The following is a 117,143-nucleotide window of genomic DNA, read 5'->3' on the forward strand; positions in this document are numbered from 1 at the left end:
TGGAGGTGGGAGGAGCAGGGCCTGGGTAGTAAGACTGGGAAACAGCTCCTGTCCAGGCCTTTCACTCTGTGAGGGATATGATGACCAGAGTGAGGAAAATACAGAAAAGAGGAAGAAAAGGGAGAAAAAGAAGTAACGAGGAGACACAGATGCTGGGGAAGGCTAAACTCTCATTGTGGTAACCGGAGATTCCAAACCACTAATTCAGCCATGTGCCTTCCCAAAGTCAAGCATATTTATGGGAGTAATGGATGAAATATGTAATATGTAATATGAGTACAGGTAACACCCACTGGGAAACTGGGCTAGGGGCTTCCAGAGCTGAAAGCACATTTGAGAATATTTACTTAGGTCTGTTTTTATCTCATCGTTATTCAGCTTCTTCCTGTGTATGTTTTGTGATATACATGATAAATTAATATAGTAGTATGTGTATATCATTTATTAATAAATAAACATGTTGAGAAGGATGGACTTCCCTGGCTGCTCAGATGGTAAAGAATTAGTCTGCAATGCAGGAGACCCGGGTTTGACCCCTGGGTTGGGAAGATCCCCTGGAGAAGGGAATGGCAATCCACCCCAGCATTCTTGCCTGGACAATCCCATGGCCAGAGGAGCTTGGCAGGCTACAGTCCATGGGATTGCAAAAATAGGATACGACTGAGCGACTAACACTTTCACTTTTTTTCATGTTGAGGAAGGTATGCTCAAATATTTTCTATTGATGGGGTACATGATCAAAAGAGCTTAGAGACTACTCAACTAGAATGATGACAAAAACCATTAAAGACTCCACCATGCTTCCTAGGAAGGCCTGGGGCCTCACGAGGGGCCTCTACCAGGTTGGCTTAATATAGAAGGAAAAGTCAACTCTCAGCTGGGAAAGCCCTAGCTTTTCTCTAGTGCCTCGGGATCATTTAAAGAAAAAATCATATGCATTTTCGTGAAACAGGAAAAATATTATTATATGACTGTTACTATCTAAACTCACAGTTCACTTCAGTTCAGTCGCTCAGTCGTGTCTGACTCTTTGCGACCCCATGAATCACAGCACGCCAGGCCTCCCTGTCCATCACCAACTCCCGGAGTTCACTTGATGGACATGACTCTAAACTCACAAACAGCGTCTAAAAAAAGTTGTATCATCGTGGGCCTGACCTATGCAATTGCGGCCCCTGAAATGCAAGTGGAATTAGAACACAGCCCATGTCCTGCTCACCGTGTGCCTCGAGAGGGATGTCTCTGCCCCCAGGATGGGGAGTCATTTACTCTCATAAAGGTGTTGCATGGATTACCAACAGCCCTGCTGCTGCTTTTTTTTTCTTTATTTGAATATAATTTTCTAACGAGTTTTGCTTTCATAAATACAGTTTATTGCTTGGTTTGTCTTTGCCTAACACTAATTTTGAGTTTCCAGCCCTGGAGAGTGTGCCTCATGGTGGGGGTGGCAGAATGGGGTCCCGGCTTCAGCAGGTGCCGCTCTTCAAAACACAGTTCCCCTCCCCCAAGGCAGAGAACTCAAAAGCTGAATATTATTTTTGGCCCCTGTGTCTCAGAGACATCCCAGTCAGACATCTGACCAAGCAAGTTGTTCCACAACGGAAACACAGCTAACACTTCAGTCCAGCCTATGTCGGGGGCAGCCTGTTGCCTGTGGCCTGCATCAGTCTCCACTGGACACAGCCATCCAGTTATGGAAGGTGCCGTTTCACTCCGCTGAAACCACCGTGGAATAATGCAATCCTTTCAAATACAGCCCCATGGGCTCAGAGCTGTCCACACAAGTCCCCGCTCACTCTTCGCCTCTTGCAAACTCCACCGATCTATTTATTGGGAAATGTGATGTTTTTCCCTCCAAATGTCGTCTCCCTCTGAGGGAGTGATGTTGCTTCCTGGCTATTGGTTAGCAGCAAGAAAGGCAGCAGTGCTGGGTCTCTGCAGGCGGTCTCTGTGGTTCCTGGGATCCTCAAGCGTCGGTCTTGGGTTCCTTTATCGATTTGACAAACTCCTTGACCTCCTCTTCCAAGACCTTGTTCCTCTTCTCCACATCCTCCCGGCAGCGTTCCACGTTGCGGAGGCTGATTTCCAAGGCTGCTGACTTCTTCTTCTCATTCTCCAGTTCTTCATTGAGCCTCACCACCTTAGCCCACACGTCATAATTTTCCTTCTCGAGGCTATGAAGAAGGGAAGAAAAGAATGGGATGACAAGGCATGACCTCTAGACTCTCCCTCCGGCCTTGCCCACTGCCACCCTGTCCGTTTCACCTTCCATATCACAAGACCCATCTCCAGCCTGTGCCTTCTAGTGTGTCCCACCCCAGACAGGAGGACTTCCCAGTAAAGCTGAACTCCCACAGCATGTTCCTGCTCCTCTTTCGTCATTTATCATCCATCCTGTGACATCTCGTGTTGTTTTTCATGTCGTTTTGTGTTTTGTATCTTCTACCACCCTATAAAGTCTTTGAATGAAGATACCACCTCTAATACTTAGAGCCCACTAGCGTCTTACATCTGTCCTGCTCTGTGGAAGTGTTGATTGACAGCTGAATCTCACCCAGATTCCGTGTGTACGGATCCCCAGCCCCTGTGTAGGGATCCCCAGCCCCTGTGTACACATGTGTGCCTTCTCATCCTGCTCCACGCAGACCATGGATCAGAGCCTTCTCTCATGAAGGCTCCTGGAGACCAAGATTTGGAGAATCCAGGGAGCTGCCCTTTGAGACCAATGGTCTTTCCAGCCCCACCCACACTTCTGAATCCTATTCAAAGTGCAAGATCTACTGGATTCCTGAATTCCCAGGATTTTCACTGTTACTGCCCCAAATCTTGGTCTCATCCCAGGTGCCTGTCTGTCCCCCTTCAGGCTGTGCTGAATTAACCCTTGAAAAATGAGCGTATATATGACATTTTTAAACCACGGTAGGGAATTTCAGGCCTGTGAGGAGAATGTGATTAGAAAAGTCACTTCAGAGTTTCATTCTGTGAGATACTGCCTCCATGCTACCCAATGGCAGAGACATTCTTAAATGGAGACTTGAGCTCCTGTTTGAGCCCATCCCTGGGCTCCCCTCGTAGCTCAGATGGTAAGGAATCTGCCTGCAATGCAGGAGACCCATCTACAGCGTGTGCAGGGGATCCCGGTTCAATCCCTGGGTCGGGAAGATCCCCTGAAGAAGGGAATGGCAACCTACTCCACTATTCTTGCCTGGTGAATTCCATGGACAAAGGAGCTTGGTGGGCTACTGTCCATGGGGTTGCAAAGAGTTGAACACAACTGAACAACTAACACTTTCACTGGCTTCTAACTTCACAGGCCCGGTCGATGCTGCACGTAATGGCCTCTCATCAGAGTATTGCCTGCCATTGCCCATTTCTTCTTAAAGCCAAATTAGACATTCCTCTGGAATCCACATTGCAGGAAGATTCTTTCCCATCTTCCCTAGTGACTCAGACAGTATACAATCTACCTGCAACGTGGGAAACCCAGGTTTGATCCCTGATTTGGGAAGATACTTGGCAGGAGGAAACGGCAACCCACTCCAGTATTCTTGTCTAGGCAATCCTATGGACAGAGGAGTCTGGTGGGTTACAGTCCATGGGGTTGCAAAGAGTCAGACACGACTGACTGAGTAGCACTTTTACTTTCTGTAATCCTACTCATCACAAATCTAATTTTCTTCTCACAGTTCTGCACATCCCTCTTGTTCAGAGGGCAACCTCACGAGACACTGCTAGATCTTGACCACTGATTCCAGTGGTGGAGAGGTAGAATCTGAGTGGGCTCGGGAGGGTGGCTGACCCGGGTTCAAATCCCAGCCCCATCAATGATTAGCTGTGCAATCTTTAGGAACCTTTTTATACTTCCCAAACTCTTATTTCTTCCGTAAAATGAGGGTATTACCTATTTCACCTCATTACTGAAGGGATTATATGAGAAGGGATGTCTGAAGCATGAAGATTAGAGAAAGTATTATAGACTGAGTCCTCTTTCTTCTCCCATGGAGGAGTTGGGAGTCCCCACCCCCCACCCAATTTTGGATTCAGAAGACTTTGTCCCCTTCAGGAGGAGTGGCCACCTTAATAAATATTTGCAGAGTTGGTGAATGACATTAATACAAAAAAGTTTTTAAATTTCTCTTAATGTTTTAGGGCAAATGCATGAGACTCTTTGCGATCCCATGGACTGCAGTCCTCTAGGCTCCTGTGTCCATGGAATTTTCCAGGCAAGAATACCGGAGTGGGTTGCCATTTCCTCCTCCAGGGAATCTTTCCAACCCAGGGATTGAATCTGCCTCCCATGTGTCTCCTGCATTGGCAGGCACATTCTTTACCACTACTCTACCTGGGAAGCTCCTATTAAGGCACGTTGATGCTTAAACAATCACTTTTTGGAAATAGCTGGTTAAGCTACTTAAGCTACATACTTACTTTTCCACGAATTTAATCTAAAGTTTAGTGTTTTCACTAATTTGGTCATCTCCTCAATCTTTTTGCCCTTTTTCTTCATTAGGCCAGACTACTTACTATAGAATCTGTCGTCTATAATTGAAGTTTCATGATGTCACTCCTTTGGCAGAGAAAAATCCCTATTTGCTTTTAATATGGAAACCAAGTGGCTGCCCAAGCCCCTCTGGGATTGACTTACTTTTCAATCTGTTCCTCGTACATTTGCTTCTGTGTTTCTATTTCCTTTCGCAGCTCCTGGACCATCCTCTGCAAAGATTCAAGTTCGTCTTCACCAGAGATTTTTTTCCCAGGCCCAGTTTCAGAGTTTAGGCTGGCAAGAGCATCTCTCTTGGAGTCACAGGCCTGGGGTGAGAGTGTACTGGCTTCATCCCCAGGCGACCCGGGCTGGGTGGGGACATTATCATAGGTGGAAGTTCGCTGGGAGTCGAAAAGCTGCGGCACACCTTGAGACATCGTTCTCCTGTGCCCATCCCCAGCCTTCGCCTCCAAAGAAGATGACCAGAATTCATTTTTAAATATCTCTGTTTTGCAGCTGTTGGCACCTTGCAAAGCAGAGGTCAAGAAGCATTTCCGGTTTGGGAGCGTCTGAGTCCTTTTTCGTGATTGCGGCTTCCAATCCCCTGGCTTGTCCCTGGATGCTTTGTCTTCTAGACACCCATCGTTTGGCTGTTGTCCAGTGGGGCTGGTTGCATCTGAGTCACTGGCCTGAAAAAAAAAAATGGCCATGGATGTTACATGGGTTTTTGTCACATGTGTCATGTTCTCAGGATGAGAAACTTGAAAGAAGGCATCTCCTGGGTGCGCATCTATGAAACTCCAGAAGACCGTCTCTTTTATTTCCTTGGTATTTTCTTTATTATTGTATTTTAGATTAGAGGATAAATACTTAACAATATTGTGATGGTCTTTGCCACACATAAACATGAATTGGCCACAGGTATACATATGTCCCTTCCTTCCTGAATCCCCCTTCCATCGTCCACCCCATCCCACCCCTCTAAATTGTCAGAGAGCACTTTGAGTTCCCTGCATCTTACATTAGACTCCCAGTGGCTATGTATTTTACATACGACAATGTATATGTTTCAATGCTATTCTCTCAAATCATCCCCCCTCTCCTTCCCCCACTGTGTCCAAAAGTCTGTTCTTTATGACTGTATCTCTTTTGCTGTCCTGCATATAGGGTTGTCAATACTATCTTTCTAGATTCCATATATATGTATTAATATATGACCTTTATGACTTACTTGACTCTGCATAATAAGCTCTAGGTTCATCCACCTCATTAGAACTGACTCAAATGCATTCCTTTTTATAGCTGAGTAATATTCTATTGTGTATATATACCACAACTTCTTTACCCATTATCTGTCGATGGACATCCAGGTTGCTTCTATGTCCTAGCTATTGTAAATAGTACTGCAATGAACATTTGAGTACCTGTGTATTTTTCAGTTATGGTTTCCTCAGGATATATGTCCAGTAGTGGGATTGCTGGGTTGTATGGTAGTTTTATTCCTAGTTTATTAAGGAATCTCCAGATTGTTCTTCATAGAGGCTGTATCAATTTGCATTCCCACAAACAGTGTAGAAGGGTTCCCTTTTCTCCCCACTCTCTAGCATTTATCATTTGTAGATTTTTTGATGATGACCATTCTGACTGGTGTAAGATGATACCTGATTGTAGTTTTGATTGGCATTTCTCTAATAATGAGCAATGTTGAGCATCTTTTCATGTGTTTCTTAGCTATCTATATGTCTTCTTTGGGGAAATGTCTGTTTAGGTAAGACCATCTCTTAATTTGTCACATTAGTTGATTTTCTGCCAGGCATTTTTTTCAGAAGAATATTACATTAATACTTGAAGGAACTCGTGCTCTAGAAGTGAAATGCTGACTAAAATCAATTGCTTGTGGGAAGGAGTCTTAAAATAGGATCTTTTAAAATAACCTTAGAATGGGGAGGCTTTTCCATGACCAAAATCCAGAAGCCATAAAAGAAAAGTTTGATAAATTCAATCTACATGGGTTTCCATGATTTTCCAAATTAAAAGTAAGCCACAGAAATCACTACATGCTAAATCAAAAAAGAACTAACAAACTAACAAAAATATTTGCAATGCATATCACAGACAATAGGCTATTTTCCCTAATACATAAAGTTCATAAAATTTGAGAAGAAGACCAATAATCAATAGAGACATAGGCAAAGAACAAGGTCAGACGGTTTATGTAGGAAAATGCAACTGGCCCTTACACATATGACAACAATGTTTGGATTCTCTTACAACAGGAAAACTTCACAATTAAAATTAATGAAATATCAGTTCTTTCCTATCAGATGGGAACCCCCACCCCCTGAAAGCTAACATACTCTGCTGGGAAAAGTGTAGGGAAATAGATAATTTCATGCATCACTGGTGGAAGCACAAAAGAGGACAACCACTATTTAACAATTTTAATCAAAATTACATTACAAATCTATTTACTGACTCATCAATCCCACTTCGAGGAATTTATGCCAGAAATATATCTGTCTGAGCATTAAATAAAGCATGGTCAAGATTATTTATGGCATCCTTGTTTGTAGTATAAAGGAATAAAAGTAACCTGCTCATCTCTAGGGGCTGGCTGAGTAGATCGTGGTCCATGCACAGAATGGAATACCATGTGCGTGAGTCGCTCAGTCATGTCCGACTCTGTGACCACATGGACTGTGGTCTGCCAGGCTCCTCTGCCCATGGAATTCTCCAGGCAAGAATATTGGAGCGGGTTGCCATGCCCTTCTCTAGGGGATCTTCTTGACCCAGGGATCAAACCTAGGTCTTCTGCATTGCAGGCAGATTCTTTACCATCATACATCTGCCAAAAACACAGTTTATGAAGTTGCTGTCTATGTATTGACATGAAAATGTCTCCAGAGTATGCCATTAAACAGAAAACTTCAAGATACAGAGTAGCATGCATGTGTGCCTGTGTGTGTGTGTGTGTAAGGGGAGAGAATGAGTATGTTATACCTTGTATAAAAAGGGAGGTAAATAACAGTTTACATTCATATTTACTTATGTTTTCATAAAGGAACATTGGGAAGATGAAAAAGGAACTGATAAAGGCAGGGAAGAATGAGGTGGGTGGAGAGAGCAGAGGGAGCTGAAGTTCTAAACATATCTCTTTTTCTTTTGTTTTGATGTTTTTGTATCATGGATATATATGTTTAGATTAAATTAAGAAGAAAGAGAAAAAGACTGAGCCCTAAATGTAAAATCAGAAAATCAGGGCTCAAGCTGCACTGGAGGCTTCTAGCTTATCACCTGCGCCAGCAACCCCACCTGGAATCAGAAGGGCCTGGGCCCTGAGATGCAAACTCGGTCTAAGTCCCACTCTCCTGCCATTCTAGTACCATCACCTTGGGCTAGCGGGTCCACCTCCCTGAGCCTCAGCACCTCAGCTATCAGATGTATAAGATAAATTCTGCCCTACAGAGGAAGGGTGACGACTCCACACGTGATCTATTCAAGGTCTCCAGCACAGTGCCTCTCTTTAGTGTTACACTAAGTACAGAAACCTGTCAAATGAGCAAAATGGCCACTCTCAAGGACGTCCAGGATGATTTCACTATATGAAGTAGGAACATTCCTAAATATTAATTTGATTTTAGAGTATTAGTAAGATGCACTGTATCCAGACAGGCATCATCCAGGAAAAAAATCACAACCACCACCACCTTTTTTTCAGTACTTTCTTCACCATCCACAGGATTAACAGTACTGAAGGCAGCTGACAGCACCTGGTCAACCGGGACTTTTAGATTCATTACTTGGTCACACATCAAGAATCAAGCTGCTACGTAAAGTTCACATGTTCTTTTAAAAAATATTTGTTTCTCTAAAGATGTAAAAATAGCTGAGCTTTGTAAATTGTTGGCCTTACTCTAAATTTCAGAGTCTGCAGAGTTTTTTGACATTGTGAACGTGAGCCGCAATCCTTCAGTACAAATGAGGGGTTGACATTGCTGAGACAGGTTATCAGGGAAAGGGAAATAATACACAAACACATCACATACTCTGAGAAAGAAATCACGTTTCATGGCTCAGCAGGAAACCAGTTCTCTCTGGACTTTCACCCGGAATTTTCAACAACTCTCACTGAAACATTTACACTGTGGTATACATTAATTTCCCTATCAAACTTCCCTGGACTGCATTTGAAAGGGTTTCCTTTTTAATGTGGGCTTCAGTGAGGACTCCCATTGCTCAGTCACTGAAGGGTGGGCACACATGTCACTAATCTCATCTCCAGGATACCAACAGAAACTAGATTTTGAAAGATGCCAGGCTTTCAAGATGCATTCAAATGAGTCTATACCAGCTGCGCCCACTGCCATAGCATCTCCCAGGACTCCCCAGATTGCCAGCCCAGAGCAGCTCTTACATGGAATGACCTGGACTGAGGGAAGAGTTGGATGGAAAGAGGAAGGTTTTCTACACCTTACCATGTTACTTACACTGTCAGTCCTAGAAATTGGAGGGTCCTCAGTGGCATCCCAGCCCACAGAGCTTCGTGCAACTGGAGGTTTCTTGGGGTCATTTTGGGGGGCAGGGGGTGACAAAGGTGCGTCCTTGGACTTGGGGAAAAGGACTTCGTGGTCTCTGATCATCATGGTCATCACTCTTTGGATTTGAGGAGTCCCTGAAAGAAAGAAGAAAGAGATTTGTAGTGCAAGACCATGGGCAGGGGGCAGGCAGTCCTCAAGGGTCTCCACCCATGAAATGTCACTAAACTTGACTCTAAAACCACATGGCCCCCACAGACTTCAGTTATTCCTCACAGAATCCTTCTTAATTGCTTGGGATAGGGGATCCTGAAAAGGATGAGACAGAAGGATATGGGACTGGGGTGAAAAAGGGTTGTTTTCAGCCTATAGTCCTCTGCATCATCTTTGATTAGGAAGTAGGGACTACAACAAGAAAAAAAATGAAGACATCTTTCTCTCCTGATGTGGTCCTCAATATGACATCTGATTTCTTACTGCACACATACCTAATGTGTGCCAAGCGTACTGCCTCCCCGAAATTACGGCAGACATCAATACTCTGTGTCAGAACTCTTGTTCACTGAACTAAGACACAGCCTCAGAAGTCTTTTCAGCACAGCTTTACACGTAGCCTCTTGCTGAGGTGTCTTATAAAATTACATTTGTTCATACTCTCTGGTTAAGGGTGTTTAAAAATACTAAAAGACTAAGAAACACCAGCTAAATGTTTTTGTGCTAGCCTACCATACTGTGTGATGACTGGTAAATCTCTAACCTCTCTGCTCTGCTGTGACCCAGAAAATAAACTGCCTGCTGATTTCACAGGGTTATTTTACAACTCAGATAAGATAATCTACAGAAAACTCTCAGCAAATTGCAGAGCAATTTGGTAGTGATGTCACTGTTATTACTTCCTCTGCCCCTGCCATCACCATGGGACCAGCGGTACCTCTCATGATCACAGCAGGGTCCTCGACCTTCGACCTGATGAGATTCACACCAATCACAGTAGCCAGATTGTCCACACTCATTTTGTTAACTCCACAGTTCAGCTGGATTTCATGGAGGAACCTGCGGGCAGCCAGGATATCCCAGAGTGGGGGACAAGAAGTTGCCACAAGGAAGTACTTCCAGGTACCACAGAGGTATGTCTCAGCTCTTTCCTCCTGGTCTCAGGAATGGGACCAGTCTGCTTTGACTACAGGAATTTGGTTTTGTCTCGAAAGATTCAAGATCAAGGCAGACAAGAAACAAGCAGCCCAGCTGCTGAGGGTGGTGTAGGGGTCAAGGGTGGCTAGGAAGTTACATTGGCACAAAGCAGGGTCCAGTGCAAGGAGCTAAGAGGAGATGAGAAAGACTAAAATGGGTGCGGACCATGCCTAGTCTTCACTTTACAGGCTTATCTCCCAGGCTTTCTGTACATCCCAGCTGAGTCTCCAGAGAAGAAAATGTTATAGTGAGATTTCATAAATGGGAATTCATGATCCCTCCGTGCTCTCATCATCAGAGTACACCACCGAGCATCTCAAATTTTCAGCAGGTGCTCAAAAACTAACAATGAGTTTTCACTATAATTCTACCCAGCTGAGGCATGAAGCTCTCAGACTCATTATTAAAAAAAAAAAAAAAAAAAAAAAACTCTGAAAAGATCAGCAAAGGGATTTCTAAATACTATCTCTAAAAAACACTTTTAAAGGAATAGGCTGAAACAATATAAAATTCCCAATATGGAGAAATTCTCAGAGAAGGGTGTGGTGTCCAAATGAGAAAACTTTATGGAATATTACAGAGTCATATATAACCCTATTTTGCAACATAGGAAAATTCTCAAACTATAATGTTTAGCCAAAAGAAGCAGCTTACAAATATATATATATATATTATTAAACATATATACATATTTCTAATTTGGTATAAAAATTGTTTCCCTATTATTTATATTGATAGATGTGAAGATGTAGCACAGAGACAACAACATTCAGAAGGAAACACATTCAAATGTTAATAGTGATTTTTGCTGGGTGAGTGGACTTGGGGTAATTTTTGTTTATATATAGTATTTTGTATTTTGCTGGTTTCCAAACCAAGCATGTATCTCTTCTATAATTTGGAAACTATAGAAAATATAAAAAAAAATAATAAAGAGAAATTCAGCTATGTCTGGGATGGAGATCCAGGTTCCCAACTCAGCCTGATCTGGGTCAATCTACTTACTGTGTGTTGCCGCAAAGTCAGCACACAGCAGGTCCTCAGAAAGGGAACTAAGAAAGATAGCCTGGAATGAATGCCTCTGGGTACTAAGTTATGATCCAGAGTCAGGAAAATGGGAGATAATTCTAGAAAATTTTAAGGATTTTGGGTTCTAATGTCTGTTCCAGGATTCTGGGCAGCCTTGGAGTAGGTTTGAAGGAAGACGTATGTTTCCTTTTTGTGTTGATCAGATTTTCAGGGGATCCTTTAAATTATCTTGGGGTCACAGGAAAGCTACCTCAGTGGTCTGTGAATAGAGCTGATCTTCCAAAGGTCTGGACCAGAATCTCTTGAGTTCACAGAGATCCTCTTTCCTCCTCTAACTGGGGGCCTCTTTCTGGTGTGGCTGAAAATTATGGAGCTGATTCCAGGGGCCTCTTACCTGCAGATGTAGCTCAGGAGGCTATAGTTGTCTCGGGGAAGAATAGAAAGCTGTTTTATCAACTCCTGCTGGGCCTGGGAAGAGATTTCAACACCAGTGAATGAGGCTGCTCACTTGCCAGCAATGGGACCCTGGAACATAACTGGGGTTCATCTCTGCAGGAGCAACGCTTTGGCAGTCAATCCTATCTGTCACCATAGTTTTCTATGTTTTTTTAAAAAATGTTTCATTTTGAAATAACTATAAATCCACAGGAAGCTGCAAAAACAGCACGGAGATGCTCATTGCTTTTAGTACAGTGTATTTCTTTATTCATCTGCAATTATGCTCTCCTCCCCAACTCAGAGGTACTCTAAGGCAAGAACTAAGTGATAACCATACTCACAATAATTGTTTGTTTCATAAATGCTAGAGATGTAACACTCCAATAAAGAATTGGACCAGAACCAAATGCCCCCAAGTAACTTCAAATGTATTGAGAAGGAGGATGCTTCTGAGAACTGGGATTTCAAGCAATATGGTTTTCCTGGAACACACTGGGACACAAAGCCAGGATGACCAACCTGGAGGGCAGGTGAGAGGTCTGAAGGTTAGAGCTCCATGATGACAATGAATGTCATAGAGAGTCATACAAGGAGAGCATGTGCCAGGAAGAAGAAAGACTGCAAACTTTCTTTCCTGTTTTCACTCATAGTACCTGCAGGGGCTGCCATCACTATTTTTTAAAGATTTTTTTTAAGTGTGGATCATTATTAAAGTATTTATTGAATTTGTTACATTGTTGCTTCTGTTTTATGTTTTGATTGTTTCTGGCTGCAAGGCATGTGGAATCTTAGCTCCCTAACCAGGGATGGAACCCACATCCCCTGCATTGGAAAGTGAAGTCTTAACCCCTGGACCACCAGGGAAGTCCCGAATCAATAATTTTAAAATGTGACTCACTTGTGACACATATCCTTTGGTTCTCCAAACGATCCTGTTATGAAACCTAAGTTTGTACTGTCTACTATAACAGCAACTTGCCGCATGTGACTATTATAAAATACAATAAAATTAGAAATTTCGTTCCTTAGTTGTACTAGCCACATTTCAAGTACCTAGTGGCCACATACAATGAGCAGTTACTACATTGGATGGTGCAGCTATGTAACAGTTCAATCATTGTAGAAAGTTCTCTTGGTCTACGAAAATAAACTGAGTCTTACAGAAGATACATCATTTGCTATTAATAGCAAAATCAAAGTTAAATTTATTGCAAGTTTTTCTGTGCACCATTTTGCCAGAGAGAGCTTTTAGCTTAGTAGTGCTAAACACAAATCTCCCCCCACCCCCAACATGGGGAGTTAGACCCCTTTAATAGCTGTGTAATACAAACACATTCATGGACCATTTAGTTTTGCAAATCTTGATTAAAAACCATGAAGGTTTTATCGTTGTCAGTAGGGTTTTACTGGTTTCTTTTGCTGGTTGGTTAGTTTCTTTAACATGATTCTAATGTGGTTAACTGTTGATTCTAAGCTCTTTAAGGAAACAATTTACCTGAGGATCAAAACTCCTGCTGGTGAAGAGCTTTGTGATGTTGCAGACAGGAACTGTAGGCCCTGCAGGCAGCTGTGGCTGAAATGAGCCAAGGAAAGTTCCTGTCCTTCCTCTCCCTGGCATATGTTCCTTATATACCCACGCCTGCCATGCATGGTATCACAAAGCTAGAACACTCGGACCCTGCATCTGCCCTCCAGGTTGGTCAGTCTGTCTTTCTGTTCCAGCAGGTTTCAGCAAGGCCATATTGCTTGAAACCTTCTCAGAAGCATCCTCCTTCTCTTACTAGCTTTAAAGTGACTTGAGGGTATTTGATGACAGTCCAGTTCTTTGTTGGCATGCAACATCCCATAAAGACTGTTACCATGATTGGCTTCATTCAACTTTTTGCTGTTGAGAAAGTTCTAGTTTAACAAAGTATCTCACCAAAAGGTCCACCCTTGACCCACTGTTGCCTGCCTAACAGACTAGTGTTCAGTAACCATTACCTTCTTCTAAAGTAGGACAATTTACTCTAATGACATACAAACCTTTGCCTCATCTGAATTCATGAGCTGCCCACAGAGCAGGAACCCGTCGTACTGGCTCCAGGGAACGACGGGCTCTGGGAGGTCTCGGAGGTAGAGCTTCAGCAGGGAGGCCACCGTGTGGACATCTGTATCTCTGGAAGAAAATAAGCAATGCTTTTTGAAAGTAAAGTTTCAGAATTCTCCTCACCTCCCTGCTGGTGATCCACTGAATAAAACCAGGTCCCCAAAAGGAAATTTTGCAAAGTAGACTCAGCAGCAGCAGCAGCAGCAGAGTTTGATAAAGATGCATTTGACTAAAATATTTTTGCTACTCCCCCTTCTGGAATAACAATCCCCGACACCATTTCCTTTATCTCTTCTATCTAAGAGCCTCAAAGATAAGTTGAAGGTCTACTTTTCCATTAAACCTGTTAAACTATCTAGCCTTCATTGCTTTCTTCTTTCTCTAAGTCACTTAGTATATTACAACTTAGCATTTTCTATGTAGTCTATAGTTTTTCACATGATAACTCATTTATAGCTATGGCCCATTGTTCTCTTTAATCCCTCAGAGAGTTTACATAGTTCTGGGCTTCATTCATATATTTACACGATCATTTATTCAACATTTACTCTCAACAGTAAGTGTTGAGAGAACCTACTAAGTTCAAGATACTATGTCAGATATAGGGATTTCAGCAGTGAACCTGAGAGACACATAAGACCCCTGTCTTCATGTAGTAACAAAGCTGTACAGACTCAAATGTTACCAGTCATTATAATACTGTGTGGTTAGTGCAAAGACAAGGGACATTCAGGACCTGGGACTGCATCGAAATGTAGAAAAGGGATATCCGACATAGAACTGAGGAGTCCTAGGAGACGCTTTAGAAAAAATTTGAAGGATGATGAGGAATTAGGGCATAGGCCAGGCAGCACGTTATCAACAAAGAGAATGGAGGCAAGACTGGGTAAACCGTGGCCCAGAAGCCAAATCTGGCCCATCGCCTTTATGTGTACATCCTGTGAGCTAAGAATGGGCTTTACATTTTCAAATAGTTGCGGGGGGGTCAAAAGAAGAATATTTCATGGCAAGTGAAAAATCATATGAAATTTGAAGTTCAGCATCCATAAATAAAGTGTTATAGGAACATAGCCATGCTCATTCATTTTTGTATTGTCTTCAGCTGATTTCATGCTATAAGAACAGAGTTGAGTAGCTGCAGTAAATATTGTCTGACCCACAAAGCCTAAATATTTTATTTGTGGCCCTTTAAGAAAAGTCTACTGATCCCTGGGGTTTATGGAGCTATTGCATTTATCCCACAGCTCTATAAGAGAAAATGAGTCTGAATATACCATAAACTTGAAGCTCAATAGTGAAAAAACATATGCTTATTTCATTCATATCAAGGAAAACTGGTCATGCACTCCACTGTTCAAAGCAGCACTATTTATAATAGCCAAGACATGGAAGCAACCTAAATGTCCATTGAAGATGAATGGATAAAGAAGATGTGCTACATATTTGCACAATGGAATGTTACTCTGCCTTTAAAAAAAAATATTATAATGCCATTTGCAGCAACATGGATGGATCTAGAGATTATACTAATAAGTCAGATAGAGAAAGACAAATATACGATGTTGCTTATATGTGGAATCTAAAACAATGGTACAAATGGACTTACTTACAAAACAGAAACAGACTCACAGACACAGAAACAAACGCATGGTTACCAAAGGAAGGAGGAGGGTTGGGGTAAATTGGGAGTCTGGGATTAACTTATACACGCTGCTGCTGCTGCTGCTAAGTCGCTTCAGTCGTGTCCGACTCTGTGCGACGCTATAGACGCCAGCCCTCCAGGCTGCCCTGTCCCTGGGATTCTCCAGGCAAGAACACTGGAGTGGTTTGCCATTTCCTTCTCCAATGCATGCAAGTGAAAAGTGAAAGTGAAGTCGCGCAGTCATGTCAGACTCTTTGAGACCCCATGGACTGCAGCTTACCAGGCTCCTCCATCCATGGGACTCTCCAGGCAGGAGTACTGGAGTGGGGTGCCATTGCCTTCTCCGATATACACACTACTACATATAAAATAAGTAAACAAGGACTACTGCATAGCACAGGGAACTATAGTCCATATCTTGTAATAACCGATAATGGAAGAGAATCTGAAAAAGAATAGATATATGTGTGTGTGTAACTGAATCACTTGGCTGTACACTCGAAACTCTGTAATTCAACTATGCTTCGATTAAAAAAGAAAGAAAAAGAAAAACTCGTGTTTGTAAGAGACAGCCCCAGTAGTATTCTGAAAAGGTGTGATGTGGTAAAAGGTTCAGCTGATCTGAGTGCTTCCTGGACATCAGCAATGGGGGATACAGAAGTGGATGGGCTAGGTGGGAACCACTCTTGGAGGAGGGCCAGGAGGGGTGGATTTGGGCATGAGGAGGAGAAGGCAGGCATTTGAAGCCTCAGAAACCAGAACATCACAGCTTGACTGTGGAGCTCTCTGTCTTGACATTTCATGTAAATGTTTTCTCTTTGGTTTGTTTTGATGGCTGGTGGTTGGCGCTGCCTCCTGAAAAGTCTCCAGCCTTTGCAGCCCGTGAACTCTAACTCCAAAGCAGAACTCGAGCAAGCACAGGGCCCTGCCTCTGCTCCACTGCTGCCGTCAGGAAACCAGGGGTGGGGACTATTCACTTTAAGGTGGGGATTATGGAAAAGACTTCCCTGCTGAGTCACTGCCTAAAAATACCTTGGCAAAGCCCTAGCATCAAAATGCAGGAGAAGTTCCCCAGAAAATAGCATCTGATACTTTGCAGAGCAGCATTCTCCTAAGTCCAGAAATCTCCTTTGTCCCAGTGCCCCTGAATCACTGTCCACCCAACGGGCATCTCTGGTTTAATTGAAGCCCTTCCCATACCGCATATCTTCTAATCTTACTCTGCAAGTGCCCCTGGAATCCCCCTAAGTCCTGCCCCTCCTTTCCCCGCCCTGTTCCAGAAGGCCATCGTCTTTTGCCAGATTCTGCCCTAGCCCCTATTTGGCTTACAACTCCATTCTCCAATGCATCGTCCGTCATGTGGCACAGCCCCCAAAACTCAGAACACACCCACAGAACAAATATGGAAAACAAAGAATTTGAAATGAGAAAAATAGTATAGATGGTACATCAAGAACCAGAAAATTTTGAAGATAAACATAACAACAAAAAAGTCAAACTCTATAGATAGCTCAATCGGGAGAAGGTAATAGCCAACATTAGAAAAGAGAAAGGGACTGTAACCACAGATACAGGATTCATACTTTGAAGTTATCATCAAAAAACACAATTAGCCATCTAAATCATCATAGACTATTGCAACCCACTGAAAGCTTTCCAGTACATTTTGTCAAGGGAAGATAATTCTGCTTGGCTTGGCTAAATCCTTAGGCTTGTTTATTGTATCTCAGATTAAGTATCATTTTGGGGTGAAAGCAAAAATACTGGGTTGCCATGCCCTCCTCCCAGGGGATCTTCCAAACCCAGGGATGGAATCCAGGTTTCCTGCATTGCAGGCAGATTCTTTACTGTCTGAGCCACCAGGGAAGCCCCCTAAATCCAGCAGATCATGTCAAAAGCCCCCTGCTGAAATGAAAAATGATGAAAAAATGAAACTAAAAATAGATGAAAAAATACCATCTATTTTTCATTTTTTGGCACTTAACACAATAGAACTATACAGTTTTGTCTCTAAATTTTTGGTTTAATGTCTGTGCCCCCATGGTTACAGAACTGGCTCTAATATTATGGTTATAGTCTAAATTTCCAGCATGATTTTTCCTGAGTTTGCTTTTCCTCCAACCTAATGAAATGTCCATATATATATATATATTTTTTTTTTTTAAATCAAAGACTAAGAACAAGTCAGGAGCTAAGTGACTTCTGAGTTCAATGACTGACCCATCAGAGATTAGCCAAGGCCTCTCAGATGGTCTGCCAAGCCTTGCGTTGTAACACTGATCTTATAATGTGGCACACTTGTCCTTTTCTCACAGAAATATAGGTATGGGAAGTGAATCATATATGGGCAGTATCCAGCCCAGAAGTAACTCGACAAAGACATTTTAAACTTCTTACTTATATGTTTAATGAGAACCATATGTATCTGCAGTAGAACCTACCAAATAAGAGCACCTTTGTTTTCTTCTTTCTAGAGAGGTAATTCGGGGGATCTGACGGTGGAACTGCACACATGACCAATGTAGAAGATCTAGACAAGTACCCTAGGGGTCACGTGGCCCCAAGAGTCGGCTCTGAAGAGCCTCAGGTGACCCTTCTTACTTTGAATGTGTAAATTCTACTCCTCAGTCCTAGGGGGTGGAGCAATCAGACAAGGTGTGTGAAACTCTCCTTCCTCCAGCCCCAAATACTTCACAGGAATCAAAGACTCAACTCCAACCACCCAGGCTGACTTTATAGATGTAGGAGCTCAAGCCTCAGGCAGGTGTTTGGCAATTCCCATAATCACCTCTAGTCCTCCTGGCTGACTGCTCTCATTGCTTTAGCAATAACCCATCTGCATCTTTTGATCCACACAAAGCTAGCTAAAAACAAGAAGAAAAGTCAGTGTGAAGGTAATGCACTTGATTGAACAGGTGCCTGATGGTGAAATGTGATTTATGGTCCTCCCAGAAAGCTCTGTAAATCTGATGCCTGTAACCTGCTCTCATTCCAGTAACATCTTCCCCTGTTGCTTTCCTGTTAAAACACAGCACCTTGATAAATTAACCTGCTGGATGCCAAGGACAGCAGAGACAGACATATGATGCTCCAAACCAAGACAGTGGCTGAGAATGGAGAGCAAGAGACGGGTCTCAGCAATGCTTCTGAAGGAGAGTGGGCATCATTGGTGACTGGAGTGGGAGGTGAGGGAAAGGGAGGGCGAGACGGTCGCCACAGTACCACACTTAGCTGTTCATGGTTGCCCCAGGATCAGCCCTAGTCCTCCATCGTAAACAAGCTCCTGGGGGGATTTCAATCTTTGGAGACTGGTGAGAGTTCAGGTTTGGCTCACTAAACCTCGGTTTATGGGCTGCTGATTTGGAAAGAACAATGGCTCTTTCTTGCCAGCAGGACAAGTGCGTGCAGGCAACTGAGCAAATATTGCACAACAGGTTAAAAGTATCCAATGTCGGTGGGGGTTGTGCCAGTTGAGCAGGGCAGAGAAGAACCTGGGCTGTGTAGCTGCAGTGGGGGAAGGGGAGGGTGGAAGAAACATCACTGCACCTGAAATGCCCCAAACAGGGCTGGGCAACCTCCATAGACGAGATTGGGAAAACACCAGGCTGCCATGATGTCAGTCTGTACTCCCTCCCAAAGGGTTCTGAATTAAGTTCAGAGTTGCACAGGACTGTGTTTCCACAGATAAGCAAGAAGTCCTGGCCCTGGCCATTTCTGGAAAGCCAAGGAAGACCATCAGAATCCTTGGATATTGACACGGTACCTAATCCACCACCCCAAGTCTGCCCAGCCAGCTCTGCCATTCTCCATCCCTCATCTGCTTCAAATCGTGTGCCTTGAGCTAGGTCCCATCTTTCTCCCTTAGTCCGCATTCCCCTCCCCGCATCTCCTACATACCTCTTGACTGACCTGCAAGGCCCTAGTCCTAGTTCATGTCCCTTCTCACACAAATGCTCAGCGTGCTTCTCTAACCATGCTCCAGGCTCCCAAATTCTGAGTTACGAGCAGAACAAAAGGCTTTTTCTGTTGCAAGCCAGGGATTTTGGAAGCATCTATGCAAGTCCCATAGCTCAACTGGTAGACAAAGGTCCTCTCAGCCAAGCAGGGCACAGGGGCGACGAGGTGAGCACAGCATACCTGTCAAAGGAGGGCCGCTCCCCCGCGTCAAAAGCATCTCTCAGCTGCTTCACCAGGTTGTCCTGCCCAGGCAGTCGGAAGATGCCCTCTTCGTTCAGACCATGCTCCAGGATGAACTCGGCACACTTCTCCACCAGGATGGGCACCAGGTGGGGGCCGAACTTCTGCTCATAAGCCACGGTCTCATCCAAGCGCTGGCCAAACACGGCTGGGAAGAGAGAAAGCAGAGCCTGCCCGTCACTCCAATTTCCCTTGGCAGAACTGAGCAGTCAAAGTGATAGGATTTTCTGCAATGATACTGAACAAAATATACAAGACAAACCACACGTCATATTTCCTGGGGCTCTAAAGTAGGGGCTGTCCATTTGAGGCTGTCGGTCAGTCTGTTTGTTTACATTTATAGTATTCAAAAGAACAACTCACTTTTAATGACTGCTTGTTTTGTGCTAGGAATTGTGCTAAATTTGAACACCTTTCCTCACTTAACCTTGACAGCCAACTCCATGAGATAGTATTGTTATACCTGTGTTACTATTAAAGATACGGAGCCTTAGAGGCGCTAATGAACTTGCCAAGGTCAGGTGCCAGGACACAGTACAAGTCAAAATTCACACCCAGGCAGTAAACGCAAGAGAAGCAAGTGGGCCATTTTGAATTCTGCTTGTGTCATTTAGCATTAAAGCATAATAGTCTATCATATGGATGTCTCATACTGTATTAAACCATCGCAGCATTTTAAATAATTTATGTTGTTTACTATGTTCTACTGTTGCTAACACTGCCACAGTGACCATGGTCACTAGCCTAGCAGAGGTCCAGGAATGTATCTAGTTCAATGTATAATTTCTAATTAATTGCTTAATTGATTAATTAACATTTGGATTGGATGAACATTGGTTTTTCCTCCTTTTGAACTATCTCCTTAGGGCCAATTCTCACATGTAGAATTACTAGGTCAAGCCGTTTGAACATTTTAATGACTATGGTATGCAAATTGATCTCCAGAAATATTTTTCCGAATTACACTGCCTCCAGCGAAGCATGTGTGGACCAGCTCCACCCAGCCCTGCCAGCATCTGGCTCTATAATTTCCCCACCCCAGCAGTGGAACAAGGTTAGTTTATGAATCAGGACACTGGCTGGCTACCCATTTCCCCACCAGGGCCCCATGCCCTTCCTGTCCTGGAGGTCAGAAGACAGTCACGGTTTCATTTCTGTCCTGCCTGGTTTTCTCTCTGGCATCATTAGGGCTCCGCTACACTGACCACTCCAATCCCTAGGACACTGTGCCCAAAGTCCTTTGGTTTTCCCCATGATTCACTCTCTGGTGAGTCCCCTTTATTTGGTCTCTAATTAATGTGTTTGTCACATGTAAGAGCTGCAGCCATATCTCTGGAATCCGGGTCCTCCTTACTCCCCACTGCCCGAGGCCAAGCTGGACTCCTCCCTTCCCTGCCTCTGCTGTGGTCTCCTTTCCTATAATTGTTCAAAATCCTCCTGCTATTTACCTTTGTAAACAACTGGTCTACCCAAGTATGCTTCCATTTTTAATAGTCACCCACTTCCTCCCCAGTTGCCACAGCAGCATTTTTCAAATTACCCCTCAAAGCTCCAGGGGATCCTCATCACCTCAGACCTGCTGGGCTGTTATCTGTTTTACTTACAGCATTCCAGTGAGACTGTCTGCTTAAATATTTTTGTGGGTAAAAATTGAAAACCAGGGCCAGCATCCCTTAGGTCAGCAACTGGACCAGCCCCTACCTACCTTTCTGGCCTGACTTCCTCCCATGCCCCCAAAGGCACCTCACCCTGATGATCTCAAAGCCCACAGTACTCACCAGACTATACACCCTTGGACAGTCTCTTCTAGCTGCCCAGTCTGCTCATCTCTCTCTTCCCTGTCTACTAAGATTCTGTGTCTTCCTTGAAGTGAAAGTCACTCAGTCGTGTCTGACTCTGCGACCCCATGGACTGTAGCCTACCAGGCTCCTCTGTCCATGGAATTCTCCAGGCAAGAATACTAGAGTGGATTGCCATTTCCTTCTCTAGGGGATCTTCCTGGCCCAGGGATCAAACCCCAGTATCCTGCATTGCAGGGAGATTCTTCACCATTTGAGCCAGAAGGGAAGCCCATGTCTTCCTTGGCTCAACTCAAATACCATCACCTCTGCCAAGACTTCCCTGACCCAGCCTGAGGAACTCCATCCTCACTCAATGCATCCATATCCCTTCTGTACTATCCCAATCCTTTTCTCACTGGGTTACTATCACTTATCTGCCCTGTGCCCTCTGCAAGACTGTAAGCTCCATAATGCCAGGAGTAGGCCAGGAGAGTCACCTGCCCTCAGAGCTTCTACTTCTTCTCTTGTCATTCACGTAATCTCTCAGTCCAACTCAACCTGATTTCACCCTTATGTTTAGCATGGGGACAAGGTAGACAGTCAAACAATTTTGCTGAATTACTTAATGAGCTATGCCATCTTTAATCAAGTGCTTTCCACGATTAATGACAATTTGAGCATTTCTGTAGTTTAAACCCTAACAGGGATGCCCTCAGTAAGTGAATCAGCCTCACACTGGCATCTACTGAGTGTCCTGCATGTATCAGCATTAGGCCATGTGGAATGGGTTCTACAGACAAGGGCCTGTAAGAGGTGACTCTCACTTTCAATTAGCCTACTACCACGTTATGAAAATGAAAGGGCCCATGCAAAATGATAAGAAACAATTAGAGGGTGTCAGGAAATATACAGAATTAGTTTTCTACTTGTCTGTGAAAGGAGCTAGATAGATATTTGCACCAAATTGGAAGGAAACGATTAAATGATCTGACTTAAAGCATAGACAATGGGCATTTTAAAAATTCCCTTTGAGAGTTCTAGGGAGGGCACCTTAGACAGAAAAGCAGATGTGTTTCAGAGCAGTTGACACTTGGGCTCAAGGGGCCCACTGGATCACAGTAGAGAAAGATACCCCAAACACAAAGATGTCAGAGCTGTCAAATGTGAGCTCTATTTCTGAAGTCTTGAGGCAGATGATCTGAAATCAAGCTCCTTCTTACACACCTCTGCACAGCCTGTCCATCAGCTTTCCTCCTCATCTGAGTCTCTCAGCCTTGTTCCTGTGTTCATTGTCTCTTCCTCCCATGATCCACAGTCACGACTTTCAATGTCATTCTCCCCAGGACACGCATTTCCCAACATCCCTTTACCCTCCAGCATCTCCTTGGGTCCAAATTTTCAGCACACCCTTGAGCCTACCACCCATCCCCTCCCCTCTGTCTTAGCAGGTGACCTTGTCTCCTCTTGTCCTTATCTCCCCAAACGGAGAACATCATGAAAGAAACTGTGATCTCCAGTTCCTGCCTTTCCTATCCCCCCCTCCTCTGTCCATCTGCCTGTCCTCTCTTGAAGGAAGAAGAGTACCCTGTGCTTTTGTCTAAGATGATGTTTCTTAAATGGGGGTACCCTACTTTTCTGTCTTTTCTAGGACTTCATTCTTCTTTGATATCTTAAATTGAAAGAGCATCTGCATCTAAGTCTTCACCTGTTTATTAAAGAATCATTTCCCACCCCAGCTCTCCTGCAATCAATAAATACTTCCTTTCTTTTCTTCACCAATATGCTTACAGTGAAACATGTATGCTTCTGGAAAGAGTCATCCACCCTCATGGCCTCCATTGTTTCCCTTGTTATTCATGTAACCTCTCAATCTATTTCAATCTGGTATCCTCACCAGCATCTTCCCACCCAATCTGTTCTCTAAGATTTCTCATGCCCTCTTAATGGCCAAGTCTGACAAACCTAAACAGCATATTAAAAAGAAGAGACATTACTTTGCCAACAAAGGTCCCTATAGTCAAAGCTATGGTTTTTCCAGTAGTCATGTATGGATGTGAGAGTTGGACCATAAAGAAAGTTGAGCACTGAAGAATTGATGCTTTTGAACTGTGGTGTTGGAGAAGACTCATGAGAGTCCCTTGGACTGCACAGAGATCAAACCAGTTGATCCTAAAGGAAATCAATCTTGAATATTCATTGGAAGGACTGATGCTGAAGCTGAAGCTCCAATCCTTTGGCTATCTGATGAGAAGAGCTGACTCATTAGAAAAGACCCTGATACTGGGAAAGATTGAAGGCAGGAGGAGAAGGGGATGACAGAGGATGAGATGGTTGGATGGCATCACTGACTCGATGGACATGAGTTTGAGTAGGCTCCAGGAGTTGGTGATGTGACTCTTTGGTCACAAAGAGTCAGACACAACTGAGCCGCTGAACTGAACTGACTTTCATTCATTCCACAATCTGCTGGTCTTCTCTGAAGACCAATGGTATTGATTCTTCTTCCTTCCTCAAGACTTCCTCCCTACGTGGCGATGAAACCATCCACCCTCATTTTAGTCTCATCTCCCTGCAGGCTCCTCTGCAGGTTCCTGTACTTGCCCATCTTCTACCTGCTCCTTCAGTGTGTCATTTCCTAGCATCCCAATTCAGACTTCTCCTCACTCTAGATGTTATCCTTGGGAAAGTTCATACAAGTCCATGCATTTGGATAGCACCCATAAATTGACACAAATCTGCATATCTGGTCCAATCTCTTTCTATAGATATCATCTCTGCCTCTCTCATTTCTTTCTCTCTCTCCTGTATTCCTGTGAACCCAATGTCTGATGGCAGTTCTCCCACTGTCTTCTCCAATCTCACTCTCATCCCACTCCCAACTCTCCCAAGTCACTGCTCCTTCTATAGATTTTCTCACAAGCAATAGCAATTCAGTCAATCATTCAAGCAGTAGGCACTTTCCTAGGCATTGAGAATACAAAGCCGTTATCACAAGGTACTAATTATTGCACATTAGAATGATGTGCAACACCCCTTCCTTCCTTCTTAACAGATCAGGACATTTTCAATTCATTTTAACCTGCCTCTCTTCTCAATCCTCACTTGTACTGCAAACATTATTGTAATGGGTGCTTCTGCAATTCTTTTTTTGCAAACTCCTTCCACTGGAATTCACAAAATCATTTGGCAAATATAGCTTGAGCATCTGCTGCAGCCCAGACTCTTTGGTAACTGTAGATTATGATAGAAGGGAAACCAGCCTTCCTCTTGAAAACTCTGGAGTGAAAGCCCTTCCTCCTCCCCACCGGGAAACCTGATTTTCCTGCAGCCTGAACTCAAATGCCTTCTCCTAAGAGGGACTTGGTTATTCCCCACGTTGTGCTCACGGCACTCCCTGTGTATACCTCCATCACTTCTCATGTCGTCTTATGATGATTTATTTAAGTATCTCTCTTCCACTGGACTGTGGGTTCCTCAGAGGCAGACAGCCTGTCTGGCTCACCATCTATTTTTATCTCCTGGCACAGAGCCTGGCACGTGACAGACGTCCTCACAGAGCTGTTACCTGCTGTCTCCCACTCCTCCTGTTCCTCGTCCCTTCTCTCCCAAAGGTACTCTGGTCAGCACTTCCCCAAACTTGCACTTGCCAAGGAAATCAATTTGTTGTTGTTGTTCAGTCACTATGTCTGACTCTTTGTGACCCCATGGACTGGCAGCATGCCAGAGTTTGCTCAGATTCACGTCCATTGAGTCAGTGATGCTATCTAACCATCTTATCCTCTGCTGCCGCTGACTCCTTTTGCCTTTAATCTTTCTCAGCATCAGGATCTTTTCTAGTGAGTTGGGCTCTTCCCATCAGTGGCCAAAGTATTGGAGCTCTAGCATCAATCCTTTCAATGAATCTTCAAGGTTGATTTCCTTTAGGATTGATTGGAAAGGAAATCAATGGCTTCTACATTTTTAAAGTCTGGTGATCAAATTCTCAGTCTTTTTCTGAACTGCTGCATCAGCAACATGTGACACAGCAAATCACCCCTTCCTTCTGGAGACAGTTTCTCACATGGCTTTCGGTTCTCCATTTATTTCACCAGCCTCATTCTCGGCCCCCTTGGATGATTCCTCCTTTCTCCCTGTCCGCTAAAGGTTAATGTCTCAAGCTTTTCCTTCCGCCTTTGCATGTACTTTATAATCTCATGACTTTAAATATCACCTATATGATGAAGACTCCAAACTTTCCAGCTCCAGCCTAGAAATCAGTGCAAGCTAGTCTTACCAACAAGAGATGACCACTGCCTGCTCTGGAGACACCAGGACCCCACAGATCCCTTCTAACACGAGGGCAACCTTGTTTCTTCAGTTTGTCTACATCAGGGTTTGTCACTATTCATGTCACATCACATGTCATTTGGAGTTTGGAGTCCGAAATATCCCTGGAACTTCAAAGACCCAATCCTGAGTTCTACCTACCTCTGAATTCTGGATCCTGATTGCTAGAGTATCCTGAATTCTTTGATCCTGGGTGGACAAAGAATTCAAAGATCCTGCATTCTTTGATCCTGGGTGGACAAGAAATAGCCTAGCTATAAGGGAATAGATGAACTGAGAAATCTAGGGAAACCAGTGAAGGATCAGTGAAGGAGGAAGACAACAGACAGTGGGTTAGAAAGTACTCAAAGACCATTTCCCACCCCACGGATACTAAGAGGAGAAACCCAGCTCCCCTTTCTCTGCCCTCCTAGCTTGCACTCAGCCCTTCAGGGAACTGCCCTTTCTACTCTCTCCAACCACTCGTCCACTCAGAATTGCTCATTACTTTGGACCCGTTACCATTAACAAACGCATTTCCATCTACACAGGTACAAATCTTAAGTAATTATAATATGCCATATAATTATTAATACATTTAATTAATTAAGCTAATTTTATGAAAAACTACCTTAAAAGTTTTCATGTGCTCTTTCATTTAGTCCTCATAAAAATAATAAATTTTAAAAAATTAAAAAAATAATAAATTAGATATTATTGGCCCATTTTACAGATGAGAAAACTGAGACTCAGGTTACAAATCTGTCCAAGGTCATATTAATGTTTACCCTGGGATTCTAAAACCAGTATACTTTAATCCTTCTTGTGTAAAGTCAGTGGAATAAAATTGTCCAGGTAAAATTTCAGACATCCAAAAAGCTCAAGGAGACAGAGAAAGGGGTAAACTGTCTAGTCTCCTCTCACAAACCATCCTTCACTCCTTACTTCTCTAGCTTCCACCCCAGATTTGCTGGAAAACCCCTGAACACTGTATTGATTCTGTTAAGCACAAGTAGGATTAGCTGTCACCTCCTTTTTAATCTCATTCCTCCTTCATCATTGCTCAAACACTCCTGGATTCAGGACAAGAGCCCTCCCACCCGGCCTCCGGTCCAGCCCAGGTCACGGAGAGCCCCCTCTCTGCCTCTCTCTCCCACTCCTGTCCCCAGAGGCTCAGTCCTAGGAGCATCCCCCTCTCAGACAGGAGAGGGAAGGGGAACACTGGGCAAAGCGTCTTTTCGTGGAAGAAGCAAATCACAAAATTGGAAAGAAATACCTTTCTTTTGGAGCTTGGGGGTTTTCTTCCTGAAATTCCAGCAAAAGAACAGTGCCAGGGCAGGAAAGCCACAGCCCAGCTCCCACCGCGGCATCCTGGGGATATGAGGCATGGCGGGGGCCCAGGAATCGTACTTTCTGCAGGGCCAGCCTCAGACCTTCCCTCCTCCACAAGCTGCAGGAACCATTCTCTCTTGTTTCCAGATCAACACATGCTTGTAAACACTGCTCAGGTTCTGACTCCAGCACTGAAACCATGGGATCTGTCGGCACCTGCCCCTGGCCCTCCCTTCCTCCTTCCCACACATCTTCTCCTCCCCACTCACCTTAACACACATGACTCTTGGCTTTTAAAGAGTGAACATAAAGCTGTCAAGGCCCCCGCAATAAAAATAAGTGCCCCCTTTTACTTAGCAGCTAATTGTCAACTGCCATTCAAGGAGTACCAGGGAGGTGCGTTAAAAAAAAAAAAAAAAGAAAGCCCGCACACAGCCCTTCCCAGCATCGCTCCATATATCAAAGCCTCTGGCAGGAACACAGGATTTCACTTAGCGCTGATGAAGCCAGCCCACCCTTCCCTAGAAATGAGTTGCACGTGGCTCAGTTGAGCCTTCAGAGAAAAGGATCTTGGAGGTGGGTTGCTGGGTAAAATGAGAAGATTTCCCCCCTCCCACTGAGAAGACTCAGCAAAGAGTGCAGCAAGCCAGCTAGGCGTGCCCAGGAGACTTGAAATGGACTCTTGGCGTCAGGGGGAAGACAGGAAAGGTCAGGGAAGGACTGCCAGGTAGGATCCTGGACAGTGTGATGCTGCCAACCAAGTTCATCCCTCCATGCACTCATAGAAATGGAGGACTCATCTTTGATACCACATTCTCTTCAATTATCAAATTCACTCCCATGTCTGGGCAATGTTACCCCTGAAACATTATGCAAACCTGCTTACTTCTCTCCATCTCCACCTTCCTTACCCTCATCCAAACCACCTTAGCATAAAGACCCAGCTTTAACCAGGCTATCTCCACTGTTCACACCTTCCTCTCACTCCAGAGCCCATTCTCCTTTCTGCCACAGGACCTTTGTACATGCTGTTCCTCTGGCTGAGACACTGTGCCTCTTCCCCCTTCTTTGCCTAGTTGGCCTTTTCTGGCCTTTCAGATAGAAGCTGAATCATCATTAGTTTCCTGAACTTCTTAATAAAGACGTTTTTCCCCCATATGGCATCATGAGATTTATTCTTCATGGTACTTTATGCAATTGTAATTTTACAGGTTTCCTTGGAGTTTTAACTTCTTTTCTGTGTCTTTTTACTAGACTATGAAAGTAGAGACTTGGTCTTTTTTTCTCTCCTCTTTCTCTCTCTCTCACTGTTGTACCCAGTGCTGGCATAGTGCTTGGTATATGCATGACACATGCTCAAGAAATACTTGTTGAGTAAATAAATATTTGTTGAGTATCTGTCACATGCTGAGGCCTCAGGGGGAAGGAGGTGAAAGAATTAAAGAAAAGAAACAGAGACCATCCCTTGTAATGTCCCATTTAGCTAGAGAAAAAAGCAGGGCACACGGGGTAACAGTGAATTACAGAAACCACACTCCCTTAGGCAACACTGGGCTGAGGGTTGTGAAATTTTGCTCTGAGGGCTGCAGACACAGTAAGAAATGAGAGAGAAAAAGAACCCAAGGAATAGAACAATTGCATATTTATATGCTCCATGCCTAGTGCTAGCAAACACACAAAGACTCTTAAACTGTGGGACCTGCCCCCAGGCTCTTATATCCTGGTTGGGTGGAGCAAAACTGCACACAACATAGAGCAGCGCTTCTGTGCCCAGCGACGGCTCAGGAAAACCTCAGAGGCCAGCCTCCAGAGGAAGAGGGCAAAGCGGGTCCCCACTGAGGACCGATTTGCAAAGTGGCTAACAGCCTCCTGGGGATGGGCCGGATCCAGGGAAGCAGAGCCGTCTTACTAAAGGGAGGAGATGGTTTGAAGAAAATGTACAGCTGGGAGTCTGGGGAAGAATCATTTAAAGTTTAGGTGTGATCACTTCCCTTTCTGTTCTCCTTAATTCTAGAAAACTCTAGAATTGCATCCAGAACTTCCGGGAAAAATTAATCTAACCTTTCCAGACAGACCCTTAGGAAAAGCATAGTAAAAAAAAGGAGCGGGGAGGAGGAGAGAGATAAACTGGTTGTCTAGGAAGGATCAAGACAGTATGGTACTGGCTCAAAGACAGAAATATAGATCAATGGAACAAAATAGAAAGCCCAGAGATAAACCCACGCACATATGGGCACCTTATCTTTGACAAAGGAGGCAAGAATATACAATGGATTAAAGACAATCTCTTTAACAAGTGGTGCTGGGAAAACTGGTCAACTACTTGTAAAAGAATGAAACTAGAACACTTTCTAACACCATACACAAAAATAAACTCAAAATGGATTAAAGATCTAAAGGTAAGACCAGAAACTATAAAACTCCTAGAGGAGAACATAGGCAAAACACTCTCCGACATACATCACAGCAGGATTCTCTATGACCCACCTCCCAGAATATTGGAAATAAAAGCAAAAATAAACAAATGGGACCTAATTAACCTTAAAAGCTTCTGCACAACAAAGGAAACTATTAGCATGGTGAAAAGGCAGCCTTCAGAATGGGAGAAAATAATATCAAATGAAGCAACTGACAAACAACTAATCTCAAAAATATACAAGCAACTCCTACAGCTCAACTCCAGAAAAATAAATGACCCAATCAAAAAATGGGCCAAAGAACTAAATAGACATTTCTCCAAAGAAGACATACAGATGGCTAACAAACACATGAAAAGATGCTCAACATCACTCATTATCAGAGAAATGCAAATCAAAACCACTATGAGGTACCATTTCACGCCAGTCAGAATGGCTGTGATCCAAAAGTCTACAAGCAATAAATGCTGGAGAGGGTGTGGAGGAAAGGGAACCCTCTTACACTGTTGGTGGGAATGCAAACTAGTACAGCCACTATGGAGAACAGTGTGGAGATTCCTTAAAAAACTGGAAATAGAACTGCCTTATGATCCAGCAATCCCACTGCTGGGCATACACACTGAGGAAACCAGAAGGGAAAGAGACACATGTACCCCAATGTTCATCGCAGCACTGTTTATAATAGCCAGGACATGGAAGCAACCTAGATATCCATCAGCAGATGAATGGATAAGAAAGCTGTGGTACATATACACAATAGAGTATTACTCAGCCATTAAAAAGAATACATTTGAATCAGTTCTAATGAGGTGGATGAAACTGGAGCCTATTATACAGAGTGAAGTAAGCCAGAAAGAAAAACACCAATACAGTATACTAACACACATATATGGAATTTAGAAAGATGGTAACAATAACCCTGTGTACGAGACAGCAAAAGAGACACTGATGTATAGAACAGTCTTATGGACTCTGTGGGAGAGGGAGAGGGTAGAAAGATTTGGGAGAATGGCATTGAAACATGTATAATATCATGTATGAAACAAGTCGCCAGTCCAGGTTCGATGCACGATACTGGATGCTTGGGGCTGGTGCACTGGGACGACCCAGAGGGATGGTATGGGGAGGGAGGAGGGAGGAGGGTTCAGAATGGGGAACACAAGTATACCTGTGGCGGATTCATTTAGATATTTGGCAAAACCAATACAATATTGTAAAGTTTAAAAATAAAATAAAATTTAAAAAATAAAATAAAAATGAAAAAAAAAAAAAAAGATACTGAATTTATAAATAAAGGATTCAAAATAAAAAAAAAACACAATGAATGTATGCAAATACTACCACTGCTTTGTAAATTATAAATATCTTTATTAGCAAGATAAAAAAAAAGAAAAAGCTGGAATACCAAGGTGCACCAAAATGTTGCTTTCCAAGGTGCAATATCATGATTTATAATAAGAAATATATGTTTGCTCTTCCACCCATTTCCTGGCACAGAGTTCCTAAAACTCTTGGAATTTCCTGAGATGAGAGTGATCAAGTGTCTTTTGTTATGTTAAAGAGGTAATTTTTGGATCCTAGCTAAGAATGGGGGCTGGTTGCTAGGGGAACCAACCATGTGACTATTGGTTTGGAACTTTCAGTCTCAGCCTTCTCAGCCTCCCTGGAAGGGGAGAGGGGCTGGCGACTGAATTCAATGACCAGTGACCACTGATTTAATCAATCCTGCCTATGTAATGAAACCTCCAGAAAAAAACAAACAAACAAACAAAATGGGTTCAGAAAGATGTCAGGTTGCTGAACACAAGGAGGAACTGATAGAAGGGTGCGGGGAGAGGGCTTACCCATACCTTTCCTACACATATCTTCTACTTGTCTGTTCATGAGTTTTGTCCTTTTATAATAAACCAGTAATCTAGTACGTAAACTGGTTTCTCTGCTCTCTGAGCCACTCCAGAAAATTATTAGAACCCAAGGAGGGATTGTTGGAATTTCTAATCTCTAGCTGTTTGGTCAGATACATATGGTACAATATGGACTTGTCGAAGGCATATGAAGTGAGTGTGTGCTTGTGGGCAGTCTTGCAGGACTGAGCTCTTAATTTGTGAAACCTGAAGCTATCTCTTGATGCATGCGTGTGTGCTCAGTCACTCAGTCTTATCTGACTCTGCACCCCAAGGACTGTAGCCCACCAGGCTCCTCTGTCCATGGGGTTCTCCAGGCAAGAATACTGGAGTGGGTTGCCATTTCCTCCTCTATGGGATTTTCCCAACCCAGGGATTGAACCCACGTTTCCTGCATCTCCTTCACTGGCAGGTGGACTCTTTACCTTTGTAGATAGTGTCAAAATTGAGTTCAATTGCATAACACCTAGCTCCTGTAGAAGAATTGCTTGAACTTGTGGGGGAACCCTCCCCCTCCCCACAACACATATCCGCCGAAGTTGGTCCCAGAATCAGACACGGTTATAGGCGTGTTCAGAATCACTTCCAAGGCAGGAAGAGCCATGGGGAAGAAGTTAGGTTTGCGTGGGAACCACGTGGACTATCTCTCCCATCACGGGAGTTAGAAAAGGAACTGGGGCAGGAAGAAGCCTCAGCTCTGCAGAACTGTCATGAGAATGACTTGATGGGAAAAGGGCTTAATATTAAACGGGACGATTGGGGCAGGGCTTGCTGACGTGATATTTGAGCAAGGACTTGAGCAAAGCAAAGGACCAAGTCACACAGCTGTCTGAGAAAGGAGGATTACGGACAGAGAAAGCAGTAAGTGCCAGGGCCCTGAGACAGGACTGTGTCCAGGGTGTTTGGGGAAGAGCATGGAGGCTGGTGAAGCTGGAATGAAATGAGCACTGGAGAGGGTTCTAGAAAACAAGGTTGGAGAGGTCACAGGGATGGGGGCAGATTGTGTACAGGTTCATCCTAACGCTTCTGACTTTTCCTCTGACAGAGAAAGGAAGCTATTGGACTGTGATGAGTAAAGCAGGATCTTGATATGACAGAGTTAACAGGCTTGCTCTTCTGCTCTGTTGAAAACAGACTGTAAGATGGAGAGGCTGAAAGCCTGGAGAAAGTGTGGAGATCAAAGCCGCACTTGGAACAAGACAGTCTGGCATCTCAACTCGGATGGTGGTAGTGAAGGTGGTGAGACGTGATTAGGTTCTGGGTGAAAAAAAGTCATAAGAAGTTTCATGAAGAGCTGGAAAAAGACAGCAGCAGCAGATCTCAGTGTCTTCCCGGTGTTTGAAGGATGTGCCCTTGGGATCCAGTAGACGCAGATGCGCGGCACTTTACAAGGCAAAAGAGGGCCCCCTACAGAGACAGTAGCCTTGCTGCTGCCCCTTGATACCTGGGCCCCTTGGAAAAATCATTTACTTCCTCAGGACTGGACTGTCCTGACTTAAAAACAGGAAGGGCAAATGTCTGACTTGTCCCATGGCCTCAGACTGGACTCTGCTGTCTTCAAATGCCTTCTCATCCTGAGATCTCTGAGTTTGGTTCAACGGAAAACTTTTAAGGGTCTGAGATGCCACATCAAATCCAAACCTTGTTCTCTGAATAAATAAATAGTGCCGTGCTCTTATTTTTCCTCCCCTGGACTTTCCTCTGCCTACAGGACTTATGCTTGACTTGCTTTTGATGGTGGTGGCCTCCAGGTGGGGTGAGGAAGAAATCCCCGTTTGTGTTATGACTGTAGCAGCAGTTCACCCTGACAAGGCGGAGCAGAGCACCACAGGGGGCACGGATGCTGGTCACAGCACAGCCACAGCATTCTGACTCAGAACAGGTACATATTTTAGAAGGTATCTACTACCCTTGTCAGTTTAGTGAAAGCACTGGATCCAGGAAAGAAAACGTCAACCATCTCACAATCCCGGGCAGTAAGGAAGGTCACAGATAAGACCAGCCAGGGTGAGCATCACCGAATAGACATTTAATAAATAAACATCTCATCTCTACTAGATTAGCACCCCCAAAAATGCCATATTTAGGAATTGGGAAATGGTTAATGAAATCACACTTTTTTTTTGGTAATAGGTTGCAGCTCTTTGTAGGAGGCAGGCACTCTTGAGTTGGGCTGTCCCATCCAAGCCACTTCTGTTCTCACAGCCCACCCCTCAACCCCCCATGCAGGTCATAGGACAGCATCCCTGCCCCTGATCCTGACCACAGCTGAGCCAGGAGTTTGGAATGGGGCCATGGTAGAGGCTGAGCTCATACTGTTCATAGGGTTCTCCAGGGAAGAATACTGAATGGGTTGCCATTTCCTTACACTTTATCAGAACCCTTCACTATGACCCATCCGTCTTGGGTAGCTCTGCAAGGCATGACTCATAGTTTCATTGAGTAACGCAAGTGCCTTCGCTGCAAGGCTGTGATCCATGAAAGGGAATGAGCTCAGCCTCTGCTGCCACCCCATTCACTGGAAGCACTGTTGCTGAAACTGAAGCTCCGATATTTTGGCCACCTGATGTGAAGAGCCGACTCATTGGAAAGGACCCTGATGCTGGGAAAGATTGAAGGCAAAAGGAGAAAGGGGCGACAGAGGATGAGATGGTTAGATAGTACCACTGACTCAATGAACATGAATTTGAGCAAACTCCGGGAAATACTGGAGGACAGACGAGCCTGGTGTACTGCAGGTCCATGGGGGTCACAAAGAGCTGGACAGGACTTAGTGACTGAACAACAAGAGGTTGAGCTCAATCTCCACTGGTAGTTAAGAGAGAAATACAGGAAAGCTGGAGCTAGCACAGCAGTATTTGGGACTGGCATGAGTGGTAGAGGCTGTTAACTAGATGAAAACAGACAAGAAGGCAGAGAAAAACAGAATGAACAGCTGCATGGCCCCTCAGAAACAAACAGGATAAGCTCATGCTGATCAGTTCTCAGTCTCAGCTCCTTGAGTCCTCCTGGAAGTTCCTGCCCTTGGTTTCCTGAAGGAGCGACTACAGATGCCCAGTGCGTCCCTCTTTCTTGTTTAACATCATTTGCATACATTTTTCCAATTAAGATTATACAACCATTTTGGAAAATTAAACTATAAAATAAAAGGCATTGAATTGCATATAACCTACGTTTATCATCCTGGGGAAGAAGTGTGTATATATGAACACTGGCTGAAAGGAAAATATAAAAATATCTTCGGTAGCCTTATGGGTGGTTATTTTCCTATATTTTTTCAAATGTCCACAAAATTGTTAAGGTGCTCATCATTTTTGAAAGAAATAATTGGGCAATTAAAAAATACATAATATTTGAGTTGTAAAAGCACCCCCTCCAATGATTTATAAATTAACAGGCAGCATAACTGATAAATAATCATGTATTACACAGTTATCCTGAAGTTGACAAAAATGAGTGTCTTCTTAAAAAAGTTGAATACACTCATTTGTGTTATGTGGTCTCTTGAGATCATGTCCACATCAGTTCTTTCATATTTTTTAATGACATGAAAAATCACATACTGGATTCACCTGTTTATTAATTTCATTTTTTTTCACATTAGTTATTCACAGGCAGGGCTCCTGGTGGACACAGCATCAAGTTTCTCAGAGAGCTCAAATACTCAGGCTTGTAACCTTGAACTTGAGCTTGTACACTCAAATACTTGTAAGCCAGAAAAGTGTTCAGTTCTGAATTCATTGCATACCTATTACACTAGACACAAATCCAGAACCTCTCCCCAGTCTGACCCCCACAGCAACTTTCCTTTCTTGTGCTGATCAGCCTTACTTATGCTTTTAGCATAGATCCTGCCATCAACGCTTTTAGGTTCGAAGTCCCTATAACTGGGCAGACTCTTGGTACCGCTGAAGGTTAGTGCTGCTGGAGACTGGCATCAGCTGCTCCAATCCATTCATTTTACAGACAAAAGCACTGTGTCCAGAGAGGAGAAAGGACCACTTCAGGGCATCACACACATTTGTCGATGAGTGCAAACACAGATCTTTCCAGCCAATCTAGAGTTGGCTTTGATATCACTGGGGGAGGGAAGTTAGAGCCTTGGCAATGAGCACGGCCTCAGAGTTGTCCCCTCGTGGTCTTCTTTGAACACTGTTCCAGGAAAGATCATGTCTGAAACTACTTCCTTCCCATCTCTGAGATGTCACAGACACCTGTTCAGAAAAGCCTGCAGGGGTCCTTACCTCCAGAGGGCGTGCCAGAGACTCTCCTAAGGAATTTAACCCACTCCTCCATTTCCGCCTGGGAGCTGGCCATGAGGACATAGGAATCCTGTCCTGTACGACTCTGGTCACATGAGGCTGGAGGAAGAAGCAACATTAATGAAGGTCTTACATTTGCCAGGGAGTAGAGCAAGGGGCAGCAAGGGGGCAGTCAAGCCTGAATTGCTTCTTTGGTCCAATTAAACAATCAGTCAAACAACACAAAAGCATCTACTTATTCCCAGAAGAACTGAATATCCATGCACCTTTGCTGTTTTTGCTGAAACTCCCAATTCTATAGATGAAACACTGAACCCAGTGGTTGACAATTGAGTTGATTTGGGCTGAGATCTGCTCCCTTGAATGACAGAAGCCATTTCCTACCAAAAGTAAGAGGAAGTGCGAGGGGCAATGTCAGTACTAGAGGAGACAGGCTCAGCCCGTACAAGTTTTGAAGACTTCAGTCTATCACGCCAGTCATGGATACTTTCTTCGGCTACCCTGAGCTCAGCTGTGGGTGTGGGAAAGGAAACAGCAACTCAGGAGGGAGGGACAGTGAGCACACAGGTGTCTCTCTTGTGAATCAGTGCTTCTTGTTCAGGATTACTGCTCTCCTGCCTGCACGAGACATTGCAAACAGTGGCTATTGATACATAGTTGACAGACCAATGAAGTCTGTTTTCACTTTAAACCCAATATTATAGACATACATCTGTAGTATGTCCTGGGTTGGAGTTCTCAAGTGGACAAAAGGGTAGAGGAAATGACGAGGGGGCAGAGTAGGGCCCGGAAACCGAGACAAAGAATGAGAGAAAGTGACAGAGACAAGTAGCGAGAGAGAAGGAGAGGCGTAGAGAGGGAACCCGTCAAACATAGGTCTTAAAAACAGCAAGAAAATAAGGGCAACGACAAGATGCTATTAAATCTCAAATTGTTCTAGGGGATATCAACCCATTCTTTTCAAAATATCAGGGCATTTCCTTCAAAAAGAGTTTGTTCTACTACCATATGATCCAGAAATTCCACTCCTGGGTATTTATCAAAAAACAAAACAAAAAAAAACCCCACTAATTTGAAAAGATACAAACACTTCAATGTTCATAGCAGCATTATTTACAATTACCAAGATATGGAAGCAACCTAAATGTCCATCAACAGAAGAATGGATAAAGAAAATGTGGTATATACATACAATGGGATATTACTCAGCCAGTAAAAAAGTATGAAATTTTGTCATTTGCAGCAACATGGACGAACTTGGAGGGCGTTATGCAAAGTAGAATAAGTCAAACAGAGAAAGATAATTATTGTATGATATTGCTTATAGATAACATCTAAAAAATACAACAGACTAGTGGATATAATAAAAAAAAGAGACGCAAACTCATAGATATAGAAAACAAACTAGTGGTCACTAGTAGGGAGAGGGAAGTAGAGAGAGAGAATCTGGGGTAGAGGATTAAGTGGCACACACTATTGGGTATAAAATAAAATAAGCTACAAGGATTTATTGTACAACATGGGGAAGATAGCCAATATTTTATACTAACTATATATGGAGTACAACCTTTAAAAATTGTGAATCACTATATTGGACACCTGTAATTTACATAATAATGTACATCAAATAAGTTCAATTTCTTTTAGATGTCAGAAAACATAGTCCCAATTTTATTTGTTTTTTCATTTATTTTTTTATTTGAGTATTATTGCTTTATAATTTTGTGTTAGTTTCTGCTGTACAGCAAAGTGAATCAGCTATATGTATACATATACCCTCTCCCTTTTTAGCGTCCCTCTCCCGCACCCTCCACCCTACCCCTCTAGGTCACCACAGAGCACTGAGCTGAGTTCCTATGTTATACAGCAGCCTTCCACTAGCTGGCTATTTTACATGCTAGTGTCTGTATCTCAATGCTACTCTCCCAATTCATCCTACCTTCCCCTTCCTCCACTGTGTCCACATGTCCCTTCTCTATGTCTGTGTCTCTATTCCTTCCTGGCAATAGGTTCATCTGTTTTAAAAAAAAAACTTTTAAAAAGAACCTGTTATATCTGCCCAGTTGGGCCCAAACCTGTATTTTCTTTCATAGCAACAGAATACTTCCAAAGTTCCTCTGTTTCCAGTCTCTTGAACCCACCTTAAAATTACCCAGTCTCACTTTCTTTATGCTTTGAAGAAACCTGATTCTGTAGCCTGGCATGCTACAGTCCACGGAGTCACAAAGTCAGACATGACTTAGTGGCTCAACAATGACAACAAACCTGATTCTGAATCCATCTTATCGTTGGGTCATCAACAGCTCTTCTGGTCTCAGTCCATGGAAGCACTGGCTATTGAGGAACATCCAGATGTTTCCAGAAGTAAAATAGGCAGTAAAAAGAACTAAGGAATCCCAAAGGAATCACAATATCCCTCTGAAGTAGAATGAGGCTCTACTATCATTTCTGCTCCACAAATAAATGAAGCCCAGAGGTGCAACGGGCCTTGCCCATTGGTACCCAGTATGTACTAAGTCACTTCAGTCATGTTCAACTGTTTGCAACTCTATGGACTGTAGCCCACCAGGCTCCTCACCCATGGGATTTTCCAGGCAAGAATACTGGAGTGGGTTGCCATTTCCTGCTCTAGGGGATCTTCCCGACTCAGGGATTGAACCCACGTCTCTTATATCACCTGCATTGGCAGGCAGCTTCTTTACCACCAGCACCACATGAGAAGCCCAGAAGTTACCCAGTAAGTTACCACCACACTCAGGGCAAGGCTACAGACCTTTCTCTCAAGAGTCTCCATCAGCCCATGGTGCTTCAAATTTGACCTTGGCCAAAATTCATCTGGTGTCTTCCATCACGCCTACACTCCAGTCTGAGAGAACATGCCTTTCAATTCACACTCATTCCTGAGAGATTCGTTTGGTTGCATAATGGCAACAATTAAGAAATACCCAGATCTTGATGTTTCTAAATAATCAGAGCTTCTATGACTGATCTTTCTGATCAGAAGAGCTGATGACAAGATGGATTCAGAAGTAGGTTCTCTCAAAGGCTAAGGAAAGTGAGGCTGAATGACATTAAGATAGATTTGAGAGACAAGAACCACAAGGAATTTGAAAGTTCTTGTTGCCCTACAAACAAATGAGTGTTTAGACACACTGAGGTGCTAGGAAGAGCTGTCTTTGAGAGAAACTGTTTGACATTAATACAAAGCCCAAGAACAGCAGCTCTCCCTCAGACACATACTTTCTCTGACTTAAACAGTCTGTTCAGCATGTGTCACCTATTGGGCTGTTTCTCTTGTTAGGAACCTGCCTTTTTTTTCCCCTTGCCTAAGGAACTCCTAGCCAGCCTTTAAAGTCAAAGTTTAATTGCTCAGTTGTGTCCAACTCTTTGTGACCTCATGGACTGTAGCCTGGCAGGCTCCTCTGTCTGCAGATTTCTCCAGGTAAGAATACTAGAGTGGGTAGCCATTACCTGCTTCAGGGGATCTTCCCCACCCAGTGATCAAACTCTGGGTCTCCCTTATTGCAAACAGATTCTTTACCATCTGAGCTATCAGAGAAGCCCATCCTTTAAAATATAGTACAAATGTTATTTTCTCTAGGGACCCTTCTTTCACATCTCCCCTCCCATTCTAAATCTAGTGGGGAGTTTTTTTTCTAAATCTCTTTTAACATCATATCCTTACCCCTATGGAAGCAGTAGCTAAATTACCCTGAACATTGTTTTCCTTGTCATTAAAATCGAGTTAACTACTTAATACTAAAACAAAAATACAAAGCTAAAGCCTTGATCTTCTACATGCACAAATCTCAGCAAAGCCAGCTTTCCTGTTTGCATGAAAACCTTGAAGTCAACCTTGACTTCTCTTTGCTACATCTAATCTGTCAGCAAATGAAGTACTCTCTGTCTTCAAAATGTGTCCAGAAATTGCTTTATTTCTCACCTCCTTCATTGTCTCTATCACTCAATTGTATAATTGCAATAACCTCCTCTCTGCTGCTCCTGCTATGTCTTTGCCCCTTTTTAGCCTCAAAAGAGTTTTAAAACAAAAGTTAGATCATGTTACTTCTCTGCTCAAAACTCCCAATGGCTTTCCATCCTTCCAGCACAAAATCAAACTTTGTGGTTACTGACCAGTGCCTGTGAAATTTGGGCCCACCCCTGACCAAATCGCCTCCTCTTCTCCCCTCTCAGCACTCCACTGTAACCACCTTGACTGCTTTGCTGTTTCCTGAACATGAGAAATAGGCTCAGAGACTTGGCATCGGCTGTTCCCTTCCCTGGAATGCTCTTCTCCAGATACACACTTGGCTCATGCCTTCACTTCCTTCAGATCTTGGCTCAAAGGTCACCTTCTCAATGATGTCTATTCTGCCTGCTCTCCTTCAAACGATAAATCAACAGTTGCCATCCCCACTTCACCCAGAACTGCCTCTCTCTTACTTTGTTTTCTTCTTATAGTACTGATCTCATCATAAAACTATACAATGTACTCATTCATTTAGCTTGTTGTCAGTCTTCTCCCTTGATTCTAAGCTGCTTACAGGCTGTTTCATTCATTGCTGGGTTCCCAGTTCCTACAACATGTGCAGCTCATAGCAGGTGCTCAAGAAATTTGGTGTCACATCTCAGAAAGCAGTATGAGAATTAAATCCTACATATTCCACAGAAGGACTAGCCCTCACCCCCGCTACCTGATGATTCCCTTTGGGTGGGAGACTGCTATTCTGCTTGAGTTAAGTAGGGAAGGGAAGCCTGCCACAAATCTTTGCCTGCTCCAAATAAAGAAAAGCAGAGCATAACAACAGTGGAACTCTTCTCTGTGGGCTTTGTACAGCTAACACTGGTGATCACAGAGAGGGGGCCCTGATTAGGAAGGCCATTTCTTATGCCAGGGTTGACCCCTGAGAATCTTTTCGTACAAAAAGATGACCAAAAAAGGAACTGAAAATTCTCTACATTGTAATAGAAAGCATTGTCTCATTTCAGGTTGGGTGAATGATGACATGTTTGGGAAAATGGCTCCCTACCTTACTATTGCTTTGTAAGTGTTGTTTTTCCTTATGTGATGAGTGTGTGCATGCACCTACATACATGTGTGAATCTGCCCAAGAACTGCCCCAGCAGCCCAGGAGACAACTGCAAGTGTAAGTTACGATGAGAGGACAAATCTTCACCCTACCCTAGCATAGAGTCTCCAAAGGCACTGGCTTCTTGGTGCAAAGCTCACAGTAAATTTCTAGTTGGAACTCTCAGTAGGGTCACCCTATATTGAAAAATCAGGCTATGGGACACAAGTTATCATAAGTGGCTGTGTCTCATGATTTGTGCTGGGAAAGGGGCCCTAGAAAGAGAAGAAATTTTGTGGGAGAGGGGTGGAGTTCTCTCAGAAAGGAGAGATTGGAAAAGTAGGCTCTTCCTTTCAGAAGGAAGAAAAATAGATAGCTCCTCATATAAAAATCAAGGGAAGGCCCATGAGGTGGTCACTTAGGAAGAGCTGAACTTTAAAAACAAAATCCTATTTTTATTTGTTTTCTATAAACAGTCATAGCCAGTTTGGCTGCTGCTGCTGCTAAGTCGCTTCAGTCGTGTCTGACTCTGTGCGACCCCATAGACGGCAGCCCACCAGGCTCCCCCATCCCCGGGATTCTCCAGGCAAGAACACTAGAGTGGGTTGCCATTTCCTTCTCCAATGCATGAAAGTGAAAAGTGAAAGTGAAGTTGCTCAGTCATGTCCGACTCTTCTCGACCCCATGGACTGCAGCCCACCAGGCTCCTCCATCCATGGGATTTTCCAGGCAAGAGTACCAGAGTGGGGTGCCATTGCCTTCTCCAACAATTTCCTCTAGTTATTGCCAAAACATCAAACACTGACATGACACTGTTACCAGATACTATACCAAGTATGACATATATATTTGTTTACTTAATCCTCACTATCATCATCATTGTCCCTATTTCACAGGTAAAGAAACAGAGGAAGGAGAAATTAAATAATTAAATAATTAGATTCAATAACTGACCACAATTACACACATAGCAGGGGCTTCCCTGGTGGCTCAGATGGTAAAGAATCTGCCTGCAATGCAGAAGACCCAGGTTCGATCCCTGGGTCAGGAAGATCCCCTGGAGAAGGGAAAGGCAACCCACTCCAGTATTCTTGCCTGGAGAATTCCATGGACCTGGTGAGGTCGCAAAGAGTTGGACACGACTGAGCGACTTTCACTTTACTCTATCACACACAGCAAACGGCAGGGCCAGATGTGGCCCCACACAGGCTGGCTCCAACAGTGCACATGTACCCTCTCTGCTGTACTGCCTTCCCCCTCAAGCTTCTTATGCATACGACTGACTTGTGTGAGGGTTAAAGAGAGAATTAAGGGAAGGGGCACTCAGGGGACTTGGGGCCTCTCCTGCTGTGTCACCATGGCAGCAGCAAAACCTGGCTGCAGAGCTGGACCAGCAGCCCTGGAGTTCCTGGTGGGGCAAGAGACGGGCAGAAGCAGCTTCAGTGTGGCACATCAACTCCCCTTGAGACAAACTGAGACAAATTCCCCCGTTCCCTACATGCGCTCGAGGAAGGTAACTCTTGATTAGAAACAGGCATCTCCAGCGTGCTGTTAACTTGTGTAACAGGTGAATTACAGCATGTGACATGTAATGAGTTCTCAGTAAGTTGGAGCTGTCATTTCTTATTAGATCACATTGCACCATATAAGACTGCTGATTATCAACCATTTTTGACCTACCAACACGGCAGTTTCTCATGGTTCTGTTTATACTTTGTTCATTTTATTGTCCCACTCACCTTCAAAGCTAAGTTCCTTTCCATGTTGTTGCTTAGTTGCTAAGTCAAGTTCAACATTTTTGTGACCCCCATGGACTGTAGCTTGCCAAGCTCCTCTATCCATGGGATTTCCCAGGCAAGAATACTGGAGTGGGTTGCCATTTCCTTCTCCAGAGGATCTTCCTGATCCAGGAATTGATCCTGTGTCTCCTGCATTGGCAGGCAGATTCTTTACAAACCACTGAGCCACCAGGGAAGCTCCCTTTTAGTTATCGAGGGTGATATACTTTCAGATCAGTGTCCCAGTGCCCAATGAATAGCTGGCTCCAAGAGGGTGCCCCTGAAATGCTTACAGAGCTGAATCAGACACACATCCACTTAGTTTCTATGTTATTAATGAATTAGTATAGGATCATTAACTATATATAGAACTATTATGCATTCTTACTAGGTTGGTTGGCTAGCTGGTTGACAGACTCACTGAATCTGGCCTTGACTTCTGGGATCAGAAGTAACCCGGGAATGTAACGAACATCTCTCCCACTTTTTGTCACCTACCTGGAATGACTTCGAAGACAAACTTCCCCGCTTCTTCTGGATTTGTGGCAATCTCCTTGATTGTACTTCCAGGTAGATACATGCAGCCCTGAAAGATTGAAAGCGAGGCCTTTAAGATAAACAGAAATGTCATCAGCTTCAAACTAAACTTAAGTTTGAGGACAGGCAGGATAGTGATGGGCTGGTGGAGAGGAACATGAAAGTGAGCATCTCAGCTTCGAATGGGGCCCTTCGGCTCTTCAGACCTCGGTCAAATTAAGTGGAAGCAATGTGAGCACAAGGGAGGTGCCTGAGGAGACAAAGAGGACAAGGTCTTGACCACAGAATGAGCGGAGAGGGTGCTGTCAACAACCTGTGTCTCTTCCTACTTTTCCAAGAGCCCAAATTCATGGCCAAACCAGACACCTGATCTCTGTGGAGGCCATGTTGAGACTGGGGGGATCCTACCACCTGCCAGGTCACCAGAGGGGGCACTGAGGACTGAACCAAGGTCATCAAGGAGATGCAGTGCTTAGCAGCAGCATACTCCAGGAGTCTGTGCCTTTGCTAAGCACTTCAACTGTGTATTATTCATTTAGTCCTTTCATCAATTCTCCAAGTAAAGTATTGCTACACAAATTCACAGGTGAGGAAATGGGATCAGAATGGTTCTGTGATTTGCTCAATGTCACAGAGCTAGGAAGTGGCAGAAATTCATCTCAGAAGTGAGTTCACAGCCTGTGCTCTTCACATCACAGCTGAGGTGCTGAGACCCTTCAGCATAATGTCCCTTGAAGGGACAGGGGAGGAGGATCATGGATTTGCGGGGGTGGGTGGGGTAGAAGAGCGAGGGTGGAACTTGTGACCTTACTCATGAAAATGTCATCAGAAAAACAAGTCACCTCCACCACGTGTGCACTCACTGCTTCACCACTGACAGTGCGCCGTCACACGCACTATCTCCTTAGACCTCAGAACAGCCCCAGATCAAAAGCAGGGCAGGATGGCCACACCCATTTCACAGATGAGGAAACCAATGCTTTCAAAGTCTAAGTAACTGCAGGAAAGGACATAACTAATTTGTCCTCGAGTTACTCACTCATAATTTACATCTCACTGACTGTAATAGGTAGTGTATCTGACTCAGAGTTGAGTAAACAGGGACGTCTTATTTCTAGAACAAACCACAGATGAAAGGATTGGCAACAGAGAAGTTATAAAGGAAGAGTCTTAAGCAACTCTCATATCAGCCCAGAATCCCAAAAGAATAAAGGTTCCTTGGGGGTCTAGAAATGAAAATGTCTAAGACTGAGAAACAGTAGAAAATAAACAAGAAGAGGAAGAGGAGGGCGAGGGGAGAAAGGGGAAGAGGAGAAGGAGTGGGAGGAGGGAGGCAGGGGAAGAAGGAAAATGAAAAATATCTGCTTATACTTCTCTAATTTTATTATTTAAAAATAGCCACCACCTACACACTCCTCATTATCTTTAAATATCAGTGGCCTCAGGAAAAAATTGACCCTGAGATTATGCTGCTGGATAGTATATGCAGGACTTTTAACACAGATCCCAGCACCAAATAACTATTCAATAAACGGTATTTACACATTTTATTTTTACTCTATTTGAATTAGATTTATCAAATAATAGTTTAGAGATGTATTTAGGAGAGACAGACACCTCTGAAATGACATTTTATTTTTCTTCCTACTAGGCAGGGCTCCCTCCTGTCTAAAAAACAAGTGTTTTGTTTTGTTCCCATAGCTCATAGCCATTATTAAAAGTTAAATTCTATGACCTTTCAATGAAATATTTTGTATTAAAAATAAAGATAGTACTATGCGGAATTTATAATTTTCTACTTCTTTTTTTCTTTTTTTTTTCTTGCAGTTCTCCTGAGACACAAGTGACATACCACACTGTCCAAGTTCAAGACACACAGCACAATGATTTGACCCACAAACACCGTGAAACGATCACTGTAATAAGTCTGGTGAACATCCATCATCTCATATAAATATAAAAAAAATTTCTATTTACCTAATGATTTGCTATAGTTTACTATCATTTTTCTTCATGTAGTTATTTACATGTAATCAATCTGTGTGGTAGAAATAGTGTCTAACACTGTGCTACTGTACTTCCATTCTCAATTCTGAGTTCAGGGATGCTGGTAGCTTGAATCAGCCACGGTGGGAGTATTTACACCACAGAAATTGGCAAGTGCTTCATCCAAAATAGTTCCTCTACCGGCAGGCTGTTGGTTAAATACTTCCCAGCTTGCCCCCCATAGACAGCCATCTGCTCTGACTTCAGAGAAACCAGATGAAGCAACGGGACAGCTATACCAGGATTGTCTAAAACCATTACTGTAGCACAGACTTAGAGCAATTCACTGAGATTCCGTTTTAAACAACTTCCTTGACAAAGAAATTTTGGAATGAGTTATAGAAAACTAGGTCATGGACTTACAGGGCATTATACTGTTAGAGCTGGACAGACCTTTCTGAGAACTCAGAGGAAAAAATGTACAGATTGCCTTCTCCCAAACCCCCCCCGGAAGAGCATAAATAAGAGTCCATTACACAGGACTCTGTAATTTACTTAATCATTCTCCTTTGTCAGACACTTTATCCAATGCTTCTCATTTACAAATAGCACTGCACATATCTGATTTCTTTTGAAGAGCTTCTTAAAACCAGAATGACAGGGTCATTCTGGATATGATATTTTTGGCTCTTAGAAATCTAGCCAAATTGCTTTCTAGAAAGGCTGCACGTACTCATCATCAGTATACATGAGGGCCTTTTTCATATCATTGCTCTAAGATGATTGCAGCATTTTTGTGTTTTGAGCTTTTTAGGGATGTGTGTTCTTTTTAAATTTACAACTAATTTATATTTTAGTTATAGAGAAAGAGAAAATTAAAGTTTTGTGTAACTCCAGTACTCAGATAACTCAGTTAACCCATCTGTGTATTTCTTTCCAAGTCTTTTCCTGTAAATTACAGATTCATGATTCTTTTTTCCCTCAAAAATGGGATTAGCATATAAATCATCCTCTGCTGTTAAGTGCTTTTTTCCCAAGCAATTAAATTATCAATGTCTTTCATTTTCAAAAAGTATCAATTTCAGCATCAACAGCTGAATTATATTCTATTGTATAAATATATATAAGTTCCCTGATATAACTTAGCCCCTTTTGCTATATATTCTTTCTATGTCACTATTATAAACCCCTACGTTAGGAATGCAGGGTCAAATAATTTGCATTTTTAAAGAGGCATAGGTTGTACAGATTCTCATTTCTACCAATAGTGCATGAGAATTCCTGTTCCCTAGTCTTCACTAATATTGGAATTTCTAGAAAATCTTTGCCAGTTTTATAAAAGGACAATGATGTCTCATTAACTTCCACTGCATGTCTTTAATTACGACTGAGAGTGAAATTTTTTACATATGCCTTTTGGCTATTACATTTCTTTGGGAAATTGTCCGTTTAAGTCCTTTGCTCATTTTCCTATTGCTGTTTCTTATAGGCTTGAGAGTACTTTAGATATGAAGAATATTTACCAGATGTATATGAACAGTTTTTCCTGTTTATTCCTTGCCTTTTCACCTTGTTATTTTGGTTTTTAAGATAGAGAAATTTCTATTTATGCAATTAAAATCAGCTTAAGAAATTAAAATGTGCTTAAGAAATACCTGCTTCCCAAAGATCATGCAGGTAATTACACTTTCTTCTCGGATCTTTATGAACTTGTTTTCACACGTAAGTCTTTATTCCATCCAGCATCATGAATGGTGTGAAACATAGGGTGGAAATAGACCTTTATTTTTTTCCCATGAATTTAGTTTATATCTTTGATTTCAGTTCAAGATATCTGCAATGTCTATGGATCCCAAAACAATGTTAAATGATAGTATAATAAAAGTTCTTTAGTTTGTATAGATTTTTATTTATCTTAACGAAATAATGATAGATATATGAAAAGTCTACAAGATGTCCACTTAATTCTTGTTTGTTACAGTAATATAGAAACATCAGCCCAAATTCTCAACTAATTTCTAGGATGAAATTGGTTAAAAAATTATAGAATGTCCACACAAGAAATTATTTTGCCACCACTAAGAATTACATTGTAGAAGAATATTTAATAATAAGGGACAATATTCATGACATATTATTAATTTTTAATTAAAATATTATTATACTAATTTTGCACTTAGAATAGATATTTCTAAATGTGTATGAATATAAAAAACTGGAAGAATTGAGGATTTGGGTAGCTATTTCTTCCTAATGGAATAATTTTTATTTTCTACTTTCTGATTTTTTGCATCCTCCAAATTTCCTACCATGTTCCCATATGGCTTTTGTAGTCAAAATGTTCATACCCATATAATGTAAAATATTCTAAGAAACTATCATTTTATTACTAAAAGCTTTTTAAAAAAACTTTTTATATCTGAAATGAGTTTTGAATTTTATCAAATTCTCTTTTCAGCCATCTCTTTAGGGGATGTGTAATTTTTCTCATTTGACTTCTGGATCTTGACTTATTGGCTTGATACATTAATAGGTTTCCTAAAACATAAGCCACACTTGTCATCCTGGAAGCAGCTTTACTAATTTAATCCTGAGACGATTCTGAGTTTCCTCCCCCAAGGTAAGGGAAAAAAGTTAAGACCACCAATAAATTTATTTTATCCTTTGACATCAGTTTATGCTTTTACAAAACAACTTTTTACATGTGTTTCATATAATCCTGTGGCAGATAACTGTCTCATTTTACAAAAGAAGAAAGAGGGGTCTAGAAAAATTAAATAATTACATGGCCGGATAGTAGTCGAACCAAACATAAGCTCCCCCCCTACACCTCAGTGAAGTAAGTCTCACTGAGCTGCCCTTTCTGCTAATTTCAGAAGGCCAACACATTGCTATCTCCCTCACTCTTCGCAGATGGGAAGACTTCCTGACTCACTATTAACGCACTAGGAACTCCATCTTAGCCTGTAATTGCTTGACTCTGATGGGGTCTGTTTGTCACGTGAAGAAAGTCTGGTTTCTACACACAGGACACTGATCAAGAGCTCAATCAGTGGTGGGGTCTCCAGCCCCTCTCCAGCCTCTATAGGAACAAACACTCCCAGCCCTCTGGGTGGAGGGGCAACCAGGCATTGCTGATGTGTTACAGAGCCTCAAGCCCGCCCTTAGAGAGAACTGTCCTCTTCCAAAAGAAACTTCTCATTTCTTTACATACCCTGTCACCCACTTCTAATATCTTCACCCTTCTTGGGGACTTTTTCCCTGCCTCCAGAAGGTTCTAGAGTCTGTTCTCCCTAGTAAACCCTTTCCAGCCAAGCCTACTCTTTCACCTCCACCACTCTAGGAGAGGGTGTCCAGCCCTCCTGGTTGCCTTGAGACATACAGTTAACACCTGGGGCTTCTCAGATGTCACTAACATCTCCTTTTGCTCTCATTTACCACAATGGCTATGAGGCCGGAAGAAAAGACCCAAGCCCAAGATTTAGGATCAAAGCCCTCTCTAGCCCCATCCACTCCACCTGGAAATCCCGTTTACTGTACTTTCAAAGTATACCAGGCAATCTGGTCATTTTCCTGCAGCCCCCAACTCCTGTTGAGATTTTAAACATTATAGCCTCTCATCTAAATCACTCTTATGCCTCTCCACTTCCGCCTTGGATCTATTTTGGACCACGGTAGCCAGAGCCATCTTTTTACAACACACACCAAGAATGACCCCTTTCTGCTGGAAACCTTGTTAGGCCTCCCATTTACCTCAGTATGAAGGCTCAAGTCCTCACAGAGGCCTACCGTGTCCTTTGCAATTTGCACCCCCACCTCCTGCCCTCTCCTTTCTGACTCATCCCCTCTGATACTCTCATTCTCTAACTCTTACATCCCCACTCTGCTGTCCTTGCTATTTCCCACTCGTGTCAGACACACTCTACCTCAGGCCTCAGGGCCTTTGCATTGCCTGTCCCTGCCACCTGGAGTGCTCTTTCCCCAGAGATCTGCCTGGCCAATTACCACTCCTCCTTAATCTTTGCTCAGATATCCCCCTCTTCATGGAATCATCCTGACCACCCTTCTTGAAATAGTACCAAGTCCCTCAAATGACCAATCCCCCTAGACCACTCTATTTTTTTCCTCATAGAAATAGTCATTTTCTAACAAACCACATACTTGTCTTAATGATTATGTTTATTTTCTGTCTTCCCCACCCCGTCTTCTAAGTTCTACATGGCAGGGTTGTTGTTGTTTTTTTTAATCTGTTTTACTCACTGGGGTTATTTCAATTCCCCAAAACACTGCCTGGTGCAAAGTAGATGCTCAACAAATACTGATTGAACAGACAAATAAATCAAAGCCTCAGATCAATTTTCCTGAACCCAAATCCACTCTCCCTGAGCCCTTGTGCTCTGCATCACCATCAAGACCACGCTGTCACGGAGTCTCCTTCGCTGTTCGTCTGAAACTATCACAGCATTGTTAATTGGCTATATCCCAATACAAAATAAAAAGTTAAAAAGAAAAGACCACAGCTGCCAGGCTTGACTTTGTGCTGTGTTTAGGAACAGCCCCAGTGATCATCTTGGGGCTCCATGGAGCATCATCACCATGTCATCTCTGAAGCCCAGTTTATATTATCTTGACAAGGCTGAGAAAGACAGAGAAGTCCTTTCGAATGGACAGGATGTTATCCTAGTGAGAAGCCCCCTGTGAGTTTGTAGGAATCTCCGGCGCTCTATCCGCCTCCCACGCCCGGGAGGGGACTGCTGTAGGAAGAAGGTGCAAAAAGCCTGGTTGGGTACCTGTGGCTTTACGTCCTCCTCGTCCTTGTAGTAGTAGAGCTGCTGCGCCCTCAGCACGAAGTACCTCTGCTGCCAGTTTCTCACGATGGACCTCTGCTTCTTCAGCCAGCCCATCTTGATGGGCCTTTCCAGCGGGTTGGGGGTGGATGCAGGGTGAAAGGCCGCCATCTGCTCTCCGGTCATCACGCTCCTTGACCGAGCTGTGGAGAGGGACAGACAGGCGGGCTGACCTGGGCTGTAAGCAGCGTGCAGGGAGGGCCCGGGAGGCACCGGGCCCCAGCCTGGCCGGGCTCAGGGCTCCAGATCTGCTGCAGAGAGGATGCCCCGGGACCCAGCGAACCAGCCGAGGGGCCCACTGCCACCAGCGCCGGCCCTGGGGCTCTCCACCCGCAAGGTCCGGCAGCTGGAGTCTGCTCCCTCCTTCTACAAAGCCAGAGATTGGCTGGAGCCGTCTGAAGAGGAAGTGGCCGCAGCATCTGACAAAAGGTGCTTCCTTTTTCCTGCGTGGGAGTCAATATCTGACAAGAGAGGGGAGAAAATAGTGCCTCTTGCTCTCAGGGTTCAGGGTGAGTCCCACGCAGCTGCAGAGCCCCCAGAAGCTGCCTGACTTCTTCCGTAGAAGGAGTTGCTGTGTTCCCCAACCTCACTGTCTGGTTCTGCCCTGCCCCGGCTGCCCTCAATAGCCCCTTACCCCGACCTTACAGCCACCATGCAGGATGTGGGCACCTCCCAAATCCTTCTGCTCAGGGTCGTAAGTGCTTTCTGTCCCCCTGCCCACTGGGCGAGTTCACAGCCCTTTCTGCCGGACCAAGGGCCTCCTGTGGCGGCCTTCCCATTACCCTTTCGGTTGGGTTGCCCCTCCCGTGTGGCTGACAGCATACAAGCATTTGAAAGGAACATGAGTCTGCCGACAGGACACAGAAGCAGAATTTGAATCCAGACCCTTCAACCCACTGCACTGTGTAGTTTCCTTTTGCTTTCACAGGAGAGCTCTGCCTGTCATCAGATTAGGTCCAGGCGACCACAGCTTGTCTCCATGGTAGCTCCCACTGAGGATAACTCTCTCCTTCCCTCCTTTCCACAGCAATCGGTCAGCCAACTGGGGGGTCCCCCGCGGGTCAGCACGTCCTTTCTCTGTTTCTCCCTTCCTTGTTTCCCAGCTGGTTCAACAGTGCCCTTAAAATCATGTTGGCGCTCCCTGTCTCCTCAGCCTTGTGCTAAGTGAACTCCGTACCTGTCAGTCTGCTGTGTCTGCAGTTTCCTACTTGCTGGAGGAAGTCTCCATCTTATAATCCCTTTGTCCAGCTTTTGTCAGTTCCCAGAACGTTCATGACGTTGCTGAACTAAGTCAGCTCCTCTCTCAGCCCATCTCATCTCACCTGATTAAAGACCGGTTTTTCCTTTCTTGGATCTTTCAGCCTGGATACATCAGGCAACTTCTCTGAGCTTGTTTCCTCACTTGTTAAACTAAGATCATCATAGCCCCTATTCTATGGAATTGCTGTGGAGATTAAATGAATATATATGTATGTATGTATATATATATACCACTTTGCACAGTCTCTCGTCCAAGGTGAACAAATGTCACTCATTATTTTTATCAACAGATGACTTTACTTCCTACTTTGAAGATGGAGATCACCATTGAGGATCTCCTAAGCTTCCCTGTTCGTTTCAAAATGTTGCTCCATCATCAAACCTTCCTTCTTCCTTCATTCCCACCTTCAGTGCATTGAAGCAATAACTTCTCTCATGGCTTTTGATTCCCTGTTGGTTTTTCATCCTGTATTTCTGTTCACGACATGCTTTCAAATACCAGAATTGTATACAGCATTACAGAGTCTTTCTTCCACTGACTCTAATTGGATCCAGAGTTATCACCCTATTTATATATTTCATCCTGTATTGCTGTCTGAGATGGACTCTTCCCTAACTAGGCTTCCTTGACCCCACAAAGGGTCTGCGTTCCTGCCACATACTGTCATTCCCAAGGTGCAGCTTGCAGCATCACCCCTTGCCTCTCACCAGGGACTGGAGGGGTCAGCCTGTGTTGTACACCAGGACACAAGACATACTTAATTCAACCTCCTTTGCACAGGCATCATAACAGTGCAGATACCCCATTGTAGTAAAAAGTAACTTGACATTCTGATGACAATTCAGCAGCACGCTAGCCACACATTTGCTTTATATCCATGTGTCCTGGCCTGCCAGTTAAGGATTTTATCTTAGATCTTGCTCTTCCCTTTACTGCTGTCTTCAAGGTCTTCCATCTGTAACTCAAAGAACAGCCACTGTGGGGCTGATCACTTGCTCTAAGGCTGTTTCAGTGATCCGAGGGAACCCGAGGAGGGTTTGGGTAGGAGTACCCAAAGGGAGGAGGGAATTTGAAGTGTCTCTGTAGGCCAGAGACTGTCACTTGGAAAGACTCACATTTGTACTAGAAAGAGGGCAGAAGTGGAAAGAATGGTTTGTATTCAGAATTTTGGAAGAAGACTGAAGAGTGAGGGATTCTGACGGATGCACAGGGATCTTCTCTCACCTCAATAGCCTCTGTGTAGCCCAGCTCAATGGGACTCATGTGATCATTCAGCTGAAGCAGCACCAGACTTGGGAGGGATGGCATCCCTCCTAGCAAGTGCTTAATGAGAAACGTTCACATGGCTTCTAGGATGGTGCCACTAAAGGCAGCCTGTGCAGGAGAGCAGGGAATCGGGTGGGTACCACGTGGTGGTTCTGAAGACTCTGGTCTCCCCAGACTCAGGCTATGCCCCACCCCCACCAAGAGATCCACAGAAACTGTTAGAACTCCTCCAGGAGATAGGAGAAACCAGAGGACTCCAGAAGCACTGACGAAGTAGGAGCAGTGGAGCAGGACCCAAAAAGACACTGGAGACTGAAGAGAACCAACTCAGTGAAGAAGAATTCAGATGCTGGGATAGCTCTGGGAAATTTTTCATGCTCTATAGTGGCAAAAATTGTGACAGTTGGACCATAAAGAAGGCTGAGTGCTGAAGAACTGATGCTTTCAAACTGTGGTGCTGGAGAAGACTCTTGAGAATCCCTTGAAATGCAAGGAGATCAAACCAGTCAATCCTAAAGAAAATCAACCCTAAATAATCATTGGAAGAACTGATGCTGAAGCTCCAACACTTCGGCCACCCGATGCGAAGAGCTGATTCATTGGAATAGACCCTGATGCTGGGAAAGATTGAGGGTAGGAGAAGGGGGTGACAGGATGAAATGATTGGATGGTATCATTGACTCAACGGACATGAGTTTGAGCCAAGTCCGGGAGACAGCAAAGGACAGGGAAACCTGGTGTGCCACAGTCCATGGGGTCACAAACAGTCGGACACAACCGAGCAACTGAACAACAACAATAAAAGTGGCAAAAACAGCAGTAACAGAAACAAACATGCAAAGCTCACACCTCCCCCCAGAAGCATCCGTGCATCATAGAATAGCCTGGCAAAGGAAGAGTAGATATACGAAGCTTATATCCTCAGACTTGGTTAAGAGGGGTCTTGATGTCCTGGAGGCAAGTGAGTGACCACTTTGTCCACACGTGTGGGATCTAGGCCTTGGCTGACCATCTGTTATATTTCAGAAATGATCCCATTCACCCGTATGTCCATCAAATGTGATGTGAGTTGGGGCACTGGGCCATGAGTACAGATGATTCAGAACAAATTCTCACTGCTAGAATCAGGCCTGAATACTGGGGAGATGATAGCAGAGTTTCTGATGAGACAGTAAAGAAGCCGGGGCTCCTTCTGTCCCACATCAGAGCTGTCTCCCACCTCGGCCCTCAGTAAGGCCCCTCAGCCAACCCGTTCATCATGAGATGAGTCAAATACCAGAGAAGAAAGCCTGATGGGCCCTAAGTTGGACTTAGTTTTAACTACATTTCCTGATTTTTTCCTTCGAACAGTCTCTCTTCTCTGTGGGTGTGACTTGTTCCTGAATAAAGTAAACAAAGAAATCTGTTACTATTTATGGGAGCTGTTTCTCATAATAAAAATAATAAGTGTAATAAGTTTTGCTTGTAAGCCAGTCATCACATACTACTGCATGCTCCCAGCCCTTCAGGCAGGAAGTCTGAGCTGGATTGTGGGCTGGAGAGGGGGTGGCGAGTGGCCAGTGAGGCAAGGTGGGCAGTTGGAAGGCAGTTGTTAAAAAGTTTACAGAATACTCTAGGGATGTGGGAAATCCACCTTTACTCTCATAGATAAAGAAAGAATAGGCCCCACGACCTGCACTGACCAATAATATAGTAACCACTTGTTATGACTGGCTACATACATCAAAATGAATTAGAATAAATTAAATTCAGTGCCTTGTTCACACCAGCCACATCTCAAGTGCTCAATATCCCATGAGGCTCATGGCTAGTAATAGACAATATAGAGTATTTCCATCATCACAGAAAGTTCTATTGGTTGGCACTTCAAGCATGAGATGAAACAGGCCATAACGGTGGGAGTATCATTTCATCAAATAGAGAAATGAAACTGGAGGGTCCAGACAAGAAGTGGCTTCTGATGGCAGAGTTAGAAGTTCAGCCTTGATCTGAGAGGTTAGAGGGAGCCAGCTCACCTATCTGAGCAAGAGAGGTCTGTGATAAAATAGACAAATGATTTAATTGAACTGAATAGGTTGCACTCTAGTCTGCAGGTGAGGGAGGGCAAGATGAGACACGAAAAAAAGACACAGAAGAAGTTCCATATTCTCAGTGATGAAGTTTCTACAGTAGAAGTTAGCTGCTTTTTGCCCCAAATTGGAATGAGAAAAAGTTAAAGGAGGAAGTTTAAACAGAGAAGTTAGCTGGGGAGGCATTATCACTTCCTTTCTTTATCTTCTCATCTTCTGACCCCCTCCCCTCCAGATAATCAATCACAAAATCTTCTAAGGTCTACTTCGCAGATGTTTCTTCCAACTTCTCTCAACTCTGCATCCGTTTAGATTCTATTTTAGAAGCTGTGAACATGTGAGTGAGATGGGAATAGTTCGGTCAAAGCCAGAAATCTCTGAAGATATTTTCTCAATATGTTGATCTGAGCAGTGCATTAGTCTGGGAACCTTGTTTAAATAAATTTGAAAAGGGGGTAGAATTTACATGGCTGCCCCCCAGACACCCTCTCCTGAGCTGTGGACTCATCTACCCAACTGCCCACATGTACCACCGTGAAGATCTTAAGGTCATGTGTTGCTAGTTGAACTTAACCACTTCCTCCCCCATCTCCTACCCATTCTTCATGTTGTGCAACAGACGCATTCAAACCTGCTTTTCTATGGTTTGTTGTGACTGACCTCTTCCCAGTCAACCAGCCAATCCAGAAGGCTGCTCCATTCCTACATCCTCACAATCAACAGCTTTCTTTCTCTCTGATCCCTCCTCCATTTTGGGGGCCCAATTATCCTCTCCCTGGATTTCTACAATAGTTGCCTGACCTGTCTCCCTCCCACCAATCTCACCTCTAACCCACTGATAACATTGTTTACGACATGGATCTTCTGAAACACAAGTCTAACCATGTCACTCTTTGACCTAGAAGCCTTCAATGACCCTCCAACATCTTTATCCCAAAAGATGAAGGCTAAACTACCTACCATGGGATTCAGAATCCTTTGTGATTTTCCTATGGTGTTTCCTGCCCTTCCTCCATACCCATCCTGAACTTTATCCATAACAATATTCTAGTCTCTCTGCTGGAATATTCTCCCACCCATCCTTAGCCACCCCCAGTTGGACCTCTTGGAATGTTCTTGTTCATTCTTTAAGACTTCTGGCCACACATCCCACAAGAAGCCTTTTCAGCTCAGACAGACTCAATCAAGCCCTGGGCTCTGGTCTCTCTTAGCTGGGGATACATGTCCTTCAAAACACTTATCATGCCTTCTGGTCCTTTTCTTATTCTGTCTTCCCTCTCTACTTGAACTCTAACAGGACAAGCGTCAGCCTATGTCTGCCTCTTAAAACATGGGCATTAAATGGAGGTCATAATTGTTAGCATTATTATCATAGTATAGATTTGATTTTATATTAAATGAGAGAAAAGATAGAAATGATGAAAGGAAAGAGATGAAGGAAGGAAGAGGAAAGGAGGAAAGGAAAAGGGGAAAACTAACTGGACAGTGTACAGTATTCTGGGTACAAATCCAGAGGTCTGAATTAGGATGATGGCAGGGGGACAGAGAGCACAGGAGAGGTAATGGTGAGGTGGATCACTGGAGCCCCACACCCGGCTGAACAGGAGGTGGGGGTGAGGTTTGGGGTTTGAGTGGCTCAGGTGAGGGGGCCTTCTCCATCCATTCATTCTATGCATATTGGCCAAGCACTTGGCACAGACTGGAAACAGGGACTGGATCTGGGATCTAAGATCAGCTAGAAATAACCCTGCCTCCAGACAGTTCATAGACCTCAGAGGCCCTTTTTTAGATGCAAAGAAAGAAGCAGAGAGCGTGGTGGGTTGGAATGGGCAGGAAAGTCCTGTTCTGGGTGTGATGAAATATAAGGGTGGGCTGGTGATAGCAGCCATGAAATTAAAAGATGCTTACTCCTTGAAAGGAAAGTTATGACCAACCTAGACAGCATATTAAAAAGCAGAGACATTACTTTGTCAACAAAAGTCTGTCTAGTCGAGGCTATGGTTTTCCCAGTGGTCACGTATGGATGTGAGAGTTGGACTATAAAGAAAGCTGAGTGGTGAAGAATTGATGCTTTTGAACTGTGGAGTTGGAGAAGACTCTTCAGAGTACCTTGGACTGCAAGGAGATCCAACCAGTCCATCCTAAAGGATATCAGTCTTGGGTGTTCATTGTAGGGACTGATGTTGAAGCTGAAACTCCAATACTTTGGCCACCTGATACGAAGAGCTGACTCATTTGAAAAGACCCTGATGCTGAAGGCAGGAGAAGGGGACGACAGAGGATGAGATGGTTGGATGGCATCACCGACTCAATGGACATGGGTTTGGGTGGACTCCGGGGGTTGGTGATGGACAGGGAGGCCTGGCATGCTGCGATTCATGGGGTTGCAAAGAGCTGGACATGACTGAGTGACTGAACTGAACCGAACTGAGAGCTTTTGACTTCCCCAGAATTCTGGTTTTGACAGGTGAGGCCTATGTGTTCAGAAAGAGGTTATTGGGGGAAAAGAGGTATAAGTGAAAGGATGTGAGAGTCTCCTATCTGGAAAGTAACATAACAGATGTTCAGAAATCAAAGAAAAGGCTGAGCCCAGGGGAGACTAGCATTGAGGGAAACATTTTTAAATCAGGGCACTGGAGATCAACTTAGATACAAGGCAGAAAAGTTACTGTTTTCCTTCTCTTTACAGAGAGTTTGTACTAGGTGTAAGTGTGGAAGAAGGGAAGTACAGCAAGAAAATCCAGTCTCCCCAAGAGTTTAGTGATGGAGCAGGGGCTGCTGCCTGGAAGGGATGTGAAAGGAGAGGCTGTCATTCCACGCTAAGCAAAGATCCAGGGCCAGTATTGGTCCATCTCACACCCCTGGGCCAGGAGCTGTCCTGGAGGAGAGGATAGTACCCCTGGAGGGATGGATGTAGCCACTCGCCAGCTAACAGCTTCATGAGAGGAGCATTGGCTGGGTTTCAGCCCTGATCACTCTTTCTGCCAAGACTCTCGACCACACACTTACACAAACGTCCATGTTCTGTTAGAGGACCCTTAAGGGTACAGGTACTGTTCAAAAGCAAGAGGTCCTTTATAAAGAAGTGTTTGAGCTTCTGATCTCAGTGTTCACTTTCAGAAAAGCATATTTGGCTGTGTAGGTGAGCAAAGGCCCCATGGCTTGGAAATAAATAGCTCTTTTTTAATTTATGCTTTTATAGAAGCCTAGTTGAATGTTGTGTTAATTACCATTGCACAAAAAAGTGACTCAGTTACATATATGTCTGTGTGTGTGTGTTAGTCACTCAGTCATGTCTGACTCTTTGTGACTTGATGGACAGTAACCACCAGGCTCCTCTGTCCATGGAATTCTCCAAGAAGAATACTGGAGTGGGTTGCCATTCCCTTCTCCAGGGGGTCTTCCTGACCCAGAGATTGAGCCCGGTCTCCTGCATTGCAGGTAGATTCGTTACCAACTGAGCCACCAGGGACTCATGTGTCCACATTCCTTTTCATATTCTTTCCTTTTTCTTTATGGTTTATAACAGGATATTGGATATAGTTCCCTGTGCTATACAGTAGGACCTTATGTATCCATCCTATATTTAATAGTTTGCATCTGTTAACCCCAAACTCCCAGTCCATCCCACTCCTTCCCCAACTATTCCCTTGGTGTTCACAAGTGTGTTCTCTATGTCTGTGAGTCTGTTCCTATTTTGTAGATGATTTCATTTATGCCATATTTTAGATCCCACATATAAGTGATATTATATGTTATTAGTCTTCCTCTTTCTGACTTACTTCACTTAGTATGATAACCTGTAGTTGCATCCATGTTGCTTCAAATTGTATTATTTTCATTCCTTTTTATGGCTCAGTCTGAATTTGGCAATAAGGAGTTCATGATCTGAGCCACAGTCAGCTCCTGATCTTGTTTTTGCTGACTGTATAGGGCTTCTCCATCTTTGGCTGCAAAGAATATAATCAATCTGATTTCTGTGTTGATCATTTGGTGATGTCTCTGTGTAGAGTCTTCTCTTGTGTTGTTGGAAGTGGGTGTTTGCTATGACCAGTGCGTTCTCTTGGCAAGACTCTATTAGCCTTTGCCCTGCTTCATTCCATATTCCAAGGCCAAATTTGCCTGTTACCCTAGATGTTTCTTGACTTCCTACTTTTGGATTCCAGTCTCCTATAATAAAAAGAGCATCTTTTTTGGCTGTTAGTTCTAAAAGGTCTTGTAGGTCTTCATAGAACCGTTCAACTTCAGCTTCTTCAGTGTTACTGGTTGGGGTGTAGACTTGGATTACTGTGATATTGAATGGTTTGCCTTGGAAACAAACAGAGATCATTTGTTGTTTTTGAGATTGCATCCAAGTATTGCATTTTGGACTCTTTTGTTGACCTTGATGGCTACTCCATTTCTTCTAAGGGATTCCTGCCCGCAGTAGTAGATATAATGGTCATCTGAGTTAAATTCACCTATTCCAGTCCATTTTAGTTCGCTGATTCCTAGAATGTCGACATTCACTCTTGCCATCTCCTGTTTGACCACTTCCAATTTGCCTTGCTTCATGGGCCTAACATTCCAAGTTCCTATGCAATATTGCTCTTTACAGCATCAGACCTTGCTTCTATCACCAGTCACACCCACAGCTTGGTATTGTTTTTGCTTTGGCTCCATCCCTTCATTCTTTCCAGAGTTATTTCTCCAGTGATCTCCAGTAGCATATTGGGCACCTACCGACCTGGGTAGTTCCTCTTTCAGTATCCTATCATTTTGCCTTTTCATATTGTTCATGGGGTTCTCAAGGCAAGAATACTGAAGTGGTTTGCCATTCCCCTCTCCGCCAAATTCAGACTTAAATTGAAGAAAGTAGGGAAAACCACTAGACCACTCAGGTATGACCTAAATCAAATACCCTATGATTATACAGTGGAAGCGAGTAATAGATTTAGGGGACTAGATATGATAGATAGAGTGCCTGATGAACTATGGACGGAGGTTCACGACATTGTACAGGAGACAGGGATCAAGACCATCCCCATGGAAAAGAAATGCAAAAAAGTAAAATGTCTGTCTGGGGAGGCCTTACAAATAGCTGTGAAAAGAAGAGAAGTGAAAAGCAAATGAGAAAAGGAAGGATATAAGCATCTGAATGCAGAGTTCCAAAGAACAGCAAGGAGAGATAAGAAAGCCTTCCTCAGTGATCAATGCAGAGAAATAGAGGAAAACAACAGAATGGAAAAGACTGGAGATCTCTTCAAGAAAATTAGAGATACCAAGGGAACATTTCATGCAAAGATGGGCTCGATAAAGAACAGAAATGGTAGGGACCTAACAGAAGCAGAAGATATTAAGAAGAGGTGGCAAGAATACACAGAAGAACTGTACAAAAAAGATCTTCACGACCAAGATAATCAGGATGGTGTGATCACTCACCTAGAGCCAGACATCCTGGAATGTGAAGTCAAGTGGGCCTTAGAAAGCATCACTACGAACAAAGCTAGTGGAGGTGATGGAATTCCAGTGAAGCTATTTCAAATCCTGAAAGATGATGCTGTGAAAGTGCTGCACTCAATATGCCAGCAAATTTGGAAAACTCAGCAGTGGCCACAGGACTGGAAAAGGTCAGTTTTCATTCCAATCCCAAAGAAAGGCAATGCCAAAGAATGCTCAAACTACCGCACAATTGCACTCATCTCACATGCTAGTAAAGTAATGCTCAAAATTCTCCAAGCCAGGCTTCAGCAATACGTGAACCATGAACTTCCAGATGTCCAAGCTGGTTTTAGAAAAGGCAGAGGAACCAGAGATCAAATTGCCAACATCTGCTGGATCATGGAAAAAGCAAGATAGTTCCAGAAAAACATCTATTTCTGCTTTATTAACTATACCAAAGCCTTTGACTGTGTGGATCACAATAAACTGTGGAAAATTCTGAAGGAGATGGGAGTACCAGACCACCTGACCTGCCTCTTGAGAAACCTATGTGCAGGTCAGGAAGCAATAGTTAGAACTGGACATGGAACAACAGACTGGTTCCAAATAGGAAAAGGAGTAGGTCAAGGCTGTATATTGTTAACTTGCTTAGTTAACTTATATGCAGAATATATCATGAGAAACGCTGGGCTGGAAGAAGCACAAGCTGGAATCAAGATTGCCTGGAGAAATATCAATAAGCTCAGATATGCAGATGACACCACCCTTATTGCAGAAAGTGAAGAGGAACTAAAAAGCCTCTTGAAGAAAGTGAAAGAGGAGAGTGAAAAAGTTGACATAAAGCTCAGCATTCAGAAAACTAAGATCATGGCATCTGATCCCATCACTTCATGGGAAATAGATGGGGAAACAGTGGAAACAGTGCCAGACTTTATTTTTGGGGCTCCAAAATCACTGCAGATGGTGATTGCAGCCATAAAGTTAAAAGATGCTTACTCCTTGGAAGGAAAGTTATGACCAACCTAGATAGCATATTCAAAAGCAGAGACATTACTTTGCCAACAAAGGTCCGTCTAGTCAAGGCTATGGTTTTCCCAGTGGTCATGTATGAATGTGAGAGTTGGACTCTGAAGAAAGCTGAGTGCCGAAGAATTGATGCTTTTGAACTGTGGTGTTGGAGAAGACTTTTGAGAGTCCCTTGGACTGCAAGGAGATCCAACCAATCCATTCTAAGGGAGATCAGTCCTGGATGTTCATTGGAAGTACTAATACTAAAGCTGAAACTCCAATACTTTGGCCAGCTCATGTGAAGAGTTGACTCATTGGAAAAGACTCTGATGCTGGGAAGAATTGGGGGCAGGAGGAGAAGCGGACGACAGAGCATGAGATGGCTGCATGGCATCACCAACTCGATGGACATGAGTTTGAGTAAACTCCGGGGGTTGGTGATGGACAGGGAGGCCTGGCCTGCTTTGATTCATGGGGTTTCAAAGAGTCAGACATGACTGAGCAACTGAACTGAACTATGGCTCAGTATAAGGAATAAATATCTATGTGCTTTTTATTGCATGTCTGCAGGTGCTAGAGCTATGAAGCAGTTCTTGAGACAAGGACCATGTCTTATTCATTTGGTATCATGAAGGAGCACCCTCACTGTGTCTTGCTCAGAAAAGCTAATTGGAAGTAACAAAGAGAGAGGAGGAAAGTGTGTGTGTGTGTGTGTTAGAAGGGGAGAAAATAATGTTGAATAAGGCTCAGCAGGTAAAGAATGCACCTACGATGCAGGAGACACAGGAAGCGGGGGTTTGATCCTTGGGTCCAGAAGATTCCCAGGGGAGGAAATAGCAAGCCATACCAGTATTACTGCCTGAAAAAAAAATCTCATGGACAGAGGAGTCTGGCGGGCTACAGTTGAAAGAGTCTCAATGAGTCAGACAGGACTGAGCTGCTAAGCCCACACACAGGCAGAAGATTCATGCGATATGTTCTCTTTAACAAAGAAACTTATATCCTTTAAATTAACCAACCAGTAAAATTTCTTGGGCATTTCCTGTGTGCAGAGCATGGTGCTAGGTAATGTGCAGAGTTTAAAATATAGAGGAAACCCTCTAAATGAGTGAACTCAAGACTTACAAGGCTTCAAACATTTGCTGTGCAGCCTGGCACACAAAAATACATTCTACTGCACCCTGATGTCTATAGTTGACTCCACTCTGACCTAGTTATTGGTGGACCAGGGCCCTCTCATATTCCTCTTGTATAAAAAAGGGGATTCATTGTTGATCACAAACCGCAAAGTGTGAAAAGACAGAAGTTCAGGCGTGAGAAAGTAGATTCCCAGGGACAGGGATTTTTATAAACTTTTTTCACCAGTCTAACCACACCTCCTAGAAAAGCATTTGGTCAACTAAAGGTTGTCAGTAAATATTTCTTGAGTGAATAAAATAAATATTTTAGTAAGAAATGTGAGTCATCACCAGACATTGTATGTATTTGCAACCAAGGGATTTCTAGATATGTTCACTTGTGCCCATGCAGTCAGAGCAGCCAGGGAAGATGAAACCCCTCGATGTGAAAGATCCACACAAACAGTGCCGTGTTTAGTGAGGTCTTAGCTGTGCCAGCCACCGTGCAAGCACATTATCAGGGTCAAGTCCAGCGTGGTTGAATGCTCACCCTGCGTCTTCACGGAAAGCTCTAAATTTTACAGACCAGGAACTGGAGCTCAGAGAAGTGAAGTGACTGGCCCAGGTACACGGCAAGAAATCTAATTTCAAAGCCCAGAATCCATACCCAGGCACACAGTCCATAGAGGCACATGTGCTGTGCACGAAGTTGTTTCAGTCGTGTCTGACTCTTCGTGACCCTGTGGACTGTAGCCCGCCAGGCTCCTCTGTCCACGAGATTTCCCAGGCAAGAATACTGGAGTAGGTTGCCATTTCCTTCTCCAGGGGATCTTCCTGACCCAGGGTTTGAACCTGCGTCTCTTAAGTCTCCAGCATTGACAGTGGGTTCTCTACCACTAGCACCACCTAAGAGCCCACAGAGAGGCACGTATTGTAGTGGCAAAGAGAGACACTGGGAGTGGGAATCGTGTGTAAAAATTCACAGAGCTAGACAGTCAGAGGGAAGTGAAGAGGAGCCAGTTCCCCGCCCATCGTGGGAGACACCTGCCTTGGCCTCCACCCATCTTGCTGCAATGTCATGTGTAAACCACTCTGTGCTACTTTTTCCGTCCAACGTAAGCTCTGCAGGGCTCAGCAGGCCTTGATGAAAGAGCGATGGGGAACAGTAGCACTGAAACTGCCACCCGGCACCAAGGCGGTGCTGACACCCCCACGGGAAAATGGACATATTAGGCAGTCCTGCCGCACCTTACTGGCTCTCTGCACAAGCTCCTTCGAGGAGACCTGAGCAGATCCCAGGGGCTGAGACCTGGGAAGTAGGAACTTGGAACCAACCCCAGGGGGCCCAGCACTCGGTGCACAGGGCAGCTCACAGCGGATCCCCCACGTGGCTGAGGGGGCAGCCCTGGCAGCCGTGGGAAACAGTAGCCCCTCATGGCTGCCTCCTGGAGATGGTCACTAGGGGTCATTACACCATTGCCTAGACCCTCCATACACCCTGCACACACACCCATACACTCATACACACCCACACACTCACAGTCACCCCCTACACACTCATACATAGCCACACACATTTGCACACACACACACACACTCACACCCACCCCTTCCACACTCATACATAGCCACATTTGCGCGTGCACACACACACTTACATTTACCCACACACATATACTCCCCACACTCACACCTAAACTTACACATCCGTTCGCACTAACATACAGTCACACACCCACCCACACACTATCCGCCCTACCACACATGCAGACCCTCAGATATCCAGTTAACAGACTGTGGGAAGACAGCTTTCCTAGGAAAAAAATGACGTCTTTTAACTTCAGAACCTCCAGGCCCACTTTTTTTCCCCCTCTTCTCTTTTCCTTCTCCAAGGCAAACTGACCTCTATTTTGAAACACCCACTATTCATGGAGGTGGGGAGCTTTAAAAAATCTTTCCACTTTCAAAACCTGGCATTTAGACTTTAGAATACATTTATCCTGTGATTACTCTCCTGGAATTTTGTCATAAATTCTCAGTTTCATTTTTAACTTTGGCTTGAAAATCTTTGCTCCACCCCCACCCCTGCAAAAGGTAATGAGATGTAAGACTGAGGACAGCTCTGTGCACCCAGAATGAGGTCACATGGGCCTACCCAGGACACTGGCCTTGAGACAAATTCACAAGACAGAATTCAAAGAAATACCTAAAGTTGTTCCTTGAATACCTGCCTCCAGACCCAGGACCTGTGCAGGTTTAATGCTCCTGTGTTCTATAGCTCAGAGACATTCATTGTTTGACAAGTGAGCCTTTCAGTCTAAAAAAGCAAACTCTGCCTTGCAAAGGGGCTTAACACACACAGCTACGTCTTTTGTAGAAATAGGTAAGAATGTGGTCTCCGTAGATTACGAAGAAGAGAACAAGGGTCTTCAGGCCTTCAAGGTCTACACTTTGAATTCACCTGACCTAGGCTGCCTCTCCAGGGCCACCCCTCTGGTGTTCACATTCTGGAACTTGTGTGTCTCTTGGGAATGCACAGAGCTGCTGCCTCTTGTGGGTGTGTGTCTCCATCCGTTGCAACACTTCACTGGCCCCCTCGGCCGATCTTTGCATAACAGGAAGCCAGCATAAAAACAAGAAGCACACAGAATTGTGAGCACTTCCGAATAAACACTGCTCAAGGCTGCCTCTTCCTCAGCTCATGGTGAAGAGGAGATTTGGCAACTGAGTGGCACACGCACCCTGGAGCACACACTGTGGCCCCTTCACTGTATCTAAGCTACCTGGCTCCCCAGACATGAACAGAAGGAGGCACTCTGCATCGTTAAGACCGGTAGGACATTAGCACAGTCAGATGTACTCATCAGTATTGACCCTTCCTCTGTCGAAATCAGTCATGTGTTCTAGGCAAGGGGTTCTGCTTAGTCACTGGCATTCATAAATAAGTGGTGCATTAGAATGCTTGAACTATTTGCATTTTATAAGCCCAAATAAATTCTGTGGCTCCAGGAACTCACAGTAGGGACCCAACCAGGGCCATGCCCTAGGGCTGGCCCCGATAATCAAACACTGGGCCCTGATGCTGCTGCTGCTGCTACTAAGTCGCTTCAGACATGTCCAACTCTGTGCGACCCTATAGACAGCAGCCCACCAGGCTCCCCCGTCCCTGGGATTCTCCAGGCAAGAACACTGGAGTGGGTCTGATGATGCTACAAGCCATTAACTAGCCTACAGATGTCACTCCAGTCTGTTTCTAGGGGCCTTCTATGGTCTTGGGAATAGTGATTTTTAATATTACAGTTCTATTAAGAGTGTTAACAATGAACAGTTCTTGCAGTGGGATGGGCCTCGCTTACAAGACATGTTTCTCTTACTGTTGTTCAGTCGCTAAGTCATGTCCAACTCTTCGAGGTCCCCATGGATTACAGCATACTAGGCTTCCCTATCCTTTACAATCTCCCAGTTTGCTCAAAATCATATCCATTGAGTCAGTGATACCAACCAACCATCTCATCCTCTGTCACCCTCTTCTCTTGCCCTCAATCTTTCCCGGCATCAGGGTCTTTTCCAATGAGTCGGCTCTTCTCGTACTGTACGATCTGATAAAAAGATTCTATTCAAAATGGAGGCAATTAGATTATGGATGGAGGACAAAGGATACTTATAAATTATTAGTTTCATAGATGTAATCAGGCATATGGTTAGGAAATTAAGTGTCCATATTTTCAGAGGTGCACACTTAAGTAAGGGGAATAAAGTTACACAGTGTCTGGGATTGGCTTTAAAATATCTCAGCAAAAAAAGAAAAAGAAAGTAATAGAGCAAATGTGATAAAATCTTGATAATTCTGAATTTTAGTAATAGATATACATGGTGAAGGTCATTATTTTTATTCTCTATTTTGGTATTTGAAATGTATGTATAATTTTTTTAAAAAAGACTCCTTCCCGATTCACTAGTCTTTAAAAATAAATTCTTTTAAGCTTAATTTTTTGCACATATCAGCTGTTGCCCTGAACTTCAACTTGTTGGTTTTCCCAGGCCTGCATTTCCAGACCTGTTGGATGTTCCCCTGAGCGTCCCAGAGTGATGTTAGACAGATGTTCTACCACACACGTACGCACTCCCCTCCGGACAGAGCCTGCCCCTCCGTTTCCCAGCTCTGTCACTTTATCAGTTAATGAAGGGGAAGAACCCAGGAACCCCTGACGCTTTCAATTTAGGATATTTCCTGTAAAATCGGCTTTTACTCAAACTGTTAGTGGTGGTGATGGTCTGTGTGTGTGCATGTACATACACACACACATAATTCCCCAGGGTCGCAGAAGGAGCTTTAAAACAGCTGTTGCAAGGCAGGCAAAGAGGCTTCGTCTTGCTTAACAATTCCTTCTGGCCGGAAGTAATGTCTGGGATGTCGGACGCTTAATTCAAGATCAATGTAAAGAATGGAGTGACTGATTATCAGCATTTACAATGACAAGAATTGAAGGAAGTGCTAGTCCATAGGCTACTGAAACCTGGTAACTCGTTTACACTTGATGATGGTGACCCCAGCCTGCAGCAGACAAGCCGACAGGCAGTCAGCCTAGAGCAGTGGAAGGCCATCTCATTGGGCGTCAAGAGACCGAAGCGCAAGTTCCAGCTCAGACACAAAGCAGCTGTGTCATTCTCTGGGCCTTTCTGAGTCTTCATTTCCTCCTTTGTAAAATAAAAGGATGAGAATAAAGCACCTTGAATGCTTTTCCAACTCTAAATTAGAAACAAGTTTTTTCAACTCTAAATTTTTCCGATTAGCCTATTAAATATCTTTCAGCCAACTACTTTGTGCTGTAACTCTGCTTTTCAGATGCAACATGTCTAACAATTTGCCAACCCAGTCAAGACTGCATACCAAAATCACAGGTCTCTAGCAATGCATTTATGTAATTGATTAAGAAAAATTAATGTGGAAAAAGACATAATCTGGTGATGTTAATCAAACCAGATGATTAGGCACACTCTAGTTATAGTGCTAATTTCAATAGAAGGCTAAAGAAGATTCCTCTGAGAAGTCCCACTAATAATACAGGATAGGAAACACAAAGACAAAAGCCACTGTAACTAGTCCTCAACGACTGACAGTTAAATAGGCTGCATGATCGATTTATTCTGGCGTGACACCTTAGCTCCCAGATATTATGGACCCATCATCTTTCTGGATGCATCTCTCCAACTTTAAATCATGCTTTCCGTATCAACATCTGCAGGTACATCCATGCCTTTTTGACCAAGAAGTCTTCTACTAATTTAGTTAAGGAGACAATAATGTAAGTAAAGGTACTCACTGCAGCATTATTGTTTAAAAAATGTAAATATTAAATGTTCAACAACATGCAATCGGTTGAATGAAGTATGGTGTGCCCATAAAATAAAATGCTGTGCATTAAAGTTGATGCTTCCTTGGGTTATAATGACATGGAAACATTGAATTTATATATTGATAGCTAGGTTAAAATCTACTTACTCCAAAATAGCATATGACTTCATTTTGTTAAATACACACACATATATATTTTAGTGCAGGAAATTCACAAATATGTGTGTGGTATAGCACAGAAAAACATGATGCAATATTCACACCAAACTGATGTAGGGTTATTGGTTACTTTCCTGGTAGGTGGAATTATAGTTAATTTTTATGTCTTCTACCTGCTGTCATTTTTTCATAAAGAAAACAACAGTTATTTGTAAAATCTCTACATCGGCTTTTTCTTCAGGGATCTACAGGCTATCTCCCAATTTAAAAATTTTAAAACTTAATGTGTGTGAGTCAAGAAAGAACTGACTGAAACTTTAGAATAATTCATTATTATTCATAAACAAGATTGGCCATGTGTTGAAAAACGAAAGAACTGAATGAGGGGAATCTGTCCCAGTGTTAGAAAAATTTCCATAATCTAAACCAAAGTAAAGCCCAAAAGTTTTCAAATAAAGCATTTCAGACACTAGTATGTTATCTTGGGCAAATCCCCCTTCCCTGCCTGATGGTATTATTTGCCAGCAGGATACAATATATAACTGTCCTATACAGGAGGGATAGGACATTTTGCTTAGTATTATCCTCATTAAGCAGGCTTCCCAGTTATGCTAGTGGTGCTAGTGATAAAGAATCTGCCTGCCAATGCAGGCAGAAGAGACGTGGGTTCAGTCCCTGGGTTGGGAAGATCCCCTGGAGGAAGACATGGCAAACCTCTCCAATATTCTTGCCTGGAAATTTCCATGGGCAGAGGAGCCTAGTGGGCTACAGTCCGTGGGGCCCCAAAGAATTGGACAATTGAGCAGCTGAGCGCACACACACACTCACACACAGCATTGTCATTAATAAGAATAATTTCTGCACATCTTGGTTTCTACATATTTTAAATGAAGTGGTTGAGCAGGAGTCTTGCTAAGGTCGTCTTCAGCCCCAAATTCTTCTACTGTCCGTATCCAAGCAGTTTCTACTAATACAATATGCACACAGAATACAGAATTAGAGAAAAGGGGAGCAGAGCCGACTAATTTTTTAGGAAAGAAAATAAGAGAGAAAGCACACAGGGAGGAAGGGAGATCAGTATAGTTTGGAGCCGTCAGCCAAGACATCACAGAAACCATAGAACCTGAACAAGCTCTTTGGGGTTAAGAAGGGCAGGGCTTGGGGAAAAAGAAGAGGCAACCTGAGGGATCCCAGGAAGGAAGGATCCCCTGGAATTTTGGACGATTTGACCCTATGGTATAACAGCCCCACTCCCAAATTTCCATCGAAACGACCAAAGAATGACTTCAGTAATAAGAGGACATGTGAAATGAAAGTAAAACTAAAGAAGAAACAGTGTCAGCTGCTGGTGGTGAGGAGGATTTCTATGACCTGGAGGCTTAGCAGGACTAAACTGAGAGAAGAGTTGACCAACCCACAGTTCAGTGTCTGTGGAGGGGCAGTTGTCCCTGAGATGGGGATGGTCCCCCAAAGAATCTGCCCACCTCCTCAAGCGGAACAGCAGCACTGGAGAGGGGAGCAGAGGGAGACCCCCAAAGCACGGAGGCCTGGCTGGGCAGGCTATGCCATCTCCAGCTTATACCAGTCCTGCCAGAAAAGCAAGGGAGGTCCTGTCTTGCAGATGCCTAACCTGGGCCACTGAACCAGTTAGAGTGGGGGAAATTTTTTCAGCTAACCTGGGGTGGCCCCAAAGAGGAAAAAAAAAATTGCCCGTGAACAAAGCTGAACTTCCTAAACTGAATGCTTCTTTAAAAGTTACAGGTAAGCTTTACCATGCTGCCTCAATTCCACTTCTAGGAATCTACTCAGAAGAAGTGAAAGCGCATGTCCACAGATTGCTTGCATGCAAGTGTTTCCAGTAGTAGTATTCATAATGGTCAAACCGGAAAGATCCATAATCCATCAGCTGCTGGATGGATGAACACAAAGCCATGGCTATGCAATGCATCACTGCCCCACAAATAAAAAGGAATGAAGAACTGATACATGTTGCTACATGGTGACCCTCAAGAGCCTTATGCTAAGTGAAAGATGCTGAATGCAAAAGATAGCATACTGCAAATCCATGTAAGAACTATCCAGAAAAGGCAACATTATAGAGACAGAAAGCAGACGAGCAGTTGCCTGGAGCTGAGAGTAAAAGTAGAGACTGAATGTGCATGGGCAAGAGGGAACTTTCTGGAAAGATGAAATTGTTCTAAAACTGAGTTGTGGTTAATTACTGTACAAGGAACAATTCCTAACTCATGTTATAGTGAAAGTCTCTCAGTCGTGTCTGACTCTTTGTGACCCCATGGACTATAGAGTCCATGGAATTCTCCAGGCCAGTATACTGGAGTGGGTAGCCTTTCCCTTCTCCAGGGGATCTTCCAAACCCAGGGATTGAACCCAGGTCTCCCGCATTGCAGGCAGATTCTTTAACAGCTGAGTCACAAGAGAAGCCCAAGAATACTGGAGTGGGTAGCTCCACTCCATTTTATAATTCCACTTCATAACTCATTTATAAAGGCTTGGAGAGTTCCATGGACTGTATAGTCCATGGGGTCGCAAAGAGTCGGACACAACTGAGTGACTTTCACTTCACCATTTAAAATAGATCATTAAACTCCACAAATTAAGTGATTTGCCTGTTTTCCCACTTAGGTAGTCCAAGTGTCTAGAATACTCCAGGAAGGCAAATATTTCATTATTAAGAAAATTATACAATGGTTTATTACAGCAATAAAGAATTGAAAAGCCATTTTGTTTTTTTTAATATTTTGAATTTACATGTGATAAATTAACAATATCGATTGATATTACAAAATTAATTATCAAGAATAGAATACATTCTTAGGTGGTAAGAAAGGTCTATCTCAAACCAGAAACAGGAAGCTGAAAGGATACTCTACATTGCCTAAAATTCAACTACTGAAATTTGAAAGCATCTTTAAGAAAACGTCAAGAAAGTTCTTAGGAGCAGGGCCAAGTGTTTGGTGTTTAGCTGTGTAAGGAAAAGTGATGAAGGTGAGAATTGCAAAGAAACAGAAGATGACACAGCAGAAAATTCCTGCCACTTTTCCCGGGTCGTATAATCGAGGGCTGTGGAATGTGTGAACATTTCCATTGCGGGGACAGTTTACAGTTCCATGAAACATTTTTTTTGAGGATCGACAGAAGAAATTAAAGTCCACAAAACATAATCCGATAGAAACAAAAACTTAACGTCAAGGTCTCACATAGAGCTAATGATGTGGGAAATCATTGAGATTTCACTTTTTTGTGAAATAATATTCTTTACCAGCATTTCTATCCATTTCAGGCTGTGCATCACATCACAGTATTTGAGTGAGGCTTCGCAGAAGACAATTTCCCCTGTGACTCTGCTGCTGACATCCTACAGTTGTGCTTCCTCTTCAAAGCTGTCAAACGTTATCAGCTGTCTAAAAAAAAAAATGCTCAAGGGGGTTTCCCTATTATCGCTCAAGGTCCTCACAAAAATGTTAGGATTTTTTCTGAAAGTATCTGTCTGAAGTGTGGGCTTTTTCGATGGGCAGACACAGACCTTTCCCCTGATGGCTCTCTGTAACTGACCTTTCCCCCCACCCACCCTCGGTCCTCCCAGTCTCTGCACTACATCTCTTGTTGTCCATAGAAGATCTAGAAAAACATCACTTTTCTTTCTTCCTCCATTATCCATTTGTTTGCTTTTAGCCAATGGCCATTGGAAGACAAACTAAGCCTTGAAGTTGTAGGCGCACAAGCTGAAGAAGCAGGAAGCCCAGATGGATAAACAGGAAGCAGAAGACAGGGAACCACACATGGGTGACTTAGTGATTGGCCCTATGACACGCAAGATTTATCCCCAGTCCCAAGTCCCTCTGGTCTGGCCCATCTTACAGCATAAAACGTAAAAAATCACTTATGCTTGCATGAGGTTTTGTTGAAAGGGAGTGATTTCATTCAACTCAAGGTATGCACTAAATAAAGATAAAATAACTGATATGTTTTATAATGACTTCCATGGGGTTCAATCAGAAAAGAAGTAGCAAGCGTCTTAATGTGGAATTTTAAACATGGAAGAAAAGATTTATTCATGTGCTCAAGAATGGATCACACTTTTTTTCTCCTTCAATTCCTTAACTCCACCCTTCCCCTCTCTTCTTCACTTTTCTGGCATTTCCTTAGTTTGTATCAGCTGTGAAATGGGAGGACTTCAAATCTCACCTAAGATAGCGACGGGAAGCTGTACCCAGACTTAAAAATAGCCCCCAAAATCATCTGTTCCTTTGAATATATGGAAAGATATTTCAAAATACAAGTAGACAAACATAGCTGATTAATTCACTTGAACATTAAATCCCATTGACACAAAGTGTGAGCTTTGTTACACAAGGGATGGATGTATTTGCAGGGACGAGATTCCAGAATGCCATTTTTACTTGCATGATTTTCAGACAGGCTTCACAATGAGGTTCTGGACTGTTTGGCTGTTAAAAACAGCACTGACCGTTTCGATCTCCAGCACTTTCCTCTGCATGATAAAAAGTACTTTGGAAAATGTGACTTCTGTGATCATTGGGAGGAGGCCTGGAAAAGGAGGGCTGAGGTTTCAGAGTGACACAGGAAATCTGTGCTTGTAATGCTTAAGTGTGTGGGTGTGTTCACATGGGCAGTGCTGGAGAGGAAACATGAAAGAAAATGTTTGCAAACCATTGCAGGCAGGAGCTGAATGAGAGACTCAAAGAGTCTATAACATTTTCAAAACATATTTGATATCCATGGAGTATCCTGGGTCAGAGTTAGCGGAAACTACTCCTGCCACGGAAAGCACAGTCTAGAAGAGAAAAAATTGATGGTGGCTTTCGTCAAAATTAAAACCTTTTGCTCTTTGAAAGGCACTAAGGGAATGAAAAGCAAGCCACAGATTGGGGGAAAAAAATGTTTGCCAATCACATATCTGACAAAGCTATTGTACCCAGAATACATAAAGAATTCTTAAAACTCAACTATAAGTAAACAAACAAACCAATTTTTGAAATGGGTAAAACACTGAACAGATAATTTGCTAAATGAAAAGATGCCAAACAGCATCAACCATTAGGAAAACAAAGGAAAACCCCAAGAGATACCTTTACAATCATATTAGAATGACTGAAATAAAATTTCAAAACAAACAGTGTGGACTGGCAATGATGAGAAGCCTCTGGAACTTTAAAACCTGGCTGGTGGGAGTACAAAACGGTTCCGCTACTTTGGAAAACAATTTGGTGGTTTCTTACAAAGCTAAACACACACTTACAATATGACCCAGCAGTCCCACTACTCAAAATTTACCCAAGAGAAATGAGACATTATATTTATACCAAACCTGTAAGCACCATATTTATAGCAGGTGATTCATAACCTCCAAAAATTGGAAGCAATCCAGTGTCTTTGACAGGTGGCTACATCTATATGATAGAATAATACTCAGCAATAAAAAGGACACAACTATTGATAGAAGTAGGAACATGGATGGACCTCAAATACATTCTGCTGTGCAAAAGAGATTGGACTCCAGACGGGCTACATCCTGCACAGTTGCATTTACACAGCATTTAGGACAAAGAAAAACTATAGGGACAGAGAACAGATGAGAGGCTGCCCAGGATTGGCCCAGACGGGTTGATTAAAAAGAGATGGTGCTGGACCTGTCTGTATCTTGACTGTGATGGTTATCACATGACTCTAGGCACTTTCCAAAATGCACACAACTGCAGACCAAAGTAAATATGTTTCCCTAGATGTGAATTTCAAAATAATTCTTTCAACCACTCTCATTTGTTGTATGTTTGTTACACAGAACCACCTGACAGTCTCACTTCCTCCTGACCTTCAAAAGTTTCCATAGCTAATATAAGTTCTGAATGGAAAAAAAAGTGACTCCTACCATCCCACAGGACTTGGGTGAGGTGAGTGACCTCAAAAAACAAGGGAATGTCAGGAGGACCAAAATATTAAGCCAAATCTCCCCAGATGGCAAGGGAGCAGGAGCACAGGAAGGGCGGATGGTAGCCCTGCAAAGGCTGGTCCACCTCATAGCCCGCCATCCCCAGCACCAAGCCTACATCCAAGGAAGAAAGTCTGACCGTGGTCCTCACCCGGGTGACTCATTTTGGTGTCCCAGGCTAACAAGGCAACGCAGTCATGCTGTTTCCTCACCCCCACACCATTTCTTCATTGCAGTGTTACCATGCTGTAGTACAAGGGAGAGCACAGTGATAGGCAAGTTGGTGGGGTGAGAGACCCCCAAAAGGAGTTTCCTTGCAGCAATTAGTAGAAGTCCCACTGGGCAGTGTTTCTGAGATCTGATTTTCCAGGCCTGGTTTTGCTGCTAACTTACTGTGTGCTTATTTGAGCAGTTTACGGAATTTATTCATGTTTTATCATTGTCTTACTAACTTTTTTTTTTTTTTTGGCTGCAAAAAACAGACTCTGAATCAAGCTGGTTAATATAGATGGATAGATAGACACATGTGTACATACATACATATATACACACAAACACACATACATGAACCAATAGCTAGATCAATCAATCATTCTTATTGGGGGACGTTTTTACCCCAGGGTATATTTGGCAATGTCCAGAGATATTTTGTTTGTCACAACTTGGAGCGTTGCTATTGCCATGAGGTGGAGAAGTCCAGGGATGCTGGTAAATACCCCACAGTGTTCAGGGCAGCCCTCCCAGGAAACAGATGTCTAGACCAAAATGGGCCAGTGCTGAAGCTGACAAACCCTGATACAGACACACGTGTACATGTGTATACCTTATGTATGTATGTGCCTGTGTGCATGATTTTTGTAAAGATAGCAAATTATTTTAAAAAACTAAGTCAATTTGGGGAAAAAGACCATGGCTCAAGATGATCAGAAATTAAGATAGATTTTGCAAGTTTTGAGCTCTTAGAGTTCAAGGACCTTTCTCTCAGCACCCTACAATTTGCAGGTTTTGTTGCAAATGCCCATTCTCTGTGAACCTCAGGCTGAGAGAGAACAAGCTAGATGCAGCTTGAGTCAGCTCTGTCCAAGGGCAGACTTGCAAAGGCTGAGCCTGTGGCCACCCATGCAGATGGGTTAGAAGCCAAGACGGGGAGCTGGGAATACATCCCCCAAGACGTTATTGAACGTATCTGTAAAGTGATGACAAGGCCACCTACCCACTAGAAGCCTACCATTACATAAATGACCGTGGTTCTCAAGTCCCTTGGAAGTACAAGCAGTAGGTTTCTCCTTGAAATGGAATTCATAAGCTTTCTTTTTTCGCCCTTGAAGAACAGTTTGCATTTTTTATGCTACTATACAACAAATGGAACCATAATTCATGTTCCCCTGTTTGCATAATTGATTCCACAAACATTTATAAGTTTTGCTTGCTTATATCAGTCCCAAGTTTTACTCTCTTAGAGCTATCAGGATATGAAGGGTAATTTTCCACCTGAACTTTATGGTTTGAGGACCAAGTCAGTGTACAGAAAGTACAGTCAACCCCCGCCCCAACATAGCAAGTGGGGGCCAAAATCAGTCATCTGCAGCACAAGACCACGTTATTTTGAAGCGAATGAAATGGCAGCCTTGAACCAGTTCAGTTGCCCAAGGGAGCTTCAGAGGTCTGGCTGGGCCAACAGATCCGCCCCAGCTGCCGCTGAGTGTGCTGCCCTCTGGTGGCCACAGTCGACTTCAGCTTACACATCCACGACCGGGATGTGGTCCAGGATGCCTGGACCTGCAGGTCAGCAACAAGAAGCAGTTCTAGGAACTTCCCAGTTAGTTGTCACCCTCAAATTGCCCCAGGCCAGGAACACTGTGGGGCCAGGAAAGGCCGTGAACTAGGGAGCCATGTGGCATTTTCCCACCACTGAGTCTTCTCTCCTTTCACTCTCTACACATGACACCCAGAAAATACCCTTGGACAAGACAGAGGACGGACCCACGTGCTCACTACATTGTGTTTAATTATCACCAGGTTCCTAAGTGAGGGTTTTTTTTTTTTTTTTTTTTTTGGTGCTTGGAAACATAAAACAGTGGTTTTAGCCTTTGTATAGACTCCTTTGAGAATCTGCACATATAATTGTTCATACAAATTTGGGAGGGTTGTGGGCTTACCAAAGCCAGTCCAGTTTGCCACCCTATTCAGCAGCTTAAACCCTGTGACTTGGTCCTGACCTCTCTTGAGAACAGCTGACGCTCAGTCACCTGCATGTTCTTCCAAAATAGCTTCAGAAACCAAAAGTTCTACTTCCTTCTCTTAAAGAAATTCAGAATCGTCTCTCTGAATCAAATCATTGCTCCACACTAGTAAGGGCAGCAGAAAAAAACATGCATTGATCTTATTTTTACTCATGAATTTCACTGGGGTGGAGAAAAGTTAGCAGGCCACAGGAGAGTCCCCAGATATACCACAAAAATCTCCAAGATCACCTGTTTAGATTCCAGGCTCTGTTCTTGGCAGCAATGCCCTAAAAGTGAGGGAAATAGACAAAGCCCTTCCTTCAAGGCGCTTATAGTCTAGTAGGAATTGGAGATCATAAAATGAAATCAAATAAATATCATTTCTGGTACTAAAGTGCTATAAAGAAAATAGAATAAAGTAATGAGATAAGGAGAGACTGGAGTAAGGGGATGTTATTATACTAGATGCTGTGGGCAGGAAACACATCTTCAAAGAGAGGATATTTGAACTGAAGCCAAATGGATGAAAGGTCATGGTAAGAGCTGGGGAAGGGCATGTCAGAGAGACAGTGGTAAGACAGACCTCTAGGTGACCTTGAACTCCAAGTGTTTAAGGAACTAGAAGGTGAGTGTGGCTGAAGGGCAATGTGAGAGAAGCAGAGAAGCAGCAGGTGGGTTGGGGAAAATGGTTGGGGTCAGATTCCATAGGCAGGTCTCATTGGTTTGAATCTCATTCTAAATATACTGGAGAAAGCATTCCACAAGTTGATTTCTGCTTTTAAATTCTATTGAGGGGGCGGTTATTCAATGTTCTGAGAAATCAGGACTGGTGTTGTAAAAATCATCTGAATAACAACTTCATTATATTAAAGCAAATAATTGAAGGGGGAAAAAGGAAAAAAAAACACTATTGAGACTGGCCACAGTGCAGAGTGTAAATTATATAGGACAAGATGGGAGACAGGAAGACTAATTAGCAAACAAATGCAGAAGACTTGGCCAGAAATGATGGTGTTTACAGTATCAGAAATAACCAAAAAAATCAGATGGGGAACTCAAATCGATAATGAATCAAAAAATTTTTTTCTGATGGGTTAGATGCAGGGTGAGAGAGAAAAAGCTGAGTGGAAGATGACTGTAGGTGGAAGCTTGAGAAACCTGGTGAAAAGTGGAGTCTTTTACTGAGATCTAGTAAACAGGGTAGGGAGGAGTGGGAAGAGAGAGAATTCTGGAGTCTGTGTTGGACATACTGGGAGAGCGAAGCCCAAGACGGGGTGAGCAGTCTGGAGCCCAGCAGAAAGACTAGGGTGAACACAGAAAAGGGTAGATGGAATTTAAAGCCATGGGGAGGGATGAGAGTGCCCAATAAGTGAGGCTGGATAAATAGAAGACCAGGGAACTGAGTCCTGAGCCTGGTTGGCCTCACAGACACATAGCCTGTGAGGTCGCGCTGGGCCCCACATCTCAGCACCTGCATCAGTGCTCTACTTGCAGTGCTCTTCAAGCTCACCATCTTGAAATTCTTCATAACTTGGAATGAGGGGCGCCACATTTTCACTCAGCACCAGGCCCTAAAAATGATGGAGTCAGTTCTGCCTTGAACATCTCAAAGCAAAATGTCTGGTAGAGAAGGAGACTCCATTAAAGAAGACTCAGAAAGAGTGGCTAATGCAGTAAGGAAGGCCCCGAGTGTGGCATCTAGCCAGCCTGGAGATTATTTCAAGGCGGAAATGGCTAACTCGGTGAAACGCTGCAGGGTAGTAGAATGAGACCAGGACAGCCATGCACCCTTGGCCCAGATGCCAACAATCAGTGAGGCTGACAAGGACATTCTTAGTGGAGTGGGGTCCCCAGTGATTACCTTGGCTGACTGTAGATGACAAGTGGCCAGGTTTCCACCACCAACCTTGGAGAAAGTATGGCAAGAATACAGATAGAGGCCCCTCATCATATAGCCCACACCCCTTCTCCTCCCAATCCCAGCTCCATTTAGCAGAGTGAGGGGCTTCACATACATGCATGTGGACACACCAGCCCAGACATCCAAGCTCTATTCTGGGCCTCCTCGCCAACAACCATCTGCAGAACAGCCACTGGGGGGACCCAGGAAGACAGCTCTGGCCATCCTTGTAGGAATTTCACATTCCCAAGTGCTCTAGATGGCATGCAGGGCCCAGGCTACAGGTGGGAAGATGCCTTGTCTTATGAGGAGGAACACAGAGCCAGACCTGAGCAGGACCCTATAAGATCCAAGTTTCCAAATGGGGGTCCCATGTCCAGATCTAAAGGGAAGTTCTTGAGGGGAAGATGGGGGTAGATGTGGGTAGACAGAAGCACTTGGTGGTAGGAAAACAAGGCGGTTCTCAATCAGTTGCACACACTTTTCTCTAAGAAATGTAAAAGTGAGTGTGACTGTGGAAGTAGGTGTTAAAGCATTCAGAAAAGAAAAAAATGTTCCAGCAAAAAGGAAAGGAGATTTATTAGGTAAGCATAGTAGGCTTCTCTGGCTTGGCTGAACATCCACCTAACATGATCGATCACAAATTTTAAGTAAATCCAGGCAGCTCAATGGCCTGATTTTCCCTACCATTGATTAGATGCCCGAGGCACCAAGAAAGTCAGTTGTTGAGTTTAAACATAGTGAAGGGTTTTACCAGGTGATTATCAAGGCAAGATGGAAGGGCAGAGGAGTCGAGGGTGTTTGTTTAACAGCTCTGCAATCCCATAATTATCTGTGTATGTTAAAGAGAATATAATGGATGATTGATGGTGGAAAAGTGGTAGAACCAATGGAATGGGAGGAATTGCTGGAGTGCGTAGCCTGGGCAGGTAAGATGTGGTGGTCACATCACTTTTCCATGTGGGAAGCCTGCGAGTGAGACTTCAGAGAGGGTACAGTGATGAAGAATGACATGGTTTATTTAGGACTATGAGCAGTCCCTTTCAAGAAATAGGTATTATCTGGAACTCACTTTGTATCTCTAAAGTTACAAAGGTGACTTTTGTTATAATGCTGGGTGTTTCAGGCCACAGAGGAATGAGATATGGGGACAACTTTATGATGATCACAGCCTGGTTAAATCCAGGGCTTTCTGGAGAGAAACCAGGGAAAACAACCCGTTTGTTAATGTAGCTATGTTGTCTGTGGGCGCCCTCTACTGGCACTTAGTCAGAATAGCCACCTGGAGGTGGAGGCTTTTGCGGGAAGAAGGCGGGGCGCGCGCGTATTATAATTGACAAGTGAAAACTCGCCCCTTGTAGATACTTAGGGGCTGTGGTTCAGTTGGGGCTAGGAAACTTTAGTTACAGAACAAACCCTGCGTCAGCTTTTTAAATGTTACAATCGCACTTACGTCACTTATGACTTTCTGATTCTAATGGGAGAGCCCTGCTTTCCTGTCTCTCCAATGAGCCTGAGCTACTTCAAGTGAAGATCAGTGTTTCTTATCTTCTTACACCCCCAGCCTAGCACAGTGCCCAGCACATTGTAGGTGTCTGATAAATGTGTTCGTCAAAAGAGAAGCAAAATGGAACAATTTCACACAAGCGGGGGGATACTTGGGCAATTTCAGGAAGGCTTCCAGAGGCACATGGGTGGTGGCCATAGTGGTGGGGAGGAAGGGGTAGAATTGAAAGAAAACCCAGAAAGTATAATGGCAAACCCAGGGGCCAGATATAGATTCCACAAAGGGGGGATTTTTGTGTCATTCTGGGAAGACGTTCCTTGCCATGACTGACAGGTGTGGCTCTTAATTCTTCAAGAGAAAGTATGAGCAAGAATTTTAAAATTTCATGAAAACAGAGAAAGTTAGCATGGCAGATTCAGGTAACCTGAAGGAAGAATCTGAAAGGACTTTTGATCATAAGTACCAAAAAAAGAAAAAGTCAAGGTTTAAAGGTGTTTCTTCCTATTTATTTTTACCCTAAACTGTACAACCTCATTGGAAATCCAGCTCAATGAATAGAGAGATGGCAATTTTCTGTCAAAACATCTCAAACTTAGAGCATGGGACTAGGGTGACTTTTCTGGTTTCTGTACTGAGTGTCTCATATTTCAAGAACCCCTTGAGTTCCAGGCTAGTCAGGACAGCTGGTCACGCTAGCTGAGTGGGAGAAAGGATGGCTCACACAGAGAAGAGGGCTGCCCAAGCTGGTCTCAGGACGGAGCACAAAGAGCCCTGGCTAAGAGTGGACTGTGAGTGACAACTATGCTCTGTACCTGTGATTCTAATAACTCTGGGTTGCATGCCCGGTGAGATTCCTCATCTACCAGCAAAATGGGTTTCCAGTATCTAAATGACCAAATGCCCAGAGCAAAATGCAGAAGGACAGGGAGAGGAGAAGACACTCACAAGAGCCCTTCAGTTGCAACAGCAGAACTGAGGCCAAGAAAAACAGAGATCTCATTTAGAAGGTCCTGCTCTTTCTTCACTTGTATCTAAAAATAATGATGTGGAAATGAATGGATGGCTACATGCAGGATTCTTACAGAACTGGAAAATCTAGTCTGCTGCTACTGTAACTCACATGTAAGTGATCACAGACATTAAACATTGACCCAAGTGAAGCCCAAACAAACAAGATGCAAGCTCACATCAGAGGCCAGAGACTTGTGATGTGGGAGATGCCTGCAGCCCTGGAGGAGACAGCTTCTCAAACAGTAGGAGGTCTTCCCAGTGGTGTACCACCCAGAGTCACTCACTGTTTTCCCACCCAGAGTTAAGAGAAGCATGAGGAATGGCCCCCATCACAATAGCATGGAGACTGAACTTTCGACAGCAGGCATCCTACAGGAAACTTACCAGAAGCTCCTCCTTATCCTTATAGGAAAATCACAACCCAGGTTCTTTACCAACTTGGGAAAGAAATGTCAATAAACAAAGAGAGGGAGAGAAAAGCAAGAAGAAAGAAAAAGGAAAAATGACAAAGTTATATAAACATAATGGATGAAATTTGTATGTCTTAAAGAAGGATAGCAGATTGAAAGACTGGAGGTAAGGGAGTCAGAAATAAGACATGCCAGGTGACCAACACTGGGCAGGAAAGTGGGTCAGCAGATATTGCAAAGACCATTTGTCTAAAGAAAATAGAGAGGAACTAAAATGGACCAAGACAAACCAAAGTGGACACTAGCATTGCTGGCTGTGGCCTTCACCAATGGCTTGGCTAAAAGGAGTTGTAGTAGAAAACCTAGATTGTAGTAATGCCCTTGATGGTGATAATGATAAGTGATATCTATGAAACACATGTCAATGTCTGCTGTTATGCTAAAGGATTTTTACCAAGATCATCTCCTTTAATCATTGCAATAGCCATATGGGTTAGCACTGTGATTATGCCCATCTTACAGATAAAGAAAGTGAGAACCAAAGTCACACGACCAGCAACGAGTGACTGTGGTATTCAAATTTAGGCAGTCTGACTCCAAGGTAACTTTCTAACTACCATACTATACATAGTTGGCTCATGCCACTGTAGCTAGTTCAGACTTTGTTATAAATTTCTTTGGTAAACTTTATAAAATTACTTGTAAATATTAAAAAATATTTTATATAAGCAACAGAAACATAATACTGTACCACTTCCTCTTTCACTTTGAAACCCCCAAACCAACAAGGAAACATACAGATGGTTCAGAAGTCATAGGCCAGAGTTCCAGCAGTAGAGTGTCACCAGCCCCATCTGGAAACAAGATCTGTGTGTACACATTTTGGGGGTGGATCACTATGAACAAAGCTAGTGGAGGTTATGGAATTCCAGTTGAGCTATTTCAAATCCTGAAAGATGATGCTGTGAAAGTGCTGCACTCTATATGCCAGCAAATTTGGAGAACTCAGCAGTGGCCACAAGACTGGAAAAGGTCAGTGTTCATTCCAATCCCAAAGAAAGGTAATGCCAAAGAATGCTCAAACTACTGCACAATTGCACTCATCTCACACACTAGTAAAGAAATGCTCAAAATTCTCCAAGCCAGGCTTCAGCAATACGTGAACCGTGAACTTTCAGATGGTCGAGCTGGTTTTAGAAAAGCCAGAGATCAAATTGCCAACATCCGCTGGATCATGGAAAAAGCAAGAGAGTTCCAGAAAAACATCTATTTCTGCTTTATTGACTATGCCAAAGCCTTTGACTGTGTGGATCACAATAAACTGTGGAAAATTCTGAAAGAGATGGGAATACCAGACCACCTGACCTGCCTCTTGAGAAACCTATGTGCAGGTCAGGAAGCAACAGTTAGAACTGGACATGGAACAACAGACTGGTTCCAAATAGGAAAAGGAGTACGTCAAGGCTATATATTGTCATCCTGCTTATTTAACTTGTATGCAGAGTACATCATGAGAAATTTTGGACTGGAAGAAGCACAAGCTGGAATCAAGATTGCTGGGAGAAAGATCAATAACCTCAGATACGCAGATGACACCACCCTTATGGCAGAAAGTGAAGAACTAAAGAGCCTCGTGATGAAAGTGAAAGAGGAGAGTGATAAAGTTGGCTTAAAGTTCAACATTCAGAAAATTAAGATCATGGCATCCGGTCCCATCACTTAATGGCAAATAGATGGGGAAACAGTGGAAACAGTGGCTGACTTTATTTTTGGGGGCTCCAAAATCACTGCAGATGGTGATTGCAGCCATGAAATTAAAAGACGCTTGCTCTTTGGAGAGAAAGTTATGACCAATCTAGACAGCATATTAAAAACCAGAGACATTACTTTGTCAACAAAGGTCCATCTTGTCAAGGCTATGGTTTTTCCAGTGGTCGTGTATGGACATGAGAGTTGGACTATAAAGAAAGCTGAGCACTGAAGAATTGATGCTTTTGAAGTGTGGTGTTGGAGAAGACTCTTGAGAGTCCCTTGGACTGCAAGGAGATCCAACCAGTCCATCCTAAAGGAGATCAGTCCTGGGTGTTCATTGTAGGGACTGATGTTGAAGCTGAAACTCCAATACTTTGGCCACCTGATGCAAAGAGCTGACTCATTTGAAAAGACCCTGATGCTGGGAAAGATTGAGGACAGGAGGAGAAGGGGATGACAGAGGATGAGATGGTTGGATGGCATCACCGACACAACAGACATGGGCTTGGGTGGACTCTGGGAGTTGGTGATGGACAGGGAGACCTGGCGTACTGCGGTTCATGGGGTCGCAAAGAGTCAGACACAACTGAGTGACTGAAATGAACTGAGTAGCACAGGGAGGAAGTGAACCAGCTATCACTAGGCGTGATATTGAGGATGCTCCTTAAAAGGGTCTATAATGTAAAGGTGAGCAAATAAATGTTGCATGAATGAATGAAATTAAAATGTTTGGTCTTAGTGTACTGAACACACCGTGATTTGATATAAGTAGTGAAAAAATATGAGTGACCATAGAAATGTGCTTTCATTTGTGAACTAAAAGAATTGATTCTCAGCACCAATATTCTCTGAACACTGGTTTTAGAAAAATTACAATATCCAGTTGCCACTAATAAGTAGGAAATCTACTCCCAGGATACCTGAGGAGGTATATATTGATAGATTGCATATACTTATACTCTCTCCTTAAAAGAAAAGACTTCATGGGTTTTTCATATTCAAATAGAAAACTCATTTGCAATGAACACATAAATTCATACCAAAGACAAAGGAAAATATGCGTGCTAGCTGCATGGGTGAAAGTTGTGATGGAGCTTCAATTTAACTCTGAGCTTCCTGGCAGCCAAGATAAGAAGAGAAATACAGTAAGTTTCACAACTGTCTTAACAGAAAGGAGGAAGAATGTCAATCCCTCAAAGGAGACAAAGCACAGGCACTGAATTCTCAGCGAATTTTCTCACCTAGAATTACATCTAAGAGTCACCTGCCTTGTTCATTTCTTGTTCTCCTTGTTACAAAATAATCAGGAGCAGGTTTCAAGAACTCATTACCTGTGGTGGTATTCAAAACTGATGATGTGACAGTAAAGCCCAGCTCAGTGAGCTCGTCTCACTGAGGATGCCAAGGGAAGGCAGCCCTAGTACAGCTTCTCATTTGATCTGAGGTTAGAAATGAGATTATCTATAAAGAAAGGAAACAGGTGTTTGCTAAACATCTACTGTGTTATATGCATGAAATGTCTTCCTCTCAACATATATATTATTAATTCTGTTTAATAATGAAGTGAATGTTTCTGCAAGTCAGAAAAGGCATCCCAAGCTCATGCACTGTCTTCAGTTCCACACACACCCTCTTGTTCTCCTACACTCCTATCAAGAAAAACCAATGGGCAATTCATCCCTTAGACACACCTCAGTCAATGCCACTTTCTACAGACAATTCAAGTTAATTCTCTCCAGGGAGGGCCTAGGGCACCGGTGTTGCACATTACTGATTAAGGAGAAATGCTTTGTTTAAAACCAAGTGATCAATTAGTAGGTTTGAATCATATCTTGAATGTTCAGGAGGCTTCACTGAGTTCACCACAAAGGAAGTCTACAGTTTCTAGAGCTGTGAGTGTCTCTGTTTAAATGGGCTGGGAAAGGATTGCTATATTCTCCTTCCAGTGATTTGCAGGCTCAGGACTGACTCCCAGGGGACAAGATGTTTATGCTATGACTAAAACATGATAGAGTTTCGATTTAGTTCTGAGCTTCCTGGCAGCCAAGACAAAAAAGACAAACAGTCAGTTTCACAACTGTCTTTACAGAAAGGAGGAAGCATGTCAGTCTGTCCAATGAGGTCAAGGGAAGGCTAAAACGTGAGCAGGAATTGGGTGGTGGTTAAGGGGGCCCTAAGGAGACTGGCTTCCACACAGATGAGAAAGGGCAGGAACTGCAGAAGATGTGACTGGGGTCTAGAGTGTGTCTGTCTGTGTCTGCTTGGGGAAGCAGGTGCTACAAGAGACAAGTGGGCAGGTGTAATCCCTCCACAGGGAGGAGCTACACAAAATTATCGAACTTTTTTCTTCTCTGAAAGAACAAAGACCATGTACAGGAAAATCAGTGTGAGAAGGATGGCAAGCCTGGGACTCACTGAAGAACACATGCATCTATATATTAAAGAAAAGGGATGGCAGTGATGGGGAGAGAGGTGGCGGGGCCAGAATGCAGATTCCTAGGCGCCCTCCTATGGCTCCCATGACTGTTCTCATCACAGGACTTGTCTTGATGTCCTGTGATTGCTTGTCTGTGCCCCACTAGCCTGTAAGCCTTGAAAAAGCAGAGAGCAGGACTGACTGCCTTTATATTTGTTTGCCAGACCTATGGGTATCATTTGTTTGCAAAGTGATTTTGATTTTTTAGAACATTTTCAAAGGAAAAATCAAGTTTTCAAGGAGAAAAATGGTGATGAGTAAAGTATCAAGAAATGTAAATTATCTTCTCTGTTTGTAACTTCTGCATCTCAGTTCCTGTCTGGGGATTATACAAAATTTACATACCACGCTCTAGCTAGAATCCCTCCCACTGGCCTGTGCCCCACGCTGGTTCTCCCTGCGGTATTTCCTTGAATCTCTATGAGTGTCCTTTGGTGTCAGTTGCTGTGGCCACAGCTGGGGCTTCATAAAAGCTGCTTATATACTCCCTTCTCATATCCAGTTAATCAACAACAGAGCTGCCTCATGAGAGGTTACTATTTTTTTTTTCTTTCAAGCTGTCTTGTGTGTGGTGGGACCATTATCACCAACTTAGTCTTTTTAATCAGTCACAGGATCTTTCTAACTGCCGTATAATGAGTGTCCTTTTCTCAAAGGACCACGCTCCAGCTGTGAAGGGAAAGGGCAGAGTTTCCCTAGTTCTCCCATAGGACGCTCTCTGCCAATGCTTTATAAACAGAGAGCCAGAGACGACAGCTTGACCATGCCTGGAAGGTACTTATGTCTGTGTATGCCATGCCTAGGTGTATGTCTAGGCTCACCCTAGACACATTTTTGGAAGTTCATGTACCAAGAGCAACTGAGCTCACCTCTGCCAATCCAAGGGCACTTGGCTCCAATCTAACAAAAGTGCAGAAGCTAAGTCAGAATCTAAGTCAGCTTTGCCTAGTGTCTGCCAGGAGGACTTTATCCATAAGTGAGCAGAAAACAAGATTTTGACTTCCCATCATTACTCAAGTTGGTCTTCGCTCTGCTGCTGTTTAGGATGACGTCAGTCCTCGTTCCCCAAGTGGTCAGGAGGCTCTCGACCTCGGCAGCAAGAGGCATGTATTTAATTTGTATCTAAAGGTAAGTCAGTGACTACATAGGGAGAGACATTTTTACTGGAACAAGGAACAGAGACAGGGGTGGGTCCCGAGAGGAGTAGTACCCTTGTGTCATGGGCTGAGGAATCAACACTCCTCCTTTGGACTCGGCGTGTGGGGGGGGGGGCCCCTTATGCCTCAGGGACCAGGAGCTGCTCAGGGTGTGCAAAGGCAGCTACAGCATATAGCCCCATACATTTGGGCCAGACCCCAGGCTAGTCTGGATGAGCACTTTGGAAGTTTGGCAGTGAATTATAAAGAAAGCCTTCACCTGAGTCGAATGCCACAAACATAGACCAGTCACCACAGGCTACATGATCTTGGTTGTTCCAATCTGGGGAGTTCAACCAGGCTGGCCTGGTCACAGAAGGACCATGTAGCTCAAAAAAACCCCCTGTATCCCAAGGCTAGAGGCCCAGAAAGTCTGCAGATGGTCATGTATAAGTCCTGGCTGGTTGCAACCTCTGTAGCTGAAGGAGGGCTTTGCAACTGGCTCTAAATCACCAAAGAGCATGTGCCGCCTGCCAAACCTCATGTCAACCTGCCTGGCCAAGCACTGAAATTTGTTTTGTGTGGTTCAGTGGTTAAGAATCCGCCTGCTAACACCGGAGCACCAGGAGGCATGGGTTCGATCCCTGGGTGGAGAAGATCCCCTGGAGGATTTTAGTATTCTTGACTGAGAAATCCCATGGACAGAGGGGCCTGAAGGCCCACATTCCATGGGGTTGCAAAGAGTCAGATACAACTGAGCACCCACACATTCTTAATGATATAGTTATTAATAATATTTGTTCACTATACAAAGTCTGGCAAATACCTATGATGTAATAGTACATATATGTGTGGGTATACCTCACCCATAAATCCTTCACCCATAATTAGCTACTATGGTTGACCCTTGAACAACATGGGTTTGAACTTGGCATGTCCAATTATAGGTGATTATTTTTTTTGGTAAATATAGTTTCTGTGTTTTCACTTTACAGGTCTTTAAATAAACTAAGTGTAGCAAAAAGTTTATGTCCAATTGGAGATTCTTTTCCTATTTCAATATCCTACCTCCTTGGGTGAGTCATTTATCAATTCCTTTGTTCTGGAGGCAGAGATAACAGTACCCAGGTTTCCGACTGCACGGAATGGGGAGGGAGGGCCCTGTGCCCCTAACCCCCACCTTGTTCAAGGGTCAAGTGTATAAACAAATTGTATACCTCCTTCCAGATTTTCGAGGGTTTATTTACACCTTTCTTTCTTTGTTCATTTTATACACATTAATAAAATACCCTCTTATGTGCCTACCAATTAAGATTAGTTAGGTACCTTTGTTGTTGTTGAGTCGCTAAGTCATGTCTGACTCCACACCAGGCTCCTCTGTCCATGGGATTACAGGCAGGAATAGTGGAATGGGTTGCCGTTTCCTACTCCAGGGATTCTTCTGATCCAGGGATTGAACTCACATCTCCTGCATTGGCAGGCAGGATCTTTACCAGTGAGCCATCTAGGTACCTTTGGAGTTTCCAGATGTATTTCTTGTTCTTTTCCCTCCAGAAGTAACAACCACCCAGAACTTTATGTTAATTGGTTTCTCTGTTTCCCTTGTAGTTTTGCCATATACATACGTAGACGTACATAGTTTTTAAGTTTCTTATAAATGAATCCCATTCTGATTTTGTGACTTCCCTTTTCTGTCTAATATTAAGTTTTTGCCATTCAGTCTCATTGAAATACATCACAATTAGTTTTTTGCTCTTGGATAGTATTACATTTCATAAATTTATTATAAATGTATTTTCATTTTATAAAGATACTAAAATTTCTTTTTCTTTTCTTTTATTGATGGGCACTTTGCTTGTTTCCTGTCCCTTGTTGTTTCAAGAAATACCACTGTGGAACTGCTATATATCTCTTTGTGTTCATACACACAATATTTTCTCCAGGGGGCACTCTCCAGAAGGAAATGACTACTTCATAGAGTTTGTATATCATCAGTTTCACTAACTGCTACTGCTAAGTCACTTCAGTCGTGTCTGTCTCTGTGCGACCCCACAGACGGCAGCCCACCAAGCTCCCCCATCCCTGGGATTCTCCAGGCAAGAACACTGGAGTGGGTTGCCATTTCCTTCTCCAATGCGTGAAAGTGAAAAGTGAAAGTGAAGTCACTCAGTCATATCCGACTCTTAGCGACCCCATGGACTGCAGCCTACCAGGCTCCTCCATCCATGGGATTTTCCAGGCAAGAATACTAGAGTGGGCTGCCATTGCCTTCTCCAAGTTTCACTAAACTGAATGTCAAATTGTTTTCCAAAGTTGTTATTAGTGTCTGACAGTTCCTATCACTCCACGTCCCCAGCAACACTTGGTATTGTCAGACTTTTTAATTTTAATCATTTTTGTGGGTGAGATTAGGTATATTATTGTACTTTTAATTTACATTTCCTAATTACTGTGATTAACCATATTTCTATTTATTTATTGGAACCATTATTCCTATTCTGTAAAATGCCTATTCATGTTGCTTGTTCATTTTTTAAAGCATTTTTATGGATTCTTGGACTTATTTATATATTCAGTTCTCTCTGTCTCTGTTGATCTATCTATGCATCTATCTATCTAAAACTATACTTTCAAATCTAACTTCTTTAAACAAGAATAATAATTTACACTGGAAATTGATCTAGTTCTAGGGCTTTAAGTAACAAATATTTTTATTCTCCTTATGCTAATTTTCTAAAGGACAAAACTAGATTCCATATCAGAAAAATAATGATTAATCAAGTGGGGAAAAAACCTTCCTCTACTGTCATTATTCACTGTACTACTTGGGAGAGTAAAACAATAAATTTTTGTTTCTGAATAAGTTTTTCTCAACATTAAATTTCAGCAAGAAAAAACAAGTTGAGTGGACTTTCAGTCCAGTGGTTAAGATTCTCCACTGAACGGGCTTCAGTTTCGATCCCTAGGTGAAGGAACTGAGATCCCGCATACTATCACAGTCAAAATATAAATAAAAATTCATTTGTTTTTAAAGTATAGCTCATTCACTTTGGTGTACAATAGAAGCTAACACAGCATTGTAAAGCAACTATATTCCAATAAAATTTTTAAAACTATATGTCCACACACAAAAGAAAGTTGAAAACAGTACCCCTCCATAGTCACTTCTTTTTAAAAATGTTATCTCAGAGTCATATGCTCTCTAGGGCCCATTCTCCCCTAGTTCGGCTTAGGGTACCTGAGAAAAAAGTAACATGTGCCTGCAACTGGATGGATACAATGAAGTCCTGAAATTCACCCAGTCATCTTCTAACTAAGCACTTTCCAGCCGCAGGGCAGAAGGGGCTTTCCCTCGATGGTCAATGACTTCTCAATAGAGCACCTACATTCCATCCATTGGATGTGCCAGACCCTTGGACAGAGTGCAAGAAAGGACACTGCATTCTAAAACCACCCTTCAGGGCTTACAATTCTGTTAGAAAGACAAATAAGTGATAGAACATATTTGCAAAGAATAAGACAAAACACTGCAAGAAAGCAATGGAGAGCTGTCGCAATTTTAAGTGTTGGACTAAAACTGAAGATGACAAAGGATCAAAGGAAGAAATGAGTGCTCTTGGCTCCATTTCAAGTCAAGACGTTGGCTCGGCATTTCCCTTACCTCCAACCCCTGTTCCCTCCCAAGACCAATAGATCAGATTCAGGGTGGCCTGGGTCACGTTCTCCCATACATCCAGACCCATGGTGTGGTCTTTCATCCACCTCCCATTCACTGGGGTCTCCTCAGTCTCTGAGATGGAAGTACAGAGTTGCTCCCCACCTTGGAAATTTTCACTTTCATTGAAGCCTCAGCTCAGCACTCTCAAGATAAGATTTAGGGGAATTAGAAGTGCCACTCAGCAAAAAGATATTGGGCCTTTCCTGGGCCACATCAGTGTCTTGCTATTTCCCTAAACAAATGCTGAACCTGGTGTCCTTCTAGGGTACTGTCCAGCCCCTGAAGTTATAACTTACTAAGAGCCTCCTGAAAGTTGCCCTTGACAATGAATCATGATGTGGTAGTTGAATTCCAGATCCAAGTGGCCTGATAACCACACCTTCTTGATGATAATCTGCTTCAGTGATTTTCAACTAGGAGAGCTGTCTCGTCCCGGGACATCTAGTAATGTCTGGCCATATGTATGGTTGTCACACTAGTGGTGGTAGGGGAGTGCGACCACCATCTACTGGATAGAGGCCGGGGATGCTACTAACATCCTAGAATGCAGGGGTCCCCAAACCCCAGGCCGTGGACCAGTACTGGTCATCATACTGGACAGCATACCTGTCCCCAACCCCAGGCTTAACCAGTCAGTTAAGAACCCAGTCACAAAGCAGGAGGTGAGCAAGTGAGTGAAGCTTCATCTGTGTTTATAGCCACTCCCCATTGCTCACACTACTGCATTATCACAATGTAATAATAATAGAAATAAAGGGGATAATAAATGTAACGCACTTGAGCCATCCCAAAGCCATCCCCCACTCAGCCCATGGAAAAACTGTCTCCCGTGTAACCAGTCCCTGGTGCCAAAAAGGTTGAGGACCATTGCTACAATGCAGAGGATAACCCCCATCACAACAATCAACCAGCCCCAAAATTTGTAGTGTCCAGCTTGAGAAACTAATCTACTCCTGACTCGCCCAGGCTGGAGAAACTACAGGTCGTTGACACCCTGACATGACCCTCAGCTCATATCTTAATAGATATGAGCTTTATTGGTTATTCTTAAGTCAGTTCCTACAGTCACACCTGGACCCAGGACGCTGGAGAGGGAACCAGAGGTCCCATGGCTGAGTCAGTGACTCTCCTCCCTCGGAGGGCTCAGTTTGTGATTTGAATTCTCACCAACGTGATATTCATAAAAAGTATTCTGGCTGCAGTCCCATCCTTGGGGTGACAAACTTGTAAATGGCATAGATAATGACAAGGGCTCCTCTGCATTTCATTTTGTGATTATAATTTTTTTCGTTATTACTGTCGTTTAGTTGCTAAGTCATGTCCAACTCTTTTGCAACCCCATGGACTATAACCCACCAGGTTCCTCTGTCCATGGGATTTCACAGGCAAGGATACTGGAGTGGGTTGCCATTTTCTGCTCCAGGTGATCTTCCTGACCCAGGGATTGAACCCTTATCTCTTGTTTGGCAGGTGGATTCTTTACCACTGATCCACCAGGGAAGCCTGATATTTTCATTAAATAGTACCAACAACATCATCTGCTTGTACTCAATCATTCATTCAGTCGACAAATATTTGCTGTGTGCCCACTGGGACCAAGCACCATGCTATATAAGATGAATGGCAATTTCCCAAATCCACTGACTTAGACCATAGCCCCTACAGCAGGACTTCTTGATGAGGTGAGATGGAGGGCTGGGGGCTTATTAAATTGCAGATGCTTGGGTCTCCCTTCAGAGATTCTGATTTTACAAGTCAGGATGATGCTCAGGAATCTGTATTTTTACCTAACACTTGTGGTGACTTCTGACACAGGCTAACTATGGGACCATGGTTTAAGAAACATTGGTTGATATCACATGAAATCTACCCAGCCTAATCCCAAGTCTGAGATTATGTAGGCCTGTACTCTAATGTGGTAATGTCCTATATGCTGAAAAAAAAAAAAACAACCTTAATTATTTAATCAATTAATCATTTAACCATTAATTGTCTCATTTCCCATTTTTTAAACAGAAGGAGAATAAGACTGAAACACAGATGAGGAGAGGGTAGAATGACCCCACATAAATAGAAGCAAGACACTTTCAAAGGAACAGAACTATAGAAGTTTTACTTCTAAAAGCAAATTTTTATGACATACAATAGAATGAGCATTAGCCAAGTACCTTGCTATCAACAGTAGTTAGGAGAAAAATCTCTGATTATCTAAAATCTCTCCTTATTCTCTGAACCAACCTGCAATAGTTCCCAGCTTGATTAGAGACCACTAATCCTCTCTGGTTACCAAGATAAATGGCTTCTCTGATTACTCTCAATTTTTTTTCAAATCTTTTCTTAGACCTGGAATCATTAACACTCAGATACGTGACTTTTTGCAACACACCCTTTGTTTTAGAGCACATTAACCATCATTAGAAGTCCAAGTTAGACCTGTTCCAAACTGAACATTTCTAAGTCATTAGAAACACCTTAACACTTGTCTATGTCTAGTATCAAGGAAGTTATCTCACTATACATGTATACGGGTAAAACACGGGAATCATTTCCAAGCCAATTACTCTATTGTAAATTACTGTGATCAATTTAATCGTAGAACAAACCCATATAAAGAAACTGATGATAACAATTATGGAACAGATTAAAATCAAAGGATCACATGGTAGACCTAGAGATAATCATACTAAGTAAAGTAAGCCAAAGGAAGACAAATATCATATGATATTGATTACATGTAGAATCTAAAAAAATGACATAAATGTATACTCAATATCTTATCATAACCTATAGTGGAAGATGATGTAAAAAAAAGAATACACACACACACACACATACACAGCTGAATCATTTTGCTGTACACCTGAAACTAACACAATATTATAAATCAACTGTATTTCAATAACAATTTATTTAAAAAATCAATATATCACCATATTGTTAATGAGAAGAAGCCAGAATTAAAGGCCAGAGTATCTCAGAAAGCATACCAGAGTCCTTTAATTTAATTTATCTCGAATGCATCTATTTCAACTCCTCTAGATTTCCCTTCCATTCTGTCCTTTTTAATTAAAAGTGTCTTTACCTTCAAATGCCTGTATGTTCCACACTGTTTACTTTTTGCTATAAGCAACACCATTTTGGCCCCAAGTTCACAGAGGTCTGGCGACCCAGTAGGCTCACAAAACAGAACAGATCTAGCACTTCCAAGACTCCATCAAAACCCACTCATACATGGATGTGTCCAAACAGGAGGGAAATTATCCTTCCAAGATAAACAGAGAAAAACTCACCATGTTTTGTGAGATCTGTAGCCTTAGTCCACGCCAAGTACCCCAGATCCCACATGCCAAGAAGCTCCATTCCCACCACCTCCAAACAAACCAAAAAAAAAAAGAAGCCTTCCCCTGGTGCTTGGGGACTTTGAGCCAATATACCAATCTGAATGCAAATTTCACCCCACACCCAGCTTTGCCCAGAGATCCATTTTTAAGCAGACTATGCTCCCTGCAGACCAACATGCAAATGGTGGGAACTCAAGTGTAAGAACCACAAAAGCAGCAAAAAGACGTTGACCATACCTATTTTGCCAGCCTCCCCTCGCAAGTTGAAATCCCAGTTTCTTGGCAACTTCAGGGACATTTTGCTTGTGGTTTGGGTGAGTCGCTGCTGAAGCGGGAAATCTGCCACAATTCGCGCCCTTCTTGGCTTTTTGGTCTTCTTGCCTCTCGAGCTTGTGTGTGTGTGTGTGTGTGTGTGTGTGTGTGTGTGTGTTTCCCCTTTACGATTGCTTCACAAGCAATCTTGGGTTTGAGGTTGATCTGCCCAAGTATCTTCTCCTTTCTCAGATGAAAGGTCCATCCATCTGTCATGGGGGATGGCACCCAAGCCCTCCCACGGTCCCTCGTGGGGCTGGTGCCTTGTGAAGTGTACACCCGGCTTCTCTTGCTTTCAGTATTACCAGAAATATCCCAGTTGACACTTCGCTCTGCGTCATGGGAAGCAAAGCTCCTGTTCGAAAGAATCTCAGGCCTCACTGAGGCGAGGTCGTGATAAACAACGGCTGCCTCTTGGCTTTTTTTTTTTTTTAACTGTCTGCTTCCTTGCATTTGAGGAAGTGGGTGGCTGTTCAGTGTAGATGATACATTGAGCTCTGAAGCTCTTTTTTCAGAGAATAGGTTTTAGAAATGCTTATATAAGTAGAGTAATTGCTGTTGGGCTATAAACTTTATAGGTTTGATTAAAATTAGAAGACTCTGGCCATATACCTCTAAGCCTCCTTTCTCACTGAACAGACTGCGCTTCCAAAAATGATCAGTAAGACAATCAGCACTCCCTCGAAGGCACCCTCTTTGAGTTCTTCCTGCTATAAGGCCCACATAGTAAATTCTCCACCTGCTCTGGGTAAAGGTTCCAAGTGATCTCAACCTGATGTCAGGAGGATTCTGATGTATTTAAGTCAACATTAGCTAAGTAGACCCACTTAGGTGTTACAATGGTTCTTTGACCTTGTGTACAGGCTATGGGTTTGGGAATCAGACTGATAAGGGTTCAAAACTCAGTTTTTCTACTTTTTAGTGCTATAGCTTTTAATAAGCAACTGAATCTCTCCGGGCCTCAGTATCCTCAGCAGTAAAATGGGTTGATAATAACCATGACTGCACAGAGCTGTGAAGGTATCTAGTACACACAGTAGGTGCACCACAAACGTATTTCAATCCTTATTCCATTTAGTTAGGTTCCATGACAGGCTTTCATATGTTCAACTGGGCTGGACTAACTTAATGATTAAGTACTTGGGCCCAGAGCCAGACTGCTTGTGTTCGAACCATGGCCCAACCACTTTCAAGCTGTATGAATTTGGACGAGTTTCTTGACTACTCTGTACTTCAATAGTCTTATCTGTAAATGAGGTAAACAATAGGACCTACTTCACAGGGCTGTCATGAGGCTTAATAAAGATAGAAGGTAATAAGACTAATGAGACCACAGGGTAATGGGGCTAATACAGCAATAGGTAAGAAGGCTCATAAGAGTTGCTACTGGCCAGCATACTAGCTGCAAACTTTGGTTCATTCCTTCTCCCTCTCCTAGAAGACTATGCCGTGCTTTCTTCTTTGCCTCCCACATGCTCACTCTGTTGGTGACCTGGCTTCCTGTTTCGCTGAGAAAGTTGATGCAATGGAGGAGAATTTCTGTAAGCTCCCACCACTGTAGGTCCCACCTCCACGCAGGAAAGCTCACACACTCAGTCTTCTGCTGGCTACAAAGGATGAATCGTGTGACCACTCTTGCATCTTTACTGCATCATCAATTTCTTCTCTCTTGGATCATTCCTACCAGCATTCAAACTTATTCTTTTTCATCCTATAGTTTTAAAAAAATCTCACTTGATGCTTCTTCCCCCTTTGGTTATGGCTCTATTTCTCTCCTTCATTTCTGAGCAAAGTTTACATAAGAATTGTATGTATTTGCAAATATCTGTCTTATTATTCTCTTCTGAATCTCTTTTGTATATCTTTTGATCCCATGACTCCCCCAAATATATTCTTATCAAGTACATTGATAACATCACTGCCACTGAACCCACTGGTCAGTTCCGCCTGTCATTTCACTTTGGACACATTTGATTACTTTCTCCAGCTCCAGGCCCACTCTCCACTTGGCCCCCACGACTCCTTGCTGGCATGGTTGTTTGCCTATCTTTCTGTCCCATCTCCATATCCTTGCTGACTCCATCTCATCTCTCTGAATTCTAAACATTGGAAGAAACCAGGATGCACTCAGTGAACTGTTTTTCCATCTATACCCACACCTCAGTGAGCTCATTTCTCTCAAGGCTTGCATGCTATGCATCTGCTGATCCCTCCAATGTAGATTTCCAGCCCAAATTGTTCCCTGAACCCCCCAGTCATATACATCTCTGCTCATATAATGAATAACCATCTCAAACAAAGCTGTTCCAAAATGTATGTTTGGGGAACCAGGCTGAAGGGGCAAAGGTGACCTGAGGCATATCCTTCTTGTGAGTGAAAAGTCTGTAAGAGGGAAGAACCACAGGAGCACATTTAAAGCTTCTGTTCTTACCATACCTGCTCACATTCCAGTGGCCAACACATATCACGTGACCAAGTCCAAAGTCAGTGAGACAGGAAATACTCACAGCCCTGAGGAGGAGGGGGAAGAAGGGAGGAGAGACTAAAAGAGACTGATCAATACTCCAATCCATCCCACCAACCCAGCTCATTCAGCCACCTACCTTCCAACCACCCCAGGGGTGCTGGATTCCTCTGAACTTGACTCAGCCAACTGCACATTTCACAGCCCCCACTCTGCATGACAGCCTGCCCAACCCAAACAACACTATTCTTTTTCTGTCCTCACTTGGAGAGGGCGTGGGGAGAGGGCACAGGTAGATAGCCATCCTGAGCTCAGCCCAGCAGCATCTCAGCAGGGAACTTGATATCACCCAAAGTTTCAGCCCTGAGACCTTAAACTCAAGGACTCTGAAAAGATCTTAAAGGTAGCATGTAGAAACATGCAGAGAACTTCCCTTACTCTTCAGGGTACGTTCCTATAAGTCTTGGAAAAACTCGTGACTGATGGGGAAGTTGCTTGTGAATACTTAGAAAGGCAGCCAGAAGAAAAGCACCCCGGAAAGGCCCAGCACAGCTGCCTTGCCTCCAAGAGCCTGCTCTGGGGCCCTCCGCTGCCAGGGTAGGGGTGGAGGGCAGCACCACTGCCGTGCAGCTCCCGATTCCTGGGCTCCAGAAAATGAAGAGCTAGATGTCTTGTCTGGTTCCGAAGACTGAATCAGCATCTGCAACAGCAAAAGGAAAAGCAAACGTTCATTCATCTATTTGCTTATTGAATGCTAACCAGCTATTGAGAACTTAATTTATATATGCATTAATATACAGTATTTGTCTTTCTCTTTCTGACTTATTTCACTCTAAATAATAGGCTCCAGTTTCATCCATCTCATTAGAACTGGTTGAGATGCATTCCTTTTTATACCTGAGTAATATTCCATTATGTTTATGTATCCATTCGTCTGCCGATAGACATCTAGGTTGTGGTTCATTTTTAAAATCTTTATTGAATTTGCTACAATATTGCTTCTGTTTTATGTTTGGTTTTTTGGGCATGCTGCTGCTGCTGCTGCTGACCAGGGATCAAATCCTCACCCCCGCACTGGAAGGTGAAGTCTTAACCACTGGACCATCAGGGCAGTCCCAGGAGTTAATTTTTTCCTGGATATTGGCGGAATGTTCACGTTCAGAATGTTAAACAAGCCGCTCTTGTTTCACATTCAACTTACAGTCTGTTGAGAGAGAACAATTAAGTAAGCAATTAAATATGACATGAGAAGGGGCATGTTGAATTGAAAGTTCGGGAAGCATGAGACTTTACCTTCAGTTCAGTTCAGTTCAGTCACTCAGTCGTGTCCAACTCTTTGCGACCCCATGAATCGCAGCACGCCAGGCCTCCCTGTCCATTACCAACTCCCGGAGTTCACTTAGACTCACGTCCATCGAGTCAGTGATGCCATCCAGCCATCTCATCCTCTGTCGTCCCCTTCTCTTCCTGCCCCCAATCCCTGCCAGCATCAGAGTCTTTTCCAATGAGTCATCTCTTCATATGAAGTGGCCAAAGTACTGGAGTTTCAGCTTTAGCATCATTCCTTGCAAAAAAATCCCAGGGCTGATATCCTTCAGAATGGACTTGTTTGGATCTCCTTGCAGTCCCGGGGCTCTCAAGAGTCTTCTCCAACACCACAGTTCAAAAGCATCAATTCTTCGGTGCTCAGCTTTCTTCACAGTCCAACTCTCACATCCATACATGACCACTGGAAAAACCATAGCCTTGACTAGACGGACCTTTGTTGGCCTTGGAGGGGCCTAATTGAGCCTTAGGGAGTTAGGAAAGGCTTCCTGGAGGAAGTGTCTTTTAAGGCTTCATGAATGAGTTAGGGAAGCAAAAGGATTTAAAATGTTTTCTAGATGAAACAAACAGCATGCAAGAGGCACAGAAGCAAGAAAGAACTCATCAGGTTGCTCCTAAAAAGGATAAAAGAGGAGGGATAGAGGAAAGGTGAATCTGGGGAGAGAGACCAGGGCTGGATCAGGGCTGGATCCCCGGAAAGAGGTTTGACTTCACACTGGAGGAAGTAGAAGCCACTGGGGAGCTTTTTATTGGGATAAGGATGGGGAGGCTGAGATAGACATCCAAGGGAGAGTGAGAGTGAAAGATGGCAGGAGGGAAAACAAGGTAAGAGCCAGCCAGGTGGTAAGATTGATGGCACCCGACGAGTTCCTATGGGAGAAAAAAGATGCCCACGGTCCTGGCCCCTGTCCCTGCAGAGATGGAGGCTCCAATCACAGAGATGGGGGGTGGACAGAAAGAGTGAGCGTTGCTAATGAGGAAGGAGAGATACCCCAGGGAGAAGACGGTGGGCTCTGTCCGTCCAGGGCAGGTTGGAGCTCCTAGGTGCTAAGAGCAGATGTTCTGCTGGTGTGAGAGCCCAGAGCTCACATTCATTCGTTCCCCACTTCACTCCATAAACATTTATCCAGGACTGTGCTGGATGAATGCTGAGTAAACAGGATGATTAACAACCTGCCTAATCCTCAAATGACTCAGGAGAGAGAAGTGTAAACATCACGGCAATGTCACTGGTGGCATAAAAATAGTGCACACACAGGGCAGGGTGAGAGCAGGAAATGTGAGCTCTGCTTGGGTGGCCAGGGTGGCTTCCCAGGATAGGTGACCCAGGAGAGACCAGGCAGACAAGGAGCAGGGTCGGGGCGCGGGAGGAAGATGTCCTGGCTGATGAAAGAGCAGAGAACTGCTACAACAGGAAACCCATTTAGGGAAGTTCCTGGAGCAGTATATGGCTGCGGGGTAAGGCTGGAGGAAGGAAAAAGGGCCAAAGGGGCAGGGCCTCAGGCACTGGCTGAGGGGTTGGACTCTACCCTGAGATGAGAGTCAACAGTGGATTTCTTAAACATTTCTTTTATTGTTATTTTTACCATTAGAGATGTCTATGCAAGTTTTTTTTTAATTTATTTGTTTTAATTGGAGGATAACTACTTTACAATATTGTGGTGGGTTTTGCCATACATCAACATGAATCAGCCATGGGTGCTCCCAAACCCCCCCATCCTGAACCACCCCCGCCACCTCCCTCCCCACCCCACCCCTCTGGGTTGTCCCAGAGTACTGGCTCTGAGTGCCCTGCATCATGTATCGAACTTGCACTGGTCATCTATTTTACAGATGGTAATGTACATGTTTCAATGCTATTTTCTTATATTGTCCCACCCTCGCCTTCTCCCACATCGTTCAAAAGTCTGTTCTTTGCATCTGTGTCTCTTTTGCTGCCTGGCATATAGGATCATCATTGCCTTCTTTCTAAATTCCATATATTTAAATAAGTATAAAGACAATAAAAGTCACTGTTATTGTTTAAGATGTAATGAAAATGTTTCTCATTCTCTGTCTTCTCTGTGGATGTACTGGGTGTATATGTATTTTTATCTTTATTAGGGAATAATTGACAAATATAATTATTTATACTGAAAGTGTACAATGGGATGATTTGATATCCATATACATTCTACATGTGTGATTACTAAGATTAAGATTATTCACACACCCATCATCTCAGATAGTTAACATCCTTACTCTTTGTGTGTGTGTGTATGGTCAGAATGCCTAAGATCTACTCTTAGCAACTTTCAAACATATAACATTAGTTATAGTCACCATGCTGTACAGTACATCCTGTGTATGTATTTGTGTCCTAAGTTGCCTTAGTCATGTCTGACTCTTTGAGACCCCATGGACTGTAGCCAAACAGGCTCCACTGTCCATGGGATTCTCCAGGCAAGAATACTGGGGTGGGTTGCCATGCCCTCCTCCAGGGGATCTTCCTGACCCAGGGATCAAATCTGCATCTCTCATGTCTCCTGCATTGGCAGGCGGGAAGTGTCCGCATATATATTTATGTATATATACCTGGGAAGTGTCTGTATATATATTTATGTATAGTTTTAATTTTTAAAACATTAGAATGCATGTTGTTTGATAAACGCTAACATGCCTTGACAAAAACACATGAGTAGTTATCTTGACGTGTTCTCACACTGTCCTCCAGAAGGTTCTACCAGTTCGTGTTCACATCAGTGCTATAGGAGGGCTCCAGTTTCATCATGGCCTTGCTAACAGTTGGCATGTTTTCTTTTGAATCATTGCCAATTAAACAAACAACTTCTTATTAATAGTGAAACTGAAGTTACTTTTTAATATGCATATTGGCCATTTGTAGGGTTTAACTATGCCTAGGTATCTATGTGTCCGAGCAGTCTGGAGCTCGCTCAAGAGGGAGATTATCTTATACCTTTACTTGTGACTTGTTCCGCTGGCACTTGGATCTCCAGAAATTCCAGTTAGCTACCTGCTAGCTCTTTATTTGTTGCCTCTTTGTCTTTCATTTTGTCACTTCTGTTATAGTCCTCTACATTTTGAGACAGTTTCTCATGTTTGTTCTTCATCTCACTGGTTTGGTTGTTTAACAGCTTTATTGAGATATGATTAATAATATACCACACAATTCACACATCTAAAGTGTAAAATTCAGTGATTTTCTTTACTATATTCATAGAGTTGCACAAACATCACCACAATTTTAGAACATTTTCATTCAGATCAGATCAGTTGCTCAGTCGTGTCCGACTCTTTGCGACCCCATGAATCGCAGCACGCCAGGCCTCCCTGTCCATTACCAACTCCCGGAGTTCACTTAGACTCACGTCCATCGAGTCAGTGATGCCATCCAGCCATCTCATCCTCTGTCGTCCCCTTCTCTTCCTGCCCCCAATCCCTGCCAGCATCAGAGTCTTTTCCAATGAGTCATCTCTTCATATCAAGTGGCCAAAGTACTGGAGTTTCAGCTTTAGCATCATTCCTTGCAAAAAAATCCCAGGGCTGATATCCTTCAGAATGGACTTGTTTGGATCTCCTTGCAGTCCCGGGGCTCTCAAGAGTCTTCTCCAACACCACAGTTCAAAAGCATCAATTCTTCGGTGCTCAGCTTTCTTCACAGTCCAACTCTCACATCCATACATGACCACTGGAAAAACCATAGCCTTGACTAGACGGACCTTTGTTGGCCTTGGAGGGGCCTAATTGAGCCTTAGGGAGTTAGGAAAGGCTTCCTGGAGGAAGTGTCTTTTAAGGCTTCATGAATGAGTTAGGGAAGCAAAAGGATTTAAAATGTTTTCTAGATGAAACAAACAGCATGCAAGAGGCACAGAAGCAAGAAAGAACTCATCAGGTTGCTCCTAAAAAAGATAAAAGAGGAGGGATAGAGGAAAGGTGAATCTGGGGAGAGAGACCAGGGCTGGATCAGGGCTGGATCCCCGGAAAGAGGTTTGACTTCACACTGGAGGAAGTAGAAGCCACTGGGGAGCTTTTTATTGGGATAAGGATGGGGAGGCTGAGATAGACATCCAAGGGAGAGTGAGAGTGAAAGATGGCAGGAGGGAAAACAAGGTAAGAGCCAGCCAGGTGGTAAGATTGATGGCACCCGACGAGTTCCTATGGGAGAAAAAAGATGCCCACGGTCCTGGCCCCTGTCCCTGCAGAGATGGAGGCTCCAATCACAGAGATGGGGGGTGGACAGAAAGAGTGAGCGTTGCTAATGAGGAAGGAGAGATACCCCAGGGAGAAGACGGTGGGCTCTGTCCGTCCAGGGCAGGTTGGAGCTCCTAGGTGCTAAGAGCAGATGTTCTGCTGGTGTGAGAGCCCAGAGCTCACATTCATTCGTTCCCCACTTCACTCCATAAACATTTATCCAGGACTGTGCTGGATGAATGCTGAGTAAACAGGATGATTAACAACCTGCCTAATCCTCAAATGACTCAGGAGAGAGAAGTGTAAACATCACGGCAATGTCACTGGTGGCATAAAAATAGTGCACACACAGGGCAGGGTGAGAGCAGGAAATGTGAGCTCTGCTTGGGTGGCCAGGGTGGCTTCCCAGGATAGGTGACCCAGGAGAGACCAGGCAGACAAGGAGCAGGGTCGGGGCGCGGGAGGAAGATGTCCTGGCTGATGAAAGAGCAGAGAACTGCTACAACAGGAAACCCATTTAGGGAAGTTCCTGGAGCAGTATATGGCTGCGGGGTAAGGCTGGAGGAAGGAAAAAGGGCCAAAGGGGCAGGGCCTCAGGCACTGGCTGAGGGGTTGGACTCTACCCTGAGATGAGAGTCAACAGTGGATTTCTTAAACATTTCTTTTATTGTTATTTTTACCATTAGAGATGTCTATGCAAGTTTTTTTTTAATTTATTTGTTTTAATTGGAGGATAACTACTTTACAATATTGTGGTGGGTTTTGCCATACATCAACATGAATCAGCCATGGGTGCTCCCAAACCCCCCCATCCTGAACCACCCCCGCCACCTCCCTCCCCACCCCACCCCTCTGGATTGTCCCAGAGTACTGGCTCTGAGTGCCCTGCATCATGTATCGAACTTGCACTGGTCATCTATTTTACAGATGGTAATGTACATGTTTCAATGCTATTTTCTTATATTGTCCCACCCTCGCCTTCTCCCACATCGTTCAAAAGTCTGTTCTTTGCATCTGTGTCTCTTTTGCTGCCTGGCATATAGGATCATCATTGCCGTCTTTCTAAATTCCATATATTTAAATAAGTATAAAGACAATAAAAGTCACTGTTATTGTTTAAGATGTAATGAAAATGTTTCTCATTCTCTGTCTTCTCTGTGGATGTACTGGGTGTATATGTATTTTTATCTTTATTAGGGAATAATTGACAAATATAATTATTTATACTGAAAGTGTACAATGGGATGATTTGATATCCATATACATTCTACATGTGTGATTACTAAGATTAAGATTATTCACACACCCATCATCTCAGATAGTTAACATCCTTACTCTTTGTGTGTGTGTGTATGGTCAGAATGCCTAAGATCTACTCTTAGCAACTTTCAAACATATAACATTAGTTATAGTCACCATGCTGTACAGTACATCCTGTGTATGTATTTGTGTCCTAAGTTGCCTTAGTCGTGTCTGACTCTTTGAGACCCCATGGACTGTAGCCAAACAGGCTCCACTGTCCATGGGATTCTCCAGGCAAGAATACTGGGGTGGGTTGCCATGCCCTCCTCCAGGGGATCTTCCTGACCCAGGGATCAAATCTGCATCTCTCATGTCTCCTGCATTGGCAGGCGGGAAGTGTCTGCATATATATTTATGTATATATACCTGGGAAGTGTCTGTATATATATTTATGTATAGTTTTAATTTTTAAAACATTAGAATGCATGTTGTTTGATAAACGCTAACATGCCTTGACAAAAACACATGAGTAGTTATCTTGACGTGTTCTCACACTGTCCTCCAGAAGGTTCTACCAGTTCGTGTTCACATCAGTGCTATAGGAGGGCTCCAGTTTCATCATGGCCTTGCTAACAGTTGGCATGTTTTCTTTTGAATCATTGCCAATTAAACAAACAACTTCTTATTAATAGTGAAACTGAAGTTACTTTTTAATATGCATATTGGCCATTTGTAGGGTTTAACTATGCCTAGGTATCTATGTGTCCGAGCAGTCTGGAGCTCGCTCAAGAGGGAGATTATCTTATACCTTTACTTGTGACTTGTTCCGCTGGCACTTGGATCTCCAGAAATTCCAGTTAGCTACCTGCTAGCTCTTTATTTGTTGCCTCTTTGTCTTTCATTTTGTCACTTCTGTTATAGTCCTCTACATTTTGAGACAGTTTCTCATGTTTGTTCTTCATCTCACTGGTTTGGTTGTTTAACAGCTTTATTGAGATATGATTAATAATATACCACACAATTCACACATCTAAAGTGTAAAATTCAGTGATTTTCTTTACTATATTCATAGAGTTGCACAAACATCACCACAATTTTAGAACATTTTCATTCAGATCAGATCAGTTGCTCAGTCGTGTCCGACTCTTTGCGACCCCATGAATCGCAGCACGCCAGGCCTCCCTGTCCATCACCAACTCCTGGAGTTCACTGAGACTCACGTCCATCGAGTCAGCGATCCCCCCCCAAAAAACCCATGCCCTTTAGCAGACCCTCCCCATTCCCCCAACCAGCCCCAGGCAACCACTAGTCTACTTTCTGAATCTATATATGTGCCTATTCTGGACATTTCATATAAATGGAGTCATATAATATGTGTTTTTTGAAAAATAATACTCACTTTCACTTGGCATAATGTTTTGAAGGTTCATCAATGTTGTGGCATATATCAGAATTTTATTTCTTTTTGTGACCAAAGAATATTCCATTATATGGACAGATTTTGTTTATCTGTTCATCAGGTGATGGAAATTTGAATTATTTTTACTTTGGAGATATTATGATAATATTCCTGTGAACATTCATGTGCAAATTTTCATGTAAATATGCTTTTGTTTCTCTTGGGTATATACAGAGCAGTGGGATTTCTGGATCATATGGTGACTCACATTTAAACTTTTGAGGAACTGCCAGAATGTTTTCCAAAGTGGCTGCCTCACTTTATGTCCCCACTAGCCATGTCGGAGGGTTCTATTTTTTCTATATTGTCCCTAACACTTGTTATCATCTATTTGAGCCATTCTAGTAGGTACGGAATGGTATCTCATTGTATTTTTGATTTGCATTTTCCTGAAGGCAGTAATGTTTCCATCTATTTATTGGCTGTTTCTGTTTTTTAAAGCTTAAATTCTGCTTCTTGAAACATCCAAAGAAGTAGCTATAAGGAGTGTACATTTCTATAAAACCACATTCAGTTAAAACGTGACTTCCAGTTTTGACTGCTTCCAATTTCTACTACTTTGTTTTCGTTCCTTCAAGCCCTTCTTTAAGGAGAAGCTGACACACATCATGCTGAATTTCATTCCAAATTTCTGGTGGTCTTTTTCCTATGTACTTCTGAATTACCACTTTCCCCTACCTGCTGCCTGATGAATGTTTAAGTGATGTTGGGTCTGAAACCACAGTCCCATCTTACCAGCAGTGGTCAGGTCTGCTAGAGAGAATCCTTTGCCCCTTGCTTTCTCCCTCTCTTTCCCCATCACATGCTCCAGGTCGTGTTTGTCATCATCATCCTCATCATCACTGCTATTGTAGCTGGTATTTTCTGCAGGGATTTGTAGCAGTGCCTGGAGAGAAGAAGGGAGGATGGTACAGTAGCCACCTCACTGATGAGCATCAGAGAGATGTACGACAGAGAAGGCAGTTCAGCTTTCCAGATTCTCCATGGTGTGTGTCTCTGAGTGAATAACAGACTCCAGGACAAACACCTGAGTATCCACCTTTGTCAGGATGTTTCTGCCTATGAGACAAAGTCAGGGAGGTTTCTCTGAGCCCAGAATCTTAGCTTCTTGTGAAATAGGGCAGTACCTTTGGACTTCTCTGGTGGTTCAGATGATAAAAAATTGCATGCAATGCAGGATATCTGGGTTCAATCCCTGGGTCGGGAAGATCCCCTGGAGAAGGAAATGGCAACCCACTCCAGTATTCTTGCCTGGAGAATCCCATGGACAGAGGAGACTGGCAGGCTACAGTCCATGGGGTCACAAAGAGTCAGACACAACTGAGTGACTAACGCGTGCACACACACACACACACACACACACACACACACACACACACACACACTGGTGATCAATAAGATTCTCCTTAGGAGGAACAGAGAGAAGCTTTGTTGCTAGTGCTGGCCCAATGGCCTTCCTTAATAGCATTGCTTGTATATTTTGGGAGGTGGGATATAAACAAAGATAAATCTTGAGCATCTTGGCATTGGAAGTGAAACAAAAGAGGCTTTCCATTTCACTATTTAACAACAAAATCTTAAGTCTAACAGGAGGTCAAGGATTGGCTGCCATCCCTCCTGTTTCCCCTAGTCCTTGAAGAGATGCTTGGTCAAATAATAATAATAAGGCATTGTCTATGGTGGCAGATCTCTGACTCTAATGTCTTTATTTCTCAGTAGTAAGTGTGAGGTGGGGCTGGGGCCGGGAAAGGGAGCAATGGGAGGCACCTGCCCTAAGCAGACAATAAATGTCATTGTCTGTGGAGAATTTAAAAAGTATAACAAAATTAAAAGCCATCTGCTTTTTTTTTTTGTTATCACCGCACATGATAATTCTAAATAATATCTGCTAAAACACTCCTGCCCTTAGCTGGACCACTTCCAACCCCCACTTTGGTAGGCCCCCACAACCCCTGTTGATTTTGATCCCACCTCATCCATTGAGAATTCTCTCCTTTCTGTGGACCCCACCCAGGGCTCATGAAATTTGATTGCCCACCTGCAAATATTAACACCATCCCCAGTCCTTTCCGATCCTTCCCACGCCAGCTGTCTGGGGATTTGAACCTCTATTCCAGCGCCTACCCCACCTTCCCCAGTCATTGTCTGTAACAACCCACCTCATCTTGTCAGCTTTTCAGTGAGCATGGAATTTAATCAGATGGTTCGGCTTAGAAAAACATTCTGCAGAAGCTCAGCAGGGTCTACCCTGGTCACATAGGTGGGGAGTGCGGAGACTCTTCTGCCCCAGAGAGGCGGAGCCAAGCGCCATTTGTTGTTACACTTGTACTGCTGTTTTCCTTGGGCTAGATTAAAGAAGAAGAGTATGATACTTTGCACTCATGTCTCATTCTCAGTTCAGTTCAGTCACTCAGTCGTGTCCAACTCTTTGTGACCCCACGGACTGCAGCACACCAGACCTCCCTGTCCATCACCAACTCCTGGAGTTTACTCAACTTATTCTAGAATGTCTCATTCTAAAGTGGGGAGAATAAAGGTAGTCTGGGAAGGTCAAGACATTTGGGAGAAAACATTTCTTTGTGGACATGAGTGAGCTAGTCTCACACACTTACATTCCTTACCTGGCTCTTACTGGTGCTGGGATGTGTGCCCCATATTGGATGTGCACTTGACCAGCAACTGTCCTTTAAGTTACTACTCAAGTGAAGTGAAAGTCACTCAGTTGTGTCTGACTCTTTGTGACACCATGGGTTGTAGCCCACCAGGCTCTCTGTCCATGGAATTCTCCAGGCAAGAATACTTGAGTGGGTTGCCATTTCCTTCTCCAGGGGATCTTCCCGACCCAAGGATAAAACCCAGGTCTCCTGAATTGCAGACGATTCTTTACTGTCTGAGCCACCAGGGAAGCCCTTGCAGGATTAAAGGCTGCACCTTCAGGGATATAACTGATTCCACAGAAGGTGTGTTCTGGAGTGTGGCATTTAGAGATACCAAGAGAAATATCGTGTTTCATATGGATTGTAATAGTCTGTACCTTTAAGACAGTGAAATTTAAAAAGCACAAGTTCAATGTCTTATTTCTTTTCCCTTGGCTATATGAGTAAAATAGATTAAAAAAAAATCCAGCCTGGTAGAGGAAGAAACTCTGCCCACTGAACACTCTGTCTGGGTCAAGGGATGGCAGACAAGCATCTCTGCTGGGATCCTTGTTCTTCCAGGCCTGAACCATGAGGTCAACCTGCCCTACTTGATACTGATCTCATCTCTGCCAAGGCCCTAGTGTTGATTTTTATGGTTGCTCATAGTTTGACAGTCTATTAACCTTCACTGATTCCAAATATCCCATAAACATATATATATATATATATGGATATAGAGATAGAAATAGAGATATATAATGCTGTTGAATTTTACCTAGAGGAAGGTTGTTCCATCTATCATAGGATTAGGAAGACAAATGTCCATTTAAATGGGAAATTTGTCACCCAAGGATTACACAGGATCTTAAGTTTTTGATTGGGAGCACACAGAGCAAGTGTTATGTGAGAAAAGTGTCCCCCCACATAATACATCCTTTGGGCCAAACATGGGTTACATCATATTAGACTGAATGAACTGCATGAAGTTCCTGATATTTGACCACTTTTAACCTGCAAAAACAGCTTCATATATTTCAGTGTAAAAGTCCCACTGTGCTTCCTGCCGCTCACTCACTCAACAAACAGCAAATAAGTTGTTCACCTGTGATGTTCCAGGCACTGTTCTAGGTGCTGGGAACACAGCCAAAATCAAGATAGCCACAACCTCCTGCTTCTGTGAAGTTTATTCTAGTGAGAGGAGAGAGATAACCAACCACAATAATAAGTAGAGTGAGTGTGCTATGTTAAACAGGGGTGAGAACTGTAGGGGAGAGTAGTTGTGCCCTGGGAAGGGAAAAGTGGTGCTGAGTTTCCGGAGGGGGTGGCTGCAGCTGTAAGTGGGTGGACATGCCCCACTTGAGTAAAGACCTGAGAAAGTGAGGAATGAGCCAGGTGCGTATCTGTGGAAGAATATTCCAGAAGAAAGGAGAGTGAATGCAAGGGCCCCACTCAAGTACAACTGTGAGACAGCCTTGTACATGGCATGCAGGGAAGAAAAGGAGATCACTGGGGATGGGTCGATGAGGTAACAGGGGGCTGACTGCACAGGGCCTTCTAGAACCTGGTCAGGACTCTGGCTTATGCTTGGAGTGAGGTTTTGAGCAGAAGAGTAACTTGACTTGTAGTTTTAAAAGACCACTATGAAAAGATGCTCAATATTGCTAATCAGCAGGGAAATACAAATCAAAACCACAATGAGCTATCACCTTGCACCTGTCAGAACGGCTACCATCCAAAGAACATAAGTAATGAACGTTGGTGATGATGTGGAGAAAAGGGACTCTCATGCATTGTTGGTGGGAATGTAAATTGGTGCAGCCAGTATGGAGAACAGTATGGACATTTCTCAAAAAAACTTAAAGTAGAACTATCATCAGTGAAGTCACTCAGTCGTGTTTGACTCTTTGCAACCCCATGGACTGTAGCCTACCAGGCTCTTCTGTCCATGGGATTTTCCAAGCAAGAATACTGGAGTGGATTGCCATTTCCTTCTCCAGGAGATCTTCCCAACACAGAGATTGAACCCAGGTCTCCCGCATTGTAGGCAGACACTTTACCATCTGAGCCACCAGGGAAATCCAAGAACCATCATAAGACTATTAATTCCACTCTTGGCTATATATCCAAAAAAAAAAAAACACACTAATTCAAATGTTTATAGCAGCACTATTTACAACAGCCAAGATACAGAAGCAAACTAAATGCTGATCAACAGATTAATGGATAAAGAAGATATGAGCAATATATATGTAATGGAATACTATTCAGCCATAAAAAAGAATCAGATTTTGTCATTTGCAGCAACATGGATGGACTTGGCATTACACTAAGCAAAATAAGTCAGACAGAGAAAGACAAATACTGTATGACATCACTTAAATGCATAATCTAAAAAAAGTACAACAAACTAGTAAACATTTTTTTAAAAAGAAGTGAATTCACAGATAGAGAAAATAAACTAGTAGTTACCAATGGGGAGAGGGAGGGGGAGGGGCAGGGGGTTAAGAGGGACAAACTACTTGGTATGAAATAATCTACAAGGAGGGGTTGCATGGCAACCGGGAACATATCCAGCATTTTATAACTGTAAATGGAGTACATCGTTTAAAAAGTGTGAATCAACATATGGTACACCCATAACTTATATAATATTGCATAGGAACTGCACTTCAGTAAATAAAAAAAAAAAATCACTATGGCTTCCATGTTGAGGGCTGGGGAAGAGGGGATAAGAGATCCCAGCTTAAGTAGGTGGGAAGGAAACAAAAAGGGGCAAATTGTGTGAAGGCTGAGAAGGGCAAGGACAGAAGCAGAGACTTCAGAGGTTGACTGCAACAATGCAGGTGAGAGGGCATGGTGGGTCCGGATTGGTGTGGACCAGCCAGCACACCACACATGGTTGATAGTTTGCAGAGGCACCGGCCATACCAACAGGTTGAAGGGGTCCTGGGATCCAGCCAGAGCCTGAGTATGGCACTGCATTCCTCCAGAAGAAGGGGAACCATTCCTTTCTCAAAGGCTCTGTCTACCCATTAAGTCATGGAGTGATATTTTTCTAAATATTACAAAAGCATCACTATATGGACCAGCACAGGCTCTGGCAGTGGCCAAGGAGCTAGTGAGAAGGGGTGAGATTCTAAATGCCTCGTAGATGAGTCCTGTCAGTTCTATTAACAGATAGGGTGAGGGGCATGAGAGAATGACAGGAATCAAAGGAAAATACAGGGGTCTTGGCCTGAGAAAATGGAACAATGAGGCTTCCATTGGCTGAGATGGGGAAGGTTCAGGCCAGGCGGAGAGGGTGGAGGTCAGCACATCATGAGCTAAAGATGCCCGATACACCTCCAAGTGGAGATGGTCCAGTGGGCAGTTGGGTGGGAGTCTGGCGTTCAGGGCTGAGATCCATTGGATGGATATTTTACATCATGTAAACAAACACTCCCTTGACCTTACACTATTTTGGTCCCCCTAGTGGCTCAGGAAGAACATCAGTAAGTACAGTTGGTATTAACCTGAGGGCCTCAGGAGCTCCTGGCCCTGTTTTCCCTGCATCCTGCAGAGATAATGCACTGTGGGCCTTGCCCCCGTGGGGATGCTCCCCCAGGTTGTCCTCCTTTTCCCTGGGGCTGGCATGAGAGGTCTGGCCCAGGAGATATATACCATTTAGGCTCAGATGTCAAGCAGGCTCATATGTCAAGGGGTCTCAGGGACACCCCAGGTGTTCAGGGGGTTGGGGGAAACATCCGCTCCTTAACCTGGAGAGTCAGGGCCCCCTGTCCAGTGGGAAGTTGAGTCCAGGGATGCCTCAGCCTCTCCCACTGGTAGAAGAGAAGCCCCGTGTTTCCCGGCCATGCAGTCTCCACCGGACATCCCTGCTCAGCTCTAATTCGGCTCTCTGACCCCAGTGGCTCGGCACACAGAACATAGCTCTGTGGTGTCTGGATTGGGAAGTTACCCTACTCCACCACCTCCCGGTGTCAGGCATGTCCATGGTCAAGCAGCTGGGGTCTTCTGTTCCTTCCCAAGTGAGTCAGGTGATGTGTGCCTCTCTTTGGAGCAATAGGCTCAGAGAGTTTCCATCCTGCCACTAGAAGGAACCTCTAGGGACCAGAAAGTGTGTTAGTATAAACCCACGCCCATCTTCAGGTCCAGTTTGTGTCCATCCCAGACTGACTGGCTATAAGCAGTACTAGAGCCTGTCTCCTCCCAGTCCCCCTCATTCAAGCCCTTTTACAAGTGTCTTGCAGTGAAGGCAAGGAGGAGAGGTCAGAGCAGCTCGGAGGCTCACATGGCCAAGCAGGCCTTGTGAGCAAGGGATGGAGGACTAGCTCTCCCACCCCTCCTTCATCCACTCTCAGGGGCCCAGAGGTCTTCCATGAAAGAGGAGCCTGGGCCTTATGATTACCTCCCAGGAAGTCCCTACGGACCAGCATTTCCCAAGCACTCAGCTCACCCCAGACCCCAAAGATGGGTGGAAATGGTTGAGGTGCCAAGATTTAGTGCCCTTTATTTCCCCTCACTCTTGGAGCCCAGTGGGGAGTAGGGGCGCACTGATCCCTAGAGGGAGCCCTAGGGCAGGAAGGGAGTCCTCTTGCTCTTTCTCCTCCTTGACCATGTTCTGGATGATCACCCTCCCTCTCATACCTGCTCGAGGTTTTTAATCTGTTCCTTCTTACTCTGTCCAACTATCACAAGAGAAATTTCTCAATAAATCTGGTCCATTCCTGTCATTTTTGAGAAACAGCCCATCCAGGCTTGCAGGGAGCCCACTGGTTTTCTGTTTCACAGCTGGTCCCACAGTAGGGCCACAGGTCTGGACAGATTGCCCAAGGAGTCCAGCAAGGGCAAGCCCACCCAAATGCCCCTCACTGGGCTGACAGCCCCGCTTCCTTCACTTTGATTTTGTTGAGCCTTCTTTGCTATTAACCAGCAGCCACAGTGCTGGCACCTAGCTGGCTGCCCACAGGCTCTCTGAAGCCCAGCTGGGTCCCCCGGCCTTGAACACAAGCCCGCTGCCCCATCCAGAGATGGACAGAACTCAGGCACACGTGCCCGGGTTCTCCCGAGACTCTGCCAAGCCTGGTTCCCCTTTCAGGCTTTCAGCATTTCCCCTTATGGCTTAGGAATTGGAAACTCCTCCATTTCTTGTCTAACAAAACTGCTCTTAGCCCTCCTGCTTCAGGTGAGGGCCTCTCATGGCGATTTGACCCAAGCTCCCTTCTTGGGCTTTCTCTACCCTTTTTCCCCTCTTTCCTAGATGGAGCCCTGTGGGTTGTACCCATTCTGCCTGGGATTTCACAGGGCAGGCTGAGCCAGGTGCTGCCTGTGGTCTTGGCAGGGCTGTGCAACTTTGCATCCGGGGTTTCCCATGTTCCCCACATGGGTATGTAAATGTATCCACTGTGAGTCCAGTTTAAGACTGAGTTGGGTGTGGGGAGAGAGGAGGAGGGGCAGTATAAGGATGAGGGGTCAGTAGGCACAAACTATTGGGTGTAAGATAGGCCTGATACAACCATTATGGAGAACAGTATGGAGATTCCTTAAAAAACTAGGAATAAAATTACCATATGACCCAGCAATCCCACTACTGAGCATATACCTTGAGAAAACCAAAATTGAAAAAGACACATGTACCCCAGTGTTCACTGCAGCACTATTTACGATAGCCAGGACTTGGAAGCAACCTAGATGTCCATTGGCAGATGAATGGATAAGGGAGTTGTGGTACATATACACAATGGAATATTACTCAGCTATAAAAAGGAATGCATTTTAGTCGCTTCTAATGAGGTGGATGAACCTAGAGCCTATTATACAGAGTGAAGTAAATCAGAAAGAGAAAGACAAATACAGTGTATTAATGCATATATATGGAATCTAGAAAGATGGTATCGACAGTCCTACATGCAGGGCAGCAAAGGAGACACAGACATAAAGAACAGACTTTTGGACTCAGTGGGAGAAGGAAAGGGTGGGATGATTTGAGACAATAACATTGAAACATATACATTAACATAAACATATACAAAAATATGTAAAATAGACAGCCAGTGGGAATTTGATGTGTGATGCAGAAAATGCAAAGCCAGTGCTCTGTGACAGCCTGGAGGGATGGGGTGGGCAGGGAGGTAGGAAGGGATTTCAGGAGAGAGGAGACACACGTATGTGTATGGCAGATTCATGTTGATGTACAGCAAAAACCATCACAATATTGTAAAGTTAGTGAAAGAAAGTGAAAGTCACTTAGTTGTGTCCGACTCCTGGCAACCCCATGGACTACAGTCCATGGAATTCTCCAGGCCAGAATACTGGAGTGGGTAGCTTTTCCCTTCTTCAGGGGATTTTCCCAACCCAGAGATCGAACCCAGGTCTCCCACATTGCAGGCGGATTCTTTACCAGCTGAGCCACAAGGGAAGCCCGAGAATACTGAAGTGGGTAGCCTATCCCTTCTCCAGCGGATCTTTCCAACCCAGGAATCAAACCTAGGTCTCCTGCATTGCAGGCAGATTCTTTACCAACTGAGCTATCAGGAAAACCCAGGATAGTAAAAATCAGGATAGTAAAGTAATTATCCTCCAATTAAAATAAATAAATTTAAAAAAATATAGGCCTCAGTGATGCATTGTACAACACAGGGAGGATAGTTAACATTTTGTGATAATTGTAAATGCAAAATAACCTTTAAAAATTGTATTAAAAATGAAAAATAAAAAAGGCTAGGCCAGGTGTGTCTGCCCACTCTTGATCGGCTAGTCTAGATACTTTATTTTTCCATTAAAAAAAAAAAAATGCCTGCATTAGCCTTTTGCTGCCTGTGACTCCATAGCACAGAGATTTCATCTAGAGATTCTGGTGGCTCCCACCTTAGGGACCCCAGTTCTCATTCTCCCAGAGGCTGGACAGTGTATTCATACAGTAACTGCTCCATCCAAGGGAAGTATCTTGGGTCCCATTTTTCCCCTAGTCTTTCCGGATTGTGAGGAGAAGCAGAGGGATGGAAGGCCTGCAGGCTGATGGCCCCAGTTCCCCCAGGTGGGGAGTCTACCATGCATGGCCACAGACTGCCACGCCTTCTTAGGGTCTGTACCCGCCCTCTCAGGGATTTCAGTGGTCTGCTGACATTGTGGCCACTCTGATTACTGCTCTCTCCTGACCTGCTAGCACCCTTGGGGTGGGGGAGACATCTTTCCACCCTGGGGACCCCATCCAGCCCTTCTGCACACCTAGTTGGGCAGCATTTACTCAAAATTAACACACTTTACCAGAGGAAACACTGGTTCCATCCCTTGTGCAGGGTTGATCATGGGCAGGAGGGTCAGTGGGTACCCAGGGTCTCCCTCCTCTTGGCTGCAAATGTTGGATTTGCTCTATGGGGGTGGGTGAGGGGTCCACTTATGAAAACTAAAAATACTTGGAATGAAAAACCACAAGGAGCCTTTGGGTACAGCAGCCACGACAGTGAGCCCATAGCACCCAGAGGCCTGCAGGATCCGTGCTCAAAACGATCACAGTGAGGGAACAGCCACCAAGGACCAGGAAGGCCAACTAGGAATCTATCAGATATAGAAACGCATTGTCTGCCAGCTAAGTGAGAAGGCCTCCATCCCCAGGCGTCTGGCTAAAACAGATGAACTTTCCAGGCTCCCTGCTCCCAAACACGGGGCTTCACTTTAGGCCCCAGAATTGCCCATCTCTCTCAAATGGATGGCCACACACTGTTGGATGATAAATAACCCCCTTTATCATGTGCTGGAAATCTCTGACCTGAGAAACTCCATTTATGACCACTCCTCCCAGTGGGCCCAGCATCACGGAATCTGCTGTCTATTCCACTCTCCTTACCATCTGCAGCCATGGGGCTATGTGAGCACGGGAATGGCCAGCTCAAGAGCAAAACATAGCCATTGTCACACTTGCCCATAAGGAGAGAGAGCAAAGAGGTGGTGGTGCCCTTCTGCTGGAATACAGGCCCATATGCCAACTGAATCCAGGCCAAGTGCACGCCCCTCAGTGTGAACCCAGGCCAAGCTCAATCCTCACAGTGTGAACACAGGTTGAGCTCAATCCTCGCCATGTGAGCCCAGGTTGAGCTCAATCCTCGCCGTGTCAGCCCAGGCCAAGTTCACTTCTCTCATTGTGAATGCAGGCCAAGCTCACTCCTCTCAGTGTGAACCCAGGCCAAGCTCACTTCTCACAGTGTGAACCTAGGCCAAACCTACTCTCCTCAGTGTGAACCCAGGCCAAGTTTACTCCTCGCAGTGTGAGCCCAGGCCAAGTTCACTACTCTCATTGTGAATGCAGAAGCTCACTCCTCTCAGTGTGAAACCAGGCCAAGCTCACTCCCCTCAGTGTGAACCCAGGCCAAGCTCACTCCCCTCAGTATGAACCTAGGCCAAAGTTTACTCCTCTCAGTGTGAACCCAGGCCAAGCTCAAGCTCACTCCTTTCAGTGTAAACTCAGGCCAAGCTCACTCCTCGCAGTATGAACCCAGGCCAAGCTCACTCCACTCAGGGTGAACTAGGTTAAGCTCACTCTCTTCAGTGTGAACCCAGGCCAGGCTCACCCCCCCTCAGTGTAAATCCAGGGCAAGCTCACCCCCCTCAGTGTGAACCCAGGCCAAGCTCACTTCTCACAGTGTGAACCTAGGCCAAACCCACTCTCCTCAGTGTGAACCCAGGCCAAGCTCACTCCTTTCAGTGTAAACGCAGGCCAAGCTCACTCCTCGCAGTATGAACCCAGGCCAAGCTCACTCCACTCAGGGTGAACTAGGTTAAGCTCACTCTCTTCAGTGTGAACCCAGGCCAGGCTCACCCCCCTCAGTGTAAATCCAGGGCAAGCTTACCCCCCTCAGTGTGAACCCAGGCCAAGCTCACTTCTTACAGTGTGAACCTAGGCCAAACCCACTCTCCTCAGTGTGAACCCAGGCCAAGTTCACTCCACTCAGGGTGAACTAGGCCAAGCTCACCCCCCTCAGTGTGAACCCAGGCCAAGCTCACTCTTCTCAATGTGAACCCAGGCCAAGTTTACTCCTCTCAGTGTGTACCCAGGCCAAGCACACCCCCTTCAGTGTGGACCCAGGCCAAGCACACTCCTCTCAGCGTGGACCCAAGCCAAGTGCACTCCCCTCAGTGCAGACAGTGGGGAAATGGTTCACCTATTCCCCGCCTGCCCAAGGGCATCCACACCTACTGGCACTGGCTGGTGTTTGCCCTGAGTCTTTGGCCCAGTGCTTCACACAGCTGTCCTTGAGGGCTCAGGAACCCATCACTGATGTGGAAAGGTTGGTGGGGTTAGGGGTGGGGTGTTGGGAGGGTCAGGAGCCTGAATTGGGGTGGGAGTCACCATGGGGAGCAGGGCCTCTAAAGCCAACTCCCAGGTTTGAATCCTCCTTGCTCACTAGTCTACCTGTGTGACTGTAACCATGTTAATGAACCTCTCCAAGCTTTACTTCTCCCATATACAAAATGAAGGTAATTACATCTATCTCATAGAGCTGATGAGATGATCAGATGAGACAATACATCAAAAACACTGAAGGTAGTGTCTGCCACATAGCAAGTTCTTAATAAAGGTTGAAGAAGAATATAATTTGTACTGGCAAAATGATGCGTCCTGAAGAGTCCTTGAAGTTCCACTTCATGTGATTTAATAAGAAAGTAAGCTGATGGCTTGGAGAAGGCAATGGCACCCCACTCCAGTACTCTTGCCTGGAAAATCCCATGGATGGAGGAGCCTGGTAAGCTGCAGTCCAAGGGGTCACGAAGAGTCGGACACGACTGAGCGACTTCACTTTCACTTTTCACTTTCATGCATTGGAGAAGGAAATGGCAACCCACTCCAGTGTTCTTGCCTGGAGAATCCCAGGGACAGGGGAGCCTGGTGGGCTGCCGTCTAGGGGTCGCACAGAGTCGGACACGACTGAAGTGACTTAGCAGCAGCAGCAAGCTGATGGCTAGCAAGTTAACACGTGCTGTATCAGCTACCACCTGGGGAACAGGAGGGCTGGGCCTTGTTTCAGTGGTCCATGAGGCTGCAAAGCCAACTTGGGTTGGTTGAGGAGGGGCGTGGACAGGAGTGAGGAAGGGCGCTGTCTGTCCACAAAGCACTGCAGGGCTGAGATGCTGAGAGTAGTGACTAATTCTGGACCACAAACCAGCACTGTGGTTTAAAGAGCTCCCCTCCCCACCACCGCACAGCAGCCCAGCACGTGGGCAAACAATGACACACCCAATTCTACCAGCCTGGACACATTGGAGGAAGGAAGTGGTGTTGTGGGGAGGGGGTAGCGTTCTAATCCCAACACCGAGATGAGAGAAAGGGATTCCAGTCGCAGAAAGGTAAACGTGTTGTCTCTTGTCTACCTGGAGCTTTGCCACCAAGAGGAAATCTAATCCAACAGCTGGGCAGCTACATTGTTAGGCCCATCCTCTGTCAGCCAGCTTCTAGTTCCCGGAGATCACAAGATGTTCACAGGGTGCTGCCAGAACAGGAAATGACAAGGGCAGCTGATTTCATTGGTGATATAAAACCCGTGGTTCACATTGAGAGATTAACACAGTACAGCCAGACCCTGCTGCTGAGG

The 117,143-nt window shown here is 43.9% G+C and overlaps 1 protein-coding gene across 3 annotated transcripts; it reads right to left on the reverse strand.

Moving 5' to 3' along the window:
• Positions 1-1,111: 1,111 nt before the first annotated feature.
• Positions 1,112-93,583, reverse strand: ARHGAP25 (Rho GTPase activating protein 25). 3 transcript variants are annotated; one of them, XM_070379348.1, is made up of 11 exons: positions 92,877-92,991; positions 49,766-49,965; positions 42,951-43,038; positions 35,588-35,704; positions 19,545-19,752; positions 13,702-13,834; positions 11,633-11,706; positions 9,950-10,071; positions 8,971-9,155; positions 4,646-5,172; positions 1,112-2,174 (listed from the first exon to the last, which is right to left on the reverse strand). In XM_070379348.1, the coding sequence occupies exons 1-11, from the start codon at positions 92,944-92,946 to the stop codon at positions 1,967-1,969; spliced, it is 1,932 nt and encodes a 643-aa protein (XP_070235449.1). In that variant the 5' UTR covers positions 92,947-92,991; the 3' UTR covers positions 1,112-1,966. The 3 variants fall into 3 exon arrangements, with proteins under 3 accessions (XP_070235449.1, XP_070235450.1, XP_005893643.1); XM_005893581.2 differs by lacking the exon at positions 92,877-92,991 and adding an exon at positions 93,165-93,583 and having other exon boundaries at positions 1,113-2,174; XM_070379349.1 differs by lacking the exons at positions 35,588-35,704; positions 42,951-43,038; positions 49,766-49,965; positions 92,877-92,991 and adding an exon at positions 26,967-27,134.
• Positions 93,584-117,143: the final 23,560 nt, after the last annotated feature.

The sequence above is a fragment of the Bos mutus genome, chromosome 11, assembly GCF_027580195.1.
Source record: "Bos mutus isolate GX-2022 chromosome 11, NWIPB_WYAK_1.1, whole genome shotgun sequence".
Taxonomy (NCBI): domain Eukaryota; kingdom Metazoa; phylum Chordata; class Mammalia; order Artiodactyla; family Bovidae; genus Bos; species Bos mutus.

Coding starts and splice junctions, on each gene's coding strand:
- ARHGAP25 (XM_070379348.1), bottom strand. CDS start 92,946: ATGGAGCTTCTTGGCATGTGGGATCTGGGGTACTTGGCGTGGACTAAG. Junction 43,039..49,765: donor AGGAGGACGTAAAGCCACAG/GTACCCAACCAG, acceptor TCAATCTTTCAG/GGCTGCATGTATCTACCTGG. Junction 9,156..9,949: donor CCCTGCTGTGATCATGAGAG/GTACCGCTGGTC, acceptor TCTTTCTTTCAG/GGACTCCTCAAATCCAAAGA.